At 42.8% G+C, this 144,179-nt stretch overlaps 1 protein-coding gene, 1 non-coding gene and 1 pseudogene across 2 annotated transcripts; 1 reads left to right on the top strand and 2 right to left on the bottom strand.

Annotated features, from left to right (window-relative positions):
- Positions 1-19,788: 19,788 nt before the first annotated feature.
- Positions 19,789-101,339, bottom strand: LOC126235474 (dehydrogenase/reductase SDR family member 11-like). The gene is made up of 7 exons (XM_049944195.1): positions 101,208-101,339; positions 73,797-73,802; positions 68,065-68,227; positions 52,531-52,660; positions 40,357-40,486; positions 30,688-30,840; positions 19,789-19,833 (listed from the first exon to the last, which is right to left on the bottom strand). Exons 1-7 carry the CDS (start codon positions 101,337-101,339, stop codon positions 19,789-19,791), a joined length of 759 nt encoding a protein of 252 aa, XP_049800152.1.
- Positions 101,340-104,220: 2,881 nt separating this feature from the next.
- LOC126238637 (5S ribosomal RNA) lies at positions 104,221-104,338 on the top strand (annotated as a pseudogene).
- Positions 104,339-131,163: 26,825 nt separating this feature from the next.
- Trnas-cga (transfer RNA serine (anticodon CGA)) lies at positions 131,164-131,238 on the bottom strand. The gene has a single exon. It is a non-coding gene; the product is annotated as a tRNA-Ser (tRNA).
- Between the last annotated feature and the right edge of the window lie 12,941 nt (positions 131,239-144,179).

Genomic DNA, 144,179 nt, shown 5'->3' on the forward strand with positions numbered 1-144,179 from the left:
GACGATATTCCTACATCTTCTTTCTGGATCAGCACTCTTTCATAAACTAAACACCCAACCGAAAAAATAACTACTGGTTAACTTGTTAACAGAGATTCCGTGTGTGTCACGATCGTGAAGATTGAGATAATTACAAATAGTTGCTTCTCATATGTTAAGACCTTTCACCTGTTAGTGCGAATCGCAAACATTTCAAACTGTGTCATCAGTGGAACTCTACAAACAATCAACTTTGTGGTGAGCAAAATTCAACTAAACAATTCTTTACTAACTTTCGATTAATTGCGCTGATTTAAGGACGTACCATAACAGATAAACAAACTGTGTCCTGGGCCACTCTGCAGTTTCTTCAATTTTATTGAAGATGTCAGATCGAAGGTCGCAGATCCAAGATAGAGACCATAGATGCGGCAACATCGCACTGACATCATGGTGAGAAATTCAAATTTTGGCGAGGAAAAGAGCAATTAGGGTACCTCCAAAACCTCACTATGTCACTCCTCCCCTACACCTATGATGTCACCCCTGAAAAAAATGGGAAACGGTCGGTCTCTTTCCAGCTGACAGAGAGGAAGGGTAGGTTAGTGCACTTCATTTATTTTTGGTGCTTAACGGTAATTCTGTGCAGGAGAGGAAGGCAGAGTATTTTGTTTATTGATTTGTTTATAGCTCAATTGGTCTATCTGCACAAACCTACCCCACCCCTCCCCCTCGTTTACCACACCACCCACACTCCTATAACTACACCAACCGCCTACCAACACCCCACCGCAGGAAATGGCGAAAAACGGTTAGTCTGCGCTAACTTGCAGGAGAGAAAGGTTTCGTTAGTGTCCTTTGTCTATTTTGGGTGAAAACCGAAGTAAAGATGGTTCCTGATTACACATCTATGTGCATAGTGCTACACAACAATTGCCTAAAATTGAAATAAAGTTCAAAATTGATGATGTCATAAAAGTGATGTTATCCTGCTGTAAAAAACCACAATACCCCTCTAAACTAGCTACAAACGGTCTCTAAACAAACAGTAACTTGACGTAGGACGCTCCCTTCACCTACAGGTAGAAATAAATCTATTTGCCCCACTTGTGAATTGGCGGGAAGAAGACTCACTCTAAGGCGATAACTGATACAACCCCCTAAATGATATTTTTCGCATGTAAATTATATATAGTTTTATAAAAGAGAACTGGAATGATGTAAAAGGAAATTTTACTACACACGTACAGCTGCTGTGGTGTTCATGACTTTTTTGAAACGCTGAATGGGCTTAGTTTCCAGTTGCTGATGGATGTTAAGACACTTAGTTTTTATTTTCCTAACTTTTCAAAGCACAGCTCTACAATAAGAAATCCACACTGGTATGTAAGTACAGACGAGAAAATCAGAGCAATCACATATCTAAAAGTTCGTGACATATTTCGAAACGCGCAGAAATAAAACACTGACCAAAGCAGTTCAGATTTCTAAACGATTCCTCTAGAATTAGAAGTCCTGTCCTAAGGACGAGAGACATGGCTGGAGTTTTAAGTGAGTATTCGACGTCCTGCAACTGTTGGCCTGGAGATGCTCTAAGCCACAATGGCAGGTGGCGACAGCGTCACACCCGCTCATCTACTTGGACTTGTGTCTGAGCTCTCGAATAAAGAATACATCACGTGACTCTCTGGGATCATGGAACTTTCCGGAGGTACCTTGTTCTGCCCCCGTCTTCTTCGAACCAGACTCTAGAGATACCTATGTCCCACCATAAACAATGTTTTGTGAGTGTATGATATCATGGAACCTTCTGTAGACGCCTTTTTCTGCTCTTGTCTTATTCGAACCAGTCTGTAGAGACTCCTACGCCTCTCCCCCCCCCCCTCCCAAAAGGACGTACTGTGATCCTTTGACGTCATGGACCTTCTGTGAATGGAGAATCCTGAATGGTTCTTACTGTATTTACCCGCAAAAATAGCCTACTGCTGCTGGTGTGGTATCACGGTCCGCCGCTTCCTACAAATGGGCAAACAACAAGAATTTGAGTTGAAAACTATTTAGTACAGATCAAGAAAAAAAACATATAGCAGTCATATTGCACTGACGGTTAAACCTATCACAGGTTGTCTGCGGATCATGAAATATGGAAACTTTTTGCCAAAGACACTTAGCCAACTACAGTGCTGTGCTACTGTCGAGGGAAGCTTCAATTTTTCGGCGTGAACCCGATCTCCAAGCAGGTTACATGACCGCAAACTACTCTATCATCACATAATACTGCTACGTCGCTGTAGTAAACACAATTCATATGCTAACAACCACCAGCACATTATACTCCTGCCTTAAGGAGTAGAAATTATATCTCTAGAGAGCCGAATCTTTATTATGGGACGCGCTTAAAACTCGAAAACAGAGGAAAATGGTAGTTTCACGTAGTTTCTTTAATGAATACTGATGTTAAAGATATAACAGACACAGATCATCCTTGTACCTTACAAAGTCGACAAACACTGTAGTACTCATAATCATATGTGTTTCTTATGTACAGAGAAGCAGAAAATGCTCTTCTACTAGTGTTACACCATCTCGAAACAATCGTCACAACACAATGTATGTACTTACAACCAAATAAAGACTGGGAATGTGTAGAATGGCAGTATACCGCCCAGTCGAAGAACTCTAAGATCTCCCACACACACAACACACACACACACACACACACACACACGCACACACAGAGAGAGAGAGAGAGAGAGACGAGAAAGAAGTGTGATGTCACATCACATCACCTCACAACTGAAAGAGAGGCTTCTGTTTCCAGTCTATAGAAACCAGTCACAGATGTGCAAATGACTCGAGAACAGGACGCTTCCTGCAAGCCGCTAAATGTATTTCTCGAAAAGACTAGCCCCCCTGGAACAATAGCGAAATACCTAACAATACATTATGGATGAAGAACTGAACGGTCAACGGTGCTATTTTTCAAACGTTGTGGATGTGCTGGCACTGTCTGAAACTGGACCTTGGTTAAGTCAAATCAGGCTAGTCAAGGAAAAACGTTAGGCTGATGAAAGTTACTCTTGGAAGCTTCTCACTGCTGATACCTCTCTATTCCTCCCTCTTACCTATGCCTGCCAGAAACTATTATGGTCCGTTGTTAATTGGATTTAGAATCACGTGAGAGATGTTTACAGTAAAGCATTCGAAAAAATTGACAACAATGTTGCATTGGCGCATAACCTAGACCATATGAGTCTGACAAAGGAGTTCACTCAGAAATCTTTCCTAAATGCGCTTACAGATGGTGGGCACACATTGCACAGTGAACACGTGCGGAGCTGCCCAGAGTCCACGGCGGCAGCTGCCGGGGATAGCCTAAACTGCTTCGTAAGACAGTACGTGGAGTACTGTTATGATTGTGCAGGAGTTATGTGGTCAATTCTGCAGGATGCAAACACAAATATGCACCCAGGCTGACGTGTATTGCCGAAAGCAAACAGAAGCTGTTTTCGGTCTAGAACAATAGCATATATTCACACCTGTGTGTGGTGTGTGCCCGTGTGTGTGTGTGTGTGTGTGTGTGTGTGTGTGTGTGTGTGTGTGTGTGTTTGCGTGTGCGTGTGTGCTGCACAGCCAGTGGTCCTCTCCATTCACAGATAACAGACTTTGCCGATCTCTTTCAGAGATAAAGTCCCTCCTAACATACAGCTCCCTAACCTTGCCTTTTAGCACCAGTCTGCAGTTCCAGAGAAACTGCTGTTAATGCTAAAAGTTTTATCGGTAGAGACAGGGAGAGGTAACACCTGTCGATAACAAACAATTATTCGTAAAATACTCCTGTCTAAAATATCTCAAAACCGCTAATCATTCTGACTTCAAAGGATTTTCAGAGAGTTGAGGAGAAATACTTTCTGCAAACCGAAACATGCTTGCCTTATAAACAATAGTAAAATACCTGTCCGCTGACCACCCTTCCCAAATGTATACCGCCGCCAGTATTCCTCGCGAGTGAGAAAATACACGTTTTCACATCCCTAGAGTATCGTGGAAATCATTTACGACATTATGTCATGGACCATATATCATTTCTACGATCTACTACGCTAGAAATACGACAGTGTAATGTTGTCAGAGTCTTCGTAGAAAGGATAATGTTTCGTGAAAAATTTGTCACCATTCTTTCAAATGGAGCATACCTCCTTAGTGCAAATCTGACAGTATCACAGAGTTTCGAATACGCTATCCATTGAATCATTTTCGTTGCTGCAACAACCTCATACCTCCAAGTATAATTCGGTGCAAGAGCAGGGAGTGATTCGGGACATAAACACAGCTGTGCTCATTCTATAACCCCTCCCCACACTGGTCGATAGTGAACCGAACATGATACGGTATTCCTTCTAGAGGAGAGTACATCCATTTGGATAGTACACATATGTGTAGTGGTGATTATTTATTTAGAAGCAAGCCAAGTACTTACACGTTTATCCAGCTATCATACATAGAGAGCCAATTAACAAACAAATACAAGCCGGAACCAATGAATGTCAGTATTTCCTCCAGTGACAGTAGTCATCTTACTACCTCTTATACTTCGATAAAAATTGCAGCGCCTCATTATGTATGTGACATACCAACGGTATTTGCGGTCATTCGGCTTCTAGACAGTCACTTCTTTGTGGATGGATCACAGCCCCATTAAAAATCCAGTGAAATGCGTTTTAGCCTGCCATCGTCTTGTGCCTCAGCTCACCGACTTGTCAGATTCTAATTCTTGGGTTGTTTCCCTTAAGATTCCAATAAATGAATCCGAACCTGACACATGATATCTGCTTCAGCTAACTCCAGATGCTTACTGCTAGGCCTTTTACGGCAGTTAACGTTCCAGTTGTCAGCGTACGAGTTTCTAGATCTATTCATATACAATAGCTTTCGGTGCGTTCAGGTCAACAAGCGACTCCACCGAAAGTCTTCCCGCATACTTGCAGACAAGTCCCACATCTAAAACAAATACGCTTCTAGTGGTTGCACCCTGCATGGGGCAGGATACATTGCACCAGTATTATCGATTACCCTTCTATCCCAATATCACATGCTGATAGAGTAAAAAACTGCCTATATACCTCCCTACATATTCTAATCCACACCCATGTTTCCAGGACATATACGTTGCCTTTCCCAGAGTTTTCTTTTTCCTTTCGTCACATATTTGAATGGAGTATGCCACCGTATACACGCCTAATAGTATTCTTGTGACTCCTGTGCTTTACTGAACAGTCCGTTAACATGAACATCTGTGGTCTCACTTGACAGGATAGAGTGACGAAATAAGTGACGAAATACTGAATCAGGCTATAAAGATGAAGCACCAGGTAGGTACTGATGATGGACTCACAATATTCGAAATGCATTGTGAGTTAATAGAGCAACTTTCGTGAGTTTAGATAATAATTATTTGCAAATGAGCTCAATGACTTTACTATACACTCTGTTGCTACACTTGGTGAGCATTACAGCCCAAAATGATTTTAATAAAAAAATCGTGTTATATCTTTACTTATGTGCAATTTGATTTCTCAGAGGTTTACGTGTGTCACTTCTTGTGTGCCTGCTTGTATAATTGCAAATAATTAACCTTCTTCTGTTGCAGATCTACGATATTATCCTTTATGAAGCAGGAGATTTATTGGGCTGACGACAAATTAAGACGCTCCATAAAATATGTAGAAGAAACTACGAATTCTGCTACTGGAGCCGTTCTCCCGTTCACGTCGCAAAACATAATAGAAAATCCAAGTGCATTATACAAGTTTATACAGCGAAGAAAATGATGTCTCGGTGTAGTATTTCGTAATGGAATTCTACAGATTGTAGTTTGTTGTCAAACATTCGGCTTTCATCAATAGGAATGGTAATATTGGAAAGAACTAAGAGCGGGAAATAATATCTATGGTATCATCAGTAACACAATAAAAAATATACAGGGTAAAAAAAGCTTCATACGCACTACATCACTGACAAATAGAGTCAATTTAAGCATGTGAAACAGCCCTGAGAATTGTCTAGGGATAGATATACATCAACAAATTTTATTAACAACAGTCTTCCGTTATGGAGTGGATCATTGTAAGTTTCCTGTGGCACAGTTAAAGATTAAGAATTAAAGTGTATATGAAATATCGGTGCCATCCAATGTGAGTGTGTCATTACTTACGAAACAATTCACGTAAATGGAGGTGATTCACAACTTCAGATGTATTCAGGACCAGAGGAATCATCTATGAGAGAAAAATGTATGAAGAGTGGAAATGGGCAAGGTTGTAGGTCCATTTGTTTTTTTAAAATGGTTTTCAGTACTGTTATGTTCTTAGTACGCTGTTTCATGACCAAAGACCTATTCCAAGTATCAATTCATGGAGAAACTCTTTGAAACATTCATTACTAGAAGGTACACGGTCTTTGTGAGAAGCAGTACTTACCTCAGCAGTTCTGTCAGGCAAAACTATAAACCCAGTCTAAGTGATTCAAACGCACATAGCTGACTTCCTTGAATTTAAAGACGCCGCTGAAACATCGTTGTCAGCACGCGCTAACATATCAAAATCCACTCTCAGGAAGGTCTCTCATACTAATCCAACTCAAACAGCTATTAAAAATTCTTAAGCTGATACAGAAGACTGGAAAAGTGTCACTGTTTCCAAAGGAGAAAAGACAGAGGCAGATACATGACATCCCATACTTCATGTGAAAGACCAGTCAGGTTCATAAGTTGCACAACAGAAATACCTGTTGAAGATGTTGCCAAGTTGCACAACATAAATACCTGTTGAAGATGTTACCATTTCTTCAACAGTACAGGGAGTTTACTTGTAAAACTTCACGACTGCTGATACAGCGGAAATCGAGACCGAGGGTTTTTCGTGAATTTATTTTGTCATTTCCTTATATATGTTAATTTCTTTTCTTATAATGGTTAATATTCAAACTAAATGTTACTTACCAGTATGAGAGTAATAAGTCAGTCTAACAAAGCTGTAGTTGCATCAGTTGTCCTGTGTACTCGACAAAATTATACTATCGAATATAGGTAAAACATTCACAACATAATTAGTATATTTACAAATATGTTGTGGAAGCTGTTTAACAGAACAGATGCAGAATAAACAATTTAAGCACACTTAACTTTCTCTTAAAGATTTTGTCCCTCAAACAAGAGTAGCGTGACCGAAATTATAGTTCTTCAGCTTGTCGGCACTACTGGGCGAAACACCTCCACTTTTAATTATCCCACTCCACAAACAGGTCACTGCCCTTCCTAAAGCAACATCTGCAGCGAGTTGTGTAAGCGCAGCTCTTCTAGCTACAAATCCCATAACACACATATTTACTTCCACTTACAGCAATGTCACTTCGTATAATTACTATCCCAACTACTATGAGCGATACACGTACAATTATTGACCTATTACTCCCCTGAGAAATACAGTAAAATTCTCGAGACCGTTTCTTTATGTTTCTTACCCAGGATTATTGCCATCCAGTTACGAGTTGGCTGCTTATCCGCACTGTTCGCCTAGTTATCCATAAGTCTTGAAGAACGAGTTTTAAGCACCGCAGCCGCAGAAAGAGCATAAAAACCAACCATATATAAAAATATAATAATTCAAAATTAATTTCTTATGAAGTTATCGCTAATTGTGCATCAAATTAGTCTAGTCTGACACGAAGGTGTTTATATGCAATCCAGTCATAAAATATAAGTCGTTACAATTAAGCACAGCTACTTTTTAACTGGAAACATCTTGCCTCGAAGGAAATCTGTTACGTAAAGCAAAATGAGGTTGGAGTTACATTAGCCGCTAGGGGTGGCCGAGCGGTTCTAGGCCCTACAGTCTGGAACCGCGAGACCGCTACAGATCACTCACAGTAGACGCCGTCGGCTACAGTTGCGGCGATTTGTAGAGCATGTCAAAGTGGTAAACCTACCTTGTCACTCACAATGTTTAGGCAGTAATCTCTGTTTTACTTAGGAAAAACAAGGAAATACAGGATGGCACAACCATAAGCTACAGATACTTGTCTTTGAAACTTTTTTCAAATGACTTCATTTCCTACTGATACTATAAACGTTAACAGGCAGGAAGTGCTGGTTCTAGGATAAGTAGCTCACTGATGGCGTCGGTGACAGCGTCATGGGATTTTCCCACCACCCTTCCTCCACCAGTCTGACGAAGCCCAACTGCCCTATGTACAAATGGCGGGATATTCAAAAATTGTAAGGCTTTCATGTGTTTTTTACCATTCTAAATACCTGAGACAAAGATGAATGAGCGCACTGCACAACCAGTTAATAAAATCTTGATTTTGTGTTTAATTTTATTTGTGTTTTCTTTGCTCGCATGTCAGTTGTGCAGTGCAAGAGCATTCTTATTTGAAGCACAGTAGCTAGCAGTTGAGTTTCGTAGGGGAGGAGATCTGACATTTGTAAATATGAGGGAATTTAACTAAAATTCTTTATTATGCAGATGAAAACTGTGGTGTCACCGCTAGACATCACACTTGCTAGGTGGTAGCTTAAATCGGCCGCGGTCCATTAGTACATGTCGGACCCGCGTGTCGCCACTGTCAGGATCGCAAACCGAGCGCCACCACAAGGCAGGTCTCGAGAGACGGACTAGCACTCTCCCCAGTTGTGCGGACGACATTGCTAGCGACTACACGTACGAAGCCTTTGCTCTCATTTGCCGAGAGACAGTTAGAATAGCCTTCAGCTAAGTTAATGGCTACGATCTAGCAAGGCGCCAATTGTAACAGTGCATGTATTTTACGAGTCTCAATTGTATAGTCAAGAATGCTGTATACCAAAGGAAGCAGTAAAAGTTAAGTATATTCCAAAGCTACGTATTTTCTTTATAGCAGTCATAACGTATCCTGTTCCAGACTTGACGCCAGTCGGCGTGTGTGTACGCGTGCCTTTCGGCTTCCTCCTCAGTGTGGCGTAGCTAGCTTGTTACGCCACAACAAAAACTTGTTTGTAAGCTGAAGTTTTTGGTTGTAATTATAGATAAGATTTTTGGAGGAATTTTTCAACATAAAGAATGTATGATCAGGAATGAAATGCTTGTTTGTTAGAGCTATTATGTGTAGGAAATTTTTGCCCCTTAGATTACTAACAACATTCATGATCAATGTTAATCTAATCTCTTTCTTTTCATTATATCACAAATAACGCAAATATTTTAAACGTCTGTGATTTTTGTAGTGAGAATTTCGTAATTGTTAGTCTTCTTATATTGTACAGTCTCTTTTTGTCAATAATCAGGGTTTAATTATTCAAGAACGCTTTTCTTTGAAGTAACACCAACCTCCATCATTCTTAGTGGAGTTTTCAATATTGACCCATGTTTGCATTGCTCCCTGCGCCACACAAAGCAACAGATCGTTTTTTGATAAGCAAAACTAAATCTTATAACGAGCAATTTATTTTCCTTTAGCTACTGCATCTGCTTTGCAGAACATCAGTACATCAGATATAAAACAGCACTGGGACAAGGGGTAAGTTACTTTTCTTTCAGAGCAGATCTGAGGTCGCGTTCTTATGAGGAAACAGTCTGTAGTCATAATTATTAGGTGTTGAGCTAAGCAAACAGATGAATTTACAGTGAACAGTGCAGGTAATCTAAAACAATTGTTTCTTTTCTGAGTAGAGCAAGATTTTATTTTTGTGGACATTTCACCCCATGTCATGCTACTTTCATAATGTAATTCAGTATTGTGTTTTAGTTACATAGTTTTCGCTGAACAAGTTACTTGTGGCATTTAATTATATTGATTTTCATTATTCTGGATTCAGTTCTTCTATAAGTTTAAATTTTTGTTTCACTACACTGTTCACATGGGCAACTCAAGGCCAACCAACAGGTCATTGTTCCTCAGTAGTTGAAAACAGTTTCTAACTCACATTATATGAGGAGAAAGTCTTTGACGAGAAACTGTTCAGTATTTTCATTCAGAAATAATTGTTTCCAGAAAGCTTTCAAAATTAGGAGGAAATTTTAAAATATGGGTGTTTTGCCGCACTCCTCTGACGTCTCGCTGGAAGCAGGGCTGTTGTCCAAGCACAAAATGGCAGTAAATTCAAAAATCCAAGATGACTCATTGTCATTGGTGAAAGTAGGTCACTTGAACTAATGTAGAATTCAAGATGACCATTGTGTTTACCCTGATGTCTGGAAGAGGGGCTTTTATGCTAAGTATAGAATCCTCAGAGATACAGGTGCAATCTCAATGGCGTCAGAATCCAAGATGCTAGGACAAGGGGAAGTAACGTGGCTGTTCACTTGTTCTGAGGTTGGAATTCCATACTACTCGTGAAAATTAAACTATAGCTCTACCAGCCACGACATTTCTTACAGGAGCTTTTCAGGATGTGAAGATCATCCTATTGCCGCAAAGTGCTGACGGCTGACTGTTTTGCACTTCTACTGAGTACAAACACTGTGGTGTTAAACGCGCATCATCTTTCGATTCTCCGGTTTGGACTTCAGAAACTTCGGTTATTCTTAAGCTTCTGTAGCAGAAGCAGATATCTACTTAAAATAAGAAATATTTATACACAAGAGCATTAATAAGTATTAGAAAATTTTTCCGACTGTTACAACAAAAAACATGCCGTTGTTTTTCTATCTATGACACTATATTCATTTCCAACAGTTTTCTTTCACCAAAAGCGTACAAGTACGAAAGAACCCTTTCCACAAAAGCCGATGCTACATTTAGTAAACATATGTCAAATATTTGAATGGAGATTTATGCCAATTGTTGAAATCATATGTTGGCAGGTTGAACGGGATACTTCTTTTAGTTCTTTCACTAGGACATATCCACCGACATAGGTCAATCATGAAAGACTGGCAGTACTAAGATCTGTATCCGGAAGAAAAATACCAAACTGTTTATGAGAACTCTTAGTTAATAAGTTTCAAATTTAGTGTTTGTGCTCAATTATTATTAAAAAGTGATTTATTTAAGGAAAACGTAAAACTTACTTTTATAAGAACGTGATATTAGATTATTTAAATACACTAAGACTTATATTGTGTTTCGCAAGTAACAGGTAGCATGTTGACAATATGAGCAGGTCTGCTTATCGTGAGTCAGCGCGTTATCAGGGTTGACAGTGTATGCACAACTGGCCTGAGAGCACAAACTGAGCGGTGCATTTTCCTCAGTCAACATCATCACGTGTTTTCGATATCGGCCAAGTGCAATAATATCGTGGTTGAGTGGTGGTTTCTCATTGTTTTCCCTGTCAGTGTGGGGTGCTGATGGTTCTGTAAACGAAAATTTCTATACTGAAACTGCTGTTTTGTCGGTGTCTGTATTGGTATCTGAAGGTACCGACAACTAACCGGTTTTCATATTACTCTTCATTAGCGAGGATTTCTTGCATAGGGCTCTTTTACGTTTGAAACACATCGAATCGCTTCCAGTTTGTAGTCCAGATATTGCTGCTACTGGTTTTTGCGGAGAGGATGATGTAGAGATCTTCTGGGAATGTACCTGTTTTCAGAATCTTTCTTTTCGAACCAGATTTATAGTCTGCCTCGGTAAAATGTTGACTACAAATTACTGCCGAATTCGGTAGCCCATTTGGAGTGAAGCTTTGTCGAGAAATCACTCGCAACCACCAATTTCTTCGTTCATTATCAACCAGAAATCCATGGTAACTTATGCCCCTAGATTTTACTTTTTCGTTATTACAGAGCGGCACACAGCAGTAGGCATTTGTAGCCAATAATTAATGTATTTCAGACAATTATAATCGCTGAAACGTAGTAGCAACGTAATTTTAGAGCAAATATTCAACAGCATCAGCAACACACAACTGTAATACGAATGTAAGAACTGCAACAATATTTTCAAAGTGATGTGCTTTATCTGTATCTTACCTTAGTCAAAAGATGAATGCAGTAAGTGAGACTCTTCAAACATAATAAATCCAGCAAATCATACATGTACTAGATATTCACTTTTCGCAGCCTACATAGGTAAATCTGAGTTTGACATTAACAATTCTACAACCCAGCAACGCCTAGGAAACTATCGGTGTATGGCGCTACGTGCAGGTAAATTGTTAACTCCACTGACACGCTAACTCTCATTCGATTAGTGAAAGTGCCGAGGCTGTTATAGCATAGTATGGCCTATAGTTAAACAATACCCATCTGATGCGTGCTGTCAGAATTCAAACGTATCGCACTGCTCACGCTAGTGTTGCCAAGAGACACATCTTGATAGATATGTGCGTACGACCTGAACTCTCGTTCAGTCGCGAACTTATCACGCTTATCCCTGTGCAGGAATGCGTGAATCTCACCAACAAAAAAAGATCGCTCTGTTATGACCGAAATTATTTCCAACCATAAGCATGTAACTTTTACTCTTCTTCTTGTAAGCTACAAATTGTGACCGTAGGAAAGCGACTACGATTAAATGGACTGTGATTGCTTTAGATGAGATAAAAACAGCTGGAAAACTCTTTTCAAGTTAAATTCCTCGAATTGAACCAAAACTGATAAATAAAGTAAACACTCCCTATTGAAGTTAGTCTGCCATACGAATGGGGACCCACGAACTACACCGCTTATCTGTCACGTCTGGTATACTTACACAGCACTGAGAAATTCCTCTGAGTCCACACGCGTGATCGTTTCACGTCATATCCCCTGGCACTCGCTATCGTAACCAGCAAACCGACATGCAACACAAGCGCCGTTGCTAACAGGAGTCCCATTACACCTCCCCCCCCCCCCCCCCCGCTCCCCACAGTCGACTATGGACATGTTTCACAAATCATTCACATATTCAGATTCCTCAACTTTCACTATTTTGAAATCAGCTGGAAATGGTAGATGTCTTTTGCACAATGTAAAAACACAATTTGTGCGAGAAATCTCCAAAAATCACTTTAAAATGCACTTCTGGTACTTAACACATCATAGGAAATTACGCTCCATCGAAGAGTTCAGTTACAACCATCTGTAGGATGAAGCTGTGGGAAGCTGTACCAGAAAATCCGTCTTTTGCACCTTATGTATTGAAAATAATTAGTTTTGAGAGTTCTCTACATAATGATATATTGCGATGACATCGAGCTCAGAGGCTCACAGGCCCATCTTATGTTAAACCTTAGAAGACAATATCATAATAAATCCTCTTAAGAAGCTTCCTGCACAAATGCTTTAATAATTGAAGAAGTTCGTGGCGCCCTCCGTTGGTAATACTGAAATTCAGTGTGGTGTTGGCCCATCCTTAGCCTTGATGACAGCTTCCCCTCTCGCAGACATACGTTCAATTAGGTCCTGGAAGATTTCTTGGGGAATGGAAGTCTATTCTTCACGGAGTGCTGTCCCGAGGACAAGTATCGATTCCGGTCGGTGAGGCCTTGCACGAAGTCGGCGTTCCAAAACATCTAAAAGGTGTTGTATAGGATTCGGGTCAGGACTCTGTGCAGGCCTGTCCATTTCAGGGATGTTATTGTCGTGTAACCAGTCCGCCACAGGCCGTGTATTATAAACAGGTGCTCGATCGTGTTGAAAGATGCAATCGTCATCTCCAAATTGCTATTTAACAGTGGGAAGTAAGACGATTCTTAAAACATCATTGTAGGCCTGTGTTGTGATAATACCAGCGAAAACAACAAGCCCCCTCCATGAAAAACTCGACCACACCATAACACCATCGCCTCCGAATTTTACTGTTGGCACTGCAGACGCTGGCAGGTGACGTTCACCGGGCATTCGCCATATCCTCACCCTGCCATCGGATCGCCACATTGTGTACCGTGATTCGTCACTCCACACAACGTGTTCCAACTGTTTAATCGTCCAATGCTTACGCTCCTTACACCAAGCAAGGCGTCGTTTGGCATTTACCTGTGTGACGTGTACCTTATGAGCAGCCGCTCGCCCATGAAATCCAAGTTTTTTCACCTCCCGCCCAACTGTCATAGTACTTGTAGTGGATCATAACGCAGTTTGGAATTACTGTGTAATAGTCTAGGTAGATGTCTGCCTATTACGCTTTACGACCCTCTTCAACTGTCGGCGGTCTCTGTCAGTCAATAGACGAGGTTGGCATGTACGCTTTTGTGCTGTACGTGTCCCTTCATTATCACATCGGAAACAGTGGACCTAGGGATGTTTAGGAGTGTGGAAATCTCACGTACAGACGTATGACACCAGTGACACCCAATCACCTGACTGCGTTCGAAGTCCATGAGTTCGGTGAAGGGCCCCATTCTGCTCCCTACGGATGTCTAATGACTACTGGGGTCGCTGATACGGAGTACCTGGCAATAAATGGCAGCACAATGTATCTTTTTGGGGGTGTCCGGATACTTTTGATCACATATTGTATGTAAACAGGCAGAACACGGCGCTGCGATCGGCAGTGCCTATATAAGACAACAAGTGTCTGGCGTAGTTGTTAGATCGGTTACAACTGCTACACTGCCCGGTTATCAAGATTTAAGAGAGTTTGAACGTGGTGTTATAGTCAACGCCCGAGCGATGGGACACAGCATCTCCGAGGTAGTGTGAAGTGGGAAATTTTCCGTACGACCCCTTCACGAGTGTAACGTGAACGTCAGCAAGGAGTTTCCTTTCACATTGTATCGAGCGGATGGACGTATACGGGTATGGAGACAAACTGCTTGTTAACAGGAGACTGTTTAAGTTAGCGGAGGTTCTGTAATGGTGTGGGGTGTGTGCAGTTGGAGTGATATGAGACCCCTGATACGCGTAGGTACGATTCTTGACAGGTGACACGTACTTGAGCATCCTAACTGATCACCTGCTTACATTCATGTCCATTGTGCATTCCGATGGACTTGGGAAATTCCAGCAGGACAATGCGACACCCCACACGTCCACAATTGCTACAGAGTGGCTCCAGGAACACTCTTCTGAGTTTAAACACTTCCGCTGGCCACCAAACTCGCCAGACATGAACATCACTGAGCATATCTGCGATGCTTTGTAACGTGCTGTTCTGAAGAGAACTCAACACTCTCGTACTCTTACGGTTTTATGGACAGCGCTGCAGAATTCATGGTGTCAGTTCCCTCCAGCACTACTTCAGACATTAGTCGAGTCCACGCCACGTCGTGTTGCGGCACTTTGGCGTGCTCGTGGGGGCCCTACACGATATTAGGTAGATGTAACAGTCTCTTTCTCTTCAGTGTATGCCTTTCGTTATGTACGAGGTGCGGCTAGAAAAAAACCGGACTGATGCTGGAAAAAACATTTACAATTATTTACAATTTCATGTTATCTCCTTCAATGTACTCTCCTCCTCGGTCTCTACACCGCTCCATACGAATTTTCCACTGTTCATAGCAATGCTGCAGATCATTTTCGGTAAGTCCATACATTACTTCCGTCGCTTTTTCTTTTACTGCTTCAACAGTCTCAAATCTAGTTCATTTCAAAGCTGACTTGACTTTAGGGAAAAGAAAAAAGTCACAGGGGGCCAAATCAGGTGAGTAGGGTGGATGATCTAAGATGGGAATGTTGTGTTTTGCCAAAAACGTCTTCACTGACAACGCACTGTGAGCTGGGGCATTGTCTTGGTGAAGGATCCATGACTTTTTTCTCTACAAATCGTTCCGTTTTCTCCGTACTCGCTCACGTAGGGTAGCCAGGACGCTAATGTAGTAATGCTGATTCACTGTTTGTCCCTCTGGTACCCAATCAATGTGAACAATCCCTTTGATGTAAAAAAAAACAATCATCATTGCCTTGAATTTCGATTTTAACATTCGTGCTTTTTTTTGTCGTGGAGAACCAGGAGTTTTCCAATGCATCGATTGGCGTTTAGTTTCGGGATCGTAAGTAAAAAACCACGATTCATCGCAAGTAATAACATTTTGTAAGAAGGTGGGATCACTTTCAATGTTTTCCAGGATGTCAGAACAAATCATTCTTCGGCGTTCCTTCTGTTCAATTGTGAGACACTTTGGAACCATTTTTGAACACACTTTGTTCATGTTGAAACTTTCATGAAGAATCTGCATAACACTTTCCTTGTCAACTCCTGTTAACTCAGACACTGCTCTGATTGTTAAACGGCGATCTTGTCGAACAAGTTTACCGATTTTTTCAATGTTTGCATTAGTTTTTGCTGACAATGGTCTGCCAGTGCGAGTGTCATCACTGGTGTCTTCGCGGCCATCTTTAAATCGTTTAAACCACTCAAACACTTGTGTTCGCGATAAACAATCATCGCCGTACACTTGTTGTAACATTACAAACGTTTCACTTGCAGATTTTCCTAGTTTGAAACAAAATTTGATGTTAACACGCTGTTCTTTCTGTACACTCAACATTTTCCGACGCACAGACAAAACGTCAACTACTTAAAACAGACGCCACGGGCAGACTGAGTGCAGGAGGCAGATGAAACTCGAGCAGTAGGCGGAGCGAGAGTCACGTGACAGGCCACGCGACTTTCAGCCTTATTGCATTCGTTTTATTGTTTCACCAGTACTAGTTCGGTTTTTTTCTAGCCACACCTCGTATATGGAGATGTAGGATATCCGCAGTCCAGTATAACATACGGTTTTCCGTCTTTCAGCGGAATGGGTATCTGTAATGTAAGTGCTGAATCACGGGGAAAAACGTCAGATATCTATACAGCACTTACTCCTTTCGCCGGCCTTGGGGAATGTATTTCCCACTAAATGTATTTCTTTACAGCGTTTAAGAGAATGTGTGTTACCACTTCTGTACGCTTCTGACATCTAGTGGCAGTTGACTGCATCAACTGTAGTCTCTGTTTCTTCTGAAACATAGTCTTCTGACTGTGGGAATTATGTATCCCACCAAACGGTATTTTAATGGTTCTTTGGAGGTATGGTAACCACCAAAGTAGTTTCTGGAAGGAACTTGGGAAGTGTACTTACCACAAAATTAATCTGTATTTGTTGTCCTTGGGAAGCACACTTACCGCCAATTTAGGAATATCCCAAAGCTTTTGCGAATGCGTCCGGCCACCTCTGGCTATGCCTGACATCTTGTGATAGTACATTGTACCAGGTGTATGAAAACTGCTACAACAATCAGTTTCTGTTGATCGTGGGATCATTACTGTTGTCGGAACACATTGCTTCGCTTCTGCGATACAATTGTGACCCGTATGAGCTCACGCCTTTATTGCATGCTAAAGTTTCTAGAACTTTATCATACAGTGGTAAATAAACTATAATATCGAATTTTTAAATCAAGTAAAAGCAAATATAAAATAAAAACAGAAAACACAGTTCATAATTTTTTAAGTGTAATGGCAACACATAGCTGGTCAAAAACGGAAGAGGGAAATCCATTTACCACCATAGTTGTAATACCTCATAAAGGTGCCATGGTGACATATGTACCACCATAGTTTTAGTCCCTAAATCAAGAAATAAAATTATCAAAAAATAAATATAGTCAGTTGATCACAATCACAATAGGATAGCAAAAACTTATCTTCGCTGAGTTGCTACAAAAAATGCTCCCGCCAAAGGTTTACAGATGGGTGTACAGCAAACCAAGCAGATAACACCACTGATCGTCAGAAATATGTATGAAACATTCAGGTTCGAAGTTGTAGCGGTTCTGGGATGGTGGTAAAAATGTGTGTACTTTACTTGACAATTTAATGCGTAATACTACCACTTGCGAGAACTACACTTGCAAGTTTCCACATGTTCTGCGAGTTCGAAGCTATGGAATAAATGTACTATGAGGCATCAGGTTTGAAATTCGTGAACACTGTGCATAGTAGCATTCTCGAGAATGCCCGAGAAAGGCATATCAGCAACTAAATACGTAAACATAGTGTGCTCGAGAGGTTTAGTACCGCTAAACATGTGAAACTGTGTGACATATATTAATCTGTTACGATCATGTAAACCTACCTCAGTTAGAGTTGAGCTATCCGTTGTTTCATAAAGTACAGGAGAAGGGGATTTAAGACTTAGATTTCTTTAAAACATTAACAAGCTGTTGTATCACTAGCGCCAGTACTCGTAAAAAACATAACAGCACTAAAAATTCGTATTTGAAAAACGAAATTGTCCTAGAACCTCTCCCATTTCCACTCTCCATACATTTTTTGCCTCTGAGATGATTTCTTTGGTCTTGATTAGATCTGAAATTGTGAATCCCATCCATTTACGTGAATTTTTTTCCGTAAGTCATAACTCACTCACATTGGATAGCACCGATATTTTATACACATATTCATTTTTAATCTTTCACTGTGACACAGGAACCTTACGATTACCCACTCCTTAACAGAAGACTGCTGTTAATACAGTTTATTGATTTTCAAAGTTGGACGTTAATATTTTCTTGAAAATTTGGCCACTGATTCTGCAGTGGCGTGCATACCCAAACTCTGAGCCCGAGATATTATTTTCACTAGTGGTATTAGTCAGATGCAACCTGCAGTGGAGGGATGCCGATGGGCATGGGAGATCGCAGCCTGCCATGACCGTGCTGGCAGCACTGAAGGAGACTTTGGTATTAATTGAGGATTTCTCGTAATTTGCCTTTTTACTGCACGTAATTGTTGCTTGCTTGCACACTGGAGGGATTTTGTCAGATTTGTGTATGCATACATTGAGAGTAATATTCATGTCTTTATTTTGACAGATATGTGAGTATTGACTATAGACATTGTGGAATAATTGAAGTCGTTGCTAATCGTACAGTCGAAGAAAAGCAAAGATGTGTGAAAAGTTTGGCAGTGTTTAAATTGTCGGTTTTTAGAATACAGTACATTAGAAGTTTTCGTTGATTTCTTTCATTTTTGCACGCTGCTTAAGGCCTGTTGACCATCCACTCCTGATCATTTAGTTTCTATATATAAAAAAAAATGGTAGTAGTTGTATCAGTAGTTTGGCAGTGTTTAAATTGTCGGTTTTTAGAATACAGTACATTAGAAGTTTTCGTTGATTTCTTTCATTTTTGCACGCTGCTTAAGGCCTGTTGACCATCCACTCCTGATCATTTAGTTTCTATATATAAAAAAAAATGGTAGTAGTTGTATCAGTAGTTGTGGCCATGCATTGCACTGTGCGTGGATCGCAGAATATTCACGCGGTTACTGCGGCAAAACGAGGTAAGTTGTCTGATGCGTGCAGGTGCATTATTGTATTAAATGTTAGGAGATGTTAGAAAATATTTTTATAGTTGCAGTCTCATACAAGAGAACTCGATTTTCCATTACCTGTAGGAAGGGTAATAAATTAATGTTTTTTTTTCTCAGTCAGAATACTAATAATGTCAGAGATGAAGCTTTACACATTTCCATACGTCTTTCATCAGAACAATAATAATTACAAATATTCAAATACACAATTTTCAATATACATTCGAATAATTAACCCCTAATGTTTAGAAGATTCACTGGGCTGCTTCCCATGCACAGTTGATTCTATTTGTCTGTGATGTAGAGTGTGCCAAGTTTATTTTTCACTGTGTATATTTTTAGTGTGTCATTGATGCTACCAGTACCATAAATGTAGTTTTCCACTCGGAGACTGTCTGCGCTTTTTCCAATCTCATCATTGCTATTGATGAAAGCTGATCGCTTAACAACAAATACTATCTGTTTCATTCCATTACCAAACACTACAATGATAAACTATATTCTTAGCTGTTTACATTAGTATTATAGATTAGGATTTTCTGTTACGTTGTACGACGTTTACGTGAACATGGTTCCTCCGCAAATTTTATGAAGCACTTTAATTTTTCGTCAGCGAAATAAATCTCCTGTTGGACGAAGGATAATATCGTAGACCTGCAACAAAAAAACGGTTAATAATTCGTAATTATACAAGCAGACAGACGAGAAGATACACTGCTTAAGGCCTGTTATAATGCAAACAAAAAAGAAAAAAGAAAAAAAAAACTTGTTTCCTGTGCGCATTTCTTGTGCATTTGACACATTCCCCATCATACCGGTTTTTCCGTGTTATTGATCAATGGAACACGTAACTAAATAACTAACTAACTAACATGTAAAACAATGATAAATCAAAGTGCGCCAAATCGTAGATACAGAACATTTTATTACAATCGTTTAGGGGTGTAATGCTCACCAAGTGTAGCAGCAGTGTGTATATTAAAGTCATTCAGTTCAGTTGCAAATAAATACTGCATAGATTCACGAAAGGACCGGAAGCGTGATAAAAAGTATGCCTGCCCTCACATTTACACCCAATCCAACATAAGCCCACATCGCAAACCAGGATATTGCACGATTCGACCTAGCGACCAAATGGAGCCCTTTCGTACATTTCTCAAATGCCGATAACGCTGTATTACTAGAGTACTTGGTACCTCTCTGTCGTTAATGCTGATCACTCAACATCTTACAACGTTCATCGTCCTTATATACCCTATGAGGACTGGTAACAACACTGGACATGAACAACACTAATGCACCCTGGTGCCAACTCTACCAATTACGAAAATTTGCAAGGCTAATCATTTATATACACACTAATGTTTTGTACTCTACGAAGTTACATTGACATCCGACCATATCTGGGTGTTTCACATATTTTGTCAAGGAATACAAATGATTATGAGAAAAGAAAGAAAGTGATAAAGCTCACGAATAAGCGATCGGCAGACTTGTGTTGCTTGGCCGTGAAAAGGATTCTTGTTTATATGTCACTATAGCAAGTGAACAGTGCAGGCCTGTGAAAAAGCAACTTTCAGAATAGAACTGACGTTACCAGAAATGTGTTACTATCGTTTACGTGGTAGTACCAAATCTCTCTGTGTCGAATGTTGTATTTTGTTGAGACATTTCAGCATTTCTGCAAACAACAAACCCACGGAGGAAGAAACAGATCTTACTGAAGTTTCAAGTAGGCGATTTAAGCTGCAGTCGTTAAACGAACTTTTGTGAGGCCCACCTAATCGGTATCGACAGTCGAACAGGGAACAGACTATAAAATAATAGCAGCAGCAGAGCTGCTTCCTTGCATTTATCCAGCCCGGGCCGCTTGTAAAGTTAGCTTTACCCCCTCCCCCCCCCTCCTATCTACTCGAATTGGGAAGATTTCACAGAAAGATCTAGTATCAGAGAGTAAAGATTGGTGAAATATCAATGCGTTACAGGTATTCGTTCTTCAGGACTTTGTCTCCACTCAACAGAATCGGCATAAAATTCCAAGCATTTTAAATTAAATAACAGTAGTAAACGTTACCTGGTAGACCACAAGCGGGAATATCAATTACCACTATTACTATCACGTTCCTTCAAGATTATTTAATTAGGAACAAGAGTTCACCACATTGTCTATCAGAAGATGTGTGATTGTGTTAAACAGCCATCCTCTAACCCTGCGCACTTTTGATATCACTTTTAAGTACTTGCTAGAGTTAAATTCTTATTTCCTTTTTTCAGTGAGTCTATATCAGAAGCTATCATTCCTCCTATCATTAGAATCGTTACTGTATGACCAAGCATCTGTGTGGAGTTCCTGGGGCAGTATTTGGCGCATACTCGCGACCAGCTATCCAGACAGCACCGTTGTGTGTCCTTGCTGCTCTCGAATGCCCGTCCGCTCCCATATTGTGGCCTCCTGGCTGACGCTGTTGCGAAATTGCGCGGTCTTTTTGATGTGAAAGATGTTCAGGTACGGGACGCTCGCAACTGCAACCCTCTCCTGCTCAGAATCAACTCAGTGCTCACAATCCAGATCCCAATAGCTTTATTTTCAATAGCTACTAACAAGGAAGTGTAACACTGTAGTAAAGCTGCAGCAAGTAATGTACCTCAATGACGCAACACTTTCATTTATTAAGACTGCGAATGAACTGTATCTGCATCTGTTCTCTTCACACCGTACTTTAGAACTCTTGCAGGCTACATGAAAAGATGAGCAGGATCCCAATGATTTATGTAATTCTCGTAAAACCCCAACAACGAAAACAGATATATCTACACACGTGAGACATAGCATTAGAACGAGCTGCTTAACTGCGTATTGATCCACCTTTGAAGCGCAATACAGTAGCCTTTCTTCGTGGTATGTAATGGTGAAGTTCTTGGTAGGTTTCCGGAGGTGTCTGGCTCACAGGTCGGGAAATTACCACAAATTACGACGCTGCGGTTTACGAATGCGCTGTAACGTCCCTCAAACAACTTCTGGACTTGTGAGAAGGACAGTTATCTTGCTGGAAGATGTGACTGCTGTCGTGGAGGACATCAAGCAAGAAATGATGCAGGTGATCCATAATAATGTTCACGTAGTACACAGCTGTAAAGGTGCCTTCGATTACTTCCACAGTACTCGTGATAGTCTAGATAAATTTTCTTCATCGAACAATACTGTACCAGCGGGCCTCTATCCATATCGAACAGTTCGTCACAATCATTAGCCTAGTGACACAAGAAATGTGATCCATTCGACCAGGCGACACTTTCCATTGATCCACGGTCGAATCTCGATGATCCAGTGCCTGCCGCAATTAGGTAAACGTGGGAACTCGTGGGAGCAGTCTGCTGTTGAGTCCCAAGTTGAAGGATGTGCACTGAATGGTGCGTTCTGAAACATTTGTGCCTGCACCAGCACTGTACTCTGTTGTCACACCCGTCTCAAAACGCCGCCTAGCCTGCTTCACGGAGTGGGAAAGCCTCCGGCTTCCACATCCTCTAGAGGCGCGAGGTAGCAGCGCGGTTTTAGGCGCCTTTCCACGGTTCGTGTCCCCCCCCCCTCCCCCCCGCGGGAGGTTCCAGTACTCCCTCGGGCCTCGGTGTGCGTGCTGTTCTTAGGTACATTAGTTAGAGTTAGATTGCGTGGTGTGTAAACCTAGGTGACCGACGACCTCAGCAGTTTGATCCCATACGAACTTACCACAAATTTCCCAATTTTCCACATCCTCTAATGAGGAGTGGAGATCCGCCACGTTGTGACCCACAAGAAACCACCGTCCTTCGTCCCCCTACTGCATCCAAGTACGCATTCCGCAAGCCACCGCACGATGCAAGGTGGAGGGTACGACGTATAACTATTAGTCATTTCTTTCCTGTTCCACTCTCATGTAGAGCGAGGCAACAACGACTGCCTGTAAGCCTACTTACGACCCCTAATTTCTCTCATTTTGTCTTCGAGGTCCTTACACAAAATGTCCGTTGGTACCAGCAGAATCGATTTGCAGTCGGCGGAAAGAACGTCTTCTTCTCTCCAGGCATTCCGTAATACTTGTGTGCTGAACGAACTTACGAGTAGCAAATCTAGCAGCTCGCTTTGAACTGTTACCATGTCTTATTTTAGGCCGAACTCGTGAGGATCCCAAACACTTGAGCAGTGCTCAATCCATTTCATCTCCAACTGCAGCGTTACGTCTAGATATTTAATCGATGTGACTCTGTTAAGCAGCACATTACTAATCCTGTATTCGAACGACAGAGGATTGCTTTTGCTACACATCAACATTAAATTACATTTTTACACATTTAGAGATAGCTCCCATTCATCACCAACTAGAAATTTTTTCTAAGTCATCTTCTAGCTCACTGTAGTCATTCTAGGACTACACTTCCACGTACACCACAGCGTCATAAGCAAACAACAATAGACTGCTGTTCACCTTGTCTGTCACAACATACATGTTCACGGAGATTAAGGGTGGCCCTGTCACACTTTCCTATAAAACGCCTGGTGATACCCGTGTCTGATGGACTCTCGCCGTAGAGGAAAACATATTGGGTTTTTATATTTAAAAATTCTCGAGACAGTCACATATCTAAGAACCTAAACCATATGCTCGACCTTCGTCAACAATTTGCAGTTGTTCACCGAATCAACCGCTTTCCAGAAATCTAGGAATATTAAATCTGCCTCTTGTTCTCTGTCCATGGCTCGTAGGATATCATGTGAGAAAGGGGCAAAAAATGGGTCAAATGGCTCTGATCACTATGGGACTTAACATCTGAGGTCATCAGTCCTCTAGAACTTAGAACTACTTAAACCTAACTAACCTAAGGACATCTCACACATCCATGCCCCAGGCGGAATTCGAACCCGCGGCCGTAGCGGTCGCGCGGTTCCAGACAGAAGCGACAGGAACCGCTCGGCCACAGCGGCCGGCGAGAATGTGGCAAACTGAGTTTCATACGAGCGATATTTTCGAAACCAGTGTTGATTTGTGGGCAGAAGCTTTTCTCATATAATGTAGGCTTTCACGGTCGGCAGTGTCTTCACTTAAAACTTCCGGACTGATAGGCAGCGATCGACGTATAAAACTCTCCCCTGACATTTCGTCTCCGACTGCGGGAGACATCCTCCGAGGTAAAGCAGCGACTGCGAAGAGGCCGCGAGGATGCGCTGATTATATAGGCAGTGCAGAGGGCGCCACTGGCCATCACGTGGCGTGGGCTGTGGGACTGTCTCTGGCAATGCCAACATTCTCGACTGAAAGTAATCGATCGTCACGCTACCGGTGCAGCTCTGACATCCAAATATTATCCAGTTTAACACCTTCCGCTTTCTGTTAAAACTATTACCGTGTTTATCAGTCTCAATAGCCTCTCTATACATGCGCGCATAATAATGCCATGTTTTAGATATGATGCTCGTTTCGCTGAATTTTGTTTCATGATTATCTTAATGGCACACATGTTCTGCTACGGCGGATTTATCTGTGTAACCCAGAAGGCCATTCCTCTTATGTTCAACAAGACGGGTGTTAACACTTCTCTTTGTGGTACCGATGATATAAACCTGTCCACAAGTAAAAGGAATCTTATATACCCCTGGTGTAGCCAAAGGATGTTGTGCATCTTTTGCCGATCTTAAATATTCTTTTCTTTTCCTGGTGGATATGAAAATAGTTTCCACCGCATATTTGCTTAACACTTTCCCAATACGATCTGTGACCTTACTAATGAACGGAAGAAAACCCTTGATGTTGGCTCCTGTTCTTCGTCGATGCTCCTGATTCTCTGCCTATAGCGAAGTGCTCGATCTATCTCCTTGCTAGAATAGCCATTCCTTACGAAAGTCGACCGTAGATGTTCAGTCTCATCTTTTAAAGCGTTGTGTCCTAATGTTTCAGAACTGGAAGTTGTGAACAATAGTATCGAAGGAATGCGTCCTGTGGATCGATGCCGAGTGCTTTTTGTTGAGAGGTCGCGAAGTTTTTAGGACCTTAATGGGTTAGTTACCGAGATTGAGAAATTTCGATTTAGCGATGAGAGGCGGGGCACTATTCCTAATGATTATAGCTTTGTAGGTGAGAGATCAGTCCCGCTTCCAGATCTACATGGTTGTTTTACCTGGTTTTGAGGTGCACAGTATTTTCTATCCTGTATATGATCAATCATATCATCAGATACCGTTAGCGGAGGAAGCAAAGCCCTTGACTGCGTTTTGTACTGAGTAGAATTTATTTGAATGTAATCGTGTCCCTTTTGGTTTAGCTACGGCATCTGCTGTGTTATCCCGTCTTTTAGATTCTGTGTTGGGGACTTAAACTTTAAGTGTGTATACAATTATCTTGACGATGTCGTGATTTATATCGAGAACTTTGAACAACACTTAAGTCATTTATGTCAGGTGTTAGGCCGCCTGCGGGATGCGAGGTTAACGCTTAAGTCGTCAAAAGTTAGCCTGGAGAGGAAGGAAATTTCCTTCTTGGGTCACATAGTTTCGGGAAATGGGGTAAGAACTGATCAAGAACGTACTAAAGCCATCCATCAGTTTCTAGTGCCTCAGAATAAGAAGGCTATTGCGAGATTCGTTGGGATGACCAATTTTTTTCGAAAATTTGTGCCAAATTTTGCACAGTTGGCGGCCCCTCTTAATAAACTGAGGCGGAATGGGGAGAAATTTGTTTGAGGCGATTCTCAGCAAGCATCCAGTTTGAAAGTTGCTTTATCTAAAGAGCCGGTTTTGCCCATTCCTAATTTTGTTCACCAAACTGATGCTTCTCATTCTGGGATTGCCGTGATCCTCTTGCAAGAAAACCAGGATGAAATGCGGCCAATTGGCTATGCCTCGAGATTTTTGTCCACCATAGAAAAGAAATATTCGGCATATGAGTTAGAAGCGTTGGCAGTGTTATTCGGCTTGGAGCGTTTCAAATTTTATCTTGAACATAAATATTTCCTGTTAGAAAGGGAGAACCGAGCGATGTCGTGGATTCTGACCCGGCCGCGGAGAACAGGGCGCATAGCCAGATGGGCGGTGAAAATTTCCGCATTCCATTTTCAGGTGCGTCATTTCAAGATCATGAATAATAAAGTGGCCGATGTCCTAAGTCGAAAGTTTCCTGAAGACGATTCTGGCCAATTCAGCGAGTGTGACCAGGAGTGTGTTTGTGTGGGAGCAGTTTTAGCCGAGATTCCGGGCTTGCTCCTATGGTGATCTGAGTCAGCAGCAGGATGAGGGTCCTCAGTTAACTGTCATAAAGAACAAGCTGCAGGAAGGGGTAGAGGTTCCGGGATATTTCATTAAAAGTGGAATTCTGTGTTTTAGGACTCGTTATGACGGGAAAGAGAAGTTTTGTCTCCCGAAGGGATTGGTGCCAGCTATGTTTCAGTATTTCCATAAGTCCTTGTGTTGGGGTCATTTGGGTGTTTATAAGACGATCATGAAGATGGCCCACCTTAAATGGGGACGTTCGAAAGTTAGTGGGTCGATGCCAAGAATGTTGTAAAGTGAAACCCACTCAAAATACGCCTAAAGGGGAACTTACTTCGACCACGGAGGAAAACCCCCTCGGAAACAATCTTTGTCAATTACCTTGGACCCTTGCCACGCACCTGGCATGGAAACAGGTTTCTTTTCGTCATCGTTAACACCTTCTCTAGAGTTGCGTGGCTAATGCCGAGCAAGTCAGGAACGTCGGGAACCAATATTGAACTTCTGGGTCAAGTGTTTGCCTTGTTTGGTCGCCTCAGAGTATAAGTGAGCGATAATGCCCTCGGAATTTGTCTCAAAAGAACTTAAAAGTTTCTGTTTTGGTAGTGGGATATCTTATGTAATCATCATTCCTTATTGCCCCCAGCCATCGTTCGCCGAGGGAGTGAACCGGAATTTGAAGCCGGCGCTTACCATCAGTCACTCGCACTCGCAGACCAAGTGGGATCAATCTACTGGGTGGCTAAATTTTGCTTTTAATACCGCTGTGCATGAGGCCCACAAGATGACTCCTGCCAATTTGATGTTTTCTTATACAGTCAACTATCCACTTTGTAAGTAATGGGGGATCAGTGATTTGCTCCCGGAGGAGAGTGATCCTGAAACAGCAAGGAAAATTTGGGAGGCTTCAAAGAAAAATATTCAGCTGGTGCATAGAAGGGAGGCTATTCGCTACAACTAGGGAAGGTGTCCGGTCTCGTTACCGGTGGGTATTGCTGCATTTTTGAAGAATTTCTGGGCACAAATTAAAGGTGCTCAGAAGTTCACTGCTAAAATGCTTCCCTGATTTATCGGGCCTTATACGGTCTAAGAGCTATCTCCCCAGTCAGTTTCCCGATCCAACATCCATTTTCCCAGAAACTACACTACTCGCCATTAAAATTGCTACACCACGAAGATGACGTGCTACAGACGCGAAATTTGACATACAAGAAGAAGATGCTGTCATATGCAAATGATTAGCGTTTCAGAGCATTCACACAAGGTTGGTGCCGGTGGCGACACCTACAGCGTGCCGGCTTGAGGAAAGTTTCCAACCGATTTCTCATACACAAACAGCAGTTGACCGGCGTTGCCTGGTGAAACGTTGTTGTGGTGCCTCGTGTAAGGAGGAGAAATGCGTACCATCACGTTTCCGACTTTGATTAAGGCCGGATTGTAGCCTATCGCGATTGCGGTTTATCGTATCGCGATATTGCTGCTGGCGTTGGTCGAGATCCAATGACTGTTAGCAGAATATGGAATCGGTGGGTTCAGGAGGGTAATACGGAACGCCGTACTGGATCCCAACGACCTCGTATCAATAGCAGTCGAGATGACAGGCATCTTATCCACATGGCTGTAACGGATCGTGCAGCCACGTCTCGATCCGTGAGTCAACAGATGGGGACGTTTGCAAGACAACAACCATCTGCGCGAACAGTTCGACGACATTTGCAGCAGCATGGACTATCAGCTCGGAGACCATGGCTGCGGTTACCCTTGACGCTGCACCACAGACAGGAGCGCCTGCGATGGTGTACTCAACGACGAACCTGGGTGCGCGAATGGCAAAACGTCATTTTTTCGGAAGCATCCAGATTCTGTTTACAGCTTCATGATGGTCGCATCCGTGTTTGGTGACATCATGATGAACGCACATTGGAAGCGTGTATTCGTCATCGCCATACTGGCGTATCACGTGGCTTGATGGTATGGTGTGCCATTGGTTACACGTCTCGGTCACCTCTTGTTCGCATTGACGACACTTTGAACAGTGGACGTTACGTTTCAGATGTGTTACGACCCGTGGCTCTACCCTTCATTGGATCCCTGCGAAACCCTACATTTCAGCTGGATAATGCACGACCGCATGTTCCATTTTTTGGATACAGAAAATGTTCGATTGCTGCCCTGGCCAGCACATTCTCCAGATCTCTCACCAACTGAAAACGTCTGGTCAATGGTGGCCGAGCAACTGGCTCGTCACATTACGCCAGTCACTACTCTTGATGAACTGTGGTATCGTGTTGAATCTGCATGGGCAGCTGTACCTGTACACGCCATCCAAGCTCTGTTTGACTGAATGCCCAGGCGTATCAAGGCCGTTATTACGGCCAGAGATAGTTGTTCTGGGTACTGATTTCTCAGGATCTATGCACACAAATTGCATGAAAATGTAATCACATGTCAGTTCTAGTATATTTGTCCTATGAATACCCGTTTATCATCTGCATTTCTTCTTGTTATTGCAATTTTAATGGCCAGTAGTGTAGTAATGGCCCATATAAGCCAACTCAAGGTGGGCAACGGTAAGCAGGATGCTGGGGTGGAATCCAATGGATCCCCCCCCCCCCCTTTCAAGCTCAAGGGAGGGGGATTGTGGTGCCGTGCTCCCGCGTTTAATTTCGCGTAATTTCCACGTATTTGGAATCCCTCTGGCCGCAAGAGCGCATGGAACGCAATTGTCGCAGGTAGAGGGCAGGTCGGAGGAGAAGGTGGTTAAAGGCTGTGGCTACCTTTGGCAGGAGGGGGGGGGGGGTGCACGGGCGGCGAGGAGCGCAAGTGAGGCGGCGTGTTGTTGTGGCCAAGCGTCTGCAGTGGCGCTAAGACTCGTACCTCTGCTCACTGCGGGTTTGCCGGGCTCGAGTGTTGGTCGCAGTCGTGAACATGGCTCCTTGAAAGCTACTTCTGCAGGACCCACAGTATTCGGCGTGTCCTCTGCTACTGAAGTTGCAACAGTTTGTTTCCATTGTGGTGCCGGGCTGGAGTCCTGTCTGACGTTTGCAAATACTGGACGCGGTGGCGACTGATGGCCGATACCGTGGGTTTCCGACTACGAGTAATCTTCGTTACATCCTTCTCTCGGTGCTCTATAAGCAGGCATTTGTCAATGGGCGCTGGATTTTACAAGAAATCGCTGTGAGCATCCGATTAGTGTGCACGTCACTTGGTGTCGCGTGTGTGGGCTTGTCGCTGTCACTATTACAAACTGATTTCAGATTGTAAGGGTGTAGAATGCAGATGTAATTCTTCTGATTTACGAATGGAAATTGTTTAATCTATCTACCTTATTTCTGAAGAATGTCTATAGTTACCTGTTGGCTAGTACCAGGAGCTCAAGATGTTTACTAAATTGTTTCCATTTACCAGAAAAAAAACTAAAGAAAAATTTTATGCCTCAGTAGTCAAGTCAAAGTTTCCTGCATAACATTCGTACTTTTCTGCATTTGTTGTCTGTTTGATTTTTACTAAATAATTAACGAGTTGTCTCTGTGTTACAGGATCGATGATTGTATCTCTTGTTAACTTTGGTCTAGCTAAAGATGCCTGTGTACCACGATTTAAATTTTTAATGAAGGTTTCTAGTACTGTGTTAGCGGCAACCGCCTTCCTATGTTAGTAGAGAAAGAGGAATTATTGCCTCTTCCACCGCCTCTATCCTCATAAATTTGAACCACATTTGTCAGTGAGTTTGTCTACTTCGAAGGCAATGGCGTTTGGTAATTACTGGCAATAGCCGATGGTTGATATTTGTGACATATTCATTTGATCATGTGTTTTGCTGTTTCTAATTTAGATGTATTTTTAGTTCATTTAATACTCTTTACTGAAAGTAAGTTTTTTTACTCTAGTCGTTTTGAGGTGTTTGCTGTCAACTTTGTTATTGAAATTTAGTCTTTTCAGTTCTGGATGCAATTTGTTAATGTTATTCTTGGATTTCTGATTTTAAAAATACTCATTAGAGCTTTTAGAAACACTAATAAATTCATTATGGCTAAGTACCTTTCCACTCAACACCAGCTCTCTACCATATTTCAAAAATTCATAAGGAAACATTTATCATTTCTAATACCTATCTTTTCAAAGTAAAAAGTCTGTGCAAGACACTGGATTACCTGTGATACAAATCATGTCTCTAATTTTCCTAGGGAGAAGAAATGTCTCATTAAATAAATATTTTATAAACAGAAAGGGCTAACTGCACATTTATGACCATTACCAGTACTTACTTGAACATGTGGAGGTTGCGATAACATATAGATAATTGCATTTGCTATATCCTCAGGTTCCATCATAGGCATACGCATATTTTCACTTCCTTCAGCCGAATACTTTTTTAAGGTATTGAATAATGGCGTTTTCACAAGTCCTGGAGATATTTCCTAAAACAAAAATCAAACTTTAGAAAACAGAAGATAGTATTAGATTTTCCAAACTGTTTTATTTTACTCTTGAAATACTATTTATCTAAGGAACATTTATATAACTCTTAAACTTATTATCCCAGTTCAAGTACATTAATTATGCACTGCAATGAGAAAGAAACTAGTACACTTGCCTAATATCGTGTATGGCCCCAGCAAGCATGCAGAAGTGCCGCAGCACGATGTGGCATGGACTCGACTAATGTTTCAAGTAGTGCTCGAGGGAACTGACACCACGAATCCTGGAGAGCTGTCCATAAATTCGTAAGAGTGCGACGGGGTGGAGATCTCTTCAGAACAGCACGTTGCAAGGTATCCCAGATATGCTCAACAATAGCTATTTCTGGGGAGTTTGGTGGCCAGCGGAAGTGTTCAAAATCAGTAGAATCTGCATATGAAAGGATGCTCTCCAACTCCACTGCAAAAAAATGGCTCTGAGCACTATGGGACTCAACTGCTGAGGTCATTAGTCCCCTAGAACTTAGAACTAGTTAAACCTAACTAACCTAAGGACATCACAAACATCCATGCCCGAGGCATGATTCGAACCTGCGACCGTAGCGGTCTTGCGGTTCCAGACTGCAGCGCCTTTAACCGCACGGCCACTTCGGCCGGCCAACTCCACTGCAGAAGCCCGTGATGCAGTAGTGTGCAGCAATGGACTACCCTCCATTGCTACAAAGGCTGAATTTAGGCCACACTTTTCTCTGCACGATTTCAGCAGAACGGTTTTGATGCCTTGGTTCTGGAAAGGGATTTTGAGCTATTACCGTTCTGCACAAGTTACCTTCTACACCTGTATAATACTCAACGGTGGTTAAATGACCATTGTAGGCCTGCAACTGCCGTGAACTGGAACCACAATGCACTCTGCTGCACCACGTGCTGCCGCAGTGGAATTGGAGAGCTGGTGATTCAGTACAATAATGCCATGCATGCTGTGACGTGATGATGCAACCTGAGAGTCAGGTCAAGGTCCGCAAGACTCTTCTCAGTATCAGGAAATGTTGAGAATCTGAGAACCGACAACTTGGCACCGTGGTCGTTGGGACATGCCTGCTGCAACTAGAGAACAGGCGGGTCTCACTATTAGCAGCAACAACCGTGCCGTGCCTGCTGCAGACATGATTGCTAGGAAGCGAGTTAACTTTCCAAACACTGTGTACACATTAGTTTACGTACTGGACGATTGGGATTTTACCACACACAGAGAGGCTCTCAAGGGCCCATGGATGCAAGTAGCTTTGATTGTCAGACTGACGAAGTCTCCAAAATTATTTCTCCTGTTCTTTAAGAAGAGGACAGTTGACGTGACATAGGTTTAGTACTTACCTGAAGCCTGTGAGTGAGAAGGTGGGAAATAGGAAGTGAACATATAAATAATAGTTGTGCCTACAAAACAATTATTGGTGGATGTGTAATTTATACTAACAATATCAGTATAAGATTTCCCATGTTTTCCAGTAATAACCACAAACCAAAGAATTCGTCATTTGGTCTCTGCTTTCTCCCTAATAGCTGATGGATGTTCAGAACATTACAGGAAGACATGTTAGTACTTTCCAACAACACACAAGCCTATTTTTAAACTCGAAAGATCAAAGATGCCTGTACTTCCGATCATGTGATCTTCCGCAAATTCCTTCTAAATATGCTTGTACTTGCAGTCAAATTGTAAACTCCCAGCTGAATTGCACTATCGTGTGTATACGTGCGTCAGTATGTTGCAGGGCTGTCAGGCGTCATGACTCATGTGTCGGGATGTCCGGCATCAGCCGTTAAGCTCCAATCTATGTTCTGTTAATGCTAAACAGTATGGCAACACCTCATTCTGGCTTGCAGGTACAACACGTTATAACCAATGGTCCAACAACACAGGCGTAAAGCAAACAGAGAAGCAAGGCATTCATGTCACTCCAGGTACGCAGAACCACCTCGGGAATTTCGATTTAATGATCACGTAATCTGTAGTTTGTAAGACTTCAGATATAGATGCATGCATTTGTCTGTGTCGTATTTTTTATACCACGGTAACGAAGCAGTTTGTGGTTTTCTTGACGAATAAGGGGGTGGTTCTTCTTTAGATAAAGAATGTATTTTTTTTCAACACACACACACACACAAACAAACACTGTTGCAGTCAGTATATTGACGTTATTCTGCTGTAAACACACGAGTACCGCTCCATCCCTCGCCGCACAAACCGACTATCACACTTTGATACAGCGCTACACTATTGTGTCCACCCGTGCAGGGCTCAGTCTCCCTCCCTCCCACGGAAACCTTGCGCACAAAATGGCTTAGCTGGACTGGAGTTCACAACTGTATTGTAAATACAGTCAGATTTAGAATGCACGACCGAAAGACCACGTGACCAGAAGTGCCGTCATCTCGGATTACAAAGAGTATAAAAGGAGATTTGATAGCCGCAACCGATCAGTCTTCTGTAGTAGCTGAAAATGTCAAAGTGCTTAACATATAAGATTTGTAATGGAGGAGGACGGTACCAGCTTACGAATGCTTTGGTTTATGGTTATTAATGATGAACGTGGACAATCTTGTTTCTGACACTGGCAACATAAATTGCACCGAAAATGGTACGCTTGTTAGCAAGAAGAATTTAAATGTCTTTACTCCCATTACAGAACCGTTTTGCGATAACATTACGATTGTTAAAATCTGTGATAAAGCGGACTGTCAGGATCAATTAAAGACGGGACAATCTGTAATGTTAAAGAAAGAGATGTGTAGCTCATTTAACTAGTATATACGCAGCACATTCTCCAAATTCATACTCCAAGACATTCGTACTCCAAGACATCGCGAAACTACCATTTCTCCTACACGAGAACGACGGTGTGAAGGCAAGAGGAATATTTAATAAAATCAGCAAGGAAGCACTAGAAACCATTTCGAAGAATATAAAAATTCTGTGGCTATACCATATGATGTGGAATTAGCAGATATTAAGATGGATGTTCTAATGGAGCGGCTGCCTGGAATATTGCAGCAGCTACATGCAGACGACTATTACCTTTCGGGTTTGGACATAACAAGAGACTTCGCCAGGAACATTAACAAATTCGAGATTTTCTACTACCTAACATCAATCCATGACTTCTGTTTGGGCGAAGACTATCAAAGATTCATCAGCGTGCTTGTGGACAACGCTAAGGCAGTTGGAATAGACTTTTTAACGTGGATGGCCTCCAATTGTAGGGTAAATACAGATTCTATATCATATGTCACATCACAACCGCATATGTGGTCAAATCAATTCGTAACCACTTTATAGATTTTGTGAAGTGTCCAGACATGTGACTACGAGATCTCTTACGTCCTCCTTGGCATAGGAATATGGTTTTACTGGCCTGGAAGCTACAATTTATAACTAGTTAAGTGTTCAGCCAGGCTACTACGAGAAACTTTTACATCCACCTCAGCTATCAAACATGTATCACCATACTGGAGGCTAAAATTTAAGAGTATAAGTACAGAATGGGTCGTATATCTGAACCTGTGTAAAACTGTTTCAGTGATCAACAAACATTATTTACTATGTTCTCGAGCGCACTCTGTGCCAATTACATCCATTGGGTATCAGCTAACTAATCACTTACAGAATAGCTTCTGTGTGGTGTGTAACAACGTTCTGCAGTTTGTCTACCAGAAAAGTAACTTGTGTTCAACTAAATCTGCCAGACCCTCGAGACCCAGAAAAGCTTATAAGTTATTCTCTGTCTGCATATAGTTTTAATTATCTAACTGTAAACTATGGGGAGATTTTTAACACTGACTCCAACAAAGAGAATATAAGTGTTACACGGAAGTGTAACAGCAGGAGAAAAACATTTATCTCAAACCAGGGCAGTGTTCTCCATCATACAGTTGGATATACACTCCTGGAAATGGAAAAAAGAACACATTGACACCGGTGTGTCAGACCCACCATACTTGCTCCGGACACTGCGAGAGGGCTGTACAAGCAATGATCACACGCACGGCACAGCGGAAACACCAGGAACCGCGGTGTTGGCCGTCGAATGGCGCTAGCTGCGCAGCATTTGTGCACCGCCGCCGTCAGTGTCAGCCAGTTTGCCGTGGCATACGGAGCTCCATCGCAGTCTTTAACACTGGTAGCATGCCGCGACAGCGTGGACGTGAACTGTATGTGCAGTTGACGGACTTTGAGCGAGGGCGTATAGTGGGCATGCGGGAGGCCGGGTGGACGTACCGCCGAATTGCTCAACACGTGGGGCGTGAGGTCTCCACAGTACATCGATGTTGTCGCCAGTGGTCGGCGGAAGGTGCACGTGCCCGTCGACCTGGGACCGGACCGCAGCGACGCACGGATGCACGCCAAGACCGTAGGATCCTACGCAGTGCCGTAGGGGACCGCACCGCCACTTCCCAGCAAATTAGGGACACTGTTGCTCCTGGGGTATCGGCGAGGACCATTCGCAACCGTCTCCATGAAGCTGGGCTACGGTCCCGCACACCGTTAGGCCGTCTTCCGCTCACGCCCCAACATCGTGCAGCCCGCCTCCAGTGGTGTCGCGACAGGCGTGAATGGAGGGACGAATGGAGACGTGTCGTCTTCAGCGATGAGAGTCGCTTCTGCCTTGGTGCCAATGATGGTCGTATGCGCGTTTGGCGCCGTGCAGGTGAGCGCCACAATCAGGACTGCATACGACCGAGGCACACAGGGCCAACACCCGGCATCATAGTGTGGGGAGCGATCTCCTACACTGCCTGTACACCACTGGTGATCGTCGAGGGGACACTGAATAGTGCACGGTACATCCAAACCGTCATCGAACCCATCGTTCTACCATTCCTAGACCGGCAAGGGAACTTGCTGTTACAACAGGACAATGCACGTCCGCATGTATCCCGTGCCACCCACCGTGCTCTAGAAGGTGTAAGTCAACTACCCTGGCCAGCAAGATCTCCGGATCTGTCCCCCATTGAGCATGTTTGGGACTGGATGAAGCGTCGTCTCACGCGGTCTGCACGTCCAGCACGAACGCTGGTCCAACTGAGGCGCCAGGTGGAAATGGCATGGCAAGCCGTTCCACAGGACTACATCCAGCATCTCTACGATCGTCTCCATGGGAGAATAGCAGCCTGCATTGCTGCGAAAGGTGGATATACACTGTACTAGTGCCGACATTGTGCATGCTCTGTTGCCTGTGTCTATGTGCCTGTGGTTCTGTCAGTGTGATCATGTGATGTATCTGACCCCAGGAATGTGTCAATAAAGTTTCCCCTTCCTGGGACAATGAATTCACGGTGTTCTTATTTCAATTTCCAGGAGTGTAGTTATCGCAGAATTAGGACTGGTACCCACAAACAATGTTATTCCACATGTCCTAAGAAAAAGAGTAAATTTCCCATACAGGCTTAAGCCAGCCCATCAAAGAAATTTCGCCTCGCCTTTAAATGCAGTTACTGTGTTGTTTGTACGAAAAGAAAAGTGGAAATGGAAGAGATCGAAGCCAAAAAACGAAAACTGAAGTATAAGTTGAGGACAACCGCCATGAAGGAGGAATATAAACTTCAAGTGTAAAAAGACGAAGTTATTGCAAATGTGCAATCGAGGCACACAGCGTTGGTGCGTTGAAGCAGACAGACAGGGGAAGAGGTTAAGGTGAGCAGTGGGAAGATTAGTATATTAGGAGAAATGTTGTAAAAAAAAAGGAAATATCATGAGAAATCACACTTGGCGCACGTTTGAATGTAAGGAGCATGAGATATATTGGTTGTACTGAATGTTTGCCACTAAGAGCATCGTTGCATGCCTAAACACACGAATGTCATATTCTTTAGCTACTAGAGGTTGTGTTGTTGAGTAGAGCTTGGGGGAGCGAAGGCAGTAACTGTCAAGTAGAATGTGTGTGGGAGTTGTCAGCCAGAGAGCGAGAGAGAGTGTTGTGTCATGGCTGAGTAAACGTCTGGGATGGTGGGTGTGCTGCACAGAGATTTTTATTTGAGATTTTTCACTATGCGTAACTGAGAATAGAAAATGATTTGATGTGACTGTAAAGAGAGACATCTCGTTAAAAAAATTTAAAAAAAGATAATAGCATTTAATTTTTCTTACTGTAAGCGCTAGTTAGTAATTACTAGTTCTGCACTGTAAAAATTTCTTTGTGTTTAGCAATATCTACTTGTATATATCCAGAGTGACTTATAAGTCATGTGTTCAGTAGTCTAATTATCCTACTGCTCTCACTGTTAGTTAAAAATATTTCATTAGGAAATGTTTTAATTGTGTTTAGTAACATCTACGTGTTGGTATCCAGAAAAGATTATCACTCTTATGTTCAATATTTCAGTTATATTGCTCCAATTGCTGGCAGTTAAAGTATGTCATTAAAAAGGCAAAGTGGTAATCTGATGTAAATTTAAGACCATGTGTAAATTGTACGACGTGTGACAATGCTAAAGAGACGTCGTAATATATGCTAGGAACAGTTATTTCTGAGTCATTAAAAGCATTCCATGTAATTTCAAAATACTTCCCTACTCATATTTCATGAAGCGTATCCTCACTATTAAGTGATAGATTAGGCAACACTTCCACTGTAACGCCTTGCACTGTAGCGAGGACAGTGAATCCCACTTTCAAAAAAGGAACAAAAGCTTCATTTGCGAAAAACAGTCTGACAAGTAAGATAAAAAGGTAAACTGTTTTGCAGCGATTTATTTCAGTTTATCATTTTTACAGTGCACTCAGGGCAAAGCGCAGTTATCCGTTCCCAAATAAGAACCCACTTTAGCGACAAAATAAACACTATGAGAGAGAATTAAGATCAGTTTTCATTTACAAAATTTCGTATAAATTCAGCAGATGCGGTTTTTTTTTCTGGTGGGGTCCATTTACACTACGTAACAGTTAACCATTGTGTAAGATAGACTGTTTCATGACAGAGCCATCTTGAGTATTCTTATGGACCATTATTCATATACAATCTAATTTACAGACAGTCAGATGGGTTTTAGATTAATCAGAATCTTACACATAAAAAGTTAATTTGCACAGATTTATTTGTGTTCAAATTTAGGGTAGCGCAGACAGTTCTATACCACATATTGTAATCAGAGTTTTAGAACATTTCTTTCCGATTGTCAGCAACACATTTAATTATACACACATACAGTTTGCAATTACGAAGCAGAAGCATAAAACGACCAGGTGTAGAGAATCGATAGGAGCGGAGAGGGGAAATTCATTGGAACACAGCACAGTGGGATGTAAAAAACATGAATCCGTTCTGTTTACAATTAGATACAGTATGATGTGATGTGGAATAGAAAGTATGCACTACGCCAGACTTCATTTACTACAAAATGTTTAATGATTATCGTCTCACGAAGCATTTAGCTTTGAGGTCAGCTTGACTAAATATTTACAACAATGTGATTCCTTTTGTTCTATGTAAGATATTCTGGAATCGATTGCAGAGAATCACATTTCAATAGCGCAGAAGTAACGGCGTCTTGTGTGTACTGAAAAACATGCAACGCTTTGAAGATTAGGTTTCCACTTAAGCCACATTTTGTTATCCTGAGACTTTCCCACGACTCACAGAAAATTGGTAATTGTGTTTTACTTCACTCTGAAAGGAGTGCCTCATTAAAAGTTTCACTGACAGCTAATGAACGCCCCCGAGTTTCCAAGTACCCGAGAAACTTGAGCGGGAACCTTCCCAGTACGAACATGTGGACATTCCGTTAAGGTGGTGCCATCTTGGCGACTCTTCAATGCACAGAACAGAAACTTGGACGCATTCACGAAAATCTTGTGTGTGAGCATCTAGGGGACTTGGTGCAGACAGTGACTGGTGCCTCGGCGTGTGTGAGACTGCCATGGGAACAGAATTTGGGTTCTTATCTCCATACTGCTCGCCTCGCAGGGCTTCTTCAGAATGGGATCAAAGTGGTTGATGGCCTATAATATCGCCTAACAGGGTGGAGCTACCTAATTTCCACTGTTAGCTGTGGTACAGTGGAAGCTGAGACCAACAGTCACGGGACGAAACTATGGGAAATTCAGCGCCATCAAGAACGGAATTGGGAGAAGGAAAAGAAAACTCCTGAGCACGGAGCTACGATGGTTTTGACTTGGTTGATATGAGGTGATTCTGTTTCGGAGTGAGCATTCTCATTTGGCATTTTGGAGGCATTTCAGTCTTCTTCCATTCAGTTTTCAGACCGACAGCCTTGCATTCATCCCAAGGACTACTGTAATTTTGTGAGCTCCTCAGCTTCCATTCCATGTCGGGTGATTTTTCTTTTAGTCCAATGTTCCAATTGTCTTCTTGCTACCTGAGCTACAATTACAAAAATATAGCTTGGATGCCACATTTACAGTTAAATTACTGCAGATAAAAGACACCACTTGAGCACTGGGAGACAGGAGACGTCCGATATGGATGGGACAACAGCTCAGCCCCAACCATCGAGTGATGGATTTACCTGGTCAACGATTAAGAGGGAAACAGCGGACAGGACGCAGGTAAAAGCTGTTCTTAGTGTAGCCTGTAAAACCTCGGGTACACATAAATGCCAACATAAAAGCCACGGTACCATGCACCCTCAACTAGAACTGACAAATCATGTCGGCACAACTTCGCCTTCATGTACCACTGATCTTATCATCGAAGATAAAATGATTAGTTCTCTGCTACAAGTCTAATTGCTGAGAAATGTCTACGTCATACCAGCCTTCGGTGTTTGTACTATTTGTGGAATACAAGCAAGGAATAAGCAATCACTGTTACACGTTTTTACTGTTTGATAATTTTATTTGCTGCATATTGGCGTGCAACAGGGGGCCATTTCGTTCAATTTCTTGACAATATTCATTTTTTCAGGAAGGTCAGTGAAGCAAGGTACCCCTGTAGAGCTTCTGTGAAGGTTGGAGCGCCGGAGGGAGTTGTAGTGCAGCAGGAAGGTGGTGGGACTCTGGAACTGAGAAGACGGGTTCTGTGTGGGTAATTCATCCAGTACGAGTTTTAATGCCGAAGTCAAGGTTTCCGGTTGGAGTCTATACTCTGAGCTATATATCAGACAAACAGAAAGTTTTAGGCGGGCATACAGTCTGCTGCACAGTGGAAGATTCGTCTGTGACGTTGTGTTTGCAGTCGTTTCTTTAATTAACCTACTACTTTTATCATAAAGCCCCAATTCCCATAACGTGTTTTACCATAGTGTTATCCATAGAATCATATGCTGTGTTGGCATAAATCAATTTTATCATCAGATTTTTGGTTTATCATGATTATTATTTTTGTTTTACACCACTCAGTTTCCTTTTCTGCAATTACCATAAACTTGCTTGAACAGTGTATTTAACTGCTTAGAAAAATCTGCTTGATTGAAAAGTATATTTGCTTAACCACAAAATCAGCAGCACCAGTCCTGCTCAGAGTCTTTAAAATGTAACAACTTAGTGCACTTGAAACTTACCCCACATCGTATCTTGCTGTTCCTAGCAACCAGGTCCTTTCTCAGTCCTTCAAGCAGAGTCTTGACAGCATGCTTGCTGGCATGATACATCGAGTAATTTGGATCAGATGGTATAATGTGGCCAGATATACTGGAACAAGAAAAAGAAACAAACTTCTAATATGTGTACTATACAGTGTAAGTAGGCTGTTTAGGTTTTTATATTGGTAACGCCATGTAGCGCTCTGTATGAAAATCACTGGCTGTACTGTGTGCAGTCTGAGGCTGGTCGGCATTGTTGCAAATTTGCTATTGTATTGTTGGGAATTTGGCTGTTAACAGTGCGTAGCATTGCGCAGTTGGAGGTGAGCCGCCAGCAGTGGTGGATGTGGGGAGAGAAATGGCGGAGTTTTGAGAGCGGATGATCTGGACGTGTGTCCATCAGAGACAGTAAATTTGCAAGACTGGATGTCATGAACTGATACATATATTATGACATTTGAACACTATTAAGGTAAATACATTGTTTGTTCTTTATCAAAATTTTTCATTTGCTAACTATGCCTATCAGTACTTAGTGCCTTCAGTAGTTTGAATCTTTTATTTAGCTGGCAGTAATGGCGCTCGCTGTATTGCAGTAGTTCGAGTAACGAAGATTTTTGTGAGGTAAGTGATTTGTGAAAGGTATAGTTTAATGTTAGTCATGGCCATTCTTTTGTAGGGATTATTGAAAGTCAGATTGCGTTGCGCTAAAAATATTGTGTGTCAGTTTAGTGTTGATCAGAATAAGTAAACAGCGAAATGCGAAATGTCTGAGTACGTTCAGTTCTGCTCAGCTGTTTGAAAATCAGCACAGTCATTCATTAATTTTTCCAATGGGACGTTACATATAAAGTCAGATTGCGTTGCACTAAAAATATTGTGTGTCAGTGTTGATCAGAATAGGTAAAGAGCGAAATCCGAAATGTCTGAGTACGTTCAGTTCTGCTCAGCTGTTTGAAAATCAAATAATGTAAGAGGTTTATCAGCACAGTCATTCATTAATTTTTCTAAGGGGATGTTCCATATGGCGACCCTTAGTCGAGGATACCTCACTGTTGTAACCAACAGATACACATTATATACTGTTTAAGTCAACAAAATTTAGCCAACAAACATGAAAAATTTTGACAATTCATACTTCATTTTCTTAGTGAGGGATCGAAGTTTTTAGGTTGGGCTACCTAATTATTAATCATTTATTTTTGATAAGGGGTAGCCTCATACTAACATTTCTATAGAAGTGCAGGGTTTGAATTTTAAATATCTGCACTAGCAGAATAGAAACGCGTAAACACAAGTCCGAAAACAATTTCAAGCAGTGAATCGAACTGCCTTTTGCCCGCAGTGCTCCGTGCCATAAAGACCGTGTGGTTGATGTATCTGCCGTAACTATTTGCCATCACAAGCCTGGCGTATCACCGTATTTCCTGGGCTAGCTGCTACCTCTATTGAATCTGTTCTGAAGGCTCCCAGAACGGGTATCGGTCCCTGGCGGCCGTTGGTGGGGACCTGATGTTACGTTGTGTTGTGACACCAGTAAATATTAGTGTTGACAATACAGATGATGTAGGTTTTCCTGGTGAATTTACGCCCAATGGTGCAGGCATCCAGTGTTGGTTGGGCGTGAAGTGAGATGCCGATGCAGTAGGCACAACAATGTATGAAGAGGGCAGCCACAGCAGACCTCCCTCTCCACATCCCTCTCCCCTAGGGGTGGGTGGAAGGCTCATCTCGACATCGAGCCCCAGAACCATCGGCGACAGGAGACAAGGGGCGGTCAAGCATATCATCCACCTCTATCGGCGTAGGCACCTCTGCCGGAGGGTATGCCTGGGGTGTGACTGGCCGTGATCGCGGAGGTGGTGGTTGGGCAGGGAGATGAGCACCATCATCCCCAAGGGCCCCAACAGCCATGGAGACAGCAGAGGAGTCGGCTGCGGACCACACCGGAGGCAAAGCTTGTTGGTATGCTTCTGGCACACCATGCCGTTGTCGAGGGTGACTGCCACCATAGTGCAGACAATGAGTGATGAGACTATGGCAGGGACCCACTGCGGACGATTCTGGGTGAACACCATCGCCCAGACAGAATGTAGCAGAGAAAGACGAGGCCATGTCAAATGCAGAGGAGCTGGATGGGGAGAAGACAGAAACAGGGGAGACAAGGGGGACAGATGAGGGCAGCCGTAAAATTTTACTGCCAGAGATGACCCATCTTGAACAGAGGGTTGGTAGGAGGAAGGAAAGATACGGGCATCGTCCAGGGAGTGTTAGGGACACAGTTTCGAAATCCGGACTTGTACAACAAACCAATTAGCTGATCCGTTAGATGCAGAATGAAAGGGAGTGGTATGAATGAACTAGATGCCCTGGGACGTGCAGAAGGAGGTAAATTCAGCAGATGTAAATTCAGGGCCGTTGTCAGTCACCAACGTCTTCAGAAGGCCCTCAATGGCAAATACGTGGGAAAGAGCTTGGTTGGTAAGGGCAGATGACATGGACGACATGCAGGAGACATAAAGAATCCCACTGCCTGCGTCTACAAGGATAAGCCAGTAGGAGCCCAGGAATGGGTCTGCGAAATCCGAGTGCAAAATGGACCAAGGGGAAGAAGCATGAGGCCACGAGAAAAGGCAGCGAGGGGGTGCCGACTGGTGCCATTGACAAGAGGGACATAAATCCACCAGGTGGGTGATGGCAGCGTCCCTGCTGTTCCAGTAGACACGCTAGCGGGCAAGCAATTTCGTCGGGACAATCACCCAGTGACCAATGTGCAGAATCTCCAGGTCCACTGATGGAGGGAAGGTGGCAGCACAACCCACCAACGATTATTATCACCTAAGCTGAGGGAGACCCCATATCTGACAGATGTTTCCTGGCAATGGTGCCAGTAGGCTTGGACCTCTGGCTGCAGCAACTGATGATGGTCTGACTGCCACCAATGTTGAACGTGTGGCATCAGCGCCTGGAGGATCAGATCGTCTGCCATACGACTAGCTTGGCATCCAGTGGCAAAGCAACTACTGCCTTGGCAGCGGCAGCAGCCAGGTGGAAACAGGTAACCGGTTCAGTTTCGAACTCCTGGTCGGCACTCACCGGGAGACGAGACAGAAGATCTGCATTGGCATGGAGATCTGTGGTCCAGAAATGGATGTCCTAGGAATATACCGAGAGGATCAATGCCCAGCATGGGAGGTGGTGAGCAGTCCTTGTGCGGATGGCAGACATAGCACTGAGCAATGAGACCACAGGCTTGTGACTGGTGTATAAGACGAAGTGGCAGCCATAGACAGAGCTGCAGCATGTGGAATAAAACAGAGGTATTGATTAACCCAGCACAGACTTGAGCTGGGAGATGTCTTTCAGGGGCGGCTGATGCTGAATAGCCTCAACATGCTGGAGCATTGGTCGAATGCCATTGGCACTCAAAATATGGCTGAGGTAGGTCACTTGAGGAACAAATAAAACATTTCTCTTTGTTGCAACGTAAGCTAGCACCCTGAAGAACATGTAATAGGTACCAGAGGCTCAGAGCTTAGTTCTGGGGTGGAGACGCCAGCGACTAAGATGTCATCAAGGTAGTTAGCCGTCTCCGGAATGTCTCTTGTCAATGTTTCCAAAGAGCACTGGAAAGAAAATGGCCGGAGCACTGGTGACCCAAAAATGAGAGGCGGTTGTAATGGAAAAGCGCAAAATGGGTATTAATTACCAAGATTGTTTTCGATGACTCGTCCAAAGGAACTGGAGTTAGGCATCCTGCAGGTCAATTTTGGGGAACACCTTGCCACCAATCAACCTGGACAGGATGTTATCAACCTTGGGTATGGGGTAGGATTCAATAACAGACTGAGTGTTGACAGTGGCGTTAAAATCTCCACAAACATAAAGAGACCCGTTAGGCTTCTCAAGGACCATGATGGGTGTAGCCCAAAGGCGATGGTGGACTCTCAGCCTCTAGGTAACGAAGCGTCTGTTGTAGATTGTCATGGAGGGCGAAGGTAACGAGTGAGTGTTGAACTGCAGGACCGTCAAGGGAAGGAGTTCGATATGGGCTTCAAACCCAGAGATGTGGCAGAGGACATGTCTGGGAAGTCATCCAGAACCTGTTGCAAGTGAGTGTCTGCTGACAACGATTGGATGGCCGGGCCCAAGTCATGAATATCTTGAGGCCCAGTAAGGGAAAAGTTCCATTCCCAATTAATTGGTGGTCTTGGGTGCAGCGAGGACCCAAACCCTGGCTGTGACGTCGTTAGTGAGGTACTGTAGCCGAGCCAAGAACCAACCATGTAGTTGGATGACATCGTTGCTGTAGCTCTTCAGAGAAGTATGGAACGGATGAAGCGGTAGTAAACCCATCTGACAGGAATCCCCACCGATGATAGTGGCGAAGCCCCCATATCCATTTGAAAAGGGAGAGGAGTGCCGTTCAACAGCACAGTCAGAGTGATCTCTGCTGTCATGTGTGAAAAAACCGACTGCACAAACGAAATTGACGGCAGTGGGTCCCTCTCATCCACCATGGTTGGAGGCGTCCAAAGCAGTGTGGTCCATGGCCATGAACGATGACGACCGACAGAGCTCGGCTTTGAGACCCTGCTTTAGGCCAAACAGGTCACCCTCTGCTGCTGCTACCGCTGCGACCGCCGTTGGCGCAGGTGCGGACCGACACCCTGGTCCTGGAAGGCAGGCGCAGCTCAGGAGGGGCGGACTGACATCCTGGTCCTGGAGGGCAGGCGCAGCTCAGGAGGGGGCCCCTGGCGCCGCTGCGGTGGCTGCGGAGTTGTCAACTGGCGTCACGGGGGGCGGATGGTGAAGACCTGCGCTGGGGACTGCAGCGTGGAAGCAGAGTGGAAGGACTGCTCATGAACATGGATAATGGATAAACAGGTGTCTAAATGGAGAACTTTCACCTTCTAAAGATCAGTCCGGAAAGTATCATCTGGGGAACGGACAAGAATCATATCACGAACGAGTGCCGAACCATCAGACTGCTTGGAATGGAGGTTGCCACAGAAAAAACAACAGTCACGGGAGAGACCCTGCGATGTAGAAACCCATTCCCTGTATGACTGCATGGGAAGCTTGTTAGAACACAATGATTTGTGACATACCGCCGTAACATGGACCTGAGAGTCAAAATAATCCAATAGGTTAGAAGTCAATGCCTCGTAAGAGAGAGCATGAGGTTCTGTGTCGTTTGGTAGGTGGCAGGGGTAAAATACAAGGAGCGAAAGGCTATTTACAATTTGTACAGAAACCAGAGGGCATTTATAAGAGTCGAGGAACATGAAAGGGAAGCAGCGGCTGGGAATTGAGTGAGACATGGTTGTAGCCTATCCCCGATGCTATTCAATCTATATAATGAGCAAGCAGTAAAGGAAATAAAAGAAAAGTTCAGAGTATGTATTAAAATCCATGGAGAAGAAATAAAAACTTTGAGGTTAGCCTATGACATTGTAATTCTGTCACAAACAGCAAAGGACTTGGAAGAGCAGCTGAACGGAAGGGACAGTGTCTTGAAAGGAGGGTATAAGATGAACATCAACAAAAGCAAAACAAGGGTAATGGAATGTAGTCGAATTAAGTTGGGTGATGCTGAGGGAATTAGATTAGGAAATGAGACACTTCAAGTAGTAAAGGAGTTTTGCTATTTGGGGACCGAAATAACTGATGATGGTCGAAGTAGTGAGGATATAAAATGTAGACCGGCAATGGCAAGGAAAGCGTTTCTGAAGAAGAGAAATTTGTTAACATCGAGTATTGATTTAAGTGTTAGGAAGTCGTTTCTGAAAGTATTGGTATGGAGTGTAGCCATGTATGGAAGTGAAACGTGGACGATAAATAGTTTAGACAAGAAGAGAATAGAAGCTTTCGAAATGTGGTGCTACAGAAGAATTCTAAAGATTAGATGGGTAGATCACATAACTAATGAGGAGGTATTGAATAGAATTGGGGAGAAGAGGAGTTTGTGGCACAACTTGACTAGAAGAAGGGATCGGTTGATAGGACATGTTCTGAGGCATCAAGGTATCACCAATTTAGTACTGGAGGGCAGTGTGGAGGGTAAAAATCGTAGAGGGAGACCAAGAGATGAATACACTAAGCAGATTGAGAAGGATGTAGGCTGCAGTAGGTACTGGGAGATGAAGAAGCTTGCACAGGATAGAGTAGCATGGAAAGTTACATCAAACCAGTCTCAGGACTGAAGACCACAACACCACCACATACACCCTGTAATGCAGGCATCCAGTGTTGGTTCGACGTGAAGTGGGATGCCGATTAGGTAGGCGCTACGATGTATGAAGTAGGAGGCCACAGCAGGGTTTAATTTCGCGCTAGCTGTGACAGCAGGACGAACGTGGGACTTCACCGTCCCCGTGTTCATCATGGAAAAGGGCTGTGTGGAGAACAGTTTTACAGCTCTGAAAAGAGAATGCCAGGCGTTTACTGCCTAATACTGCCGCCGCATCGTGAGGCCAGTGGAAAGGCTTCTCGTGATGGGCCTGTGGTTGCTGAGGAGCAGGAGACGAGATGATTCTGTAAGACCGTAGAGACAGTATCTTATAAGTGGCACATTCAGTCTTTTTTGCACGAGGAGTACCTGCAGCAAAGAATTCCCATGTGAGAGGCCAAGCTGTATTCTCATCAAAAGACAAAATATGCAGAAGAGTACTTGGATGGCTGAATTGTAGATGGAGAAGGGGCCTCAATTTTTTCTAGATGTTCCTGCTGAACGGAAATTAGCTGAAGAAGATTGGCTGACAGATTCTTGACGTGTAGAGTGGGAGGTATTCCACTTATAATGGGGGCGGTGATTCGCTGTTAGGACTGTTCATCTAATGACGTGAGATTTGCTCAAACTGAGCTCTTCGCGGCGAGGGGAACATTGGCTACACAGCGATTCTCAGGGCTCTCTGGCCGGTGTCAGTATGACACGCTTCACTGGATGCCATTTTGAGGCAACGTGTCGGTAGGTCATATTTTGCTGGGCAGCGTTTTGAAACATTGCTAACAAGATGTCAGGGAAGCGTCTCAGCGTCAGATTCTAAAGTGCTGATCTCACCACTAGGAACGGTGTCATTCGTCTGTCTGTGAACACAGGTACGAGCCTGGGCGTCTTTGTGGAGGTGGAGGCATTACGAAGTGCTTCTGTACTACCTAAGTCTCTGCTCCTTTCTTATGAGCAATCACAATTCCTGATTTGTGTCCAGCACTACACGGAAATAGCTTCGACCCCAGGAATTTGCAGACACAATTTGACGGCCTCTGTGTCGCTACGCAACGCACTTCCTCTGCACAACCACTGGCAGCATTACCCAGATCGTCACTGCAGAATTGCCTTCACAGCACTGAATTCGGTGATATACGCACCACGGCTCGCCAGACAGGTTATCTTTAACAGTACATGTGTTACGTTCCATTCGTTTGATCACAGAACCCTTTACTGTCGGTGCCAATAAAGGTAGAAGCATTCTTAACTTCGATGTAAATTAGTATGTCACTTAAGTGTTTCCGCTGTATAAATGATGGAGCGATTTCGATTCACTTTATACGAGTTTTGCCAATCTCAAATTTAGATTAATGAGTAGGAGTTAATATTGCACTGTTTCTCTGAGAGCTTTTTTTGCCAGAAGCCAGATGTTCTACTCTTCCTAGAATTGGAGTGTAAATACCGATCTTGATCAAGTCAGAATGAAATATTGACACAGCTTGAGGAATTAATCCGCAATTTACTTGTGGTGGGAGACTGTGAATGGCAGGGCTAATTTAATTCCCTTTTTCGGAGGGAACATACCGTTGCGATATCGTCATTTACAGCCACCACACATAAACACACGAAATTAGAAGGAGTCGTGCTGGAAGTGAAATGACAGCACCTTTATGAGCACAGGTCTGTATTAATCACTATTTTATAGTCTTAAAATACACGAACTTCAGTGTGATACTTAACAAGTTTCAGTATTCTTCCCTACCAACCATGGGAACGAAACAGATTATTACATGTGAGGAGTATGTTTGATAGCTTCTACCTGTAGGAATTGTTACTCCAATTGTGCTGTAGACTGAGATTCTCCGTGGAGTTTTTCGTTGGCGAATCTTACGAAAGTTAGTTTCAATTCTGTAACATGTTACTAGTCATAAAAGTGAGGTCATAGTTTTTAGAACTACTGGGAAATGGTTTTTACCGAACGCCGCGTCAGTATACATATATGACAAAATGAATGGTGTCGTAGAAAGATAAGGTAATGAAGATCTGTAGGTTACAATAATTACGCGTCTTCGTTCCTGTGGCTCGAGGGAACACAAAAATTATATTACAAGATCTGTATGCTAAATGGACCTACATAGGACAGCGAAGGTGCCCTTTTTAGAGCCTTCTTTGTGTAGTGGACATGAAACTATCTGCCATGCACCTCGTCAGGTGGCAACGTTCTAAGCGAAAGAAGTTTTAATGTGCCGTCGATATCAGGGTAACTAGGGACAGAACACTACTTTCCTTTAACATGGATTATATTGAGAAATCAGCGGTGACAGTAATGATTAACACTAGTGTAAATCATTAAGTGGAAACGACGGATATGAATCCTAAAAATAAAACGTCAATTGCAAATATTTAAGTATAATCCTAACACAGTACACCTTATGTTGCTTATGAACAGTGAGGTAAAATGTGTTCTAGTGGCAGATGTAAATACGTACCAATACCTCTAGAAATAGGTATTCAAAAATCTTAAATTAATTCTTTACTCTTCAACGACAATACAAAGCGATATGATCGCCAGCAGTTGAACTGTCCGAATTGTAAAGGAAGTAGCTAGTCTTCTAATAATGAAAGCTAAATGCGGTGAAACGTTAAGCCTAATAGGAAAAGTATTGAGCATATGTGTAACGCTGTGAGAAAACTTGTAAGAGTGTATTTACGATATCACATTGCATGTGGCTTTTAAACAAAAATTAAGTTTTTATATCACGAAAAAATCATTTCTTGTTCTATAACTGGATAGATAATCTACGCATAATGAAAAACATTGTTTTAAAGATGTCCTGCTTTTTTATGCTCTGAGAATTTGATAAACGTGGCACCCGAAATAGTTATGACAGCTCACAACAAAACAAGAATGAAAAACAGCGTACAAGACTACAAATAATTGCAACCTAACAGCTACAGTCAAAGTAGGTGTAAATGCAACAATAGATTGTAAGCTGTTTAGTAATACGAGTGTGCTTTAGTAAGTCTCGTAAAAAAGCAAGGACAAACGTTTGCTCGGTAAATAACTGACCTTATTGCTCGACAGTATCTTCTTTAAGGGATACACACTTGGTTCACCGATCTACCTGCTTTCTCATTCTCTCAGAGAAAAAGGTTCTGTCAAACACTGCAAAATACTCTTTGATTGCAACTACAACTTTCTCATTTGATGAAAATTTCTTCCAGAAGCTGAAGCTTCAAGTTAGGGAACAGGAAGAAGTAACTTGGCACAAAGACTGGTGAATAAGGTGGATGAGGAACCAGTTCAAAGCCCAATTGACGCCTTTGTTATCGCTGATGTGTGGGATGGTACATTATCCTGGTGAAAGAGCACTTTTCTGTGTACCATCCTAAGTCTTTCTTCAGCCAACACAAGTTTCAAACGTTCAAATAATGAACCACAATAGGACCCAGTTATATTTCTAACTTTTTCCAAGTAATCTATTAGTATTATTCCCTGAGAATCCCAAAAATTAGTGGCCATCACCTTACCAGCTGACACAACAGGATTTTTTATGTCATTACGAGGAGTATAAAAAGATATCACCAAAATAAAACGTTGGTTCAATTCCAGAAGACCATTGTTTCAGGCACTGACTTTAACAGTACAGGATATTTGTTTCACAACGATGGCCCTATGCATCTTTTGCATCAGCTCCGGCATACAGTGTGCAATTAACAGAATGCATTCGTGTACATGTCATAGTAACAAGATACATTGCTGAAGTAAATAAATCAATCAGAAATCAGAGAAAGAAAACTTGTTAGTTGGGAAAATTAAGAAATCATAGCTCAGATTTTTCTCAATGACGAGAGAAGAGGTCATTGTGCGTAACGGTTGATAGAACTGTACAACGTGACATCATTAAGAAACAGAAAGAAAAGCAAGAATGTTTCAACTTATTGTTATCTATAACCTCGTTATTGGAATAAAGTTATATGAATGCAGTAGGCACCCTTATGCTGCACTCTTTACTTTGACTACGTGTTACAATCCTGACGGCGTTTGTCTGAAGACAATGTCTTCTCTTTGTGTACTTGATGATCCTATACAATGAAGCAGCGTTCAAGAAAAATTAGTCATTCTAAGGTTTAGCCATCGCTATACAGCCATCCACAACCACCACTTCTACGCCTTCGTCCCACTGTATACACTTTTATGAGCCGAAACGTTTTAATCACCTGCTTAATACCTTTTATCTTCGTCTTTGGAGCAAATTAAATCACTGACTCTGCGTATCAGGGACCCGACAGTTTTTGGTAGGTTTGTGGAGGTATCCGGCATTCGTTGATTTGAATACGCGGTGCTGGCGCCCGATAGCGACCCAGATGTTTTCCTTAGGATTTATCAAGCGCATTTGGTCGCCGAGACGTCAGTGTGAGTTCACTATACTCCTCAAACCACTGTAGCACGGTTCTGGCTCCGAGACACGGGCAGTTGTACTGCTGCAAGATACGTCACCGTCGGGAATGACATCAAGCATGAAGGGACGGAGGTGGATCGCAGCTGTCAGCGTGTCTTCGATTACTAGCTCATGTCCCATGCAAGCGCAGTCGAATGTCTCCCATTGCATAATACTGTCCCCACTAACCTGGTTCATGGCACGCATATCGAGCCGCCCTCACCTCCATGTTTGTGGAGACGATCAACGACGTAGTATAGCCATAATGTGATTCACCCGAGTAGCCGACATGTTTCCATTGATCGACTGTCGAATCCAGCTGGTTCCGTACTCACTGCAAAGGTAAATGACGACTGCGTCGGGTCAACATGTAGAAACATAGGGGTGATCTGCTGCGGTGCTTAATGTTCAATAATGTACGATGAATGGTGTACTCCGAAACGTGCGTGCACCAGTATTGTGCTCTTTCGGCAGAGATGCCACAGATCACCATCTATCCTACTTTACAGAGCAGACAAGCTTCCGAAACCCACATTCTGTGAAGAGTCGTGGGCGACCAACCATTTATCGCCTAGTGGTAGTTTCACTGTCCTTTTACCTCTTTCCGTAGATGCAAACGACAATAGCACGTAAGCATTCGAACAGATTCTCCGTTTTCGAGGTTCTCGTTCATAGGTTCTGCGTAATAATAATCTGCCCTTTACGAAAGTCGCTTTTCGCAGTCGATTTCCCCATTTGCAGTCCATATCTTCGCTAGGATGATCCCCTGCCGGTGTCTGCTACGCTTACTTTTGTTAAGTCGTCACGTGCCCGCAACGTCACCTGGCAGCATCCAGCGTCGGGGTGGACAATTGTCGTAATGTTGTGGCTGATCAGTGTGTGACCGTGTGTCCAAAATGATCTATGGTGAAATTATCACATGCAGCTAGTTACGGAAAAGATAGATTTCGGTCTGTAATTCACTGGAGGAATCTCAATCAAATGGGCCAACCACGAAAATCGTTAACTTACAAAAAGCTCCACCGGTCCCTGAGTATTGCCTTTGTATGTAGTACGACTCTTACCTGTTTCGATAAATACAAGGCCAAGATAAGTAAAAAAATAATGTCGCTTTTTGCCATCAGTGCATTTCGTCAGCACGGAGCGGGAGAATTCTGAACCAATCTCATTGTTGTACATCGCAATACATATTTGGTACAAGATGAGGAAGAGTACTGTAAACCAAGAAGAGTCAAGAAACATATTACTTCCTCCCCCCAAGGTCTCTCACGAAATGATCATGTCAGTGCAGTCACAGATCTGAGTGCATATTTAAAGCGTAGCGACACCACAGATAATGATTCTCATGCAGTGACTAACGTCGACGTTTATCAGAAGCTCAGAAGCCTAATAAAGCATCTTCGTTGTCACATGCTAAATGGCTGTATTTTGAAGAATACCTATTTAGCTTCTCATAAGACGAAAATGAAAAAGTACCACTATAAACGCTTTGAAGCGCACCTGCATATGTGGATGATGAAACCGTCGTCGATTCCCCTGTCCAGCATGCTCTGGACGGCCTCCCTGGTGCAGATAGACAGCCCCAGCACGTTGACGTCCAGTATGCGCTTCCACTCGGCTGTCTGTCCAGCTGCGAACAGAGGATGCCACCACGACCAGTCAGCAATAAAGCGAAGCACGAGGACTGTATTGAAACCGTGTTAACTGACACACTGTTCAAAAGGCTTATGCCATTAAAGTTACTGTCCCGGTATATAATGAAACTACTCAGCATAGCCATCACTTTAAATGTAGTTGAGCCGTGTTGGGCTCATGTATGCATTGGTTTAAATCTTGGTTCCTATTCTGTGTTTGGTTTCCCGCGGTTGTTGCGATTATGTTGTTGTTCACTCTCTCTGTGAGAGGCAGCAGCGGTGTGTATCGATATTCGCACCTTGTACTATCTTTGGTCTGGTGCTTATAGTTTCCTGCTGTGCTGTGTGCGGGCAGTCGGTCGGTTGGCGTGGAGCAGCGAGGAAATCTCCGCAGGGCGTAGTTTGGCTGGGCCCGCTGGCGGTCTCTACAGAGTGTCAGAGTGAGTGGGGCTGTTCCCATTCCTAAGAGGTCCGAGGCTTACCGACCCTGGACGCGAAAGTTGAGTTTGGATTTAATTTACCAGCAAGTCAAGACTGTTCACATTGTGCCGTTTGGTTCTCGTTGTTCGCTGTTGGGTCATTCCCGCGAGCAACAACGTTTGTGTTCGAGTTGGCGAAGGTTTAGCTACTGTCCGGTGGAGTCTAACTCTATTTGGTTATTTGCAATTGAAGTGCACCAGCGGAATTTTCTGCCTTATGGCCGTTAATGTTACGGTTACCTGCCCTGGCCGTTGACGTAAATTTAGGCAGTGTCCTTTCCTCACCATGTTGTCGCTGTCCAGCACGGTGTGTAGTTCGACAGCTTAATTTACGCTTGTTTGTGGGCTACCATGCCTTTTACGTTTGCATTGAACTCCCGTTTGTGTGCTGGTCGAGTGGAGCGCAAGTTACCTTGTCGGTGGGTCCGTTGACTGTTTGTTTGGTTGTCGTCGGATCGAGAATGGTTGGGCCGACTGCCTGTCTCACCTAAGTGAACGTTACTATTTCAAGTGCTGGCCGACCCCCGAAACTTCTAAGCGCCGTTAGCTGCACTGCCTCTTCTTATTTTCTGTTGTGTGTATATGTATGGCTCATAGCTGATGGTTTTTGAATTAAAGTTGAATTGTTTTTAGAGGTGTTTTAAGTTATGGGCCTTCAGCCGTTTTAAAATTAGAAGTTTCTTGCTTGTCAGGTGTCATATTGTTTGGGCTTTCAGCCTGATTAATATATTGTTTAAAGATAAAGCCTTGGGCCTTCAACCTAATAAAATTATTTTAGTTATGTTTTAAGTCATGGGCCTTCAGTCATTTTAAAATTAAAGTTCCTCGATTGTCAAGTGTTAGATTGTTTGGGGCCTTCAGCCTAGTTTAAGATAAGGCTTTGTTGTTCAAAGGCCGGCCGGTGTGGCCGTGCGGTTCTAGGCGCTTCAGTTTAGCACCGCGTGACCGCTACGGTGGCAGGTTCGAATCCTGCCTCGGGCATGGATGTGTGTGACGTCCTTAGGTTAGTTAGGTTTAATTAGTTCTAAGTTCTAGGCGACTGATGACCTCAGCAGTTAAGTCGCATAGTGCTCAGAGCCATTTTTTTGTTGTTCAAATTTATTTTACCTTGAGTATCAAGTCATGGGGCCTTCGCCGTTTCTAAATTCAGGATCTTTGTCTTTCGAGCATCAGACTGTTTGGGGCCTTCAGACTAATTGAAGATAAGACCTTCTGCCTAGAGATTTTTTATTTAATTTTACCTTGAATCTTAAATCATCGGCCTTCAGCCGTCCTTAAATTAAGGTTGTTGCTTTTCAAGTGTTAGATTTTGGGGCCTTCAGCCAAATTATAGAACTTACGTAACGTGAGGTCTTCTGCCTTATAAATATTCTTTTTGGCGTCTGAATTTTGAGTTAATGGCTTTCAGTTTTTTTTTTAAATTAAAGTATTTGTGCCCTTAAGGCACAAGATAGAGTGGCGTATTCAGCCGATAACTAAGTTCAAGAATTTGTACTGTAATGTTTGGTCAAATAAATAAAGTTATATGTGTTCGAGTGTAACTGACAGCCACTCATTTTGGCCCCTTTCCACAATTCCAACTACCTGTCCTCTCCTGCGGGTTTAGCAAGGCGTTTCAGTAGTGACTGAGCATCATGATTGAAGCTTATTCTGTGACACTCGTCCACAGAAGTCGGGTGCACACTGTTGTATCTACGAGGATCGTTCCGAAAGTAATGCCCCCTTTTTTTTATTCATGGAAACTGCAAGAGATACATAAATTACAGCCGGCCTTGGTGGCCGAGCGGTTCTAGGCGCTACAGTCTGGAACCGCGCGACCGCTACGGTCGCAGGTTCGAATCCTGCCTCGGGCATGGATGTTTGTGATGTCCTTAGGTTAGTTAGGTTTAAGTAGTTCTAAGTTCTAGGGGACTGATGACCTTAGAAGTTAAGTCCCATAGTGCTCAGAGCCATTTGAACCATAAAAAACAACAGCACAGCTAAACAGAGCAATACTGCATCTACAAACTGTCATTTTTCCACATAGTCACCACCAATCGTCATACACTTTCGTCAACGATGTACCAGATCCTGCATGCCGCTCTTGTAGAAACGGAACCAGCTGAGGCTAACCACTTCCTTACAGCTTTGACAATAGCATCCGAGTCTTGAAAATGTTCGCCACATAGTCCATTTTTCAGAGGCACAAAGAGATGGTAGTCTGACGGCGCTAAATCGAGACTGTAGGATGGATGTGGTAAGACAGTCCAGACGAACTTAACAGTGAATTGCTTGGTCGCAAAACTGGTGTAAGGCCTGGTGTTATCATGTTGCAAGTAAAAACTGTTCTTCTTCTCTGGCCTTACCCTGGAAATTAGGGCTTTCAGCTTAGTCAGTGTCGTATAGTAGCGTGCTGAATGGACAGTTTCTCAAGGCTCCCGGACATCCAAAAGAGCCACACCCGGAGTATCAAAATTGTTCAAATGGCTCTGAGCACTATGGGACTTAACATCTTAGGTCATCAGTCCCCTAGAACTTAGAACTACTTAAACCTAACTAACCTAAGGACATCACACACATCCATGCCCGAGGCAGGATTCGAACCTGCGACCGTAGCAGTCCCGCGGTTCCGGACTGCAGTGCCTAGAACCGCACGACCACCGCGGCCGGCCCCGGGCTAGCCCTGAAGACTGTGCGCATCACTCTGCCTGCAGACAGATGTGTCTTGAATTTCTTCTTTGACGGAGAATTCGCATGTCGCCTTCCCATGGACTGTCTTTTGGATTCCGGCTCTCAGTGGTGACGCCATGTCTCATCTCTGGTGAAGGTGCGATTCAGAAAATTGTCACCTTCACCTTCGTATTGGTTTAGCAAGAACCGACAAATTTCCATTCAATGAGCTTTCCGTTCTGTAACCATCCGGGGACACATTCGCGCGGACTTTTCGGTAACCAAGATGTTCCATCATTGTTTCCAGGGCTTTACAATTGACATTCAGCTTTGCACACAATTTTCTGGTAGTTATCCGCCGATCATTACGGATGAGTTGATAAAGAAGCTCTTCATTGCAAAGAATGACAGCTGTGCTAGCTCGATTGGGTCATGGCTTGTCATGCACACCCTTTTCACCACCCTGAAAATGCCGCGCTCATCGCCTTACATTGCTCATGCCTATTATATCGTCTCTATACACCTTTAACAAGCGTCGATGGATTTCAGTCGTCACAATTTGTTCAACAGTGAGTATTTCAATCACAAATCGCTTTTTTATACGAGCGCCCATAACAGACTCCAGTCTGGAACACTCCTTTGCTGTTGCCAACTACTGCAGAACAACAGAACCACCAGCAAATGAAAGAGAAAGGTTCAAGCATTAGCACTATACCAACATCTGGTGCAGACATACAAATTCACCACCAAAAAAAATGGGGGCATTATTTTCGGAACGACCCTTGTACTTCTTCACAGCCACTTTACCTCACCAGTATTATCGAATTGCGGACGTTGACACTGTCTTCCATGGGATCCAACATGAAGAAGTGGAGGGTGTCACATATGTAGTGTGCGATGGGTGTCCGCCGCCGTAGCGTAGCGCTAGCGTTACCGCCTACCACGCAAGGGGCCAGGGTTCGATTCCAGGCAGGGGACTGGGTATTGTGTGTCCATCGTCATCATTGACTCGGAAGTCGCCGATGTGGCGTCAACTAAGGAGGACTTGCAATACGGCGGCCGAACTCCCCCGAATGGGGCCTCCCGGCCAACAATGCCATACAATCATTTCATTTTTTTTTTCTGCTATGGGTAAGGAATCTTGATCCAGTCCAAGAAGGTGCCATATAAGTTGTCAAATTTTCATGCGGTTGGGCATTACCACTATGAATTTGGATCGTTTCCGTGTTATTGTGTAATCTCGGCCTTCTAATGACATCATTATGCTCGTGAATGGTGAATGTATCTCTCGCTATTTATGAGCAGCGGTATAACATAAAATCAAGAACCACGTCATTCCCATTCCAAAAAATAGTCAAAATTAATTGTTTTGCCTGTTACACTTGCTTAGTATTCGGAAGGAGATGTGTCGCTGGTACGAGGACTGTTTCTTCGTTCAGGATCATATACACGATGGTCAGAAACAGTCTGAAAAGCTCTGAAGGGTGTTGCACGGTAGGTTGAGTCGAGAAATTACTTTTAAGAAAAGAACTCGATAACTTGCGTCGTTTCCTAAAGAAAAAGCACTGAAATTAGCCAATCAGGCCGTTGAACTTGCAAATTCAAGCGGCCCGCTAGATACAGTTGTTATAGTGTAGATGACAGCTTACGAGACTGCTCAGCCTTTGGCCTTAGTTCGATCTTTACTGACGTCGTATGTCCAGTTATTGTGTCGCTCTTTGGTTTGATATTAGAGAACCAAACGAAGCACTCGTTTGGCAACACTGTCTCCGGCGGAGCTCTTGGATGTGCGAGCTCAAATCGAAACGGCTTGATGGCTAGCTTTGACTCTATTTTACTCGGACACGGCGCAACGTATCGAATTATTTCTCAGCACAACTGACCCCGAAACACCATTATAAACTATTCAGACTGTTTCTGACCTCCCAGTATATTCACCAGCCAATAGATGGGATGCAATCATGTCTTTGTTGACTTCCAACGCTTCCAAACTTCCCTTTATCAACATCAATCATGTAGGTTCACACTTCCCGATACTATAAATTTTCTTCCACTCTATGTATTTCTTTTGAGGTGCAGACCATGCATTTAGAAAAATCTCAGGTTTTTAAACCATTGCTGCGTTAACAAACTCGTCCTCTTGCTGGGGATTTGTGTCAGTGGTTCCAGTTTAAAGTGTCCCACTTTTGACACTATAAAACAGTATGTAACACTATAATTCTTTTATTATCAAAATATTTTATTTCATTACATTTCACGAACGTGACTTTTTAGTTTTCAGTTTCAGTACTGTGTAAATGTCTTAAATAATCATGATAAATCATTTGTAATTTGTGCATTATCAAAAACATACCCAGTAAATAAAAGAACATGCAAGAAATTTATGAATCAAAACTACAAAGCGAACAAGTGAAACAAAACAAGACGCTTCTAGTTACAAGCTCGTAAAATAATTCACAAATGAAAGATGTACTCTTTTGTCGTACTGTAGAGATGGAAGCTGCCGCCTAATCGAAACGACTCAACTTAAACAAAAATTATTGAAAAAAGTTCTGGACTTGAAGAACATCTACACAGTACCAAAGGTACGCATAATTGCTACGTTGTTGTTGTTGTGGTCCTCAGTCCTGAGACTGGTTTGATGCAGCTCTCCATGCTACTCTATCCTGTGCAAGCTTCTTCATCTCCCAGTACCTACTGCAACCTACATCCTTCTGAATCTGCTTAGTGTATTGATCTCTTGGTCTCCCTCTACGATTTTTACCCTCCACGCTGCCCTCCAATGCTAAATTTGTGATCCCTTGATGCCTCAAAACATGTCCTACCAACCGATCCCTTCTTCTAGTCAAGTTGTGCCACAAACTTCTCTTCTCCCCAATCCTATTCAATACCTCCTCATTAGTTACGTGATCTACCCACCTTATCTTCAGCATTCTTCTGTAGCACCACATTTCGAAAGCTTCTATTCTCTTCTTATCCAAACTGGTTATCGTCCATGTTTCACTTCCATACATGGCTACACTCCATACAAATACTTTCAGAAACGACTTCCTGACACTTAAATCTATACTCGATGTTAACAAATTTCTCTTCTTCAGAAACGATTTCCTTGCCATTGCCAGTCTACATTTTATATCCTCTCTACTTCGACCATCATCAGTTATTTTACTCCCTAAATAGCAAAACTCCTTTACTACTTTAAGTGTCTCATTTCCTAATCTAATCCCCTCAGCATCACCCGATTTAATTTGACTACATTCCATTATCCTCGTTTTGCTTTTGTTGATGTTCATCTTATATCCTCCTTTCAAGACACTGTCCATTCCTTTCGACTGCTCTTCCAAGTCCTTTGCTGTCTCTGACAGAATTACAATGTCATCGGCGAACATCAAAGTTTTTACTTCTTCTCCATGAATTTTAATACCTATACCGAATTTTTCTTTTGTTTCCTTTACTGCTTGCTCAATATACATATTGAATAACATCGGGGAGAGGCTACAACCCTGTCTCACCACTTTCCCAAGCACTGCTTCCCTGTCATGCCCCTCGACTCTTATAACTGCCATCTGGTTTCTGTACAAATTGTAAATAGCCTTTCGCTCCTTGTATTTTACCCCTGCCACCTTCAGAATTTGAAAGAGATTATTCCAGTTAACGTTGTCAAAAGCTTTCTCTAAGTCTACAAATGCTAGAAACGTAGGTTTGCCTTTCCTTAATCTTTCTTCTAAGATAAGTCGTAAGGTTAGTATTGCCTCACGTGTTCCAACATTTCTACGGAATCCAAACTGATCTTCCCCGAAGTCCGCTTCTACCAGTTTTTCCATTCGTCTGTAAAGAATTCGCGTTAGTATTTTGCAGCTGTGACTTATTAAACTGATAGTTCGGTAATTTTCACATCTGTCAACACCTGCTTTCTTTAGGATTGGAATTATTATATTCTTCTTGAAGTCTGTGGGTATTTCGCCTGTCTCATACATCTTGCTTACCAGGCCTTACTCCCGGGGCCTTGTTTCGACTCAGGTCTTTCAGTGCTCTGTCAGACTCTTCACGCAGTATCTTATCTCCCATTGCATCTTCATCTACATCCTCTTCCATTTCCATAATATTGTCCTCAAGTACATCGCCCTTGTATAAACCCTCTATATACTCCTTCCACCTTTCTGCCTTCCCTTCTTTGCTTAGAACTGGGTTGCCATCTGAGCTCTTGATATTCATACAAGTGGTTCTCTTCTCTCCAAAGGTCTCTTTAATTTTCCTGTAGGCAGTATCTATCTTACCCCTAGTGAGACAAGCCTCTACATCCTTACATTTGTCCTCTAGCCATCCCTGCTTAGCCATTTTGCACTTCCTGTCGATCTCATTTTTGAGACGTTTGTATTCCTTTTTGCCTGCTTCATTTACTGCATTTTTATATTTTCTCCTTTCATCAATTAAATTCAATATTTCTTCTGTTACCCAAGGATTTCTATTAGCCCTCGTCTTTTTACCTACTTGATCCTTTGCTGCCTTCACTACTTCATCCCTCAGAGCTACCCATTCTTCTTCTACTGTATTTCTTTCCCCCATTCCTGTCAATTGTCCCCTTATGCTCTCCCTGAAACTCTCTACAACCCCTGGTTCTTTCAGTTTATCCAGGTCCCATCTCCTTAAATTCCCACCTTTTTGCAGTTTCTTCAGTTTCAATCTGCAGGTCATAACCAATAGATTGTGGTCAGAATCCACATCTGCCCCTGGAAATGTCTTACAATTTAAAACCTGGTTCCTAAATCTCTGTCTTACCATTATATAATCTATCTGATACCTTTTAGTATCTCCAGGATTCTTCCAGGTATACAACCTTCTTTTATGATTCTTGAACCAAGTGTTAGCTATGATTAAGTTATGCTACGTTACAGAATGGTAAATAGAAGCAATTTAATGAAAGAAGTTACGCATGTCGTATCACAGAGGTGCTCTGCTAGCACATAAGCTGAACATCCAAATGTTTTACCTGCCTTGGTCTAGTGGACTAATGTTTGTTCATCTCACTATATACAAACAGCGTTTGAGAATCAGGGCGGTTGTACCAGACTTGCTCTAATTAATGCGGCAGTGAATGATTACGTAGTATAAAACTGGTAAAAAAAGAATAAAAGTAAAAGAGTACCTATATGGACAAGCGCTAGCCCGCACTTTGTGATCAATCCAAGAAGTAAAACAGTATTAACTTGGTATGTAGTCTCTCTCTCTCTCTCTCTCTCTCTCTCTCTCTCTCTCTCTCTCTCTCTGTCTCCCCATTCGTTTAGTCGACTTTGAATCTCAGTGACTTCTTGAACTAAAGCACGCCAATTTCGTCTGTCCTACATTTTCTCCCGCAGACTTTCCAGGATGGAATACATTAATGCTGTGACGCCATCGATCCATCTCATGCTTTCTATCTTAACCATCACTAACGTCTTTTCCAGCGAATCATGTCTTCTTGTAGTGTACCCAAAGTACGTCTGTTTTTGTTTCAGTATTATATCTTTTAGGAGCAGTCTGGTTTTATTTGCTCTACTCGTTTTCCTTGCAGTCCATGGAACTCTAAGAAGTTTCCTACAATATTGCAATTCACGAGACGTCTGTTCTACACCGTTCAGCCTTTCTTACGGTCCAGGTCCTACAACCGTAAATCACAACTGGATAGACCATAGCCCTTATTTATAGGATTTTTGCTTCTAAAGTTACGTCTCTACTTCTTAAAACACTGTCAAACTTTTAAATCTCCTTTCCGCAAAGTAACAACGGTCTCTTGACTTCGTGGCTGCATTCAGCATCACTGAAACTATCTCCATTTTTTTCTCCTCCCGTATGTTATCAAGTGATAGGTGTGGTTGCATAATTTTCGTCTTCTTGACATTTACCCTCAGACCAGCCTTTGTACTTCCACCTTCAGTAAGAGGATGTTTAACTCACTTTCACCTTCTGCAATCAGTATGGTATCATCTGTGTATATCAGGTTCTTTATATTTATCTCAGCAATTTTTATTACAGTTTCTTCTTCATCTAACCTCAGGCTTCCTATAAACCTCACTATTCCCCTCTCTTTTAGCTACAAATCCCTATTTTTCGTTACGCGGGTTAGCCGTGCGGTCTGAGGCGTCTTACCACCATGCCCGCGGCTCCCCCCGTAGGAGGTTTGAGTCCTCCCTCTGGCATGGGTGAGTGTGTTGTCTTAGCGTAAGTTAGTTTCAGTTAGATTAAGCAGTGTGTAAGCCTAGGGACCGATGACCTCAGCAGTTTCGTCCCATAGGAACTTACCACACATTTCCAAAAATTTTCCCTATTTTTCAACATTATCTCCATTCAATATGACGGCTCACACCACCTTCCTGAGAGAGCCTGTGTGACGTCATGGCACCATTCTACTGGACGCCATCGGAGGCAACATCTTGCTGCACCAATAACCTCCCCATCATCCACATACTGCTTCCTGCGATGTGCATCCTTCATTGGGCCAGACTTATGGAAGTCGGAAGGTGCGAGATCTAAGCTGTAGTGTGGATGAGGAAGAGCAGTCCAATGAAGTTCTGTGAGCTCCTCTAGGGTGCGCAGACTTTTGAGAAGACTTGGGTTGTCTTGGAGAAGGAGCAGTTCGTTTGCATTTTCTTTGACGACGAACACGATGAAGTCATTTCTTCAATTTCTTGAAGCTAATACAACACAGTTCAGAGTTGATCGTTGCACCATGAAGGGGTACAGCAAACAAGAATAATCCCTTCACAATCCCAGAATTAACGGGTTAAGGACGCGACTTTAAACATTTTCTTTGGAGGAGGGGTGGTGTGGCGCTACTCCATGGCTTGTCGTTTCGTTTCGAGGTTCGAAGTGATGAACCAATGTTTCATCACCTGTGAGGATGCTCTATGAATAAAGTCACGATCAGCCTCGTATCGCTCAAGCAATTCCGCGCAGATGGATCTTCGTGACTCGTTTTTCGTCTTCTGTTAGTTGACACACACATCTTTCAGTACCACAGTTGGAGGACGAGTGTGTCAGCACTACCAACGCAGACGTCTAATTGGGCAGTGAGGTGTCAGATTGTGATCCGTCGATCACCTCGGGTGAGAGTGGAGAGTGACCACCTGTTGAAACTTATGAAGAGCGACAGCTATGTGCGGCCGGCCGAAACGCGGGAGATTGCGCGACCTTGTTACAATGATGACAGACACCTCGCCCAACGACTCATAAAACTTTCTGTATATCCATCTTTACAGAGACGGTTGTGGGATCTCGGCAGTTCGGTACAGAATGTCAAATCAAACACCTTTCAGCCGTCCAAGTTTCCAAACTGTCATTTTATTGGGCTACGAGTTTCGGAGATCTATTAATCCTTCTTCAGACCTCCTGACCGACGTATAGATTCCAACCTCGTTTCCGGTCAAAATCTGCCGACGGTCGGCAGATGATGTTTGAGGTGATCGCTGTTTCAGAAATCTACAGATATCAGTCTTCGAATGTTTACCCCTATTTTGACTGGAACCGGGATAGAAATCTTCCTACACGTTGGTCACGGGTTCTGAAGGTGGCTTAATATATAGTCGAAGGTGGTAACCAATAAAATAACGGTCTGGAAATTTAGATGACTGAAGAGTGTTTGACTTGACCTTCTCATTTTACTTTTGTTCACTGCCAGGTCACCGTACACATTTTGCAAACGCCTATGAATACGTGTGATATTCTGGTTTTCTCACAACAGAAATTCAACATCTCTCTGCTTGGAACGCAGCCCACGTTACAGGCCGGCCGGGGTGGCCGAGCGGTTCCAGGCGCCACAGTCTGGAACCGCGCGACCGCTTCGGTCGCAGTTTCGAATCCTGCCTCGGGCATTTATGTGTGTGATGTCCTTAGGTTAGTTATATTTAAGTAGTTCTAAGTTCTAGGGGACTGATGACCTCCGATATTTAGTCCCATAGTGCCCAGAGCCATTTTTGAACCACGTTACAGACGCCATTTTGAAAGCTACGTATAGCGCCGCCACCTACAGGGTCTGAAGCGGCAATATTCCCCCACGTCCCACAACAATTTCCACATTTTTTCAACCGGAACTGGCTGAGAAAAAGAAGTGTTCCATTACTTATTGGACACCCCTTGTATCTGTCCTAACGTTGAAGCCATTGAGTACAGCAAGTTGGGAAAGTAGGTTAGATGCGATCGTCCATTGTTAGCATGACAAATAAGAGGCCTACGATTCACTGATTGAAATTAGCGAAAACGAAAATACGAACCTAATGGCCGCACATGAGGCTGCCAGTTTGACAGACTTTAACCGTGCGTTTTAGGGTAGGCCCACACTTGTTTCGTCTGACGACGAAATAGGTTGCCAAATGCTACCCAATATTATTGTAGGTGCTATTTCACATATTGTAGTCTGTCTCCTTTGTCTTGTTCTTTGAGAGCCATAGTTCTGCTCGGAATTTTTTGACTTCATTGCCTTTTGCAACTTCTGCCGAAGTATGCGCTTTGCCACTGTTCAGCGCTGTAATGAACAGTCGTTCAGTGCGCGGCTAACAGGTGTGGGGTGTTTCTTTGTCTTGGTGTCCTGCGAATATGTACCACATGTGAAGATAAACATCTACGTAAATAGGTGCTTTCACAAAACTTTTCTCTCCCGCCCATCATGTGCATTATAGCAAGAAAACCGTACGAAGCTCAAACCGTGAGCGCTGGGGGTAATGCGAGAACTCTACTCGCCTCTACTCCCCGTATATTACTTCTCCCCCCTCCGCCCCCCCCCCCCGCGCCCACTCACTGCGGTCGTGGTGCTCCTCCCTCCGCACTGCACGCATGCGTCTGCTCACGGAACAGAAAAAAGTGAATAGATTTTTAATTATACACTCTGCAAGTGACATCACTTAATTATAGTTGACATAATTAATTTTTGAGTTTTAACTTAAATTGTATTACACTGTAAACGGTTTTACTTACGTTTCACTGAGTGGCCTGATCTGAAATACACATCAAAAAGACCTATGATTAAGTGTAGTATGTGAAAAATAAGACGTCAGGTATATATGATAGCGGGAGAAAGGTTGTCTACGCTAATAAATTGTTCTATTATTGTTGTAAATGCTGACATGTACCTAAATCAGGGCTGATGAGTCCACTTATGCCGTGAAGGCACGGAACATAATGAGCACAAGGGTGCACTAACGACCCCATACAGCAAACTCGACGATAAATATTCGAACTGATTTCACTATAATGTTTCATAAATCGTCACCACCAAAACCAACCATTTTACGGTGGGAGAAAAATCTGTCTTCAGCTGAATGCGTAAAAGATAAGCCCCCCTCAGTAAGACCATCAACAAGACTGAAAACAAGTGAAGAGAATGTAGCGTCTGTGGAACGTTCGCCAAAAAAAGTCCAATCGTAAGCGGTTCAGGAACTGGAAGTTCCATACTCGACGTTACAAAAACATATGAAGAATGATCTCAAGTTAAAGGCATTTAAACCTTTGTTTGTAAACGAACTGAATGACAAGAACACACAAAAAATCGTCAGGTTTGTATCGGCGAATGCTTGATGTCTTTACAGCTCTTCCTTCAAGAGCAAAATGGTTCAAATGGCTCTGAGCACTATGGGACTTAACATCTTAGGTTATCAGTCCCCTAGAACTTAGAACAACTTAAACCTAACTAACCTAAGGACATGACACACATCCATGCCCGAGGCAGGATTCGAACCTGCAACCGTAGCGGTCACGCGGTTCCAGACTGAAGCGCCTAGAACCGCACGGCCATACCGGCCGGCTCAAGAGCAAAAGTGTTTTTCTCTGACAAGTGTAGAATACAGTATATCGCAGAGCAAGAGCCATAAACTTTTGTGGAGTAAAGAAAACCCACAGTTTTATGACGAACTGGAAAACAACCCACGATATGTCATAACCTTGGCTGTAATGTCTGCAATCCACTTCGTAGCTCCACATTTCTTCATAGTGCTGTGAATCACATTGCGTATCTCACCATACAACACGATTGGTTTGTTCCATATCTGCAAGGTAAGGAACTGCAAGGCCGTATATGGTTTCAGCAGGATGGGGCAGCAGTCCATTCTGTTATCGTCGTTAGAGAGTGCCTCAATGAGGTATTTTATCATAAGGGTTCTGTCCTTTTGTATGCAGCTTTGGAGTGATCACTGCGAAATCCTGATCTGTCATCTTGCAACAAAACGTTTTGGGGTATTCATTAAATGGAAGGTTGCTGCCACATGTTACGAGACAAATGTACGTAAGGATTCTGTTCGAGGTGCAGTTACCAAGCCAGCAATATTGAGGAGAATTTCACATCCTACGTGCAGGAGAATCATACTCTGTTGTGAAAATGAGGGCGCACACAGACGCTCTGGGCTAAATAATAAAGAACAGTCTCACAACCTCAAAGCTGTGTTCTGTCATGTTCCCATATTAATACAATGCGACCACCTATGAGTATGTGGGCACGCCATGTGGGGCTATGGGAGCTTGTGGTTTCTCATTTGTTATCCGGGTATTCCATGGCCCGGAATTCGAAGCTGAAGGACGGCTCGGAAGGTCTTAGTTGACGAGAATATGAAACAAATTTTTCCCCAAATCAATAATGAAAAGGATTTTTCTTCATTTGCGAATTTCTCTAATCACACAGCAACAATTTGGAATTAATATTTTTCATCAAGTATGCTTGAAAATAATATTTTGCCGGGGAAAACTTCTGTAAACCTATCATGGACGTGTAGGATCCTTTGCAGCCAGAGTCGCTTTACGCTACTTTCCAAAGGTGTACCAACACACTTTTAAGCAACTGATCATTGTGTTTTGACTCATCAGTGTAAACAGAGCACATGATATTTATTTAATATTTTTACAAATTATTGGGTAGCCACCGAGAAAAGCAATACCTATATGAGATAAACCTAATCATAGCTATCGGCAGTTTATTCTGGCTATAGTAACGCTATATTAATCGGTGTAGCCTCGCAGGGTAACTGTCAATACAGCACACGTCTTGGAGTCTCAATCAAACCCGTCAGGTCATCCCAATGTTGAGCAGCTACTGCCGCTGTTAATCAACGGACGACACTCTTCAGAAGCACGAAATGTATTTGCAATTGCGAATATGTACATATATCAGCTGTATAATGGAATGACTGTAACTGTCGTTGTTACGAAACTAGTACAGATCAGAACAAGCCAGACTAGGATATAGGCATTATCTGAAGCTAAGTCCACAGACTCCAATACCGTAATACCCTGTGTCTACCTCATACTGCACTACTACGGTTACTGAACTGACAGCACTCACACACTCCGTCCTCAGACTACAGGTGGCCCATCGGGACCATCCGACCGTCGTGTCATCCTAAGCTGAGGATGGGGGGAGGAGGGGCGTGTGGTCAGCACAGGGCTCTCCCGGTCGTTATGATGGTTTTCTGTGACCGGCGCCGCTACTATTCGGTCGAGTGTAACTGACAGGCTGTGTCCCACTCACTTCGAGGTAGTTCCTGCTTATACCTACGTATATAGGACGAGATGAAGCCTCTTCCCGTTTGTGCATTTGTGTGTTAGTGTGTGTGTGTGTGGCTGTGTGTGTGTGTGTGTGTGTGTGTGTGTGTGTATGTGAGCGCACGCGCCAGCCGAGAAATTCCTCCTGTTAATTTTTCGTTCTGACTCCGCGAGCTCTGAACGACAGCCACATGTCCTACAGCTAATCTCAACAGCTGGCTTATCTCGCAGTGTGCTTACTTTTTGAACATGGCACTGCCTCATCTGCCAGCCCTGCAACAGCTGAGGCTATCGGTTTGCTTTGGCTCATTATCTGACTTATCATCGAGGACCATCTGTGCTGTTTCATCATGGAACTGCCTCATCTGCCACCTGGGCAGATCTTAGACTACTGGTTTGCTTTCGCCGTTTTCTCAAGGCAGCGTACCATTCATTTAATTGTTGAACCTGCGGCCTCTTTTCCTCTTTCGACATTGACTGAGGGTGTTACACTTTGTGAACTGAACAATGCTTTATTGAAAATCATCTCATCATTTTATTCACAGCTTTGCTTCTAATGCTGCACGCAGTTCGTACAACAAAATGTTACACGAGATGAACAAGACATCCAGCAGTGGTAAGAGAGAAACAGTAAGCGTACAAGAAGTATTTTCAGCATAAGCTATGTAATTCACTAACGTCCATAAAAACGTTAAATCTCTTTCCAGATTCTTCGCCGCATGATTACGTCTCGTAGTTCTTACTTGAATGGAGGCGAACTGTGGTTCACTTACCTGTCAGAGAGCTATCTCCGCAAAGACCAGCGCTGTTGATAAGAACATCGATTCCTCCTAAATTTTCTTTGATCCATTTCAAGGCGCACAGAATACTCTCCTCGCTGCTGACGTCACATTGCAATGGATACAGTGCACCGGGAGCATCCTTCAGTTCTCGAGCCTGTGAGAAATAAACGACAGATTTGTAGTATGTGCACGGGGCAGTATGAGAAAAATGAGGTTCGCCATTGCGAGAAAGATCAAGTTTGCCATTTAACGAACTTCCATTCTTCACAAGTGAGAGTCATCAGTACGTGAACAAATAATCTGTTGTCACAAAGGGTGACAATATTTTTGTTTCTTTCGTAGACAACGACGAAATTAATGAACACAGGTAGCGCCACTTAACTTGATCATGCATATAAAGAAACTTAACGTAGTCACCAATGAAAAAAAATGAAATGATCATGTGGCTTTGATGGCCGGGTGGCCCTATCCGGGGAAGTTCGGCCGCCGAGTTGCAAGTCTTATTTCAGGTGACGCCACACTGGACGACTTGGGGGTCGGTGACGATGAGATGATGATGAGGTCAATACAGAACCCAGTCCATGAGCGGAGAAAATCTCCAAACCGGCCGGGAATCGCACATGGGCCCGCTGCATCGTAGGCAAACACGTTACCACACAGCTAAGCAGCCTGACCAGTATTCCGATGTTAAGCTTTTTATCACTAACTAATCAAATTAAAGCACCAAGCAGGTAACAGCCAAAAACTTACATTTTTAGAAGTCTTCAAAGAACATAAATCAAAATGAGACATCAACGATATTGAGAACTTCACTTGACGTTACACTCGTTGTTGAATCTCACATAGTGCACCAGAAACTGGAAGATCACCTTTTCATCTGACAGTAATCACAATTCGGATAGGGTATTGACTATGTCGGGTGTGCCAGTTTCTTGGAAGCCATGTGGCCGTCTCTTAAAAATCTTCCGTTTGAGGCTAGAATTGTGGGGAAGCAGGGGTGATGTGATATGTGCTGTTAGATTGTTCGATTTCCAGTTTCTTTGGAGCTGATATCGCAACTTAACGAATCGCTTGCAGGAATCTATAAATAATTTTATACAAAAGGATGAGAAAAATTATAAAAGGAAGACAGACGGAGACATAACACAAAAAGAGGTATAAAGCGAAGTGACAAAGGCACTTCACTGAGGAAGACGGCTAATAAATACGGAGTAAATTTTATGACACTACCGTTAGTCTGTCGAACAGAGAGAACTAATTATCCTAATCCAGCTATACCTACTGCTTACAAACACACTCACTGGCAAAAATCACTACATCGAGAAATAATTAATGTGGAGTAATGCAATTTCTGGAATAGATTTCCCTAGGTAACATATTTCAGTGATTAACATTACGAGAACCTAAGATAATGTAGGTGCGAGACAAGCCATTATAAATGTGAAATTCTGGTACATTCATAACCGGTGTAACCGCTAGACTGCTGAATGCACGCATGCAAACGCGCATCCATTGTGTTAGACAGGTGCCGGAGGTCAGTTTGTGGGAGGGAATTCTATGAATATTGCATTTGTTCGGTCAATACAGTGACGGTTAATGCTGTTTGTGGATGATACTGGAGTTGTCCGATGGTGTCCCATCTTTTCTCCATTAGAGACAGATCTGCTCGTCAAGCGGGCCAGGGCAACATGTCGACACATTGTAGAGCATGTAGGGTTACAACAGCAGTATGTGGGCAGCATTATTCTGTTGGAAAACACCCCCTGGGATGATACTCATGGAAGGCAGTAAAACAGGTCGCATCACCAGACTGACGTACAGATTTGCATGCAGGGTGCGTGGTATAACCACGATAGTACTCCTGCTGGCATACGAAATTGCACTCCACACCATAACCCATATGTAGGTCCGTGTGTCTAGCATGTAGATAGGATAGTTGCAGGCTCTCAAGTGTACTCCTAACCAACACACCGAGACAGAAACAGCTTTCATCAGAAAACACAACAGACCTCTATTCAGGGCTCTAACGAGCTCTCGCTTGACACCACAGAAGTCGCAAACGGCGATTGTTTGAGGTCAGTGGAATTCAAGCTCCAGGGTGAGTGGTTCGGAGCTGTCCTTAAAGTGACCCATTTGTAACTGTTAGTTGTGTCATTGTGGTGCCAACTGCTGCGCAAATGGCTGCTGGAGATGCAGTACGATGTGCCGAAAAAGATGACGTTCCCTCTCGCAAGGGAACCTCCCCATCGCACCCCCCTCAGATTTAGTTATTACTTGGCACAGTGGATAGGCTTTGATAAACTGAACACAGATCAGTTGAGAAAACAGGAAGAAGTTGTGTGGAACTGCGAAAAAATAAGCAAAATATACAAACTGAGTAGTCCATGGTCGACATAGGCAACATCAAGGAGAACGTGAGCTCAAGAGCGCCGTGGCCCCGTGATAGCGTGAGCAGCTGCAGAAGGAGAGGTCCTTGGTTCAAGTCTTCCCACAAGTGAAAATTTAACTTTCTTTATTTTTGCATAGTTACTATCTGTCCGTTCGTTCATTGACGTCTCTGTTCACTGTAATAAGTTTAGTGTCTGCGTTTTGCGACCGCATCGCAAAACCGTGCGATTAGTAGACGAAAGGACGTGCCTCTCCAATCGGAACCGAAAACATTTGATCGCAAGGTCATAGGTCAACCGATTCCTCCACAGGAAAACACATCTGATATATTCTATACGACACTGGTGACGGCATGTGCGACACATGACAGGAATATGTTGTCGACCCACCTAACTTGTACACTTGGCGAATGGGTAAAAAGATTCTTCTACCTTGCCCGATTTAGGTTTTCTTGTGGATGTGATAATCACTCCCAAAAAAGTGATGAAAACATAAGAGTTTGTCACATAAACTAAAAATAAAAAATTAAAGTTTTCACTCGATGGAAGATTTGAACCAAGGACCTTTCGTTCCGCAGCTGCTCACGTTACCACGAGACCACGGCGCTCCTGCGGTACCACTGTCCTTGATGTTGCCTATCTTTCCCTGAACTACTCAGTTTGTATATTTTGTTTATTTTTTCATAGTTCCATACAACTTCTTCCTGTTTTCTCAATTGATCTGTGTTCAGTTTTTCAAGGCCTATCCACTGTGCCAATTTATAACTAAATCTGAGGGGGGTGTGATGGGGAGGTTCCCTTGTCAGCAGTGCCACGTGACTGTCCGGAGCTCGGTCTTCTTGCGACATTACATCCCTGTGATCACCGCTTCCAGCAATCACGTACAGTGGGTATATCCGTGCAAGTCTTCCTGCGGTATTGCAGAAGCAACATCAAGTTTCTAGCAGCCCTATTACACGACCTCGTTGAAACTCAGTGAGGTGTTGATAATAGCGTCATTGTCGCTGTAAGGGCATTCATGTTTAACATCAATTCACCACGTCGAATCTCGAAGGTAACTAACGATTACGACCGTTACAGCGTTTATTTGACGCAAGCCTGTTCTGCACCCTCATAGTGGCGCTACTAAAGCAATGCGACTGGCGAGAAATCTGAATTGACATCATCTTTCATATGTAGACGCACGCGTGCGCCGTTCATGTCGCTAAACTCCTTCTTGGTGTTGCGATTTTTTTCCGTCAGCTTGTAGAACCACCGCTTCATCTGAACAGTAATCACAGCATTAATTATTTTAGGTGTCCCATTTTACTGGAATCCGAGTGGGTGCTCTTAATCTATTAATGGTGAAAAGCTTCTTCCGACTCAGACTAGAATTGTGGGGAACCAGGGGTGGTGTGATATGTGCTGTTAGATAGTTCGGTAACCAGTTTCTTTGAAGCTGATGCCGCAACATAACGTTAACCATTCTGCCGTTGTCTCAGCTGCAAGCAGTTGGTAGTTGTCATCGTGAGTACCAGTTGCTGCTCCTGTCTGGCAAGCTGTGCGGCGCGACCATTGCTTCTTGCATCACTGCAGCCCGGTGTTCACCGAAACATCGATTTATGGAGTTCTTGAGATATGGCAATATACCTTAGGACGTCCTGTGCTAGATAGATAGCAGTTTTTCTCCAAGCAGCCCTCGCAACGGGAAAGAGAGTATTCATGGGGTCGGTACATATCAAGTGTCTTCCGTCATGTTTCATATTGTATGACCTGTCAGAAAGCAAGTAACTTAGCTGATAACACGGATTTTTCTATGGGTAGCATGTCAGTAAAATAGAGTTTACTCATATTCATTCTTTGCGAAGTAAGCGGCTTCGGTAAGGATGTCTGGTGTTTTCGAGCCACCTGTGAATAACTTTTTGCCAGGCGTTCCAAAAGCAGTACCATTTAGACAGGGTTGAATCAGTCACTTGCGGATATCGTCTTTTTGCTAACTTCATTATCTTGTACTGAATATTGAACGTAAACTGGGATATCTATTGCTTGAGCCCACATTTCCCCAGCTCAAAGTATATTCACATTGCACCGACATGTATCCCACGTACGTACAATACAAGACTATGTTCGTAACTTGTGTATTACCGTAGCAGCCGATTTCCAGCATCTTGCCATGGACTGGAGCCAAGTGGATACAGAGGCCTCGTGGGTTAGGCGCAGGACTTCTCAGAAGACTCCACGATCTGTGGAGACTCGTACGGTTGCCAAAGTGTTGACTATAGGCCAGAAGTGGGCAAGGTGGAAGCAGAGTACGTGTGGAACACACTTTTTTTCATTTTTAGCAAAATTCCCTAAGATCTTCAGGCAAAAATTCGTAATCTGAAAACCCAATAATTGAAACCGATATAAAATCAAGTATTAGACATGATACTCTTGAAGTATTATGTTAGTTGTCAACTGCTGGAGGCGAGCTTCAAATATTTCTCACATAATACTAGTAACACAGTTCAACAGTAAAGAGAATGTACAGGGCGTTTATAAATAAATATCGGAGTTTTAACGCTTTATGATATTTATTACATTAAACTTACAGTTATAAATGATAGGGGCAACGGCCTTGCCGCAGTGGCTACACCGGTTCCCGTGAGATCACCGAAGTTAAGCGCTGTCGGGCGTGGCCGGCGCTTGGATGGGTCACCATCCCGCCGCCATGTGCTGTTGCCATTTTTCGGGGTGCACTCAGCCTCGTGATGCCAATTGAGGAGCTACTCGACCGATTAGTAGCGGCTTCGGTCACAGAATACCGTCCTAACGGTCGGGAGTGCGGTGTGCTGACCACACGCCCCTCCTTATCCGCATCCTCCTCGGAAGATGACACGGCGGCCGGACGGTCCCGGAAGGGCCACTTGTGGCCTAAAGACGGAGCTTTTATAAATGATATGTCAGATGAAAGAGCAACTCAAACAGTTGTGTTTGGCACCAGTGCGCATGCGCAGCGCGCAGTGTTCCCACCGCAATCCGCTAGACAGCGAAGATGGCGACTAGTGAACAGCAAGCGTTTTGTGTTTTGCAGTTTGCAGAGACCGAATCTGCATTTACTGTGCAAATTGCGTTCCTGCTGCAGTTAGGTTGTGATCCTCCAAGGGGTAATAACATTCGTAGATGGTATCATCAATTTGAAGATACCAGCTGCCTTTGAAAGGGAAGAGCACAGGACAAACAAGAGTTAGTGACGAGACTGTTGAGCGAGTGAGAGAGTCTTTCACTCGTAGCCCAAAGAAATCAGTCTCGAAGGCGAGTCTGATTTGCAAGTTCCTGTGTCGATTGTTTGGAAAGTTTTAAGAAAACGCTTACAACTATGTCCTTACCGTTTACAGTTATTACAGGCTCTAAAGCAGGAAGACCATGGATTACATGCTAATTTCGCAAACGATAAGTTGTTTCATCATGATGAAGATTTTCTGGATCATGTTGTCTTCAGTGATGAATTGACCTTTCACCTTAGTGGACATGTTAACACTCACAATGTTCGCATCTGTGGTCAAGAAATCCTCACAAGGTGGTACAACTGCAATGAGATTCCCCTAAAGTGACTGTTTTTTGTGCCGTATTCCAGTGGAAAGTTTATGGGCCTATCTTTTTGGGTAAACGTACTGTAACTGGCACTTCTTACCTTGATACACTAGAGCAATGACTCTTTCCTCAGTTGGAAGAAGATGAGCCAGAGAACTTCATTTCCGCCACCTCACTGGCACAGCGAAGTACGCAATTGGTTGAACTTCACTGTGCCCAAACGCTGGATAGGCCGCAAGGTTCCCAGTGACAGGGCTTCCTTTGCATGGCCTCAACGTTCACCCCACCTAACGCCACGCGATTTTTTCCTTTGGGGCTTCATCGAGGATCATGTGTACGTGCCTCCGCTACCAGCAGACCTCCCTGAATTAAGAAACGGAATTGAAGCAGGTGTTGCTACTATCACTGAGGACACACTTATGAACGTTTGGGAAGAACTCGGCTATGGACTTGTGTGCCGTGTGACAAATGGTGCTCACATTGAACATTTATAAGGTTCTTGGTAAAACTGTTTTAGTTGCTCTTTCATTTGACATATCATTTATAACTGAAAGTTTAATATAATATACACTCCTGGAAATGGAAAAAAGAACACATTGACACCGGTGTGTCAGACCCACCATACTTGCTCCGGACACTGCGAGAGGGCTGTACAAGCAATGATCACACGCACGGCACAGCGGACACATCAGGAACCGCGGTGTTGGCCGTCGAATGGCGCTAGCTGCGCAGCATTTGTGCACCGCCGCCGTCAGTGTCAGCCAGTTTGCCGTGGCATACGGAGCTCCATCGCAGTCTAAACACTGGTAGCATGCCGCGACAGCGTGGACGTGAACCGTATGTCCAGTTGACGGACTTTGAGCGAGGGCGTATAGTGGGAATGCGGGAGGCCGGGTGGACGTACCGCCGAATTGCTCAACACGTGGGGCGTGAGGTCTCCACAGGACATCGATGTTGTCGCCAGTGGTCGGCGGAAGGTGCACGTGCCCGTCGACCTGGGACCGGACCGCAGCGACGCACGGATGCACGCCAAGACCGTAGGATCCTACGCAGTGCCGTAGGGGACCGCACCGCCACTTCCCAGCAAATTAGGGACACTGTTGCTCCTGGGGTATCGGCGAGGACCATTCGCAACCGTCTCCATGAAGCTGGGCTACGGTCCCGCACACCGTTAGGCCGTCTTCCGCTCACGCCCCAACATCGTGCAGCCCGCCTCCAGTGGTGTCGCGACAGGCGTGAATGGAGGGACGAATGGAGACGTGTCGTCTTCAGCGATGAGATCGCTTCTGCCTTGGTGCCAATGATGGTCGTATGCGTGTTTGGCGCCGTGCAGGTGAGCGCCACAATCAGGACTGCATACGACCGAGGCACACAGGGCCAACACCCGGCATCATGGTGTGGGGAGCGATCTCCTACACTGGCCGTACACCACTGGTGATCGTCGAGGGGACACTGAATAGTGCACGGTACATCCAAACCGTCATCGAACCCATCGTTCTACCATTCCTAGACCGGCAAGGCAACTTGCTGTTCCAACAGGACAATGCACGTCCGCATGTATCCCGTGCCACCCAACGTGCTCTAGAAGGTGTAAGTCAACTACCCTGGCCAGCAAGATCTCCGGATCTGTCCCCCATTGAGCATGTTTGGGACTGGATGAGGCGTCGTCTTACGCGGTCTGCACGTCCAGCACGAACGCTGGTCCAACTGAGGCGCCAGGTGGAAATGGCATGGCAAGCCGTTCCACAGGACTACATCCAGCATCTCTACGATCGTCTCCATGGGAGAATAGCAGCCTGCATTGCTGCGAAAGGTGGATATACACTGTACTAGTGCCGACATTGTGCATGCTCTGTTGCCTGTGTCTATGTGCCTGTGGTTCTGTCAGTGTGATCATGTGATGTATCTGACCCCATAAATGTGTCAATAAAGTTTCCCCTTCCTGGGACAATGAATTCACGGTGTTCTTATTTCAATTTCCAGGAGTGTATATTATAAAGCGTTAAAACCCCGATATTCATTAAAACCCCGATATACATTTATAAACATCCTGTATATGGCAATATTAGGATAGAAACGCTCCTCGCGGTTGGGCAAGCAAAAATATTAGGTTAGGCGAAGTGCAAATTAAACGTAACTGCGTATACACACAGACGAAAGTAACTGACGCTGATGGAGTTAGTTTGATAACTGCATGCTTGCCCAGCCTGCCAGAGTTAGACAAGCTGATCGCAAAGTCATTCAATATAGCCTAAACTGAATTACACGCATGTAGTTTAACAATACGTTATCAGATGCGGGCTACTTTCACATGACACCATGGGAAATGGTCGCTTACATTGTCGACAGTAAGAGTAAACAGTCTTGCAACGTAACATTAAAGCCATCAACAGATAACTAGTCCGAAAAATTAGTTCCACAGGCAATAAGTGAAAGAAACACTTTAAGGCTGCTGACTACAAGAAACGTAGATGATACTGAGATCGTCGACAAAGAGACAGTGATTGGCGATCATTGTTAGCAATGATGGTCACCAAGGACAACATATTTGTAAAGAAAGCCAGAGGATCAGTCACAAATGTTGGAACAGATAGACAGTCCTACGTAAAAGACGCAGTAGAACACTTACTCCAAATTCGAGAAACATAGACGAATTGTGGCTAATGCTCAGACTCACTTTAGGTCTCTGTGTAGGTACTAAAAAGACGATGGTGACCTGTCTTGGTTAAGTAGTAAGCCTACGCTTTCAAATTGCTGCTAATTGAATGTTGTTATACTTTTGCTAAGGAACAAATATCTCTTACTACCGTCTCAGACTCATTGGCCGTGCGTGCTCTTGCATTGTGTGCATGAAATAGTTATGATTTCTCGAAAAATGTTGCAGTACACTGTTCACGTAGATTCGATGGATAAGATGTTTCAGTTTACAGGGAAATGATAGTTTCATTAATTCAAGTTGCAGTAATTGCACAGCTCATGGTTGTTTTCACATCATGCAGGAACCCTTGTCGTAATTGTTGAACATTTTACAGAACTTAAAGGTCGGCTATTCTTAGAGTTCACGTGCCCTGATAGCTCTATCCATGATTCATCAGAAAAATGTGAGAATTTCAACATTGGGCTCTCCATCAAGTACAGACTGCAGTGCGCAGTTGCAGTACTGGCGTTGAACAATATAATCTGAATATTTCAGTTGAATGTTTGGTGTTAAATGAAAAGTTTTCTCTAACTTGTTGTGAAGGTCGCTCCTAATTCGTCTTCTTCTTCTTCTTTTATTGTTCAACACTGATGTTGGTTTTCTACAGAGCGTCATTCCTGTCTTCTCTTCTGTTTGCCTTCCTCTTCATTTCCACGTACGCGTTACATCCAACATCATTCATGATCTGTTGCGTGTATGATATCCTTGGTCGCCCCTGCCGATTCCTTCCCTCAGTAGCTCCTTCTGCTATTGTACCAAAGATGTTGTCGTGTTGTAGGATGTGTCCTACAAGTTTGTCTCTTCTTGTTTGGATGTGCCTCCACAGAGATCTGTTTTCCTCTACTCTTCTAAGCACCTCTTCATTTGTTACTTTGTCTCTTCAGCTGATATTCATCATCCTTCTATAGCACCACATCTCCAGGGCGTCTAGCCGTCTTCTCTCTTCTCTTCCCATTGTCCAAGTTTCACATTCGTATAGAGCCACACTCCAAATGAAAGCTTTCACGATGTGTTTCCTTATTTTCAGACTGGTGTTCTTGCGGGTGCGTAAGTTCTGCCTCAGATTAAGTGGTATTTTGACCTGTTGCTCACATTTCTTTCCGGCTTCTACCATCCCTTGTGATATTGCTTCCCAGGCAGGTATATTCCTCTATCACTTTCAGCTCCTCTCTTCCAGTTCTCATTCTCAGAGGTTCATATTCTGCTTCTGTACAGCGTACCGTCACTTCAGTCCTCTTCTTGTTTATTCTCATCCCATACTGATTGTATAGAATCCTTTCCATTGTTCTGAGGACTTCCTCTAGATCTTCTTCTGTCTCTGTGACTATAGCAATATCATCGGCATAACGTAGCATGTCTATCTTCTGACCATTAATTTTGATCCCCAGCTCAGTAGTATCTCGAACTTGGTCGTTAACTTCCTGGATGTAAGCGATGAATATAAGAGGAGAGAGTGCACATCCTTGTCTTACCCCTTTTCTAATATTTGTTTCTTGTTCCTGGTGACAGTTCATAATCACTGCCACCTCATTCTTGTAGAACCCGAGTATCACACGGATGAATATGTACGTCATTCCACTTTTCCTCAGCATTCTGAACATCTCTTGCCAGATAACGTTATCAAATACCTTTCCAGGTCTACAAAGGCAATATAAGTTGGTTTATTTTTCTGTAATTGCTATTTGATAAAGAATCTCTGTGGCAGAATCGCTTCTCGTGTTCCCAATCCCCTTCTGAAACCCAACTGATCTTCACTCAGCATATCCTCCACCTTCTCTTAAATTCTCTTTAGAATTATTTTTATGAGAATTTTTGATGCATGTGATATTAGGCTTAAAATTCGGTACTGTTCAGATTTTGTAACTGCTGCCTTCTTTTGTATAGGAACAATTATGCATTTCTGGAAGTATGTCGGTATCTCTCCTGTGTTATATATGCACCTAATACGTTTAATCTGCATTATTTTCGTGCTGTCATCAGCATTCTTTATTACTCCTGCAGGGATGTCATCAATACCCACTGATTTGTTGTCCTGTAGTCCTTTTAGAGCTTTGTCAAATGCTTCTTGCAGAATGTCATCTCCCTTGTCATCTTCGTTTACTTGCTTTTCTCTTCCTATTACTTCCTCTGAAAGAGATGATCTGGCATACAGCTCCTCAATGTATTCTTTCCATCTCTTCACCATGTCTTCACCAAACACCATTTTTCCCTCTTGATTTTCTGCTGTACCTGGTCGTTTGGTGGGGTCATTAATGCCAAAAACGGCGAAGATTCAGCTATCATCACGCAAGGAGAGACTGCGATTGTGGGGCATGAGGGGTTACTGCCATGATGTGTAGTAGCACATAATGCAAACCGTCACAGAGGAGTACTACCAATTATTCCTGACCAGGTTACAGGAGGCTGTTGAGACAATGCGTCATGGCAAGCTGTCAGAGCAGGAGTTTGTGCTCCATGACCACACGCCAACGAGTTCGACAAAGGACACAGCCGCACATCAGCTTCTTTGGGCAGCCAAATTTTGCCTTGATCTTGTATTCTCCTGACAAGGCACCGACTGACGTCTTCCTCTTTCCACAGGAGAAAAAAGCCATTATTTGACAGCCACTTCCGAAATGATGATATGATTATCGCGATGGAACCCGCTTAATGAACAATTAAAAATCCAAACTTTTTCAACAAACATCTCCAAGTGATGATGAAAACTTACGATTAACCCTCGTAGGAGCAGTTTATGTATCAGTATCGTTATCTGATGGTTGGTTATATTTGTAGAACTTCATAGTGGGTCTGACAGCCTTGAACCTCTTCTTCAGCAGCACAGCACGCTCTGCATGGCAGAGCCAATGCCAGAGCTGGCGCTCGCCACCAGGGGAACTCAGAATGAGTAGGCTGCTACCTGACCACGACTAGCATCATCTGTGAGGACTACTGTCGTGCCGCTGTTTCATATTGGTACCACAGCTGAATCCCACCGATCACAGCTCAGACTCACTGTAGGGACACTTTTGATATCCCTGTGGTTTTCCCCCAATACTGAGTTCAACGTGTTAAGCAAACTAATTTATAGCATGTGCTATAGGGATTCAAGTGTGAAGATGTGCTACTGCGAATCGACTCTCTCTGCCTGAGGGCACTTCATTCTATACTGTACAAGCGCCAAGCAGGTAGGTAGGTTTGGAGTATTTTCGCATTTTGGGCTCCTCTCTCCACCTACAATTGCTACAGTAGATGGTGATATTCTTCAGTATATCATTCCTACAGCGATTCAGAAAAACGAATTAACAACAACAGACTACTAATCTTCTACAACAGATCACCTAGCTGCCACCAGTCATACGGTAATGAGAAGAAGAGTGGCTGGGAATGATAGTAAGCTGTAAGTAGCAGGGCAAAGCCGGTTCTCGGCCGTTTTGTTAGTGTGGGTAGCATATATATCAGGGGCATGTATGACCCCTCCCCTCAACCCATTGTTATGCTAATCTGTTTATGATACCTGGTGGAATGTTTCGCAACATATGGAAACCGGAAGATTTTGCAGCATTGAGGAGTGTTTCCAAACAGCTGTCCGGAGGTGGTAACTTCTATATTAGTCTCATATTCAGGAGTAGATGTCTTGGCGTTCTGCTTCAGAGCCCAAGAGCACTGAGACTTCATGTTGCAGCCATGTACGTGATCATTGTTAAGGTGCTGGCCATCCCCAGAAGGTGTTGTTCCAACCAAGACTCTCTAGATTGTAAACAGCTGGTGTCAGTCAATCATTATGTCGTTATCAACAGTATACCTCCTGTACTAGTTATTTTCGAAGACAGAAATCGGGGTATACACGCGTTTTCACTTGCTGCGAAAATCCCATAACAGTATGGCATACGCTACATTTCCCCAACGTATCCTCTCAACAGGGATGGAAAATACACCGACGCTATGGGACGATACACTGTAATAAGCACCACAGTTAACAGTGCGATAAATTTTAGCAATTTTACCAGGTTTTTTCCGTAATTATTAAATGATAACCGAGCACACGGCAGCATGCTTCCCAGTTTCTGTATCATTAGTAGACCACCCCTCCACTATTTTGGGAGAACCATATATAAGATTGCGTTTGTATATAGATGTACAGTATGTCCATTCATGGTTAATTCTTGGACATATATACCAGTGTAAACCAGACAGTGTCCTATTCCGATGCAGTCTGGTTATCTACATATTTCTAGTACTCTGATCACAATGTGGAATTTACGGGTATGATTGTCCTCCTTTCCCTGTGCGGATGGGAGTAACATTCTTGCATTCATAGGATGAAGTTGGAGATTGAAAGATTCCTTCCCCCCCCCCCCCCTCATTGTCTTCAACCAACCCCTCCCTGCAACTATTTCACTGATTTAATTTGCAACTGACAAGGAGGGTACTATACCCAATACATTCCATGTCTCGTAAAGGAACAGAGTGAGCTGAGTCTGTAACTGTTCTTCAGTGAGGACTGTTCTGCACCAATCTTACTTATGCCATTCATATGCATGCATTTTGAGGAGGTTAGCTCCCCTTATCGGTGTATAGCAGATATGAGTGTTGTAGTGATACAACAGACAGTTAAGAAGAAACTTGTGGTTTATGCATGATGGAGCGCCAGATGGATGAATTCTCAAGAATTTACGTACATCAACTGTGCTGTCAACTGTGAAGTATTTTATAGTGTCTGGGGTTAGTACCATGAAGGTATTGGAAGGAGGAAAATGATTGCAGAACATAAACACACGCTCTTCCAAGGCTACGTGGTTCTGCACTTAAATATGCGATAATAGTAAACTCTAATGCAGGACGTATATGTGCATCATCTGACTTACATCCATCCTGCGAGTTTTCTATCCCCCTCACTAAGGTGACAAACTTTAAGAAGACAAAACTGCATCCTTCTATGTCAGAGAGAAACACACAGTCTTTGTGATACGAGGCGTGTCCAGAAAGTAAGTTCCTATCGGTCGCAAAATGGAAACCACTACGACAATCCGATAAAGCTTTGCTGTTACAAATGAAACATTTCGGATTTTCACGGTGGTATCTATCTCGCGATCAGTCGGAACTTATTTTCTGGACCGCCCTCCTACATGCAAAATATAGCTTTCTGGAGGTGTATAGCGGCCAGTGGTCACATCCGATTACAGTTCAGATATTATACTATGCTCGTATCAGTCCTAAAAAATGATGGCCAGCAATGGAAATGCATCTTTTGGGAAACATACAAATACTCAGCACCGGTGTTTGACATGAGAAATTACGCACCATACTGCGGCAACTTCTTAAACAGGATAACTGTCAAGCAAATGTACTTACATAGGGTTTGCAGTACCTCATATACGTCTATCAGTTACTTAGAAAAGGAGTTTGAAACATTGTACGTAAATCACTTGTGCTAAGAATTCTAAAGTATTGTTCTAGTGTTTGGTGTCCGTACCAAGAAGGTATCGGAAAGAGAGAAATGATCGTGGAACAAACACTTTCCAAGGGCTACGGGGTTCTGCACTTAAGCACGCTATAATGCTACATCTGTGCGGTTTCCAACCTATTAGCCGTGTGGAGTGCAACGCTGCTAATATTCCAACGTAAGAAATACATTATCAGTGCATGACATAAATTCTCCCTGCATGTTTCTCTCCGATAAACTGCGATGGCAAACTGTAAGGTCATAAAACAACGACGCTGCACAACAAAGAAACCACCGATTCTTTGTAACACAGCCATTACATAGGTTTCCAGAGGTGTATGATGCTTTATCTTAGAAGAAAGATTAAGAAAAGGCAAACCTACGTTTCTAGCATTTGTAGACTTAGAGAAAGCTTTTGACAATGTTAACTAGAATACCCTCTTTCAAATTCTGAAGGTGGCAGGGGTAAAATACAAGGAGCAAAAGGCTATTTACAATTTGTACAGAAACCAGATGGCAGTTATAAGAGTCGAGGGGAATGAAAGAGAAGCAGTGGTTGGGAAGGGAGTGAGACAGGGTTGTAGCCTCTCCCCGATGTTATTCAATCTGTATATTGAGCAAGCAGTAAAGGAAACAAAAGAAAAATTCGGAGTAGGTATTAAAATTCATGGAAAAGAAATAAAAATGTTGAGGTTCGCCGATGACATTGTAATTCTGTCAGAGACAGCAAAGGACTTGGAAGAGCAGTTGAACGGAATGGACAGTGTCTTGAAAGGAGGATATAAGATCAACATCAACAAAAGCAAAACGAGGATAATGGAATGTAGTCGAATTAAGTCGGGTGATGCTGAGGGAATTAGATTAGGAAATGAGACACTTAAAGTAGTAGAGGAGTTTTGCTATTTAGGGAGTAAAATAACTGATGGTGGTCGAAGTAGAGAGGATATAATATGTAGAATGGCAATGACAAGGAAAGCGTTTCTGAAGAAGAGAAATTTGTTAACATCGAGTATAGATTTAAGTGTCAGGAAGTCGTTTCTGAAAGTATTTGTATGGAGTGTAGCTATGTATGGAAGTGAAACATGGACGATAAAAAGTTTGGACAAGAAGAGAATAGAAGCTTCCGAAATGTGGTGCTACAGAAGAATGCTGAAGATTAGACGGATAGATCACATAACTAACGAGGAGGTATTGAATAGAATTGGGGAGAAGAGGAGTTTGTGGCACAACTTGACAAAAAGAAGGGACCGGTTGGTAGGACATGCCTTGAGGCATCAAGGGATCACAAATTTAGCATTGGAGGGCAGCGTGGAGGGTAAAAATCGTAGAGGGAGACCAAGAGATGAATACACTAAGCAGATTCAGAAGGATGTAGGTTGCAGTAGGTTCTGGGAGATGAAGAAGCTTGCACAGGATAGAGTAGCATGGAGAGCTGCATCAAACCAGTCTCAGGACTGAAGACCACAACAACAACAACATGATGCTTGTTGTTCACGAAGTTCAAGCCCGATTAAGGTTTATAAATTATGGTTCACAACGGTCCTGTAAAATGATTGTTGGAAGCTGAAAATGCGTACGAAGAAGCAGTGACATCTTTCGAGCAAATAAACACCATGATCAGCAGCGAGAGGAGATGTACCAGCCTCATCACGGTTTACTACTGCTTCTGGTAAACTTCTTATTGCACACTGAAGTCATGGTCCAATGTTAGGTTGTATTGCCCATGTGCAGGATACTATGGCCGTTTCGCCTTGACAACACTTCTCCCTAATGCCTCTCCTTTCCAGTATTAAGGTGTGTGTATGTAGCATGAGAGCACTCTCCTCCAGAACACGCAGTTTTATTGATTTCTGTCAGTACTTATATCATTGTATTTTTCTCTAATTTTACATATTCTCAGTCAATGTGCGTAACATTTCTAGGTTTTCGCGATTTTACATATTTCATATAGGAAACTCCCTAGTTAAAACTACTTATCAAGGTCATCCAACCACACTTCCCCATCCGAAACACAAGCACATAGATCACTCTATATAGGAAATGTCTTAGGATTTTTGGTAGGTTAGCGAATAGTGAATATTGTTGTACCAAATCTTTATTAACTTATGCATATACCGGGTGTTCATAATTAAACTTTCCCCACTTAACACGTTATAACATGGAAACTAATTACTGTACGAGTACCATGCTTGGAAGCATTAAATTTAAGGACATGGGGAAGAGAAATAATGCAGAATATGAAAGGGGCTCAGTAAGGCGCCCATTAGTGTCCAGAAGAATCTGAAAACGCAGGATTGCATTCTGCACATCAGAACGAAGCATGTCCGTAGGCACGCTAGCTATCCCTCTTCAGATGAGCACACGTATGAATGGTCCCCTGGTAAACCCTCTCCTTCAGGTAGCCCCACAACCAGAAATCACAGGGAGTGAGTAAGGGCGATCGTGCCGGCCAAGCATTTGGAAACGATCGGCTGATAATTCAATCGTTTCCAAATGTGTTTCGGAGAAGCAGGTGGACTTCACGAGCGATGTGCGGTGATGCCCCATCTTGCATGAAAACTGTTGAGTTCAATGCGTCTCTCTCCTGTAGGGCGGGTATGACATGTTGGCGAAGCATATCACAGTGACGCTGGACAGTCACACTGCATGTCTTTGGTCCTTGAGCGCCAACCTGTTTAAAAAAGAATGGGGCAATGATGAACGTAGCCGTGAAGCCACACCATATGGTGACAAGTTCACGATACAGTGGAGCATCATGCACAGTAAGTGGAGGTAAAGATCCCCACACTAGGCAGTTCTATCCAGTCACCTCAACTGTCAGAAGAAAATGAGCTTCCTCTGTCCATAGGATGTTCCTGGGCCAGCCCTCATCAACTTCAATCCCTGTGAGAAAGTGGAGAGCGAAGCCAACACGTGGTTGCGCGTCCTGTGGGGCAACTTGCTGTACAATATGAATCTTGAACAGATACCATTTCCGAATAGTTTGTACAGTGGACCACTGGATGTTCAACTGTCATGACACAGCATGCACAATGCCTGATGATCAGGAGCTGCACTCAGCTTTGTGTGCTGTAGCAACGGTGATTTCATCAACCACCTGTGGTGCTACCGGTAGTCTGCCTCTCCCACAAGCGACGGCCACTTTGTAACACCATGGATCTAATGCTGTACAGATTTATTTTGCCCTTTGCTTTGGTTTAATGTTACATCGTTGAGCTTCTGTAAATGTGTTTGATTGAATAGTTAACATAAAATTGTATACTCTTTTCTTTGTTTAAAACTTTGATGTCGTGGCTTGATTCTATGCAATGTAGTATATCTGTCATTTAAATTCTTTGTCCCATTTGGAGGGAACAAAACTTATTATATATAATTGTAATTTCTGTGTGAATAATTTTTTGTAGAAATGTCAATATGTGCAAATGTTCTGTGTTATTTAATGCGTTTGGTTGCTGTTATGTAAATTGCTGACCTTCACTTAGGATTCTTAGTTAGTTTGTACGTAAAAGGTGTAGTGGTCCCCCTCGGGAACGGATCTGTGTAGCGCGCGCAGATTGTGGCTGGCCTAGGTAGGAAAGGTGGAACAAGAGTCAGTCGGGGACGAGCTACCAAACTGTGCACTGCCGTGTAAAATCTGTATATTGTGCTGGTTCCGAGAGAGGTTTTTTCTGCCACTTTCCAATGCCTCGGATGGATGGATAAAAAGCTGGAATGACTCTGGAATTAGTATACATCATCGCCACCAAGAAGGGCCTGAGTGCAGCAATTCTGTCTGCAAATCCGCCTACCAATATGCAGTTGCCACCACATTGCGCAACCACTGTAACGGAATACTATAATAATGTACAGTGAAGGATCAGCTTATTGGATGTGTTAGTGTGCTGAAATATAAGGTAACTTGTAATTGAATTCATGTACCTACCTTTATTTTTCCCTATCACAACACCTTTCAGGTTGCTCTCCATTTCAACTATGATTACCGAGTGTCCTAGTTTGTGGAAAAAATGAAAGCCTCAGACCATTAAATAGTGTTGTTTGATCTTTGGTAAGAAGGGAGTAGTCAGATTTACTGTGGATTTAATGAAATTGTGGGAGGTAGTAAATGTAGTCTTGTGAAAGCCTCCCAGGGATGGAGTTTCAGAGCCTCCTATTTAATCATTTACTTGCAAGTAGAAGACTGTTGTAATAAAGACAATTTGCAGTTTCTTTTAAAGATTAGAAGCTCTTAAAACTGAGGCTTATAAAGTTTTGCTTAGTAAATGACCATAGTGCTAAAAAATGGTTCAAATGTCTCTGAGCACTATGGGACTTAACATCTATGGTCATCAGTCCCCTAGAACTTAGAACTACTTAAACCTAACTAACCTAAGGACATCACACGACCATAGTGCTGCCTGTAGTAAATTTTAAAAGGTGAGTCAGTTTCTTGTAGATTTGTCAACATTGTGTCTCGCTGTAGTAAAAGTTGTGAACTACATTTATGGAAAGTTATATACTCATGCTTGCTAAGCACTTGTTTCTTTTGGGTATTGAAAGTGCATGGTAATAGTGCAATAAAATCCACAGGTTGTCCTTTACCACTATTTATGAAAACAATAATTTCCTTATTTAAAAGATAGTGAGAAGCAACCTGTTAGTGGATTCCAAATAACTTTCATTTTAAATAGTAAAATATTTAATTGAGAGAGACTTAACCTATGTCCAATTTATGATCCTGCAGTGAATGTTAATAGTAATGTCATAAAGACCATTCAGTTTAAACAAGTCCTGAAAGTAATAGTGTGTTTCGGTATCTGTTATATTTTTGCAAATAGTTTGTGTGCTCTAGCTGTTAGCTTAAATCTTACCATAAACATATGTATGTGTCAGAGTTCATTGCACTCACGTGTGACAAAGTATAGGTTGTGTTTATCCGTTAAAGTTACTTATAACTATTTTCTTGAACAAGTATGTTAATCATTCTCTTGCCTAATTAGGCTGGCGACCGTTTTCTATATTCGTTAAACAGTGCAGATAAACAAAAATTATGTTTTTTACTGTTCAAATATTTACGTAATTCTGACTTTCATTTCCGATAAGCCACCCCCGCTAGGTACAACTCGGTCAACACAACAAAATTCCTCTCAGAGGGTAACACTGCTCTGTTGCTTTATACCATAATTGTTTTAACTAGATAGTTATATTTCACGACCTGCCTCCTACTTTAAGGTTATGGTATATCAGTAGCGGACAGGAGTGTTGTAAGTTCTCCAGAAAGTGTTTAAACAATATTTCATACATCGCAATCAATATCCCACCGAATAGCCAATCAATTGAGTCTTTTCCTCACCAATTTCCAGGTGGGGAAAGAGATGGTGAGTAAGGGAGGGGAGGGGGCTGGAGCATTTCCCAGAGGGGAGGAGGTAATTCATTGATCAATTTAATTAATTAGTCAATTAATTTGATATGAAAGGTGAGATTGTATTGGTAAGGGGAATTCCCAAGGGGTGGTGGAGGAGGAGGGGGGAGAGGGATGGAGTTTTCTCAGAAGAGCAGATTATCCTCAGGGGTCATAAATCAACCCCCCAGGATGTCATATATCAATTAACTGAAAAATAGGTTAAGGGGAGGTGGAGCGGGAGAGGTTGCATGAAAAACCACTTAGCAGGCCAGTAGATTAAGGCAATAAATCAATTAGCTGTCACAATTTAATTAATTTGCATATCAATTTCACATCAAAAGTACACCAGAACAAATGTTTCCATACTACTACTGTAACCTGTAACGTGCCTGTTCACCCACAACATACTTGCTTCTGGTGACTCACGTGAGGGAATCTCTTCTAACAAGTGTCAAAATTTTATGTAGCATGTCGACACATTTGTTATCTCCCTACTCAGAGGTCCATTCCAATGTGCAGCACATGGTTTTAATATGCCCTAATGCTTCAACAAATACTTTGCTGCAGCGTTAAATTCATTCCCAGACTAATTATTCAGGCTGTGGGTAAGCCATTTCTCTGCAATATCCTTCCTCCCAGCAGTTCTGATCCCAGAAGGTACGCAGGAGTTCTATGAGAAGTGGAAAGTATGAAACAAGTGTTGGCTGAAATACAGATTTGAGGGTAGGTCATGAGTCGCGACCTGTGACTGGATACTTCAGTCAGTAGACCATTTACCAGCAAGTTCGAGTCCTAGTCCGGCACGCAACATTATTAATCAGGGCGTTTCAGGTCAGCACATATTCGGATGCAGACTAAAATTCTGTCTGGACTCGGGAAGACTTTGCAAAGATCGTTCCCTGCTCTGAAATAGAACATTGCACCTTCTTGGAGAGGCCGGATGAGTGGCTGCTGTTCTCTTCTCTCTTGGTTGAGAGATACATATATGCATTTCCAATGGGACAGCGTACCGTTCCTCTTAACACCACTGGCAGTGCAATATCTTTATCCGCCAATGCCAGGCAGCGACCTTCAGTTATACTGTCCTCCCCTGTACAGGAATTAAATCCTGTGTGAGCACAAGTTGTGTTGCAGGAATGATGACATATGTAAGTTTAGATCCGGCCATCATGAGTCGTGCATGGATTGACAAAACGGTTATAGTGACTGTTCATGTAAAGCTGGAAATTCAGATTTGAGTCCCAGGTCGACACAAATTTTCACTGTTGTCACTCCCTTATTAAGCTGATGGTTGTTCGTATTCTCAACTGCGAATAAAATACTGTATTTCATAACGGCTGTAGTCGCCGCAATGCCTGACTTGCATGCATGTCCGACGAAACATTGCATTGTTCTCCTTAACCACACAGGCACTGCAATATTGTAAAACGGGAAAAGATGTCACTCATTTAGACTGAGGCACAAATTACTTGTCACAATCGATAGCTACAATCCAGTGCTGACGGATCTCATCTTTCATCGGAAATAAGAATTGAAAATTCTACTCCTCTTCTATGCTCCCTCTGCTGCTCTTTGCATTGACTGCAGGAATTTTGTACAGTACTGTACCTAGGACAGATATCAAAAGACACTAGCGAAAACAATTCTTCCACTATACAATTTGCTATTATGTGAAGAACACCACAGCACAGTATACAGTGAAGGTAAGACCTTGCTGCTAGCTATAAGTAGTATATACAAAATTACTTGTCCTGATTGGAGTAATTTTATATTGGTCAGTCAGGCAGAGAGACAACGACTTGGCTGATAGAACATGAAATCAACAGGAGGTCGCAAAATGATGACTCCACATTCGCTGAGCAAGTACTAAAAAGATCACATCTGCCAGTCATAGTTCCAAGTCACTTCGTAGACTAACGCCAAAAACGTAGTCTACTGGAAGCCCTGGATACCAACAAACATCGCTCACAATTCTGATTTAACATTAAATGCGAAAACAGAGCTCACTTCTTCTTCTCTAAACTTCACTTAATCCTTTCAGTTTTCAATTCCATCTCACGATGAGCGGTCTTTTCTATTCCTCCAGTTTCTTGTATTTACTCTTAGTTTATTGTGATCGTGTATCTACTTCATAAATTCTGTTGTTACAGTAGCTGATGACCTACCCCCAAATATGTATTTCAGCCAACACTTGTTTCATACTTTTCATACATCATACATCTCCTGTGTACCTTCTTGGATCAGAACTGATGGAAGGAAGGCTATTGCAGAGAAATGTTTTACCCACAGCTTGAATAATTAGTCTTACAATGAATTTAACGCTGCAGCAAAGTGTTTGCTGAAGCATTAGAGCATATTAAAACCGTGTGCCGCACACTGCAACGGACCTCTAACTAGGGAGAGAACAAATGTGTCAACATGCTACATAAAATTTTGACTCTTGTTAGAAGAGATTCCCTCACATGAGACACCAGAAGCAAGTATGTTGTGGGTGAACAGGCACGTTACAGGTTACAGTAGTAGTATGGAAACATTTGTTCAGGTGTACTTTTGATGTGAAATTGATATGCAAATTAATTAAATTGTGACAGCTAATTGATTTATTGCCTTAATCTACTGGCCTGCTAAGTGGTTTTTCATGCGACCTCTCCCACTCCACCTCCCCTTAACCTATTTTTCAGTTAATTGATATATGATATCTTGGGGGTTAATTTACGACCCCTGAGGATAATCTTCCCCTCTGAGAAAACTCCATCCCTCTCCCCCCTACTCCTCCACCACGCCTCTGGAAATTCCCCTCGCCGATACAATATCATCCTTCATATCAAATTAATTGACTAATTAATTAAATTGATCAATGAATTGCCTCCTCCCCTCTGGGAAATGCTCCAGCCCCCTCCCCTCACTCACTCACCCTCTCTTTCCCCACCTGGAAATTTGTGAGAAAAAGACTCAGTTGATTGGCTATTCGGTGGAATATTGATTGCAGTGTATGGAATATTGTTTAAACAATTTCTGGTAGAAAAGCAATGTGTGGAAGATTGTCTATTTAAATGATTTATGGGATACAAGGAAGTGTTCAGAATAAAGTTCATTTGTTTATTTAGGGAAATTTTTGGGAACTCACTGCAGTGTATAGATTACTTTTAATCTGGTTCCATCTCACTTTGACATGTAATACCTCTTCAACCACTTTTTATTAGTCTTGTCCAGTACTAATTTTATTGGGATTGTTAATTTAATGTAAATTGTGTATATGCAGACTGAAGTGACGAATGAAAATCTCTACCAATGCCGGGATTCGAACCCAAGTGCCTATGCTGTTCGAGTTTAGAGGGTATACCAAGTGGGCTGAGAAAATGAATGGGAGTGTGGTTCCTGCTATTCACTAGGCAGCAAACCTCTTAACTTACAACCTTAACCAAGACTCCGGGGCACGTTACAGGCCAGTCTGTCACCACAAATCACCTAGCCACCTAATAAGTGGATTGAGGACCGACAAGACCCACCGTGGTTTAATAAGAAAATTCGGAAAACTGCGAGGAAACGGCGATTGTTGCACTAGGTTCAAAAAAGGAAACGGAACTGATGACAGGCAAAAGTTAGTAGAAATCAGTGAGTCTTTAAGATGACCCAAGAAGCACATAACTGCACACATCCATACATTATCAAATCCTGACGAGACCTGGAGAAAATCCTGGCCGTACATAAAACCAGTAACCGAATCGAAGGGTTCTGTCCAATCAATCATCGATCAGTCCAGTCTGGTGTGACAACAGAAGGTAGTAATAGGAACAGTAGTTTCAAGTTTCGCGCTTAAAAAATGATTCACGCAGGAAGATAGTACAGACCATCGTCTGACCGTTGCACAGGCTCCAGTACGGAAAACATAGTAATAGTCATCAGTTTTATAGAGAAGCAACTGAAAAAGCTGAAAAGCAGTAAGTTGCCGGGTCTGTATGGAATCCAAATTTCCGTGTTAAGGGGAGTACTCTTTGGCATTGGTCCATTACCTAGCTTGCATAATCTCTAGCCCAGAGCGAAATCCCAAGAGAGTGGAAAAAGTGCAGATGACTCCTGTGTACAAGAAGGATAAAAGGAAGGATCCGCAAAAGACCAATATCGTTAACGCTGGTTCGCTGTAGAATTGTTGAACTTATTCTACGATGGTGAGTCAAATGAAAACCTTAAATTTGTAATAACAAATCGAAATTTCACGGCGTTACCCTGTAAGTTGGTAAGCGTGCTACAAACAGCGTGCAGAATGGCCTGTAGGTGCAGAATAGTGCAGATGCACACGTACTGTCGCAGTATCAGTATAAAGATGGCCGCCCCACTTGCGACTTGCACCAGGGAAGAACAGCGTTCTGTTATTCGGTTTTTGCGTAGTGAAGGTATGAAACCTATTGAAATTCATCGACGAATGAAGGTTCAGTACGGTGATGCATGTTTGGCACAGCAGTAAGTCTATGAATGGAGTAGGAAGTTTGCAAATGGTGTGACTTCAGTGGAAGATTCTCCTCGTCCAGGTCAGGCACAACGAGTTGTGACTCCACAGAACACAAAATTGTTAAGGCTTTTGTGGCCACTTGTTGACAAACTGCCTATTGGCTTCTGTCTCGGGTTCTTCGGCCGACGTTCATCTAATGATTTTTCTGACGTTTCGTCAGCACGAGTGGCTGGCATTGTCAAAGCTTCACCCTCCATTGCCGGTGGTGAACTGGAGCCGAGCTCGCGGGCGCAGACTATATGTACCTGGCGCGCCAACGTCCGAGGGCTTCTCCGCGGTCATTTCCGGTGCGGTTCTCCTCTTGCTACCTGCGACGGTCGTTCGCTGCAGTACGGGAAGCCAGTTTCCGTTGACCTTAAGGCTTTCCTCTTTCTTGTTCAAACTGTTCGCGTGTTTTTGTATTTCTACAGCTTCTCTGAACAAGCGCGTGTGATAGTGCTTCTCTACAGCCAGAACTTCCGTGTCGGCGAATTTTATTACGTGGTCGGTCTCATTGAGTGCGTGCTCTGCCACGGCCGATTTCTCCACCTGTCCCAACCTACAATGTCGCTTATGCTCGTTGATCCTGGTGTTGATGGATCGTCCAGTCATTCCGACATAAACTTTTCCGCATGTGCATGGTATACGGTATATTCCCGACATTGCAAGTGGGTCTCTTTTCTCCTTCGCCGATCTAAGACACTCTTTGATCTTGCTTGTCGGTTTGAAAATCGTCTTTACGCCATTTTTGCGCAATATACGGCCGATTCTGTCCGTCACTCTGGGAATGTATGGCAGAAAGACCGTACCCGACATTTCTTTTTCTTGTTCCTTACTTCGCCGAGTTTCCAGGTGTTGCATTTCTCTTTTGAGGTGTTGCGGCTCACATATTCGTCCTGCTCTCGTTACGAGCGTACTAATCATGCCTCTTTTCTGGCTCGGGTGGTGCTTTGACAGTTTGTGCAGGTATCGGTCCGTGTGTGTCGGTTTTCGATACAAGCTGTGTCCCAGGTTTTCGCCGTCCCTTGTGACCAGCACATCTAGAAATGGCAGTTTCTTGTCCTTTTCTACTTCCATGGTTAATGTTATGTTGGCATAGAGGCTGTTCAAGTGTCTTAGGAAGTCACCGAGCTGTTCTTCACCATGGCTCCACACCACGAAAGTATCATCGACGTACCTGTACCACACCTTAGGTTTGCAAGTCGCCGAGTCCAGTGCCTGTGCTTCGAATTGTTCCATGAAGAAGTTGGCCACCACTGGACTGAGAGGACTACCCATGGCCACGCCTTCCAGTTGCTCGTAGAAATCTCCATTCCACGTGAAATAGCTCGTGGTGAGACATGCATGGAAGAGCTTTCTGATGTCCTGCGGGAAAATGGAACCGATGTGCTCCAGAGCGTCACTGAGTGGCACTTTCGTAAATAACGAAACAACATCAAAGGTGACCAAGACAGAAGCCAATAGGCAGTTTGTCAACAAGTGGCCACGAAAGCCTTAACAATTTTGTATTACGCCTCTACGGGGAGGAGATTTGCAGATTGTACCGACGTCTTGACCAACGACGGAAGAAGAAAGCGCGACTGATGTCCTCTCTCGCCTTTCTGTCACGGTGCCGAGATGAATGTGCTACACCGAAGTTCTTGAGGTGTAAGCGCCTATTCACTACCGCCCAAGCACATCGTATCTACGACTGAATGGAACGAGCTTTTCTTCGTGAGCGAATACATACAATACGGAGAGACTTGGCAAGAACGGATCAGGAACCTCTGGACATTTTCTATCAACTAAGTAGCAGAATGCATCGAGACGACTGGGACAAGATCGACAGCATCACTCACAGGAGCATGCAGAACGAACTCGAGCGCTGCACCTAGCCACAGAAGAAAAAGTTTGGAAGATGCCGGAAGCAGACCGACAAGGCGATTCCCGACATGTCACACACAGTGGTCAACCTCACTGAACGACAATTGACCGAAGATGAAGTGTCTGTTCTTCAAAAAGGAGGGAATTTCGCTATCATCCCGAGAACTATACCTATGGAGGATACCATTGCCAACACTGAAGCAGCCATTCGGACCCTTCCTTGTGAAATGGCAGAGGAAATACGCACGGAAACAGCCAGGATACTGCGCCGAGCAAAACCACCAGCTTGCAACCTGAAGAAAGAAGAGGTACAAGCCATTAAGAATCTCAACGCCGACAAGAGTATATTGGTACTGCCTGCCGATAAGGGGAATGCGACCGTTGTAATGAAGACCGAAGATTATGGGCAAAAGATCCGAGACCTATTAGATCCGACGACGTACCGAAAACTAAGCGCAGATCCGACGCAGCGTATCACACGGAATACTAATCGATTAATCAAGGCGTCTTCTCTGCCGGCGGACATACAGAGAAACCTGCGCAACACAGAAGCCCTACCACCTCGGCTGTATGGATTACCTAAGATCCACAAGAACAACGTTCCACTGAGACCGATCGTTAGTGCTCCTGGATCACCGACATATAAACTGGCAAAACACTTGGCCTCTCTGCTCCAGCCACACGTGGGGAAGATCGACACGTACATTAAGGACTCAGGACATTTCATTGAGAAGCTGAAGAAACTGAAACTTGCACCAAACGACATCTTGGTCAGCTTTGATGTTGATTCGTTATTTACGAAAGTGCCACTCAGTGACGCTCTGGAGCACATCGGTTCCATTTTCCCGCAGGACATCAGAAAGCTCTTTCATGCATGTCTCACCACGAGCTATTTCACGTGGAATGGAGATTTCTACGAACAGCTGGAAGGCGTGGCCATGGGTAGTCCTCTCAGTCCAGTGGTGGCCAACTTCTTCATGGAACAATTCGAAGCACAGGCACTGGACTCGGCGACTTGCAAACCTAAGGTGTGGTACAGGTACGTCGATGATACTTTCGTGGTGTGGAGCCATGGTGAAGAACAGCTCGGTGACTTCCTAAGACACTTGAACAGCCTCTATGCCAACATAACATTAACCATGGAAGTAGAAAAGGACAAGAAACTGCCATTTCTAGATGTGCTGGTCACAAGGGACGGCGAAAACCTGGGACACAGCTTGTATCGAAAACCGACACACACGGACCGATACCTGCACAAACTGTCAAAGCACCACCCGAGCCAGAAAAGAGGCATGATTAGTACGCTCGTAACGAGAGCAGGACGAATATGTGAGCCGCAACACCTCAAACGAGAAATGCAACACCTGGAAACTCGGCGAAGTAAGGAACTAGAAAAAGAAATGTCGGGTACGGTCTTTCTGCCATACATTCCCAGAGTGACGGACAGAATCGGCCGTATATTGCGCAAAAATGGCGTAAAGACGATTTTCAAACCGACAAGCAAGATCAAAGAGTGTCTTAGATCGGCGAAGGAGAAAAGAGACCCACTTGCAATGTCGGGAATATACCGTATACCATGCACATGCGGAAAAGTTTATGTCGGAATGACTGGACGATCCATCAACACCAGGATCAACGAGCATAAGCGACATTGTAGGTTGGGACAGGTGGAGAAATCGGCCGTGGCAGAGCACGCACTCAATGAGACCGACCACGTAATAAAATTCGCCGACACGGAAGTTCTGGCTGTAGAGAAGCACTATCACACGCGCTTGTTCAGAGAAGCTGTAGAAATACAAAAACACGCGAACAGTTTGAACAAGAAAGAGGAAAGCCTTAAGGTCAACGGAAACTGGCTTCCCGTACTGCAGCGAACGACCGTCGCAGGTAGCAAGAGGAGAACCGCACCGGAAATGACCGCGGAGAAGCCCTCGGACGTTGGCGCGCCAGGTACATATAGTCTGCGCCCGCGAGCTCGGCTCCAGTTCACTACCGGCAATGGAGGGTGAAGCTTTGACAATGCCAGCCACTCGTGCTGGCGAAACGTCAGAAAAATCATTAGATGAACGTCGGCCGAAGAACCCGAGACAGAAACCAATAGGCACTCCACAGAACATTACATCAGTTGAAGCCATAGTGCAGGAAAACCGCGGAGTGACACTGAACGACATTGCAGTATGTTACAGATTAGTCATGGCTCAGCACACTACATTGTGCATGGTGTGCTCCAGTTTCACAAAGTGTCTGCCAGCTTTGTACCACTTCTGCACAATGAATGATATTTAAAAAATATTTAAAGTTTTCGTTTGATTCACCCTCGTAAGTTCGAAATGACAAATTTCCTTTGAACAGAAAAGCTTCTGTCCCGAAATCAGCACACTTTTAGAAAGCATCACTGGTGCAAAATTCAGCTTGTCCTTTCCTCATACGATATGCTGCGAACCATGGATGAAGGGCAAAAAGCAAATTTTATTTCCACAGATTTCCCGAATGCAGTCCACACAGTGCCTTACCATGGACTTAATGAAGGTCCGAGAATCTGGAGTAGGTCCACAGATATGTAAGTGTCACGATGAGTTTTAAGTAATAGTGCCCAGTACGTTGTCCCAGAAGGTAGATGAGACAAGAGTATCATCGGGATACCCCAGAGACGAGTTATGGGGCCGGTCTTATTTTCGGTATACGCATAAACGATGTGGCAGGTACGACGATTGTTTGCTGATGTCTCTGCATTGTAGAGGATAGTGTTCTTTTAAGTGTGTTAGAGGCTATAGGACGAGATGGAGATAATTTCAATTTGGTGTGATGACTGACAGCTTGCTCCAGATGTATAAAACTGTCAGTTAACGCAGATGAGGAGGAAAATCCATCCTATAATGTTCGGACACAGTTTTAGTGTTGTGCTGCTTGACAGAGACTACGAGATAATACAGGCTGTAACAGGTGTAAGTGCACATATTTTTATACACGGTACCTTGATGTATACACACATCGATGTGTTCGTTGCTTTCTCTCTGCGTCTCCCCACAAACACATCACAAATTTTACGACCTGATTCTTTCAAAAACGGTTCAAATGGCTCTGAGCACTATGGGACTCAACATCTTAGGTCATAAGTCCCCTAGAACTTAGAACTACTTAAACCGAACTAACCTAAGGACATCACACACACCCATGCCCGAGGCAGGATTCGAACCTGCGACCGTAGCAGTCCCGCGGTTCCGGACTGCAGCGCCAGAATGATTCTTTCTGCATGGTCATACCGCACTGCTAAATGGACTATGCCTGTCATGATACATAACCGTTTTGCGTCCACTTGTCGACGCTTCACGACTGACCTGCTGCCCAATAGAAATATAGACATTAATGGCTTTGTCCTGCCACTTATACTTCGAGGTAATAACCAACCCTAAAAACGTATGACTTGTAATGATTATAATTTTTAGTTTGCAGTGACATACAGTGTGATAATTATTGAACTATCTGAAAAAAATGTAAATTAGTTCCAAACTACGGCGAATACACACTTTATACTATATAAAAAAGGCACTACAAATATTCGGATTTAGGCAATGACATGTTCGATATTCCCGCCATCGTTGGCGATCAAGTGGTGCAGAGGAATAGAGAAATTCTGCATGACCCGCTATCGATGACCTACTGAATGGTTGTTTTCAGCTCAGCAATGGTCTTGGCGTTATTGCTGTACACCTTGTCTTTAATATAGCCCCACAAAAAGGAGTCGTATGTGTTCAGACCTGGAGAACATAGCGGCCAATCGAGGCCCCTCGCCAGTGGCCTCTGGGTATCCCAGAGCCAGAATGCCATTTCCAGAACATCTCTCTCCTGCTTCTATGCGATCGAGCTCCGTCTTGCATGAACCACATCTTGTCGAAATCAGAGTGGCGTTGGATAGTGGGGATCAAATCATCTTCCAAAACCTTCACATACAGTTCGGTAGTCAAAAATGGTTCAAATGGGTCTGAGCACTATGGGACTTAACTTCTGAGGTCATCAGTCCCGTAGAACTTGGAACCACTTAAACCTAACTAACCTAAGGACATCACACACATCCATGCCCGAGGCTGGATTCGAACCTGCGACCGTAGCGGTCGCGCGGTTCCAGACTGTAGCATCTAGAACCGCTTGGTCACCCCGGCCGGCCTTCGGTAGTCACTATGCCACGAAGGAATATCGCACCAATTATTCCGTGCGACATTTCACGCCACACAGTCACCACTGAGGGTGAGAAGACTTCTCGATCGCGAAAGGCGGATTCTCAGTCCCCCAAATGCGCCAATTTTGCTTACTGACGAACCCAACCCAAGTGAGAGTGGGCTTCGTTGCTAAACCAAACCATTTTCACATCAAAGTTCTGTTCGTGAATTCTGTGGGCAATAGTGTTGACGAAACACAAACGCTGTTCATGCCTCTGAGGCTTAATGGCTGTTGGGTTTGAATTTTGTGTTCGAAGAGATGCAGGTCTTCAACAACAATTTGTCGCAGTGTCTCACAGTTGGTTCCCAGCTGTTGTGCAGCTCGTCTGATCGATTTCCTGGGGTGGTTTGAAATACAGCGCGTGTCTTCTCAGTGTTTCCAGGCGTTTTCACCATTTTTGGATGCCCGACATTGCCACTACTGTCATCAAGAACACTACCCACTCTCTCAAACATGCTAAACATTCTTGATTGTTAGCACACTTGGACCGGTTATCATCAGCTTGAACTGATAGTGCTCGCATAGTACGCCTTCACTAACGCTATACGCTCAGGCACGCTATACCGCGACATTTTCACGTGCAAATGGCCGACAACAACAAGTCGCGTGCGCATGCGCGTACTAATTCCCATCATCCCCCGCTGCAGTTTGGACGTCTTAACACAACTGTTTAGAAGTTAGGACGATTTTATTTCATATAGTTCAATAATTGTCATCCTGTAAATACTGATGCAATGTTGTTCAGTACACCATACTCAGCCACCAATAGAAATATTTGCATTTATACCCATTACACTCTGTATATATACGCGTAACATTGCAAAGCGAGATGAAATGCAAAGAGCATGTAGTGTCGGTAGTAGGGAAGGCGAATTATGAACTTAAATTTATTGGAAGAATTCTAATGAAAATTTAGCTCATATATGAAGGAGACCATGAATAGAACTCATGGGTGACACATTCTTGAATAGTGCTCCAGTATTTGGGATCCCCAGCCGGTCTGATTAAAGGAAAGCAATTCAGAGACGGTCTGCTAGATCTGTCACCATAGGTTCGAGCAACAAGCGAGTATCACGGAGATGCTTCGTGAAAGTAAATGTCAATCCATCGACGGAAGACGATGTTCATTTCGGTAAACACTACGACAATATTTGGAGACCCGCCATTTACGGCTGATTTCCAAACAATTCTGCTGCTGTCAAAGTACATGGGGCACGAAGGTAACATAAATTAGGGCTCGTTTGGAGGCATGTAGACTGTGCTACATGAATGTATTATATAATTACGCTGCATAAATGTATTAAAAATTTTATATTTAATGTATACCTCTAAAACTGTTGCATTTGTTAGTGGCCTTCTGTAAGAAATCGTCATATTGCTTAAATGTAAAATTGTGCTGCTTAACACCGACAAGACGCAGTGCTTATCCCCATGTATATAGCTCCCACTGCTTTCCCATTTTTGCTATCGCTTAAGCTTCCGCAGTGTTAATCGGAAGTTTTTTCTTGTTTGTGAGGTTGTTTTAGCTTATATTTGCTGTCCTTTCCCATGCATTTGTTACATTGATATTTTGTAAACAGAACTCTACCTCTTGCACGCTGCATTTATGTACAATATTACTCTGTCAGCAAGTGTATTAACAATTTTATACGTAATGTATATATGTAAATCTGTTATATTTTTAATAGCGTTGTAGAGGAAATTTCATACTTACTTTATTATAAAATGCTGTTGTTCAACAGAGCCAAGAGGCAGTTCTTACGTGTATGTATTTAGGACCCTCTGCAGCGTAGTTTTTCCTGATTACTTGAGCCTGTATATTTGTAGAAGTTGACCTTAGTCTCTGGCATGTAACTTATGAAAATATTTTATCCTATGGCGCCTATTACAATTTTATGTTGACAAGAGCCTCTCTCTACCTGTGGACATGTACAAATGAGCATTCATTCTAAAGTATGATATATGCAATCTGGCGCTATCTAAAGCCATGGCTTGCCATAGCTTGCATGGCCTGTTTAAGACAAGAGCCGCTCGGCTCTATCTAATCTATTGTGCCATCATGTGATGTAATAAGTGAGTACCTTAACCTCGCAAATATTTTTCTATTAATACTGTATTATGTTTGTAAAAATAATTTTGTAACTGGTGTATAGATGTTAGGGGCACTACTTCTCAAAAAGATATTTTGACAAATATCGAAACCACGGTCAAGGGCTACTAAACCTTTATTTGCAACTGTTTGGATGATTTTTCATCCTCTTCATGTAGATAGTCTTTTTCAGTCTCTCTGTTTTCGAGTGGAAGGTGAACTGGAAAGACTGGTAATTGTACAAGGTACCATCAAACTGCAGCGTACGGTGGTTTGCGGAAAACAGATATAGATGTAGAACTTCACATAAAAAGAAGAAGAAGAAGAAGAAGCATTCACTCGAGACGGATTCGTTGGTTTCGCAATCTAGACCGCGAGCTACTCTACGGTTCAGTCTGTTATCACAACCTAATGTTGTTTTATCTCTAACAGTATGAAAGGGTTTCACAAATGTAAGTATGTAAGTCGCACACAACATTTAGGAAAGTCTTGGTTTCTTTGCTTGCCAACACAAGGTCACGTGTTTGGAGTATCTCTAAAAATATAGATAAGTTCAGGCAATGCTGATTACAGTGTTACAGTCTTACAGTCAGGCTCACTTGTTAGCAGGAAGAACTGTTAATACATTTTGGAAAAAATAGCATTCCGTTTCTGGAGACGGTAATAAACACTTGTTCATCAAGTTCCGCTCGTAGGTATCTACCACATGCATTGTTATAGCACATTATTAAGCTTACAAATAAATCCAGAGAAAATGATTGCAGTTGTCTGAGGCCTTATTTTAAGGTTTTCTATTCTCTATTGCTGTATTTGATAAAGGCCTTAAAGGCCGAAAACCAGTTCCGATTGTATAATAAGGAAATAATTGGGTGATAAATAGAAAAGAATATTCCCTTTCTGGTATATATCATTCATTCTTCTGTTGCTCTGAAACCCACGTTAGCTAAGCAACGCTACAAAGAGAAACACTGGCACAGTTTTTGAACTGTGAGGTTTTCAGATGGTGCGCCCAGGCTGCTGGTTGATTAATTACCTTCATCATGTCGATCCTTTTGTCGAGGCCGACGACCTTGAGCCCCTTCTCGAGCAGCGCCCGTGCGGTGGCGGCGCCGATGCCGGAGTTGGCGCCCGTCACCAGGGCGACGCGACCTGCGTAGCGCTCCATCCCGACAGCAAGTGGGGCGGTGCGGCCACTAGCGCGTCGGGTGTTAGCCTTCAGAGGGCAGGCTTCCCACGTTAAGTCCGGCAGGGCAGCTCGTTATCGCCTAATCGCAGTCCATATTCCTCTCCGCCGGGGCGCAAACAGATCTGTTTGTCCGATGGACGTCTTCAGTGAAACGCTGCGGACAGCCGCATTACTGTCCCGCAGGTTTCATCCTGCTTCTAGAACCTGGAAAAAGTACAACTGCAGCTTTTGTTTTATTCATAACGACGTTCGACTTGACCGCAACTGTAGGTAAATAAATAAATACGTAGCAGCCTTTGTTCCAAACAATTTGTTTGCTGACGACCATTCTATAAAGCTAAGAACGTCGACGGAGCAAACTCAACATTCGAAATGAAGGCATCATTCTATGAGGGGCGTTCAAGAAGTAATGCAACACTTTTTTTTTTATCTGTCAGTTTAGGTTGAAAACGCGAGGAATTTGTTGAGGGCCATTGTGGAATATTGCCGCTTCACCTGCTATAGTTCCATGTAATTCCGATATGTGGAGGCGCTATACGGAGCCTTCAAAGTGGCATTGTATGGAGGTGTGTTTCAAGAAGAGCGCTGCCATTATGTTTCTTTTAGCGGAAAACCAGAGCATCGAGGATATTCATAAGCGCTTGCAGACCGTCTACGGAAGCCTGGCAGTGAACAAAAGCACGGTAAGTCATTGGGAGAAGCGTCTGCCATCATTGCAACAAGGTCGCACAGATCTGACCGATCTCCCGCGAGTCGCGTCGCTGCACACGTATGTGACTCCTGCGATGTTGGAACGTGCAGATATTCTCATTCCAGGTGATCTACGGGACACAATCACACATCACGCTCCACAACTGAATATCTCAGTTGGTAGTGTGGACACTTTTTTGCCCTCCCTCATGGGGCAACGATCAACTCTGAAGTTTATCGTGAAAAATGGAAACGACTTTCTCCTTCTCCATGAAATGGAAATAAGCGTTTGCCGTCATTCCCCGGGAGGCCCCTTGCGGGGCAGGACCGGCCGCCTCGGTGCAGGTCTTATTACATTCGACGCCACACTGGGCGACCTGCACGCCGGATGGGGATGAAAGTGATGATGAAGACAACACAACACACAGTCCCCGAGCGGAGAAAATCTCCGATCCAGCCGGAAATCGAACCCGGGCCCGTAGAATGGCAATCCATTACGCTGACCACTTTTGTTTAATTTTTTTTTTTTCATTTTTGTTCGGTATTGTTCATTGCGTTTGGCCTGGGCGGACGTCACTAGACATCCGTTCAAGTTGATCGTTGATTCCTTTACACGTTCTGTTAACGTGCCGGCTAACAGTCAGCTATCGGGGCGGACTCCTTCTCCAGGACAACACAACACTTCACACATGTCTGCACTCCCAAGAGGAACTCACAAAATTTCACTGGACTGTTCTCCCTCGTCGACCTTGCAGCCTGCATCTCGCACTTTCCGCCTTCCATGTGTTTGGTCCAATGAAGAATGCACTCCACAGGAAGCAGTACCTGGATGATGGGGAGATTATTGATGCTGGAAGACTTTGGTTCCGACGTCGCCCAGTAGGTGGTGCCATGCTGGCGTACAGAACCTCCCAGTAGAGTGGGGTCAGGCCCCTCGCATTGGACGGAGATTATGCTGAAAAAATAGGATTTTGTTACCAAAAGAGAGGAAATAATATGATGTACTGGAATCTTGAATAAAACAAACCTGCTTTCAGAAAAGTCTGTGTTGCCTTATACCAGAGGTTGAAAATACCGCTTCAGTTGTAAAGTTCTTTTATTATCACACGACTAGTTTCGGGCTTCCCAAACAGCATAATATTGCACATAAACTTGTGGTCCACGTAGCTAATACTTTCCAAAATTATGACGTATTTCGTTATAGTAAACGTCACTCGAAGTATCATTCATGCTTGTCTTCCTGAAAATATGTTTGAGTAGAGCGATTCAAAATTACATTGATATATAAATCATGGAAATAATTCCCAACAGAGTTTTATACTTTTTCAATCACAGCCCTCCAACATACGTTATTGCATATCGATCGTAGGCTATATAACATATTAACACTGACAAACATACTGGCTGTATTCATGTCAAGGTACAATGATCAAATGACTTTAATAAAACATACCCTGTACATAACATTTTCTCCTTAAATAAAAAGAATATAAATTTGTATCTGAATAAGAGTCGCAGGTGACGGCCACAACGCCGATCGTAACCAACAGTTTCTCAATGCTAACATTACTTACCATGTATTGAAGCGTACATGAGTCAAGGCATGCTCATCACCTGAGTAAACGTCAGCGCAATTAGAAAGGAGGCAAATTGCTGGTGCTTGTATGGTGACTGTTTCTGTGACCGACGTAGCCGAAAAATTTGGTGTTTCAGGCGGTACCGTATAGTAGATTTATGATGCATATTGGGAAACTGGAAAAACGCCGTCTGTTAAGTCACAAAGCGGACGAAAATGTGTTTTAACTCATCGTGACATACAGAAGATTGTGAGGAAAAATAAGAGGTCATAAACTGGAACAGTCTTTGCAGAACTCAATGTCGCACTCGCAAACACTGTCAGAATGTGAACAACGCGAAGGAAGCTCCAGCAGCAGTAAATTGAAGGGCGAGCTAGAGCTTCAAACCAGCTCATCACTGACGCAAATGACCGTAACAGCTGTAATACCTGGGCTACGAAGCAATGGAAGACAGTCATTTGGTGAGATGAGTTTTGTTTCACATTGTTTCCAACTTCCGGCCGAGTTTACGTCCCAAGCGCGAAACACGGCGCAAGTTGAGTAATAATTTGGGTTGCCAAATCGTCGTTTTCCATCAACCTAATTGTTAATCAGCCAACGGCCTTGCCGCAGTGGTAACATCGGTTCCCGTCAGATCACCGAAGTTAAGCGCTGTAGAGCTGGGCTAGCACTTGGATGGGTGACCGTCCGGTCTGCCGAGCGCTGTTGGCAAGCGGGATGCACTCAGCCCTTGTGAGGCAAACTGAGGAGCTACTAGATTGAGAAGTAGCGGCTCCGGTCTGGTAAACTGACTTACGGCCAGAAGAGCGGTGAGCTGACCATATGCCCCTCCTTATCCGCATCCAGTGACGCCTGTGGGCTGAGGATGACAATCCTCCACAGCGGCCTATTGTAGTCTCCAGTGGGACAGGACGATTGCGAACCACTCCTCTGAACATGGACCATGCATTTTCAATGCAGATGAGGTTTAGAGAATATGAGGATCATTCCAAACGACTGTTTCTGTTATCCACAAGGAGGCTGTTTACAATATTGTGACGATGAGGACGTACATCGTCGTCCATCAGCGTAAATCCCGTTGAGATATGTTCATCAAATGGAGCCACAATGCGTGCAAGCATGTCGTCCCGATACTTCATACTGGTCACCCTCCCGTGTATTGGCACGAGGGATGTACTGCGGACATACATGATCCCACCCCAAACATAGCTCAACCATCTTGATAACTTGATAAGGGTGGTGGCCTATAATACAGTTGGGGTGTAAACGTTGCGTGCAAGCGAAGTCCTCGTTGCCTCCACTCATGAATTTCAGTCTCGTCGGGGTGATACTGATACGGGTCTCAGAAGACAGTGTTGTGTCCCACTGAGCCTAGTTTACAAAGAGTGGTTTCCTGCCCTTACCACACGAGCCCCTCTCCGAACACTGTTTAGAGCAGAAGGCTTGAGAGGGCCTCTGGCATGTAAATCCTGCTCGTGGAGCCTTTTTCGTATCATTTGCGTCAACATCTGCACTCCTGTAGCCGTTTGGAAATTTACTATTGTCTAAACCATCCTGAAGCAACACAACTGTCATGGTGATGATGATGATGATGATGTTTGGATTGTGGGGCGCTCAACTGCGCTGTCAACAGCGCCCAACTGTCATGGTGACACACAACACAAGCATTACAGTGCTTACAGGTGGCACTGTTACCACTGACTGCACATACAGCCCCCTCAAGGTGGAAACATGGACTCTTTCCGCAAGAATTACATTAAAAACAAGCCAATATATTGATACCTGGGAAAATATTGTGTCGTTGCCAGTCGATGTGTAAGGTCGACAGATCTGTAACGATAATATATGAAGAACTTAGTGCTAACAAGGGAAGAGCTATAAAGGCACATTTGCATGCCGTGCGTGAGTTTCCTCGGAAACGCGACTCTTAATTAAATAATTAATCTCTGACAAATAAATAAAGCCTATGGCACAGAACTGCAGCGCTATGTCGCTGATAAAACAAAAACACAATTACGATACTCTTATGTTTCATTAAGAAGGAAGAGGTCTTGGACAAGTGGTGCGGGAAGCACGTATATTTTATTGACTGGCACACCGCCATATTTGATGTTGTATAAGAACACTGCGAGTTGCAATCTTACTAGGCACTCGTTTCTGTAAAGAATTTATATTTATGAAAGTAAGTAGAATTATTTAACTGTAGGCTTATTCGTTGAATATATCTGATTTAACTAACTGTGTAAACTTTTTATGTTTAGTAGACAGTCACCTCTGTACGACGTATTGACATGGCTGGCAAATTATTCTAATATTGAGATTTAGATATGAGTCCGCACCTACCGCAGCAGTCTTTGGAAACGATTTAAATACGAAGTCCGATTATTTGAGTCTTATTTCACGGTCAACTACGAATAACATTCATTTACGAAAAAGCCATTGTCAAGCGTCTGATACCGAATAATTAAACGTCCACGTTCCAGATAAGCAAATATTAATTTCATCCAATCACTATCATACATAATTAATAATGTAATATTTTATTTTATTTTATTTATTTTATAGAGCTCGCCGATGGAAATGTGGGAGACGAATGAAGAACGAACCAGCTGAGTGTGAAGCACCACGCAACAGTCAGCCATCATAGCAAACGCATCTCGGATCGAATATACGAGGTAGAAACATACACAACTTCATGGAAATATTGCCTCAGATGGTCGTTGTCTCTCATAGTAAAGATGTGGAAGGTGTAAGCAATGCTCAGTGGTAATGATTAGAAAAGGAGCCACTCATAGAATCTTGTAAACGCTGAGGCTGAAACTACAAAGTACTGAACAGCGCAGACGTAGCGTTTCACATCGCCACCTCCATCTTTTCTTAAGCACTGTATACCATACACGTAGCATTTACAGTGTGTTGTTTATCAATATAATTTAATTTGTGTTTGCATAAAAATTATTATTGACCGAAGTCATTCAGCCATGGTGAGCTCCTAGTCCACATCCTAAAAGTTACTTTATCATCATAATTTTAGAGAGCAGAAGAAGAAGAAGAAGGGAAGAGGCAGTCAGTGAAGACACGCATTTTCTATCAGCAGTTCCCTCCCCAAATAGTTGTAGAAAATTACAAGTAAAAAAAAACTTTCTGACATTGAGGAAGAAACGCAGTACAACCACCATGAAACAAACATAAACTAATTCACGAACTTGAAGGTGGATACATGTCATCAGTTTGAGCTCACAGCTCACTAGAATTGTATTTTGTTGAATCAGTGGCGATGAGTATCATGCTATGACTTTAGAAAACATCAGATTACTATGGGGTCAGTTTATTCCCAAACTGCCCAGTAAACTATTTTATTATTTAATACTCAGATCTCACTAGCTAGTTAAATCAAATCGCTAAAGCTTCATAACAACTCCAAAGTTATGATTACTGCTAATGATGATTGCACTTGGCCGGCCGCTGCGACCGAGCGATTCTAGGCGCTTCAGTCTGGAGCCCCGCTACCGCTACGGTCGCAGGTTCGAATCCTGCCTCGGGCATGGATGTGTGTGATGTCCATAGGTTAGTTAGGTTTAAGTAGTTCTAGGGGACTGATGACCTCAGATGTTAAGTCCCACAGTGCTCAGAGCCATTTGAATCATTTGAACTGTAAGCCTCGAATATTAACCGAGGGAAAATCCGATTGTGGTATGTAATTTCGACTGATCGATAGAAATCCAGAGACACATGGTGCACAGCCAGTATTTGCTACGAAAACTTATATGTGCATTAATAATGAGTATCCCTCAGACGTGAGTGGGACTGGTGCAACAGACATATGCCCCCTACCATGTCCTGATGGTCTTTTCTTAAGTGGAACACCAAGTTATTGCATCCTGTCATTACCGAAAAACCCATTAAAACTACAGTCTTCCGCAACATATACACATCCAGCTAAAATAGTCTGTGAGTGGTTATTAGACGTTCACATCGAACATAGCAGGATGACACGTTGTTGTGAGTGGGACCCAGTCGTACAGCGTAGGTAGAAGAGCTTTTGGAACGAGATGCTGTTCGGGGAGTGGACTGCACTGGCCGTTCACCCCTACTTAAATTCAATCTGGCACGAGTAGTGTGAGTTGGGGAGACATACTGCAATAGGTCCACATGCGCCAACGACCAAACATCAGTTGTCAACAGCGCCGGTGGTAAACGGGAATTTCTTACCATACTGGACGCCAGCACGGGAGCATCTTGCAGAGCACGCAGTACCCTGACAGTCTGCGTTAGTATTTGTAAAAGTGCAGGACAAACACCGGATCGCGTCGTAGCATGGCAACATAATCACCAACAACAAATCCTTTTCACTAACAATGTAGCAGCAAAAAACCATCAAGCACACATCACGATGGCGACTATCCGAGAGCTTCCTGTGAGTCTCAGTCTGATTTTACTGCTATATTTTTTATAAGGTCAGTTCACTTAACGTCGCTCTGGATAGATATTCCAAAATTTTTTGGTGTTTCCAGAAGTTTGTCATCAACAGCGTAATTGTAGAGCAGTGGATTTCTTTTCTTACTAACACACAACGTTGTTGTTGTTGTTGTTGTGGTCTTCAGTCCTGAGACTGGTTTGATGCAGCTCTCCATACTACTCTATCCTGTGCAAGCTTCTTCATCTCCCAGTACCTACTGCAACCTACATCCTTCTGAATCTGCTTAGTGTATTCATCTCTTGGTCTCCCTCTACGATTTTTAACCTCCACGCTGCCCTCCAATACTAAGTTGGTGATCCCTTGATGCCAACCGATCCCTTCTTCTGGTCAAGTTGTGCCACAAACTCCTATTCTCCCCAATTCTATTCAATACCTCCTCATTAGTTGTGTGATCTACCCATCTAATCTTCAGCATTCTTCTGTAACACCACATTTCGAAAGCTTCTATTCTCTTCTTGTCCAGACTATTTATCGTCCATGTTTCACTTCCATACACGGCTACACTCCATACAAATACTTTCAGAAACAACTTCCTGACACTTAAATAGATACTCGATGTTAACAACTTTCTCTTCTTCAGAAACGCTTTCCATGCCATTGCCAGTCTACATTTTATATCCTCTTTACTTTGACCATCATCAGTTATTTTGCTCCCCAAATAGCAAAACTCCTTTACTACTTTAAATGTCTCATTTCCTAATCTAATTCCCTCAGCATCATCGGACTTAATCCTCGTTTTGCTTTTGTTGAAGCTCATCTTATATCCTCCTTTCAAGACACTGTCCATTCCGTTCAACTGCTCTTCCAAGTCCTTTGCTGTCTCTGACAGAATTACAATGTCATCGGCGAACCTCAAAGTTTTTATTTCGTCTCCATGGATTTTAATGCCTACTCCGAATTTTCCTTTTGTTTCCTTTACTGCTTGCTCAATATACAGGTTGAATAACATCGGAGAGAGGCTACAGCCCTGTCTCACTCCCTTCCCAACCATTGCTTCCCTTTCATTTCCCTCGACTCTTATAACTGCCATCTGGTTTCTGTACAAATTGTAAATAGCCTTTCGCTCCCTGTATTTTACCCCTGTCACCTTCAGAATTTGAAAGAGAGTATTCCAGTCAACATTGTCATAAGCTTTCTCTAAGTCTAAACGCCCAATACGTTACATTTATTTACGTTCAGTGTCAACTGCCACAGCATAACCATTTATCAATTGCCTGCAGGTCTTTCCGGAAATCTAAAATGCCTTCTGCCGTACGTAGCTACTTTCTTATGGACAACAGTATCATCTGCGAACAGTCTTAAAGGGCTTCCTTCACTTTCTACTATATCATTTATATAGATTACAAACAGTAACGGTTCTATGACACTTCCTTGGGGTACTCTGGACATTACTTTTACATCTGCCAGTTTTGTTCCGTTAAGAGCGACGTGTTGAGTTCTGTTTTCAAGTTAGTATTGAATCTAGTCGGAAAGCTGGTCCGATACTTGATAACCTCGTAGTTTTTTCACTAAACGGCAGTGCGTGACGGTGTCAAATGCCTTCCTTAAGTCAATTAACGCGGCATCAACCTGAGCGCCGTTGTCTATACCACTATGGATTTCACGAAGGAACAGCACGAGCTGAATTTCACATAATATCTGTTTGCGGAATCAATGTAGATATTTATAGAAGAGATACTCGTTCTACAAAATCATCATAATTCTTCGACATAAAATCTGTTCCGTAAGTCTACAACAGCTTGTCGTCAACGATATGAATCTATAACCGTGTGCATCTGCCCGTGGCCCATGTTGAAAACGAGAACGACCTGTGCTTTTTTCCAGTTGCTAGGTACCCTTCGTAGCTCCAATGGTCTACGATAAATTGCTGCTAGAAGGCGAGCAAATTCTCTCTCATAATCTTTATAGAAAATTATAGGTATATAACTTGGTCCTGATGCCTTTCCACTACTAAGCGATTGTAGTTGCTTTTCTGTTCGGCCATCGGTTATCTTAGTGCCTGCCACTTCGATGTTCGTACGATGATTGGAAGAATGCACTGTGTTACGATGTTACGATCTTCCGCGGTGAAACAATTTCGGAAGACCGAATTCTGTGATTCGGCCTTCTCTGTTATCTTGCTTTTCGGTGCCAACATCGTCACTGAGCGAATGAATTGAGGATTTTTAACCGCTTGCTGATTTCATATAAGACCAAAACGTCTTATGGTTGACAAAATTATACTTTCAAAGTCACTGAACGCTTCTTTCATTGCTCTCCTTACACTTATTTTCTCTTCGTTCACCTTTCGTTTGTCAGCAAGGTCTTGACTTCTCTTGAATCTGTGATGAAGCTCTCTTTGATTACGGCTGTTAAACCACAATTGGTCTTTCCCGTCCCTTAAGACCTTGCTCGGAACATGCTTGATCGACACTTTCGAATTTTTCTTATTTGTGCTGCATATCTCAGTTCTCAGCACTGAATATTTGATGCTAACTGTTCAGATACTCTGCAGTTCCTTGTAAAACCCGTGGCCAGAGTTGCCAGCACAGCTTTGTTGTGACTGACACCTTCCTCTACGTTGACTGATTCGATAAGTTCAGGTCTGCTTGTTTCTAGGAGATCTAAGACGTTACCTTCATGAGTTCGTCCACCAATTTTCTGCTCGAAGTTGTTTTCGGACAAGACATTCACAATAATGTCACACGAATCCCTACCCATGGCACCAGTTTGGATAGCATGACTCCCCCCAATCTGTTCCTGGCAGCCGGCCGGAGTGGCCGAGCGGTTCTAGGCGCTACAGTCTGGAACCGCCCGACCGCTACGGTCGCAGGTTCGAATCCTGCCTCGGGCATGGATGTGTGTGATGTCCTTAGGTTAGTTAGGTTTAAGTAGTTCTAAGTTCTAGGGGACTGATGACCTCAGAAGTTAAGTCCCATAGTGCTCAGAGCCATTTGAACCATTTTTTGTTCCTGGTAAGTTGAAGTCATCTCCTATTATAACGACCGGTTAGGAAAATTATTGTCGATATTCTGGAAGTTCTCTCTCTGAAGTGATTTACCACTACAGATCCTCACTAAGGTCATCTATAAAAGTACCCAATTACCAATTTTTACCGACATGTCAAGCTTAACTTCACCCAGGTTAATTTATCTTCGGAATCCGTGATCTTATCGAACTCTTTACCTCAATAACCTACCCTTCGCATTTTCTTAGGAACAATAAACAAAGCTTGGCAACAAGTAAATAAAGTAACCTTTTATCTCTAACGACAGTGGGTCAACTCTCGAAGAAACAGTTGTAGCAGTAGAGACGTTATTACTTAGACTCACAGTACTTCTGTTCGGAGAAATAACATCTTTAAATGATTTTTTACTGTTTGTGAAGACGACGTAAAATGCTTTCATACTTTCAGACTGTCCTACATTTTCCTTCCTTAGTTGTGTTCGACTTTTTTGATGACATGTGCCACACAATGTCTTTTTTCCACGCGTAATTTCTTGATCTGATTCATCGTGATGCGGGAAATAAACCTAATAGCCTCAAAAAAAAAGTGCTGGACGAGTGCACTCAGAACAACACACTACAAACAAGAGCACTCTAGGAGACCAATGGGAGACTGTAGTCTGGCATCAAGTGTTGGTACCACTCTGGATCTCATTCATTGTAGGCGATGATTTGGAGTAGGAAAGATAGGAGTAACCACTGCAGGCTACGGCGCGTGTTTCTGTGTCCGTAAACTGTTTATTCCTCATCACTGAGCACTGACGAAGTGTTCATTCTTTTGCTGTGCAGAGCGGTCGTAATTTATAAGTCAAAATGGCCATAGATTAATAATATCCTGTCATAATAATTTTACACTTGACTTAAGTATTACCATCACTCTCCTTGTCTGAATGGTAGCGCTCACGCTTTTAGTGTGGTGGACCTGAGTTCTATTACTGGTGACAGTACCAATTTCTACTAATGCACCCATCACTGAAACGGAGTCAGACGAAAATATTTGCAGCAAGCTATGAGCGACACGAGATTTCTTATTTATTTATCTATAAGCAATATAATAAAATTTATGTTATTATATAGAGGGTGAGGCAGCTAAGACAGGCCGCCTCAAATATATCCAGGATGAATATGTGGCATCTGAGGAAAGCTTGTAAGAGATCTTCAGCGACATAACACATATGGGACTATATGAAATAGTACCAAGATAACAACACGGCAAAGCACTGTCCCGCCGACAGCAGAAGAGGTTCCAGAGACGTCTGCCCTATTATACAAAATGTAACCACACACGTAACTCAGTGTGTTTATTGTCACCCTCTCAAGCCAAGCGCCCAAAATGTTGACACGCCGTAAGGTGATTCTTGAGAAACAATAGTACACGCTGAATTTCATCTGGAGTTAACGGCAGCACAGGCCCATATTATAAGGCAAAGCGTGGCTTCAGGAGCCGTCGTTGTTTCCTAATAGACGTCTTGTTTTACTTTTTTCCTCAGATGAAAGTACGGAAATGTTAAGTCTGGTGAGTGTGCAGATCATTTTGCTTCACTTGAACCACCACACCAATGCTTTTCTAATGCTCTCTTGAGAGGGTATGTCACAACATGTGCGGAATGGGAAGGACATCGTGATGTTGGTACCACACTGATTGCCTTATGTCCAGTGGCATGACTTCCAATAACTGCGGCAGCAACATATGTTAGGAATTCGAGATACTTGAATGTACTTGGTTTGCTATCAATAAAACAGGGACCAATGACGCGAGTTTTGAAAAATACGCATCGTACATTAATAGAAAATATGGACATCTGCACTAGTTAGCAATATGACAGGATGCGAAATTTTCTAAAGGGACTGCTGGTTTTCAAATTGGACTCCTACGGTATTGTATGTATTAATGATCGAGTGACAAACGTAGTGCAGTGTACATGCGATGACGAAATATGGAGCACATTCGTCACTTTACTTTGTAAATATCATTTTGTCTGATATAACTAAGTAATCCACAGCGTTGTGACTGTTGCACGTGCAGTTTATGACGTGAAGTGTATGTAAGTAAGTAATCTACCACTGCACGCAAAATTTTCCTGCGAAAGTATATTGGTACATAAATTCGTGGAGGTTTTGTTTGGCGTGTTGTTACACAGGTCGCTGTAAGTACACATTTTAAGGCAAAAGAAAACAAAAACAAACAAGAATAAAACGACGCACCATGAAGAAATTATCCTATTGGGACTGAAATCGGTAGATGTGATGTGCAGGACCGGCCGGGGTGGCCGAGCGGTTCTAGGCGCTTCAGTCCGGAACCGCGCGACTGCTACGGTCGCAGGTTAGAATCCCTTCTCGGGCATGGATGTGTGTGATGTCCTTAGGTTAGTTAGGTTTAAGTAGTTCTAAGTCTAGGGGACTGATGACCTCAGCTGTTAAGTCCCATAGTGCTCAAAGCTATTTGAACCATTTTTTGTGATGTACATGTACAGACAGGCAAATGTTTACAATTTCAGAAGAAATAATAATTTATTTACAAAAAAGGGCTTTACAAATTGAGCAAGTCAATATCGCGTTGGTCCTTCTTTGGCCCTTATACGAACACCTAGATGACTGCAGGGACCTACCCATAAGCTCCAAACATTGTCAACTGGAGCGTGGAATACAGTCAACGTAGCGCTCTTCTGTAAGCGTGCAGAGGGTGACAACCAAATAACGATCACTCCTTGTTGTCAGGCCGTATGGCGGGCTACAGTCGGGTTGGTACCACACCGCTATCCGAGGCGCCTTTGCCTGTCATCATAGTTCATTTCGAAGCGGGATTTATCACTGAAGATAATCCTTCTCCAGTCAATGATATTTCAGGCCGAAGATGTGTCTGGAGACGCTCCGGATAGAAGTGGGACACCATCTTGATCGGCACCGACAACCATGAGTGATGGCCCGGGATGCCATTTCTTTTCATAGTAGAACCTCTTTGGTTGTCATTCGAAGAACCCTTACGCTACTGCGGTACGTCCACGATACTCTACGCCCCTTTTGGTCGGCCTTCACTGCAAGCTATCCTGGGCTTACACTTCAGCTAGATATTTCCCTCCCGCTCATGACGAGAGTTTCAACTCCCTGCCTTCGTGCTTGCCAAACCCTACCTTGGCGAGTAAGGTCATCGGATCTTTCCTCAATTAAGAATGTTTGGAGTCTTAAGGGTAGATCCCTAAACCATCTACGTATTTTAACGAACTAACACACCGGTCCGATAGAATTTGGCACGATCTGCGTCAGGAGAACATCCAACAACACTATCAATCAGCAGATAGCCACAAAACTGCTTCCATAAGAGCCAGCACACTACTGACTTCCTCAATCTGTGAAGTTCTTTCTGCGGAATAAATCACCCAATGATTCTGAAACTGAAATCACTTATTTGTCTGTAATGTACATCACATCTACCGATTTCCGTCCCTTTCTGCTAACACCTTCGCGGTGCGCCTTTTTACTGTCTTACAGTGTATTCATCAATCGTAAATTTTTGGGAGGTTCTAGATTTGTTCTTGTGGAGAAATACTGAATGTTACACATTTGAAGGTTATAATGCTCGTTGTTTAAGCGTTAAAAAGTGGAGTGTACGGAGGATAAAATGCTAACAGTTGTGAAACTTTGTGCTCTTTCGATTTAATAGAGTGTTTCAGGTAACAATGGCAGCTGGAAACAATTTTGCCACCTGCAACACAGAAAACCATCATGTACGATAATGCCGGACGTATCCTCTTGTGATGAGATTTCGGAATACGTAATGCACCCAGGAACATTGCCAAACATGATCGTTTTGGTGATCCGCATGTTATGGTGTGAGTAGGTATAATGCTTCTTAGTTACGCTTTTTACTTACGTGTTTTGGACATTACTTATCTCTGTCGTTAACTGCAAATCGGCCGGTGGACAGATTGTTCTGCTAGACGATGTCAGGTTTTGTTAATCAGAAAAAAATTCCTATATTAAGAGGTGGCTGTTGTAACTTTTATGGTGATCGGCTGCGGCCACGCATAAAGTCTGCAGGAGTTGTTATCTCTCTTCATTCTTATTGTGGTATGTTATTCTAAAGAGGAGAGTTTAGCGAGTTCAGCGTTTCCCAACGAACATTACCTGGAGTTTAGAGTGTTCTAATCTTACTTTTTGTTATTTACCTTGTTTGTAAGTTGTTTAAATCTCGTTGTTTGGAGCAACTGACTTGCGGTTTAACTGCATGAATCTTATTATTCCTAATGAAAATTTCTTTGTGCGTAAAATTGTTGGATCTTATCAGTCAATAAGGAATTTAGCTTGTGCCTGAAGTGATTATTAACTGGCCGAGTCGACCCATATTTACTTGTTTCTTTTTAACATTTTGTTTGTTGAGATTTATTGTTTAAGAAGCCTTTGTGTATGTTCTATAAGTATCCGATGTTCGCGTTACCTTCTCAGTGAGTACTGTATCGCGTCCACACTGCTGGGCGACGCTCGGGTTTGAGTCTTGTCCCAAGAGGTGCCACTGGTCATCAGCCACACAGGTGATGGTAGCTCGATCATTCTATACCTACTGTCTTATTACTGAACTTTTTGTTTTGTGGTTAATGCCACACCAGAGAACAACAAATTGTCTTGCCGTGGTGCCTGATATTAAGCTTCCCTTCTCCAGTCCTCCCCTCCCCAAGTAACCACCACAGCTGGGCTCCGTTTCAGGCAGGTCTTCCCTTCCGTAGCTGCCACGGCAGTTTTCGTTTTTCTGTCTTACGCACACTGCAAACTGAAAAGCTGATCCACCAGAAGCGATTGTCTTTTCTAGCATCACCAGACACTTTTAGCATTATGAGTAAATGACATTTTTATATTAAACACTTAAAAACAGTTTTCCTTAAAATTCTTTTCATTAGCACCACCTCTAACACATAATAACACAAATGAGAAGACTGCATAGCACTGATTACAAAACGTGAACATTCACGAATAAATTTCGTAAGCTGCGGAAAATACAAAGCTCCAAATCAGAAAATCAAATGTGCAAGGAAATCTTGCGCAGAAATCGAAAAATAAAGACTGAAAAAGCTGTAAAGAGAATGAGTCAAGTTAATGAGTGCAGTACAATTTTGGTTCAAGCTACTGATAATATGAAGGGTAAAGCCGTCGTGACGCGAATGCGGAACGATGAAAGCTAAACTCAGTCAGTAATGTCTCGAATATGTATTTCTTAAGGGAAACTGTCATTCAATAAATAAAAACCAAAGAAACGAAAAGACTCATCTGTTAATAACGATTAGATTGTAAATGCTGGTGATGCAATGCCAATAAAAGCGAAGAGCGCCTGATGATCGAGCTTTTCAATTTCAAGTCAGTTTAACACAGCGACAAACCAATGTAACAGACAAAACTTCACCTATATGTACATAGCATAAAATCAGTATACAGCTACTCCCAGTTGGTTTAATTTGGTCATAGTTATTCCCTGGTTGTTTCACATTAACGAAGCCTCAAATTTAAAGGTAAGCCCTGTAGACATTAGCTTGTTTCGTATCACTGTGGCTGTTGTTTAGCTAAAAATTGGGATTACACAAATAGAATAAAACAACAACGCGAAATATGTATGGAGACTAGAACCGTGAAATCACTGTAATAACCTGAAAAAGACGAAAATTGAGTGGCTGCTTATTTAGATAATATTAGTTGATGAAATAAATTAAATGTTTCGAGACCACAAATAATTGTTTGCTTGTGTAAGCATTCACGTTTGAAAATCACCTCTGCACAACAATCAAGCGCCAAATAGGGGCATTTAAAATTTTCTCATTTTGGACTCTTACCTTGGTGACTCGAGGCTGTGGTGATGCGCACTACGATCGCACGTCCACTGCTTAAGACCGTCTACTCGCGACTATCTGGCCTGATGCACATCTACCGCTTACTGTTGTTATTTGAAGCTGCCATGTAGTTACTGCACTGGTGTCACACTAGGAATAAAATCAGTCCCGGAACTTTATGGATGGATGGTGTACTGTACGTGACGGCTCACCAAGAAACTTTCTAATTACTTTGTTAAAAGTGAATGTTAATTAATGCTTGGCGAGAAATATTCCTAGACTACTACGGAAAAATAAAGGCTCCAAAATGTTGACCTGTGAGGCCCGGTATTTCCGGCAAAAGTATTTCTCGAGGAAGCACATCTGAGTCCTTAACTGCACAAACACCACTTCTCCGCTTTTTGACACTAAATGAGTTATTAATGTTTTTGTGATCATATAGGCAATACCTATAGTTTTACGTAGAAATAACACTTTTAAAGTATATGCGCCGCCTACAGACAGAACCTAAAATATTGGTTTAGGCACAAACGACACTTGTAGTGAAGAGGTGCTGTTTGTGCTCTAAACGTGTGCGTGATATACCAGTAAAGGAAGTGTTTTACTGTAGGCAGCTCACCTTTAATGTATTTAGTTATTCACAACAGGAGGGGCAATAATGCGAAATTTTATGTATATCATGAGTGGGAGGCTGAGAAAAGTTCGGATGAAGTTTTCCCTTTTATCTTAGTCTACAGTAACACTGAGTTATCAAGTTCTGCTACATTCTACATTTTTTCTGATGGATGTCCAGGACAGAACAAAATAGCACTGTTGTTAGATTTCTCCAAATCCTCACTACTGTTAAAAGATTACAAAATCTACACCGTTTTTAGCCCCTGTGTGAGCATTCTTTCATGTCATCTGATCGTGATTTCGTCGTTATGTAGAGAAAGTTTCGTACATGACACAGGATCTGTTCATTGCGTGAATATGTAGGTTTAATAGCAGCTTCAAGCAATAACAACCGTTTTACTGTTAAAATGGTACAGCTAGCACATAGTTCTGATGTTCATAACTGTAGACAACATACTTCAAGATATCTGTACTTTAAGTGGAGTATATGGAAAGAAGGATGCAAAACGACGAAAACGGAACATTCCATGTAAGGGAATTTTTTGAGTTTCAGTGTGAAATGGATCTTGTAGGAAAAAATTTCACTGAAGGACTGGTTCTTCATAATTCCCAACTCTTGCTGTCTGCAATCAACCGTCCTTTGTTATCATGTGCTCGTACTTATACATAGGCCTACATGCAAGTAAATAAGAAGAAACTAGCTGACACAAAAATATTTTTACCCATACATGCCGACAGAATATCGTGACTTGTACACTGTACTACGATCTACACCCTCCACAAGGCTGGGGACAATTTATGTTGATAAAGTCCCATACATAGATATAAAATTGTTACTTTTTATGTTCTCATTCCTCAGTAAATTTCTAACAGTGCAGCTTTATGATGTAACATAAATGTCGTAAAATTATTTCTTTTTACTTTAGACAACATATTCCTTACCGAAAATCGTGAGTCAAACAATATCGCCGGCCGCATTGGCCGAGCGGTTCTAGGCGCTTCAGTCCGGAACCACGCTGCTGTTACGGTCGCAGGTTCGAATCCTGCCTCGGGCATGGATGTGTTTGATGTCCTTAGGTTAGTTAGGTTTAAGTAGTTCTAAGTTCTAGGGGACTGATGACCTTAGAAGTTAAGTCCCATTATCTTAGGTTGGTTAGGTTTAAGTAGTTCTATGTCTAGGGGACTGATGATCTCAGATGTTAAGTCTCATAGTGCTTAGAGCCATTTCTTCAAAAAATAACAATCTCTTTTTGTTACGACTAAACCCTGGCGCAACATAGGAAGAATGGGTCCAGTAATTGCTTAACAGTTTAAAACCTTGACTATCAAAACTGATTTAAAATTTTTTGGTTGCTAAGTTATTGCCATTTACTTCAGAAACAGCTCTTCTCCATCACTTTTAAAAAATTCTGAAGGTCATTGTATTGGTCTCATGCCATCGAACGAACTGAAAATTATATTTGCACTCAGTAGCAGCTAAACTAAAGACGCATGACTCTTGTCACCAGATAATTTTTTACAGAATGATTTTTTTCAGTTCCTGGGAAATGTGACTGAGTGGAAAAGTGATGCTTCAGAAATAAACGGTTCATTTCTGTTCCTCGCCCACTTTCAGCAGAGAAAACGTTGGAATTGTACTGGGTGAATGCATACAGTACATGAATACATACAGTACACAGTGTTGCAAGACACATCGGTGACTGCAGGTAAGCAGTAAGTTTACAGAAGACTGACATCGAAGGAGTGTTAGCTTATATTTTCAAGCATAATATGCATAGTAGACTTTATTTCGTTTCACTTCCAATACTTTAGCTAATATCTTGATTGATGCAGTCCTTATGCATTTCTACCAGTACATACCAGTGGTTATCGTAGGTGTGTAGTGAATTACGTGATCGCTATATAGTTTACTTACCAAAATATTGACTCTGCTCCCTGCACTTATTCAAAAGCTACGTATTATATCCAAAATGTTCTTTATTTATAGCTGTGTGTCATCCTGTAAGTGGAAATATGTGATGTAGTCATTGACCATTGAGTATAGTGTGGGGTATTCATAAATTCAGTTGAGTTTAATATAACATATTTCAATCAAAATTTAAATTATAGATTGTACGCCATTACAAAGATGAACATTACCGTGGACATGTTATTCCAGCGTCAAGGTAGCTAAGACTTCGGGGGAAGCGGTAATTATCCATACCATTGGGATAGTGACACCACAATTACACGTACTGACCAATGAGATTTGTCGTAGATGATAACTTTTTCTCCTTTCAGAGCGTCTATGATTAAGGCACCATACAATGCAGTGACGTCCTACCAAATGTTTGACCTGCTTGGTAATGACGTAAACTGCCTGACACACACCAAAATGGAAATATTTCTTCTTGGTTATTCCTACTACTACACCATGGAGAAACTTTTAGATCAAGGTTATGGCATTTGCAGGATGAAATATTAACCGGGGTAAACGCTGTTGCAGAAGTAGCACGTTTTTTTTATCTGTACATGTATGCATCTGTCATGGACGGTACAGTGACTGGGCATTGTTTGTTAACTTAACTGCTATACTTGTTCTACTTGTAAAAGGTTCTCATTATGCCTACTCATGTAACGTGTTATATGAGAGAGCTAGGATGAATTAAGGATGTTTCGTAACTGGTAAAAGCCTTCAGTTCAATATTTATATATTTATTTAACTTGTGAGATTAGAGCTATCAGGTCCACTCTTACATCTAACCATGCTTTCTACATATTTAGCATTCCATACATTATGATAATAATATTATTAGTTACACTTAATATACAACATTAAACCATAAGAAAAAAGATAAACATCACTATATGAGAAATACAACAACAGAGACAAATTACAAGAAGGTAGATTTAAACTATGCTAGAAGGAGTGGAAGGGGGAGTAAAAGAGCGCTGTGAAAAACTCAATTAACGCAGACAAGGGAAAGAAAGTGAGATGGCTGATTGAGAAATGAAAAGAGAAAGAAGCATAACTGGGAGAAGATGAGAGACTTTGGTCACTGGTTGACAGAGGAATATTGGCCGTATATGTTAATTTTTGCTGAAACTTTGTGAGGATGGCAGAAGTAAAGGAAATTCCATCAGCCATATGTGGGACACGAATCACATGTACATCAATTTTATGAAATATGTCCATGTACAGATAGCTGATAACCACTGGTGTCCTGTCACTGCACTTCGCTGTATCGACAAAAATCACTCAAAGCAATGTGATTACTTTTCGCTTGTTTTTGCAACATGCTAAAGCAAACTAACTATGGAGTGTGAACTGCAGCCAAAATTAATTTAATGCCAACGTCATAAAACACTCCACAGATGCAGTTCATGGCAGCCCAATGCTGCATCCAACTCAGGACACAGCTCTGTACTGCACCACTAAAGGTCCCTCCTCACTGCTGCCCCAGGACAACTAGGTAGGTGACGACCACGGCTAGTGCAGACACCAACAGGCGCCTATCCACAACGACCAGTCCGCCGGCGGTGAAGCGAAGTCGCGGTCCTCGCAGGGTGAGCTGCATGAAGGCTTCCAGCTCTGGATCGCGCCAGTCGCAGACAGCAGACGCCCTGAGCAGCAGTGGCCCCGTGTCGGCTGCCGCGTCCGCAGCTGCAGCGCACGCCAGCGACAGCGCCACCAGCCTGAAAGAGTGGTCGACCAGCCACAGCGCAGACATGCCAGTCCACTGGTAGCTCGACAGTCGCTTTCCCGCGGGGCTGAACACCCCATAGGCGTAGAACGTGGCGCCACCCACGCAGCAGGCGATATTCAGGGCCAGTGGAAGGCCGAAGTGCCGCTGCAGGGTCTCTGCTGCGTGGATCAGCACCACGTACGCCTCCCTCAGCTGGCGCAGCCTCCCAGGGGCAGCCCTTGGTGACACATCCCACAAACCCTCCCCAAACACTGCCCGAAGCTCGGGCGTTCTGAGAGGTGGCAGCAACTCACGTAGACTTTCGTTAACACTCTGGAACCTCTCTTGTAGCTCCAGAACGAGAAAGACGAACTGCAGTGTTACTATTGACTTGAATAAAACTACGACAACGAGAATCAACCTCGAATAAATTTCGCGATACCGTTTTTGTGCTAACAGACTTATGCTGCTCGTCACTACACAGTAGGATACGACGACTGTATTACCCAACGTTTTCTTCCAATACTGCCCATCTTTTTCATTTAGACAGTGATCTGCGAATCTCAAGGCCCTGATGAAAGATCGGAGATGTCGTAGTCCAGTTATGGCGCATATCCCGTATGTAACCAACAGACTTGCTCTTCCCATCCACTTCTGAAAAGTATGAGCCACCAATGCAAGATCCCGTTCATGGAAGTTCCAGTTATCGTGAATATAGCTCAGCATTGCTATCAAGAGTGCAGTAATTAAGAGCCATATGGTCGAACGTAATACAGACAATTTCTCTTGGCACCACCGCTTTTTAGCCCAGCAGGTTTCGTGTCTTATTTCTCTTTCCATTGGTGCCAATCCAGTAACGATCCAAGCTGAGTATAACACCGGAGAAATGATGTGAAAACTTAAAATCTCACTTGCGTAGCACATCCCCGTATTGACTAAGAAGGAACTGCTTGTCTTGCTCCCTTCAAGTCAACTCCGTTGTGACTAATATCACTTATTTGACAGCAGAGGCGGTTTGTGCATTGTTTTATAACTCTGCTGCATTAGTTTGTACGATTTATTACAGGCCTTATCTTAAACTTCGATCTATTGTAAAGAGGATTACTTCTTGCATATGAAATGAACCTTTTCAATTACGAGGCCAAAATTCTAAAGGCTGAGGACAATAATATGAATGACAGGTAACGTTACAACAGCAATAAGCTAGTTAGGTCTTCTTGCTTTCACGTTTTCAGTAACTATTACCACTTCCTGTTGTCTCCGTGCAACGTACAGCAAAGAAACATATGAGGGAGACCCCTACAATTTCACCTGAAGGAACAATCTAAGTCCTGTATACAGATTAACTCTGAACAATTTTTTAGAGTTTTCCAAGCTGAAAATTGATCTCTACTTCCCTGGAGAGAACAGCGTTACCAGACGTTCTCTTTTACCCAGACGTCTCTGTTTTGGACCCTAGAAATGGTCCAGATTTATTTTTAGGAAAATGTGACATAATCCTCTTTTTTGAGCTATACAACTCCTTCAACTTTAAAGTTGAAACATACTATTTTCTCAACTCCCACAGTTGCAAACTGTACAGAATTTAACCTTTTTTTCATCAATGTAATATTTTTTCTAGACTGGCGAGGTAGTTATCACGAAACACGAGCTGCGCAGTGGCCAGTTAAAAGTATTATATGAACACCAAAAAAAGTTTTGCATCACCTTGGTTTCGAGAGTTCCGGGACCTGTACAGAAAATTTGAATAGAGATCAAAATAAACATCATTTCCACCCTTTTTTATTGCTCATGAAAACCACGCACGCATTGCGTGTTGTACCACCATACAGCGAGACCTTCAAAGATGGTGGTCCAAACGCTACCTGTAACACCTAGCAGCACGTCCTCTTGCATTGATGCATGCATGTATTCGTCGTGGCATACTATCCACAAGTTCATTAAGGCACTATTGGCCCAGATTGTCCGGCGCTACAGTCTGGAACCGCGCGACCGCTACGGTCGCAGGTTCGAATCCTGCCTCGGGCATGGATGTGTGTGTTGTCCTTAGGTTAGTTAGGTTTAAGTAGTTCTAAGTTCTAGGGGACTTATGACCTCAGCAGTTGAGTCCCATAGTGCTCAGAGCCATTTGAACCATTTTGAACCAGATTGTCCCACTACTCCTCAACGCCGATTCGGCGTAGATCCATCAGAGTGATTAGTGGGTCACGTCGTCCATAAACATCCCTTTTCAGTCCATCCCAGGCATGTTCGATAGGGGTCATGTCTGGAGACCATGCTGGCCACTGTAGTCAAACGATGCCGTTACCCTGAAGGAAGTCATTCACAATATGTGCACAATGGGGGTGCGAATTGTGATCCATAAAGACGAATGCCTCAACAATACACTGCCAATATGTTTGCACTATCGCTCGGAGGACGGCATTTACGTATCGTACAGCCTTCACTGACCGGGGTACGTCGGCCCCACATAATGCCACCCCAAAAGAACAGGCAACTTCCACCTTGCTGCACTCGCTGGACAGTGTGTCTAAGGCATTCAGCCTGACCAAGTTGCCTCCAAACACGTCTCCGACGATTGTCTGGTTGAAGGCATATGCGACACTCATCGGTAAGGAGAAAGTGATGTCAGTCCTGAGCGGTCCATTCGGCATGTTGTTGGGCCCATCTGTACCGAGCTGCATAGTGTCGTGGTTGCAAAGATGGACGTCGCCATGGATGTCGGGAGTGAAGTTGCGCATCATGCAGCCTACTGCGCACAGTTTTAGTTGCACTAAAACCAGTACTGAACTTGGTGGCGTTGCTTTCAAGGTTCCTCCGAGCCATAATTCGGTCATCCACTGCAGTAGTAGCCCTTGGGCGGCCTGAATGAGGCATGTCATTGACAGTTCCTGTCTCTCTGTATCTTCTCCATGTCCGACCAACATCGCTTTGGTTCGCTCCGAGACGCCTTGACACTTCCCATGTTGAGAGCCGTTCCTTGCACAAAGTAACAATGCGGACGCGATCGAACCGCGGAATTGACCGTCTAGGCATGGTTGAACTACAGACAACACGAGCCGTGTATCTCCTTCCTGGGGGAATGAATGGAACTGATCGGCTGTCGGACCCCCCTGTTTAATAGGCGTTACTCATACATGGTTGTTTACATCTTTGGGTGGGTTAGTGACATCTCTGAACAGCCAAAGAGACCATGTCTGTGATGCAATATCCACAGTCAACGTCTATCTTCAAGAGTTCTGGGAATTGGGCTGATGCAAAACTTTTTTTGATGTGTGTATATGCAACAGTGCAAAATACTTCGGCTTCTAATAATTCCAGATTAGAACGATTACTTTCATTTGCTCTACTCTCAGTTCCTTTTTGCTTTCTGCGAAGTGAAGCAGTGTTCAGTCGAAATCTTGCCAAAAAGCTAATGTTCTTTAGTGACGATTTACAAAAACGATTTCATCACCTCGACGTAGGAAAGACTACACTCCAGATCAGAACGTCGTCTATAGTGCTTCAGAGTGTGTTATGCTGAGCCGGCCGCTGTGGCCGAGCGGTTCTAGGCACTTCAGTTTGGAACAGCGCTGCTGCTACCATCGCAGGTTCGAATCATGCCTCGGGCATGGATGTGTGTTATGTCCTTAGGTTAGTTAGGTTTAAGTAGTTGTAAGTCTAGGGGACTGATGACATCAGATGTTAAGTCCCATAGTGCTTATAGCCATATGAACCATTTGTTATACTGAATAATTTACAGTACGGTGTACACTCAGTATTTTGCAGGGGTATCGACCTAGTGCTTCGTGTTTTCGTGATTGCAACAGGCTGCATTTACCATGGTTCTATGAAACTATTTCTAATTCTAATTCAATACTACGATTTTAAATCTGGGAGAACTCTAAAAAACGCATTAGCTCTTAAAAGCACTCCAAATGTAAATTATCGAAACGATGACGTCCCACATATCCGATGCTCTTAGAAGTGGAGAGATTGATAGTAAATATGTTGCTTTTCTAGGGATAAACCACACAAATTTTGGTGGAATTAGTACAAGTAGTAAGAGGTCGGAAAAAACGTTTCCACACACTTGAAAATCAATTCAAATTATTGGTAAGGGTTTGCTGCCCTGTTCACGTTTTACATAACTGTATTCAATACAGTAGTGATGCAGGATTCACATTGGATGTTGATTCCATATCATTAAAATGTTTAATTATTTTTCTATTTACACAGTACACACTCACTTTTGTGAATTTGTAGATTTACTACACAGGCAACAATTCAGTCATTCTAAGACTAGGTGGCTGTCTGTTTTCTCTTGTATTACACGTTTACTTGAAATACATCCTGTACTAAAATCATATTTAATTTCTCAGGATAAAATTTTAATTTTTCATTAAAATATTTTGCAAGATGAGCTTTGTGAAGCACGATTATGATTTGTTCACACTCTTATATCACTCTTTCACCATTGTATCTTAGCCGTAGAAAAGAGAAAAATCCCCTTGTGGAAATGATATTATATATTGTTGAGAGTGTCTTGAATATTCTCGAAGAAAGACGATTCCAAACCTTTAGATCTTTGAAACTAAATGAAATTTTGAGGAAATAGAGGGATAAAGGTTTCGTTCTAAATACGATATACTATAAGAAGAAATCGCACATGTGCATGTGGTGCAGCAGTTAAGTGTCCTAAGAAATGGTTATTTTGGTACCAAGGATTTTTCCCATTTACATGGATGGGTTTGAAGAATCTTCCAAACTTGGAATATATGGAACAAACAGTTCTGTATCTAAATGATAAGCTTAATATTTTAGGTGAAATAAAGTGTTCTGGCCAGCTCTGCCTTTTTGGGAAAGTTTCTGATGAAACAGGCTAATATTAATTAATGGATGTCATCAGTTGTTGTTTTAAATGATATCTTGTGTAAATTTTTCCAAGAGACAAAGAATGTTACTTGTTTCTCAGAGATACTAGCAGTTGCAGAGTTTTTCATTTTTAAATCTAGTTACAACGTTGGTGTAGAAAGGATTATTTCACTAGTGCATAGTCATTGGACCAAAGAAGGAAATAGTCTCAGTGTTGAATCTGTTAAGTGAATTGTCAGTGTGCAGTATAAATATAAGGATTTCTCTTGTGTACATTTCCATGATTATTTACCGCAAAACAAGGAACTACTCGTACTTTAAGAAATTGGGTCATCAAATAAATAGCTGAGATATTCACAGAATAATTATGTAGATGAAGATAACTGATTTACTAAAGATGATTATTTTAGATTATATTAGTGCCTGCCACAAATTGTGGTAACGTTGCACGAATAAATGAACTGATATGAATTATTACCTTTCATCTATGTTTCAGTTGCAAAAAATGCAATATATTATACATAGTATGACATAAGAGTATAGTTGTAAGAGCTATAATTTATCTTCATGGTACTTAGGAATATGTCGAGCAAACTCTAAAACTGTGAACATTTTTCTGTGAATCTAGAGATCTCCTCCTTTTAGAAGACTGTCGTCTGGTAACCCCAAGAAAGATCAACTGAAGCATTACAACGACCTGCTTAATAGGGTGATGGCTATTCTTTGGAACGCAAAACAGCAGTGATTCAAAAAGTACTCGCTAGGTCTCTAGAGGTGTCATATCAGGTGAACGTGGTGGCAATGATATCACTGTGAATTCACTACCGTGGCTTCAAACCACTGCAACAGGATTCAGCCCTTGTTTGCCGGACACGCATTTTACTGGAAGATGACACGCCACTAGAGAAGATGTCTAGCATGAAGATATGCAGGTGGTCCCCAAGACTGTTCACGTAGACCACAGCCGTGATGGTGCCTTCGATTACTACCACATGTCCATGTTATTGTCTCCCATAGTATAACACTGACCCCACTGGTCCATGAATGCGGTGCAGTGCATGTTTCAAGGTGGATGATGGTGTTCCCGGAGGCGACCATCGATCTAGTGTAACAAGAACCGTGATTCATCTGCATATGAAATCCGTTTCCTTTGATCCGTGGTCCAGTCACAGTGATTCTACGCCCACTGAATTTGTAACTGTCGATATCTTATCGCTGTGTTAGGAACACGCAGGGGTCGTCTTGAGATCTACCAACGTTTATTCTTGATTCCTTTAATAAGAGCCCCTACAAATGATGTAGAATGCTAAAATAACCTCTCCTTCGGACAAACTTTTCTTGTGGCCGTTGCTTGCCTTGGGTTGCAGTACCAAAGATCCATTTTCGTTTCATGTGATAACTGAGGCTGAATGTAATTAAAAAAATCGAATGTTTGTTACCTGGATCTGTAACGAAATTAACTCTGAGCAGATTAAACTACTTAAACTTTTAGCTCAAAACCACAATGAAAAAAGATTTAATCACTTCATATCTGAAAAACTTTTTTCAGTACCATAGTTACTGAAACTGTCACGTTTGTAAGTAACAAACAAAACCCACGTAACGAAAATTACGAAAATCCCATGAATACTTTTGTGAAATAAGTCATACAAATCATAGTATTTTCCAAAGACAATTGCGAAGGTAAGGAAGCTCTATCACAACTTTGAGAATTAAGTAATATGAAGGATTCCTCAACGTAAACGTTAGTAGCTGTCATCACATTTAAAATTCCCACTTTAGAGAGACCTTCCAACAACGAAAAATAACCTACTTTATTTCGATTGTTGTAGCCAGAAACATAGTTGTGTAGTGCACAGTTCACGCTCATTTCACATATAATACCATAAAAATTAACAAAATTCTCTAACAACAACTGTACATTTTGTCTAAGTCGTCTTGTACCTTCCTACAATCACTCACCTTCGCTACCTTCCTGTACACCACAACATCAGCAGACTGCTGCCCGCCGTGCCCGCCGGATCATTTATGTACATAGCTCTCCTATCGCACTTCCCAGGGGCAAATCTGACGATATCCTTGTCTCTGATGAAGATTCGTCATAGAGGGCAGCCTACTGGGTACTATTACCTACGAAGTCTTCGAGCCACTGACATATCTGGAAACCTGTTGTATACGCTCGTACCATCGTTATCAGCTTTCAGTGGGGCGCCGTGTCAAATACTTTTAGGATATATAGAAAGTGCTGGTTGTCCTTCGTCCATGGTTCGGGGTATATCACGCGAGAAAAGGCGAAGCTTCCTGAAACCGTGCTGATTGGTGGAGATAATGTTTTTGATACCTAAAAAATTTAAAGGGTCAGTTGAGAATTCCTCCAAATGCCACATGTGCGACCCTTACTGTGGCACGACCAAATTGAAATTCGTGTCAGTTGTGAGCGAGGTCTTATATGTGTTTGCTGGTTCGCATGGCTGTTTCGTGAGTAATTCAGTTTTGAAATGGAAGTTGAAATCGAGTAAGGTCGGCTTATACCTAGAGAGTGGCGTTTCTACATCAAAACCGAATCCCTACTTTGGAACAAACGAATGAAAATTTACAACACTTTGAGAGAGTTGTGTGCGAATAATGTAGTAGATCGTAGCCCAGTGTTACGTGCCGCGTGTAGTAGCCGCTAGGTTTGAGGCGTCATGTCACGGACTGCGCGGCCACTCCCGCCGGAGGTTCAAGTCTTCCCTCGGGCATAGGTGTGTATGTTGTTCTTAGCATAAGTTACTTTAAGTAGTGTGTAAGTCCAGGGACCGATGACCTAAGCAGTTTGGTCCCTTAGGAATTCACACACTTTTGAACACTTGAACAGTGTCACGGTGGATTGCTCGTTTCGATTAAGGTCGGGTAAGCACTGAGGACTCCGAACAAGTGGAACGCCATCAACTGCAACGGAATACACCCTCATGTTATTGTTAGCGACATTATCGGAGAGGACTGACGAAAAACATGTGAGGAAATGGCATATGAGGACAGAAAGTCTGTCACTTTATTGTATAGAATAGTAAGTGAAAGGGTAAAGATGAGAAACCTTGCTGCCAAATGGGTTCCACATGATCTGAATGAAGAATAGAAAGCAATTCCGAAAATAATCGCAAAAACCTGCTTCGAAGTTATCGAACAGAGGGACAACAGCTGCTGAAAAGGATTGTTGCACTTGATGAAATCTAGATACATGATTTTGAGCCAGAACTGAAGTTTCCGTCGTCACAATGGAAAAGTTCCGACTATCACGAAAAATTTCTGCCGCCAACAATCAAAGACCAAACTAATGATGAACTTTGTGGGTGACATGAATGGAGTCATAGCTACAAATAGAGTCCCGCAGAGGACGGCTATAACAGGTGCGTACTGCAAGCTGTTTCTGCAAAATGTTTTGTGCCCGAAAATGCGTCAAAGAAGGTCTGACATGCTTGCTTCTGGCATCCTCAGTTTTCCCGATAATGCAAGAGTGCGTACTGCCCTACCAAACAGTCCTCATATGAGTCCATCAGACTTTCATTTGTTTCCCAAATTGAAGGGGAAACATTATTACGTTTTAGTGCAACTGATGAAGCATCCAGTGAGCTGATCCGAGTAATCAGAGAGCTCAACAGTGAAGCTGCCCTGTCTTGAAAATGGAAGTTGCCAAAACGTCGGAAATCTTACGCAACAATGGAGTTTATACTGTAGCCTCTAAAGCTATTTTGTACAACAAATAATTTTCTTCGGTTCTGTCTCAAATTGTGGAGAACTTTTGAAAAGTCCCTTGAATTATTTTAGAACTCAGAACACGTTCTACAATTCTGGATCAAAGCGATGTTAAGGATATTGATCTGCAATTTTGCGGGTCCGTTCTTTTACCCTTCTTATATACAGGAGTCATCTGCGCTTATGGCATTTGGTACTGCAGTATTTATCGTATATGATTTGCAAACAAAACTTTCTTTACTTCTTGGAGATCTCCCTCAGTCCATCATTATTCCCAAAAAGTCCTGTCTATACCTGCTTTCTGCATTCTATTCATATCCTCTTTCAAAATAACTATTCTTCATTGTGCACTATTTTTTTCTGCCAAACCCTTTTTTATATAACTTCTCAGTGCATTTCTTCCAATTCATCGCAACTCATTCTCTTATATAGCCTACCCCCTCCTAAGCTAACTTAAATCTACTGATTTCAGATGTATACACTACCACTATGGGACGAGGCAATGCAGCAGCAAATAACAAATTAACACAAACAGCAATGAGAAAAAATGCAAATTGGCAAAGCAAGCAGAAGTATATCTAAATTAGCAAAGCAAATGCAACATTACAACTAATATGAGCCAATGTGCAGCAACAAGAAAGATAAATCAATTGTAAAACTGGCTTAATACAATGTAAAATTCAGTAGAACTATGCCTGTCAAACAGCAGCAGCAAACGCAATAACTTATACCTAAATATGATAAAGCTCAAGCAGAAAGCATATTACAGTAAAGATAGGAAATGTCTAATACCTATGTCAGATCTTAACCCTAGAGTGATGTCACAATAACTTACTCTATGAAACAAGTTACCCAGTCATCGAAAAAAATTATATATGCAATTCCTGTGAAGGGAAGTGTCTATTTGTGCTCCCTTTCTGTAGATGTAGATCATAAAATTATTATTTACTGCAGACAGAAAACTTTTCTATTAGTAAATCTGTTAAATTTTAATTTAACCAGTGCTGCAGTGCAACTAGAAACTAGATATTAAACAAAATGAGCAAATATATATATAAATCAAAGCATAAAACAAAACAGCATTCACTAGCTGTATGGCATTTCAGTAAATATCAGCAATTAGGAGCTCCAAATGTCAATATCGAGGTTAATGACCTCTTTTTTCTCCACCTATTGGCTTTTTTCCCAGGCGACTGTTGCGCAGCTGGGCGCCTACAGTACATTACGGCAAGGTCACTTACCTTCCTTACCGATATATATATTCACAGGTTGAGAATTTACGTTACAAATGTGTAGAAACGAAATCTCTTGAATAGCAGTGTTGTGATACTCCCATTCATGCATGCCTGACATTACGATTCTTGAAACTTCCTGGCAGATTAAAACTGTGTGCCCGGCCGAGACTCGAACTCGGGACCTTTGCCTTTCGTGGGCAAGTGCTCTACCAACTGAGCTACCGAAGCACGACCCACAGCCGGTACTCACAGCTTTACTTCTGCCAGTACCTCGTCTCCTACCTTCCAAACTTTACAGAAGCTCTCCTGCGAACCTTGCAGAACTAGCACTCCTGAAAGAAAGGATATTGCGGAGACATGGCTTAGCCACAGCCTGGGGGATGTTTCCAGAATGAGATTTTCACTCTGCAGCGGAGTGTGCGCTGATATGAAACTTCCTGGCAGATTAAAACTTTGCGCCCGACCGAGACTCGAACTCGGGACCTTTGCCTTTCGCGGGCAAGTGCTCTACCAACTGAGCTACTGAAGCACGACCCACGGCCGGTACTCACAGCTTTACTTCTGCCAGTACCTCGTCTCCTACCTTCCTACCTTCATTTTTTTTTTCTGGTGGGGGTTGGGGAAATTACACACTTACTATATCCAAAAATTCATCTAATGGGTAGAAGGAGTTTCCATTAAGAAATTCTTTTAATTTTCTTTTAAATGCTCTATGGCTATCTGACAGACTTTTTATGCTATTAGGTATGTGACCAAAGACTTTTGTGGCAACATAATTTACCCCCTTCTGAGCCAAAGTTAGATTTAACCTTGAGTAGTGAAGATAATCCTTTCTCCTAGTGTTGTAGCCATGTACACTGCTATTACTTTTGAATTCGTTCAGATTGTTAATAACGAATTTCATAAGTGAATATATATATTGTGAGGCTACAGTGAAGATCTCTAGCTCTTTGAATAAGTGTCTGCGGTATGATCTTGGATGAGCTCCAGCAATTATTCTGATTACACGCTTTTGTGCAATGAATACTCTTTTACTCAATGATGAGTTACCTCAGAATATGATGCTATACGAAAGCAGAGAATGAAAATAGGCGTGGTAAGCTAATTTACTCAGATGTATATCGCCAAAATTTGCAATGACCCTAATAGCATAAGTAGCTGAACTCAAACGTTTCAGCAGATCCTCAGTGTTTTTTTTCCAGTTCAGCCCCTCATCAATGCATACACCTAGAAATTTTGAATATTCTACCTTAGCTACCGATTTCTGATCGAAGTCTGTATTTATTAATGGTGTCATTCAGTTAACTGTGTGGAACTGTATATGCTGTGTTTTGTCAAAGTTTAATGAGAGCCCATTTGCAGAGAACCACTTAATGATTTTCTGAAAAACATCGGTTACAATTTCACCAGTTAATTCTTGTCTTTTGGGTGTGATAGCTATACCTGTATCATCGGCAAAAAGTACCAGCCTTGCATCTTCCTGAATATAGAATGGCAACTCATTAATATATATTAAGAACAACAGAGGACCCAAGACCGAACCTTGTGGCACCCCATTCTTGATTGTTCCCCAGTTTGAGAAATCACCAGTTTTTGCATATTATGTGAACTGTTTAGTTTAATTTTCTGCACTCTTCCAGTTGGCTATGATTTAAACCATTTGAGCACTGTCCCATTCATACCACAGTACTTGTGCTTATCTAGCTATTCAATGATTTACAGAATCAAAAGTCTTTGATAGATCACAAAAATCCCAGCACGTGACTTCCGGTTACTCAGAGCATTTAATATTTCTGTTCCTTTATGCTTTTCGGCAGTGCATTAGCACCGGTAACATTCGCGTTTTGAAAAGCAGAACATGTGTCTTGACTTAATTCGGAAAAAGGTGAGGACGCAAAACCTGAATCTACAGTATTTGCAAAATTTTGTCCTGTTATTTCGGAATCCTGAGACGAGCTGTTGTAGACCGATCGATCGACAATGCTTCCCTGTTCACTAAGTGTTTCACTGTCTACACCATTATTTGCCGCCTGGTCCATTTCCCTATGCACAATTACCAAATTACTAAGTTGAACATTAATTAATTCATTACACGGTGGCGCTAACACACTACTCTCGTCTTCACTGTCCTTTCTCAGTTTATTTTGGAGCTTAGTATTACGTTTTTCACACACCGTAATTGTCACAATATTTCACACGATAACACAGAAAAGCACAATTTGAAGAGTAAAATAAGAAAACGCATTAAAATAGCACTGAAAATAATATCTAATTAATTGCAAGCACAGCTGCTAAATATTTGGTGCAAATCTACATGCATTCAACAACTGTTTTACTGTACAACAATGAAAAGCTAAAACTACAAAGGAGATTCTCTCTACAATTACGCGCTATCGGTAAACAACAGCTACACTAATTACACAAACTACAAAAAAGAAATCAGAAGATTCCAGTGAGGTATCCTCGACTAAGGGTCGCCATATGAAACATCCCCTTAGAAAAATTAAGACTGACAGTGCTGATAAACCTCTTACATTATTTGATTTTCAAACAGCTGAGCAAAACTGAACGTACTCAGACATTTCTCTCTTTACTTATTCTGATCAACAGTAAACTGACGCACAATACTTTTTCTTAGCGCAACGCAATCTGACTTTCAATAATCCCTACAAAAGAATGGCCCTGACTAACAATAAGCTATAACTTTCATGAATCACCTACCTCACAAAAATCATCGTTACTCAAACTACTACAATACAGTGTGCGCCAATACTGCCAGCTAATTAAAAGATTCTAACTACTGAAGGCACTAACTACTGATAGGCATAGTTATCAAATGAAAGATTTTGATGGAGAACAAACAACGTATTTACCTTAGTTGTATTCAAAAGTTATAATACACTACTGGCCATTAAAACTGTAACACCAAGAAGAAATGCAGATGATAAACAGGTATTCATTGGACAAATATATTATACTAGAACTGAGATGTGATTACATTTTCACGCAGTTTGGGTGCATAAATTCTGAGAAATCAGTACCCAGGACAACCACCTCTGACCGTAATAACGGCCTTGCTACGCCTGGGCCGGCCGCAGTGGCCGAGCGGTTCTAGGCGTTTCAGTCTGGATCCGCGCGACTGCTACGGTCGAATGTTCGAATCCTGCCTCGGACATGGATATGTGTGATGTCCTTAGGTTAGTTAAGTTTAAGTAGTTCTAAGTTCTAAGGGATTGATGACCTCAGATGTTAAGTCCCATAGTGCTCAGAACCATTTGAACCATTTGATACTCCTGGGCATTGAGTCAAACAGAGTTTGGATGACGTGTACAGGTACGGCTGCCCATGCAGCATCAACACGATACCACAGTTCATCAGTAGTAGTGACTGGCGTATTGTGACGAGCCAGTTGCTCGGCCACCATTGACCAGACGTTTTCAGTTGGTGAGAGATCTGAAGAATGTGCTCGCCAGTGCAGCAGTCGAACAGTTTCTGTATCCAGAAAGGCCAATACAGGACCTGCAACATGCGGTGGTGCATTATCCTGCTGAAATGTAGGGTTTCGCAGGGATCGAATGAAGGAAGGGTAGAGCCACGGGTCGTAACACATCTGAAATGTAATGTCCACTGTTCAGCGTGCCGTCAATGCGAAGAAGAGGTGACCGAGACGTGTAACGAATGGCACCCCGTACCATCACGCCTGGTGATACGCCAGTATGGCGATGACGAATACACGCTTCCAATGTGCGCTCACCGCGATGTCGCCAAACACACAAGCGACCATCATGATGCTGTAAACAGAACCTGGATTCAACCAAAAAAATGACGTTTTGCCATTCGTGCACCCAGGTTCGTCGTTGAGTACACCATCGCAGGCTCTCCTGCCTGTGACGCAGCGTCAAGGGTAACCGCAGCCATGGTGTCCGAGCTGATAGTCCATGCTGCTGCAAACGTCGTCGAACTGTTCATGCAGATGGTAGTTGTCTTGTAAACGTCCCCATCTGTTGACTCAGGGATCGAGACGTGGCTGCACGATCCGTTACAGCCATGCGGATAATATGCCTGTCATCACGACTGCTTGTGATAAGAGGCCGTTGGGATCCAGCACGGAACCCACCAATTCCATATTCTGCTAATAGTCATTGGATCTCGACCAACGCGAGCAGCAATGTCGTGATACGATAAACCGCAATCGCGACAGGCTGCCATCTGACCTTTATCAAAGTCGGAAACGTGATGGTACTCATTTCTCCTCCTTACACGAGGCATCACAACAACGTTTCACCAGTCAAAACCGGTCAACAGCTGTTTGTGTATGAGAAATCGTTTGGTCACTTTCCTCATGTCAGTACGTTGTAGGTGTCGCCACCGGCGCCAACCTTGTATGAATGCTCTGAAAAGCTAATCATTTTCATATCACAGCATCTTCTTCCTGTCGGTTAAATTTCGCGTCTGTAGCACGTCACGTTCGTGGTGTAGCAATTTTAATGGCCAGTAGTGTATTTTTGTCTTGAATAACAGGAAAATATTGGACTCCAGTGAAAACCTATCCCAGTAAAAGGTCGTGTTCGTTCTTGCTGTAGGACTAATAGCTGGCACGTAGCGGGCGAGAAAATATTAAAATCTTGCGCGTTGTTTTTGAATAACAAATATAACATTGCGGGTTATGTAAAACGGCAGCAGTAGGCGCAGCTGAACCACACTGTTTATAGCATAAGGATCATAATAACAAGTTATATGCGATTAGGGAGCGTACAGAGGGATACACGAGGCCCGTTCAGAAAGTTTTAAGTATAGCTACTAAAAATGAGGTTTGGTGGGGGTGGTGTCAGTGGCCTCTGTATATTCACCCTTCAAAGTTTTCCCAAAGATGTATGACTTGGGTCAGACTTTGGTTTTCCAAGTCTGTTCGGGATGAGTTCCAGCTATGAAATCATCTTGTCTTAATGAAATGGTTTGTTCAACCAAGAAGATACTGCGTGCCATGTCAAGAGAGTAGGGAGGGGAAGGAGAGGGGAAAATTGATACCCAGAGGAGCAGTATGTGTGACTGTATCCCGTGCGGAGTGAATGGGGTCCTCGTCATGGAGAACAGCCTCTTGTACAGTGCCACGTTACGCTTCGTCTTGACAGCGTCACGTAGCCTAGTAGCGAAATTTCGGTAATACAGTCCTGTAACGGTTTTCTCATTACGAGCATTATCTGCCAACACCACACATTGGCATTTCCAAAAATCACTCGCGAGGAGAACACAGTAACTGAGGTAGCCTGATTTCCCAGAAAATTCGCTCGATCTATGAGTGGTCAAAATAAGCGAACACATATCTCGGCTTATCCGTACACACTCGATCGTGTCTGAGAAAAAGGCGGTCGAAGTTTTCGAGATGCTATTTGTGTCATTTAGCGAGTAAAGAGTTCAGCTGAAACAGTGGTACAGTTGGTAGCGTCGCGGCTTCTCACTTCTGTGCCGAGTGTTTGAAACTCTATTATTATTTCTGTTTTTCATTTATTTATTCATATGCGTACAAAATTATTGCACGAATGTTTTCCATTGTATAACGAAATTACTTTGCCGTTATTCGTCTACTACGTGTACAGGGTATCCAAAAAACTTTACCCAAAGCAATGTAAGTACTCACTGGGTACAGTGAATGAAACAGGCGTTATACCACATATACCTCTACTGATTAAGTGTTGAGCATTAAGTGTTGAGCCTTACATACGCATTTGATACAGGAATACGCTTCAACATTTAAATCATCTCAAAATATGCACTGCTGCTAAAACGCAAATTATCAAGCCGGTGTTCAATCTCTTGGCACACAATCTGTACCATGCCTTGAGTGACTGCGCACAATATCAGGAACTACTGTTTTGTTCACAATGTCTTTCACATACACCCAATGAAGGAAATCTAAGGGTGTAATGTAAGGTAATCTCGAGGGCCATGGAAATGGGCCGCCTCTGCCAGTCCACCTGATGGGGAAGATTTCGTTAAGAGAATCGCGGAATTGTAGAGCGCAATGACGGGTAGCGCCATCTTGCTGACAGATGAGAGCGTCCTGCATATTCCGTAGCTGTGGAAGGGCATAACGCACCAATACGTGTGGGTAAACATATCCACTTACATTGCTTTCAAGGAAGACAAATAGGCCAGTCGCTCTAGCACACATTAACCCACACCATACATTAATCTTTGCAATGTCCCGAATATGTCCACTTACGACTTGAGGGTTTCTGATCTGCAGATCCAGACATTATGACGGTTAACTGATCCACAAACATGAAATGTTCAAGAAATCATTGTCCCTATCCAAACGGTTCAGCATGTGCAGTGCAAATTTCTCGCGCTAGTCATCTGATTGTAGAGCCTGGACAGTATGGACCTAGCACGCGTAGAATTTAAGACGTCTACGAACCACTTTATGCACTGTACTCTTTGGCAATTGAAGCTCCCACGGAACTTGTCTCATCGATTTCTGTGGAGACAATGTGAATGCAATTTGAGGCGCCTGCACAGTCTCCTCCGAAACATATTGTCAGCCGCTTCTTGTCTTCTCCGGAATCGACCCACTACTAAAAAAGTTTCCATTCATATTCTGATTAACTTGACATCAGGTGCTTTCATTCCATAATGGGACACAGACTTCCGCTGCAAAGTAATCGGTGATTTGGTTTCTGCTAGTCTCACAACACTTTCAGCTTTCTCCTTGGGAGGAAGCGCTCTGTGGTGAAAGTGTTGAATAACACACAGCTGTACAGAAACTTCCTGTGCTCCCTAGAAGTCCTGCAGCAAGAAACAATCATTAGCATCACAAGTATAATAAATACAGTATTTAATTTTGAAGCCAGGGTAAACATTTATGGAGACACTGTATATTTGGTGAATGACTTTTAAAAAATCGATAATTGAATGAGAAAAATTATTTGCAATTTTTTCGATGAAATTTGTGTAGTGTATCTTGATTCACATCTACATCTACATCTACTACATCTACATACATACTCCACAATCCACCATACGGTGCGTGGCGGAGGGTACCACGTACCACAACTAGCATCTTCTCTCCCTGTTCAACTTCCAAACAGAACGAGGGAAAAATGACAGCCTATATACCTCTGTACTAGCCCTAATCTCTCTTATCTTTGTGGTCTTCCCGCGAAATATAAGTTGGCGGCAGTAAAAATGTACTGCAGTCAGCCTCAAATGCTGGTTCTCTAAATTTCCTCAGTAGCGATTCACGAAAAGAACGCCTCCTTTCCTCCAGAGACTCCCGCCCGAATTCCTGAAGCATTTCCGTAACACTCGCGTGATGATCAAACCTACCAGTAACAAATCTAGCAGCCCGCCTCTGAATTGCTTCTATGTCCTCCCTCAATCCGACCTGATTGGGACCCCTAACGCTCGAGCAGTACTCAAGAATAGGTCGTATTAGTGTTTTAAAAACGGTCTCCTTTACAGATGAACCACATCTTCCCAAAATTCTACCAATGAACCGAAGACGACTATCCACCTTCCCCACAACTGTCATTACATGCTTGTCCCACTTCATATCGCTCTGAAATGTTACGCCCAAATATTTAATCGACGTGACTGTGTCAAGCGCTACACTACTAATGGAGTTTTCAAACATTACGGGATTCTTTTTCCTATTCATCTGCATTATTTTACATTTATCTACATTTAGAGTTAGCTGTCATTCCTTACAACAATCACAAATCCTCTCCAAGTCATCTTGTATCCTCCTACACTCACTCAACGACGACACCTTCCCGTGCACCACAGCATCATCAGCAAACAGCCGCACATTGCTATCCACCCTATCCAAAAGATCAATTATGTAGATAGAAAAAACAACGGACCTACCACACTTCCCTGGGGCACTCCAGATGATACCCTCACCTCCGATGAACACTCACCATCGAGGACAACGTACTGGGTCATAATCAGCTGGGAGGTCCTGTTTTCGTTAGAGTTATATTTTATGCGTGGTTTGCTGCGAAATTATTGCCAACAGATGAAATCTTCAGCAATGTTAACGATTTTTCTTTCCGGAATGAGATTCATAGGAAGAAATGTCATTGTATCAAACCTGCATTGGCGCAATGCTCGTTGTATTCAAATTTTCTATGTTTCAAATGTTTCTACAATCGGTATCAAATGGTTGAAATGGCTCTGAGCACTATGGGACTTAACATCTGAGGTCACCAGTCCCCTAGAACTTAGAACTACTTAAACCTAACTAACCTAAGGACATCACACACATCCATACTCGAGGCAGGATTCGAACCTGCGATTGTGGCGGTCGCGCGGTTCCAGACTGTAGCGCCTAGAACCGATCGGCCTCCGCAGTCGGCCAATCGGTATCATTCAAAGGAATGCACAAAATTTTCCTGTAGAAAAAAAAATAGGAATAAAATAAGCATTACTGTAAGAATTGATAGCAGATCGAAATACGAGAATTTGAAAAGACTGTAACCCCTGAGAATACCAAACGCACATTTATTATACAATAAATATATGACACTTATCGTGATATCTAGTAATAATTTTACTGTTAACATGACGCAATTGTATCCGATAAATTCATAAGAAAAATTCGTGGAATAACATTCTACGGAAATGGGTCAATAAATGAAAATAAACAATAAATAAATAAAATAAAATAAAATGAAAAAAACAACAGGGTTTCGTACACGGGGTGCCAAACAGAGATACCGCGACGCTAGACAGTTTGCTCCGCCTTCTGAGATTATCGCTCACTGAAATGTGTCTAAATTACATCGAAAATTGTGAACGTCGTTTTCTTAGAAAAGCCAAGTATCTGCAGATACGGCGAGACACTTGTTCGCTTATTTTGGCTCCTTTTTCACCATGCGAAGTCCTTGGGAAATCAGGTTGTGGCACTTGTCATGTTCTCCTCGCTAGCATCGCCTTCCCCTACGACAGTTGGGTCTTCGCTTTTTTCGGCGGTGTCGAATCGGTTTGTGCTGTCGGCGTTTATACCTGATGAGAATAGCTCTATCGCTGAACTATTAACAGCAACTCACTCTTTTCGCTATTTATTCAAACCGAATTATACTACCACTATAATTTTTTCTGGTCCAATTGATATTACCCTAAATTCACCTAACCGGATATCTCTGTCTTCTTTCAGTTCTCTTCAAAGACCTCTATTAACTGTTATAAAGTGTGCAGACCTAAAGCATCGATTGCACATCGACCAGCGCAGCGCCGCCTAACGGCACCAAGAAGGCGCAGATCCCCAAGCCAATGGAAAGAGCGAGCAGCGCCAACCTCCACCCCCCCCCCCCCCCCCATTACTTACAGTGAGTAAGAATTCAGCGCTCCCTGTCAATGCTGATCGGCCCCATTCCGATCACAGTCTTCGAGAGCTTCAGTACTGACTAACAGGAAGCCAGTACCAAGCCCGCTTTCTGCGAGTAGTAATCATACGTCAACACGGTTGAATGTAGGTGGCACAGGAAGCCACCTCATAACAAGAAGTTATTTTTTTTATAAATAAACAAGTCTGTTAATTTAAAAGTGTTATGTATGAATCATAGTCTACATCTACATCTACGTAGATACTCTGCAAATCACATTTAAGTGCCTGGCAGAGGGTTCATCGAACCACCTTCACAATTCTCTATTATTCCAATCTCGTATAGCGCGCGGAAAGAATGAACACCTATATCTTTCCGTACGAGCTCTGATTTCCCTTATTTTATCTTAGTGATTGTTCCGCCCTATGTAACTCGGTGTCAACCAAATTTTTTCGCATTCGGAGGACAAAGTTGGTGATTGGAATTTCGTGAGAAGATTCCGTCGCAACGAAAAACGCCTTTCTTTTAATGATGTGCATCCCAAATCCTGTATCATTTCTGAGACGCTCTCTCCCACATTTCGCGATAATACAAAACGTGCTGCCTTTCTTTGAATTTTTTCGATGTACTCCGTCAGTCCTATCTGGTAAGGATCCCACACCGCGCAGCAGTATTCTAAAAGAGGACGGACAAGCGTAGTGTAGGTAGTCTCCTTAGTAGGTCTGTTACATTTTCTAAGTGTCCCTCCAATAAAACGCAGTCTTTGGTTAGCCTTCCCCACAACATTTTCTATGTGTTCCTTCCAATTTAAGTTGTTCGTAACTGTAATACCTAGGTATTTAGTTGAATTTAAGGCTTTTAGATTAGACTGATTTATCGTGTAACCGAAGTTTAACGAGTTCCTTTTAGCACTCATGTGGATGACCTCACACTTTTCGTTATTTAAGGTCAACTGCCACTTTTCGCACCATTCCAATATTTCTTCTAAATCGTTCTGCAGTTTGTTTTGATCTTCTAATGACTTTATTAGCCGATAAACGACAGCGTCATGTGCAAACAACCGAAGACGGCTGATCAGATTGACTCCTAAATCGTTTATATAGATTAGGAACAGCAAATGGCCTATAACACTACCTTGGGGAACGCCAGAAATCACTTCTGTTCTACTCGATGACTTTCCATCAATTACTACGAACTGTGACCTCTCTGACAGGAAATCACAGATCCAGTCACATAACTGAGACGATATTCCATAAGCACGCAATTTCACAACGAGCCGCTTGTGTGGTACAGTGTCAAAAGCCTTCCGGAAATCCAGAAATACGGAATCGATCTGAAATCCCTTGTCAATAGCACTCAGCACTTCATGTGAATAAAGAACTAGTTGTGTTTCACAAGAACGATGTTTTCTAAACCCATGTTGACTGTGTTTCAATAGACCGTTTTCTTCGAGGTAATTCATTATGTTCGAACACAATATATGTTCTAAAATCATGCTGCGTATCGACGTTAACGATATGGGCCTGTAATTTAGTAGATTACTCCTACTACCTTTCTTGAATATTGGTGTGACCTGTGCAACTTGCCAGTCTTTGGGCACGGATCTTTCGTCGAGCAAACGGTGCTAGATGATTTTTAAGTATGGAGCTAATGCATCAGCATACTCCGAAAGGAACCTAATTGGTATACAGTCTGGACCAGAAGACTTGCTTTTATTAAGTGATTTAAGTTGCTTCACTACTCCGAGGATATTTACTTCTACGTTAATCATGTTGGCAGCTGTTCTCGATTCGAATTCTGGAATATTCGTCTTCTTTTGTGAAGGAAGGTTGTGTTTAGTAACTCTGCTTTGGCAACACTGTCTTCGATAATATCTGCATTGCTATCGCGCAGAGAAGGCATTGATTATTTCTTGCCGCTAACATACTTCACATACGACCAGAATATCTTTGGATTTTCTGCCAGGTTTCGAGAAAAAGTTTCGATGTGGAAACTGTTATAGGCATTTCGCATTGAAGTCCGCGCTAAATTTCGAGCTTCTGTAAAAGATCGCCAATCTTGAGGATTTTGCGTCTGTTTAAATTTGGCATGTTTGTTTCGTTGTTTCTGCAACAGTGTTCTAACCGTTTTGTGTACCAAGGAGGATAAGCTCCGTCGCTTAATTTATTTGGTATAAATCTCTCAAATGCTGCCGATACTATTCCTTTGAATTTAAGCCACATCTGGTCTACATATATATTATTAATTTGGAATGAGTGAAGATTGTCTCTCAGGAAGGCGTCAAGTGAATTTTTATCTGCTTGCTTAAATAGATATATTTTCGCTTATTTTTCGGGGATTTCGGGATTAAAACATTCAATCTTGCTACGACAGCCCTGAGTTCACTAGTCTCTGAATCGGTTTTGATACTCGTTATTAACTCAGGATTGTTTGTTGCTAAGAGGTCAAGTGTGTTTTCACAACCGTTTACTATTCGCGTGGGCTCATGAACTAACTGCTCGAAATAATTTTCAGAAAAAGGTTTAGCACAATTTCGGATGATATTTTATGCGTACCTCTGGAATTAAACATGTATTTTCGCCAACATATCGAGGGTAAATTGAAGTCACCACCAAGTATTATCGTATGAGTAGGGTACGTGTTTAAAATGAAACTCAAATTGTCTTGAACCTTTCAGGAAATGTATCATCTGAATTGGGAGGTCAGTAAGGATCCATAATGTTCAAATGTGTGTGAAATCTTAGGGGACTTAACTGCTAAGGTCATCAGTCCCTAAGCTTACACACTACTTAACCTAAATTATCCTAAGGACAAACACACACACCCATGCCGGAGGGAGGACTCTAACCTCGGCCGGGACCAGCAGCACAGTCTATGACTGCAGCGCCAAAGACGGCTCGGCTAATCCCGCACGGCTAAAAGGATCCAATTATTATTTTATTCCGGTTGCCAACAATGACCTCTGCCCATACTAACTCACAGGAACTATCTACTTCAATTTTGCGACAAGTTAAACTACTTCTGACAGCAACAAACACGCCACCGCCAACCGTGTTTAGTCTATCCTTTCGGAACACCGTCAGGTTCTTCGCAAAATTTCGGCTGAGCTTATATGCGGCTTTGGCCAGCTTTCAGTGCCTACAATGATTTGAGCATCAGTGCTTTCTATTAGCGCTTGTAGCTCTGGTACTTTCCCAACACAGCTACGACAATTTACAACAGTTATATTGGATTCCTGCCACCGGCTATCCCATCATCTCTCCCTTTTTTGTGTCTGTACTGCGTACCCGTGGTCTAGGGGTAGCATCTTCGACGGCAGACCAACACCGACAACGATAGTTCAGGTATACATGCCGACGTCGCAAGCTGAAGATGAACAGATAGAGAAAGTGTATGAGGATATTGAAAGGGTAATGCAGTATGTAAAGGGGGACGAAAATCTAATAGTCATGGGCGACTGGAATGCAGTTGTAGGGGAAGGAGTGGAAGAAAAGGTTACAGGAGAATATGGGCTTGGGACAAGGAATGAAAGAGGAGAAAGACTAATTGAGTTCTGTAACAAGTTTCAACTAGTAATAGCGAATACCCTGTTCGACAATCACAGGAGGAGGAGGTATACTTGGAAAAGGCCGGGAGATACGGGAAGATTTCAATTAGATTACATCATGGTCAGAGAGAGATTTCGAAATCAGATACTGGACTGTAAGGCGTACCCAGGAGCAGATATACACTCAGATAACAATATAGTAGTGATGAAGAGTCGGCTGAAGTTCAAGACATTAGTCAAGAAGAATCAATACGCAAAGAAGTGGGTTACGGAAGTATTAAGGAATGACGAGATACG

Source organism: Schistocerca nitens, chromosome 2 (assembly GCF_023898315.1).
Source record: "Schistocerca nitens isolate TAMUIC-IGC-003100 chromosome 2, iqSchNite1.1, whole genome shotgun sequence".
NCBI classification, from domain to species: Eukaryota; Metazoa; Arthropoda; class Insecta; order Orthoptera; family Acrididae; genus Schistocerca; species Schistocerca nitens.

Excerpts from the sequence above, each read along its gene's own strand:
- LOC126235474 (XM_049944195.1), bottom strand. The coding sequence starts at position 101,339 with ATGGAGCGCTACGCAGGTCGCGTCGCCCTGGTGACGGGCGCCAACTCC. Across the intron at positions 40,487-52,530 it reads TTCATCATCCACATATGCAG|TATATCTGGCCACATTATAC; the intron begins GTGCGCTTCAAA and ends TTCTTGTTCCAG. Across the intron at positions 30,841-40,356 it reads ACAGCAAGATACGATGTGGG|GAAATATCTCCAGGACTTGT; the intron begins GTAAGTTTCAAG and ends TTTTTGTTTTAG.